Raw genomic sequence first — 144,179 nt, forward strand, 5'->3', positions numbered from 1 at the left:
GTATCAGCTTTGCAAGAATCCACCTGCTGCAACCATTACATCTTCTCACATGAATCATTGAACTTCTTTGGGCTTAAGTTCCCTCTTTTTGAGCAGGAATGGCCACCTTGCAGAGCTGCTATAAAGACTGAACACGATCAGCTATGTGAAACATTTCATATTTGCGAATGCTATTATTTTCCTCATCTGTAACGAAGGGGGGGGGGGTTTGAATAGTCCCTGTGTTAGTTTCTGCAGCCACCATCACATGGCCTAGGTGACTTAAACCGACAGAAATGTATTCCCTCACATTTGTGGAGCCCAAATCTGAAAATCAAGGTGTCAGCGGGGCTCTGCTTCCTTTAATGGCTCCAGGGGAGAACCCTTTCTTGAAGGATTCAGCTCCGGGCGCTCCTCGGTTTGGTGGCCACATCTTTCCAGGTTTTGCCTCTCTCTTCACATCACCTTCCTCTCTGTGTGTCTCAAATCACTTTCTGCCTTTCTCTTAAAGGGGCACTTGTCCTTGCATTTAGGGCCCACCTGGATAATCTTGGGTAAACTCATCTCAACATCCTTAAATACATCTGCAGAGAACCTTTTTCCAAATAAGGCCACATTCAGAGGTTCCAAATAAGGCCACAAAAGACATATCTTTTGGAGGAGCCACCATTCAACCCACTACAGTCCTCTTTAGTGCTATTGTCCTAATATATTGGTCTGGATGTCAACATTTGGTGAAGCTTCAACAAATTCCAGTTGTCTATTGGGTAGTATAAAAGCTATGATTTTGACATTTTCAAATTGTCTGAAAACATGTTTCTTCAACATAGCCATGTAAAAAAAATTGCATCCAATAATTTGCTATGGTGGGAGTAGGGGCTATGTTGAGAACAAAAATTTATTGATGACAAGGAAATAACAATTTCAGGCAGCCTGTGGCACCATAACAACAACAACAACAACAAAAAAGTATGGCCAGCAGGGTTTGGGTTTAGTTATTAAGGAAGTAGAAGGAGCAACCCTTGCCACTGAGCCAAGTTTGCTAGAATTGGCACTTCTTGGTTAATGACTTTTGGATTTCTCCTTCAGCTGGTTGATGTCTACTAGTCTTAAAAGCTTCTGTAGAGGGGTAGTCTTAAAAGCTTCCTGGGTAGCTCAGGCAGCTAAGCATCTGACTTTTGGCTTCAGCTCAGGTCATGATCCCATGGTTCATGGGCTCAAGCCCTGCATTGGGCTCCATGATGACAGTGTGGAACCTGCTTGGGATTCTCTCTCTGTCCCTCTCCCATGCGCACTCTCTCACTCTCAAAATAAATAAATAATGTTCTGATAAAAAAAGCTTCCATTGAAAATAGAAAGAGGAAGACGTTGGAAAGAATGCTCATAATAGATAACAACAGCTCACTGCATTTCCTTTGCAGATGGTCATTAGAATTATGCAAGTGTGGGATGTCCCCATGTTCTCTGATCCTCATTTTAGAGAATGAGCCACTGGAGAAGTTTAAGGATATGTGTCATTAGAACCACAATGGCTAGATTTAAATCAGGGTAAAATGGACATTAGGTGAGTTAGCCTGTTCTCAGATGACCTGTTTTAAAGTATAGGATTGGATCTACAGCATGAGTCATAAAAGTGGCTGGATTTCATATTCCCTCCACCCTGTGGATGGATAAGGTCAAGGTAGACTCTCATTTCCTCCCTTCCTCTGGAGCCTCCTAGATGTGGATAATGGGAAATTGCTGGGTTGGTGACCACCCTGCTATGTCCTCCCTATACTTCCTATATCTCCTGGACCACCACCCATGCTGTCTCAGTCAATGACTCAGTCTCAGAATATCAACTCATCATTACTTGGCTGGCAGAAGAACTCAACTTCTCTGATCTCTGTTCCAAGAAGGTGGTTATGTGTATAATGAGTCTATGTTTTCTGAGGGCTCTGGAGGTGGGCAGCCTGGACCTTGGGGGAAGAGAGCTCTGTCACTGAGGCTGTGCTCTTGGGACTCATGCTGGGTGTTTCTAGCTTTGCATCTCCAGCTCTATTCTCTGTCCTTCTCCAGCCTTGGGAAGCTGAACTATAAGACAGCATCAAGGATTCCCTTGCTCTCTGGCTTCCAGTTGGGTTCAGCCAAAGCAGCGTCACAGAGAGAGGGAGTAAATTTAGGTTGGGGCACTTCATTCATGTTCCTTCAGGGCCACCATTGGCTAGCCACAACCCCCCACCTCTGGTCTCAGCTCCTGACTGGAAGCCTCCTCCACCCTGCCCTCTTTGTGGTAAGAAGGTTCTGGTAACCTTCAGGCCTACGAATAGTAATGAAGTCCTTCCAGTCCTTACTTGCCCTGGAGTATTGCATCCTCTCTCGTGTCTTACTTTCCCTCTGCACAAAGCCTTGTCAAGAGTCCCTCTTTGTAATTCTGAAATCATCCTGAGTGGAGTGTGCCATCTTTCCCCATATAGATCTTAACTGATGCAGCTCCTTCATTTATAAAAATTAAATAAAATAATGTCCATCTCATGATGTCATCAGGATTAAATGGGATAACACATGAAAAGCACTCAGTGTAATAATAAGCACATAGTTCTCTACTCCAGTAAATGACAGTCCAAGACATATTTCAGAGTGGAGCTGGCATGGCACTCCGATTAATGGTATGGAGCATCAATTCAATTCAATTCAGTCCTACAAATATTTACGAAGCTCCCACGAGGTGCAAGGCACAGTTTCATGATCATTTCAAGGTTTTTGAAACATTACTTTGGATGCCACACAGGGAATAGGGTAGATACAAGAAGACCGGTTAGGGGGCTTTTGCCATAGCCTGGATGAGATAGTAGCTTGGGCTGGACCGGCACCAGAGGAGCTAAAGAGAACTGGGCCAATCCAAAAGGCATGATGAAGATAAAATGAATAAGAAAGTTGAGGGTAGGTTGAACACAGAGAATGAGGGAGAGGGTATCAAAGAAGAAACTTGGGTTTCTGTCTGTTGGTCATGTAATCACCCAAGAGATAAAATATTGGGCTGAAGACCTGGTTTGGTATGGAGAGGATGGGAAGACCATGAGTACAGTCTTGGGTTTGATCAAGGTAGGCATCTAGGTAGGGAAGTCAAGAAGCAGTTGGAGCTGATGACAGCAAGTACTGACAAGATGTGAAGCTATAGGAACTCTCATGTATAGCTAGTGGGAATCTACTTTGGAGGGCAGTTTGGTGATTTCTTACAAAACTATACATAATCTTACCCTGTAATTTAGCATTTACACTCCTTGTTATTTATTCAAAGGAGTTGAAAACTTAGATACACCAAAAAGCCTGCACAAGGATGTTTTTGGCAACTTTATTCATAATTGCCAAAATTTAGAAGTAATCAAGATGTCCTTCAGTAGGTGAATGGATAAATAAACTGCTACTTCCTAACAATGCAATATTATTTGGCACTAAAAAGAAAAGAGCTATCAATCCATGAAAAGAAATGGAGAAAATGTAGATGAATATTAGTAATTAAAGAAGCCAATCTGAAATGGCAACATACTATATGACTCTAAGGCAAAACTATGGAGACAGTAAAAGAGATCAATTGTTGTCAGGGATTGATTGTTGGGGGGAGGGATGAAAATGCAGAACACAGAGGATTTTTAGGGCAGTGATAATTCTCTATGTGATACTGTTATGATGTATATATGTCATTATTCATTTGCCCAAATCATGAGATGTACAATACCAAAAATGAACCCTAATTTAAACTAAAGACTTTGAGTGATTATGATGGGTCTATGTAGGTTTATCTTTGGTAACAAATGTACTGTTCTGGTGAGTGATGCTGATAACAGGATAGGCTATGCATGTGTTGGGTATCAGGTATATGGGAAATTTTTTTACCTTCCTGTCAATTTTGTTGTGATCCTAACAGTGCTCTAAGATATAGGCTTAGCAAAAAAGGGGAGCAATTGGAAATATGGATCTGGAGCTCTAAGGGGAGATCTAAGATGGAGATTGGATTTAGAAGCCATTAGAAAACAGATGGTAATTAAGATCATGAGCTAGCCACTGAGAGGGTCCATGAAGAACTCGGGAGGTAACAGGCAAAGCAGGGGAGGGTGTGACAAAGAAACTCAGAGAGCTGCAAGGAAAAAGGGTGTGTGTCGGATATGTGTTCCTAAGAAGTCAAGAGGAGAACTGAAAATTATCTGTTAAGTTTAGCAACATGGAAGTCATCAGTGATGTGACCCTGGCAAAAGTTCTTTTAATGGGCAAATGGAAGTGAAAGTAACCTCAGTAGGGTGAGGAAATAGAAGGAGTTTTTATATTCATTGACCCTTTTTCCATTTTTTCAAGAGATCTGATTGTGCAACTGTAGCTGGAGAGAAGTAAGAGGGTTAAGAAGGATTTTAAGAGGCTCCTGGCTGATTCAGTCCACAGAACACATGACTCTTGATCTCGGGATTGTGAGTTTGAGCCCCATGTTAGATGTAGAGATTACTAAAGAAAAAAAAAAGAGAGAGAGAAGGATTTTGGTTTCCTTTTAAGATGTGAAGGATTTGAACATATTTAACTGATAATGAGACAGATCCATTTGGGAAGAGGTAGCTGAATATGTAAGAAGGAGACAGGGGAAGTGGGGCAGAGTTTACTGAGAAGGTAAATGGATGGGCTCCAAAGCAGATGCAGAATTGGCTTTACAACGAGGGTAGGAGAATTGGTTGGGGCAGATGTAGCTAGATTTCTAGCTGTGGCAGGAGAAGTTCAAGAGCTCCTACTTGAGGCTTTTAGTTAATCAGTGAAGGACGAAGTGAGTGACCGGAAGTTTTAGAATAGGTGAGTGGAGAAATGTCCAACAGTGTTGAGAGCAAAGTGTGGCTTTATGAATTTATGGTGAGTCCCAGGTATCCAGCTGGTGTGACCTCCAGCGGTGCCCAGGGGAGAGAGCAGATGGTTGAGTGCATCTAGGGGGAGGTGATGGAAGACAGGAGGGCAAAGCATTGGGAGTACTGCCAAGAAGGACACTGAATTGATGCCTCCTGGGATCTATGCTGGAAAAGGAAGGCTGGAACAAAGAAGGCACTGGATTAGGAAAAAGTAAAAGATGACTAGCAAACCTGAGTTCACTCGCTCTGTGAACGTTTCCCCCCTTGTCTTGGGAGAAGTGATGCCTCCTTCCTCCTGGTTCCTCAGGCATCCATAGAGATACTACCCCTCACTCGAGGCAATGGTTGTTTGTGTTTATGATGTTCAACACGACTTTGTTGAACCTACTATGTGCTGCCAAAGATTAAGCAGTTATCAGAGCCATTCAAAAATACAATGATTAATAATAATCGTAATCATAATAATGCTGAGTTTTTTACTTGCCAGGCAAGGGAACACACCAGTGAAGAAATTCACTGACATGGTTTCTGGGAGGAGGAATCTCCGGGCTTGTATTTTAAGAATTTGGAGAAACAGGGATATTCCTGGGTGGCTCAGTAGGTTAAGCGTCCAGCTCTTGGTTTCGGCTCAGGTCATGATCCCAAGGTTCCTGAGATCAAGACCCACACCCGGCTTTGTGCCAGAGCCTGCTTGGGATTCTTTGTCTCCCTCTCTCTCTGCCCTTCCCCTACTCTCTCTGTGTCTATCTCTCTCTCAAAATAAATAAATAAGCTTTAAAAAAAAAAAAAAGAGTCATCCTCTACTTTAATAAAAAAAAAGAATTAGGAAAAACCAGTTTCAAGATGGCTTTGCTAATTAAGGATTGACAATAATACCCTGGATAGGATGGTTTAGAAAATGTCCTATTGTTCTTTGGTCACAAAAGAGTCTTCAGTGACTGCCAGTAGGGGCCTAGCATCTTGGGTCACATCAGCCGGTTAGAACCAGTTAAAGGGAAGCAGCATTCAGTTTTGATATCTCCTCAGTAAGTACTGCTCTTAAGTGAACACATTTTCCTTTCATGGTACAGTGCGTTGTTCTATGCCCTGGGGAAGCAAGGGCAGTTCCTGCCCTCCTTGGAGCTTACCGCCCAAAAGAGCAATCGGGAAGGTAAAGAGCAGAATAGGAAGAAAATAATGGAGAAGATCCAGGCAGCAGGAGGACCCACGGGAGGGTAGCTGACCCAGCACAGGGGCTGGGCCTCTGGAGACCTGTCGGGTGGTCCGAAATTACCAAGGACAACTGAGCTGGTGGAAGTGGGTGGACGGTTTCAGTGAGAAAGCAGCGGGTGGCCCAGCCTTGAGGCTGGAGAGCCAGGCCTTACACAAGTCCTGGATTTGGAGATTCTGGGAACTACACAGGCTGGGCATGGACTCTGGAGTCAATCCGTCTGAGTTAGAACCTCGTTCCCCTGCTTATTAACTGTGTGACCTTGGGAGAGCTACTTAACTTCTCCACATCATAATCTCTTCCTTTGTCAAAGGGCAATCACAGCCGCACTTAGTCACAAGGCCTTGTGGGATCAAATGAGATAATTGGTTTGAAAGCACACTTAGCATGATGCTAGGCGTGTAATAAGCACTCAACAAATATCAGCTATTATTATTACGCAGGGTCAAAGAATGTAAGAGAAGGAAGGAATCTTGCAAAAACATGTAGTTCTCCCTCCTTAGTTTTCAAGGAGATTAAGTGACATTCCTAAGGTGAGCTGGTTTCTAGAAGAGCAGGTCCTGGAATCTGGGTGTTCACTTTCTTGGTCTCATCTGATGATAAAGAAGCAATATGTTTAGTGCTTGGGTTCAAATCCCCACTCTGCTAAAAGACATTAAGTGACATTCCTAAGGTGAGCTAGTTTCTAGAAGAGCAGGTCGTGGAACCTGGGCGTTTCCTTCCTTGGTCTCATCTGATGAGATGATGATAAAGAAGCAACATGTATAGTGCTTGGGTTCAAATCCCCACTCTGCTACTTACTACTCCATGGCATTAGACACCAGAGTAAATCTGTCTAAACTTATGCTGTAAATTGGGTTAAACACCTTCAGTAGATTGTGGGAACCTACTGAGTAGATCAGTATCTATGTGCCCAGTTCATTGTAATTCTCCTTATACGTGGAAGCTCTTATGTACCCAAAATCCTGGTAAAAAAAAAAAAAAAAAAAAAAAAAAAAAGCCTCTGCCCTTATCCTTTCTGCTGGGAGCTGCACCCGCCTCACTGGATGACAGTCACAGTGAGGCAGAGGTTGCACAGCTCCTGCCATGAGAAACGAAAACTGGTATCTCCTTCGGCTACTATTGAAAATGAGCCTGCTGGTATTGACCAGGCCTCACAATATTCCAAATCAGACCAATATTCCCCACACAGATTCCTCATAAGGAAAAGCATATTCCTGCCTTTCCAAAAGATTTTAGATGAGGGGTGCCAGGGTGGCTCAGTCGGTTAAATGTCTGACTTCTGCCCAGGTCATGATCTCATGGTTCGTGGGTTCGAGCCCCACATCGGGTTCTGTGCTGACAGCTAGCTCATAGCCTGGAGCCTGTTTCAGAGCCTGTATCTCCCTCTCTCTCTCTGACCCTCCCCTATTCATGTTGTCTCTCTCTCTCTCTCAGAAATAAATAAAATATTTAAAAAAAAAAAGATTTTAGATGAAAGCATTGTGGATGATTCTCAAAATGCCCTTCTTACGGGCCTTGCAGATCCAAGACTTAGATCATAAAGGGCGGTAAGAACACAAGAGTTACAATTGAGCCTGGCCCTGAGACAAAGAGCCTAATTTAGAGTGACAAAGGACCCCCACCCAATTTGGAGCACTGACCCCCAAGGCATTTGTGATCAGTATTCAGAGTGACTTATTCTGGCCTTGAATATGCTGATTGCACCCTGTGAAGGAACCCATTGAGGAACTTCTTCTTTTGTGATTATGGAATCAAACACTGTGTTTCCTGAAAGACCTGTTTTTCTTAATACTTCTCCTTAAACAAACAGGCTATTGACCCCTGCTCACAAAGAACTAATTTCACCCTTTTTATGCTAACAACATTGTATGGTATGCTAAAGATACCTCCCTTCCCCATAGGATAAGCATCTAAATCCCCTACCTCAATCACTATTGATAAAGGTTATGCATGAGTCTTCTACAAATCTAGATTCTGGGAAATTCTTACATATCAAAGAAATTTGTCATCAGAAATCATTGTCTAAGGCAAATGCCACTTCTGTGCCGTCCCCCAAACACTTATTTATAAAATAAAGGTGAGCCCCAGTCAGAGCGGAGATGCCTGCCTGGTGACCAGAAAGATTCTTGGGGCTCTCTCTCTCTCTCTGACACCGTCCATCCTTCAGGGATCCCTGGACCGGCCGGAGCCAGTCTCCGGCACCTTTCCTTTCCAAGAAGGGATTAAACTAGATGACTGTCAGTTCAGATACCAGCAAGAAACCCAGCCAAGGCAGCTTCCTTATGTCTCCTGTCTGACCTTTCTTCTCATTAGTTAAAATGATGACGCCATGACACAGACCCCAGGTCTCAGGTGAGCACCCTGGCGGGCCATGAAATGGTCAAATTTCCCTATGCACCCCTTGGTTCAGAGAGTGGCCTTACAGTTTGTTCATCGTAGTGGATACAAATTCCTTGCCACAGAGTGATATGTGGGAGGAAAGGGAGAAGTGCAGGAAGCTGGTTTGTGGAAGTTGGAACACTGAGAGAGGAAGAGGGAGTTCCAGTGGAAACATGGGGTTTGGTGACGTGCAGTGGTCATCTTACATGTCCTGCTTGAGTTGGGTTTGTTTTTCCTGGACAGTGGGGAGCCATGACAGGTTCTGGAGTGAGTGAGTGACAAAATTTGAGTGCCTTCAGGGGAGATAAAGCATTAAGGGCAGAGATGGCAGATGACAAAAAGGAGACTAGAGAGAGGTAGGGGGATGGGAGAGCTGTTCCAGAAGCGGAACAGGTGTGACCTGATTGGGTGTGGGGCCCAGGAATGCAGAGGGTCAAAATTACACTGAGGTTGCGGTCTGTGAGATCAGACAGGTGGCAATGTCATCTTTCCCAAAGATAGTGCTCAGAGTCCCAGGTTTACTCCACATGGTGTCTGAAGTGTGGGGGTCTCTAGGTAGGCCAGGACTTAACGAATGTTATAATTCTCCTTGCACATGGAGGCTCTATGCAAGTCAAGACCCTGGTAGAAAAGGAGTCCCTGCCCTGATTTCTTCCTCTCCAAGGTCTCTGCTGCCACTGGCTGGTAGAGACTCTAACCCAGATGGTCACAGGAGCCTCCAGCTTGTAGTTTCTTGCTCCATTTTCTCCCTACTTCAATCTACCCTACGTGTTACATCTAGGAAGTAGTGTCCTGAACATGTTACTCATCATAAAACTTTTATGGCCTTCTGCCAGCCTCAGTGGTGCTTCTCAAACTATCTGGGGTGAAGGAACAGTTTTACAAAATTTTTTCCAGTCCATCATGGGTCACTGTCTTTATAAAATGCCATAAAAATTAATTTCCAGAAAAATGAAATAAAAAAGATGTAAAATATACATCCCAAATATTTATTATTAGATTCAATAGACATAAATTTATTCTGTCAAATTGTTATAGCTTTTTACTTTCAGTTTCTATATATATTGTAGACAGGCGACTTTGCAGAGCAATGTCACTGCCACCCACAGTGGCAATGGCCTACAGTACAACATTCAAACTCCTTATTCTCTTGTTCAACCCCCCACCCCCACCCCGCCCCCAGTCTCAGCCAAACTACTTCCCAAGCTTGCTGGCCATTGGTCTCTCATTGAAATGCTCCACCATGTCAATCTGGTTTGCTCACTGTCCTTCAAATTCATCTTCAGATTTCTCAGGCTATTTCATGTTCCCCTGGCCCTAGAATGTTCCATCCTGGCTATCAACTCTTGATGGCTATTTAAATCCTAACAGCAGCAGCAGCTGTAGATTGAGGATCTATCTACTAATTTCCAGGCTCTGTGCTTTTACTCATGATTTCATTGAATGTTTGTAACAGGTAGTTACTACTATTTGTAACATCTTTTTTATAAATCAGAGCAGATCCAGTGTTATCACTCTAACAACAATCATTGGCTGAGGAATGGTCACCTATCTGGGCCAGTAAGAGTTCAACACTGATTTTTGCTGGAACCAGGGGGGAAGAGCTCAGCTGATAGAACAAGGGTCTGGAAATGCCTGTGGTCATACATGCTACTGGCAAGGCCTGAGGGACATCTGAAAGTGGTAATACCCAGCGGAGCGGGAAGCTGAGTGAAGAAGAGACAGCCCCTGCCTCCAGTCCTGGTCTTCTTGGCTTATTCTAGTGGATGCTGGAATATGCCACACAGTTCTTCACTGAGGACAAAAAACTTGTTCTCCAGCCCCAGGAACTAATGCCCTGGCAGAAGAGAGCCACTTATCCTGTGTCATGCCCCTTTCCAGGGCAGCCCATAGCTAATGACGGGTTGATGTGGGGATGTAATTGTTGTCCCGCTTGTCCCCAACTCAGGACAACTCTGAAGGGTCATCCCAGCTTAGAGCTCCAGGCGTGGCCGGCTTGGCTCCTTACCATAACCACACCATGGCTCAGCTTCTCCAGCCACTGCAGTACCCAGCCTATTGCTAATATTATCAGCATGGGTGAGGAAATAGGGCTAGTTTCTTTACACGAGAATGGACCAGTGGGGTGTGGGGCAGAGCAGATGGAGAAGAGGAGGAATCACAGAACTAGAACATGGTGTGGGAAGGAGTTTCAAGAAGTCAGTGGGTCCAAAGCAAGATGGGGAGAACTTCAAACCCTTGCCATACTGAGGAACAGTTGAAGGAAGTGAAAATATTCGGTAGAGAAGGAAAGATGTAGGAGGATTATGACTGCATTCTCTGCCTATTTACAGGCAATCAGGTAGAGGCTGGATCAAATTCTTCTGCTGAGTCTCCCCCTTGACCCTCCTCTACAGTTAATTCCCACACATTTAGATCAGGTCATATTGCTCTCCAGCTGAAAGCCCTCCACTGGTTTCTCACCATACTGTTTATACTCTTTGTTTTTTACTTTGAGAAAGCGAAAGAGAGAGAGAGAGAAAGACAGAGAGAGAGACACAGAAAGGGAGAACCTGAGTAGGGGAGGGGCAGAGAGAGAATCTTTAAGCAGGCTCCATGCCCAGCACAGAGCCTGACATGGGGCTTGATCTCACAACCATGAGATCATGACCTGAGCTGAAATTAAGAGTTGGATGCTTAACCGACTGGGCCACCCAGATACCCCTTGTCACACTATTTACAGAACACAAGTGTCTTGTCAATGACCTGGAAGTCTTTCATAATCTGGTTTTTGCTTTCTTATGTATCTTCCCCTCATCCACTCTTCTAGCTACACTGGCCTTCTTTTTGCTGTTCACTGAACACACCAGCCCACTGCTACCTCAGGACTTTTGCACCAGCTGCTCTCTTTGGCTGTTCTTCTATGAGTTCTTTATTCATCCATTTCCCTTTTTTGTTCAGTCTTAAACCAAAAGTTACTTCCTAAGAAATATTCCCTTGACTAGTTCCTGCCTCATTGCCCTGTTTTGTTTCCTAGCACTCTTTGCTCCCTGAGATGGTTTTGCATCTTTGTTTATTATGTGATTCTGTCTCCTGACTATCTCTCATGAAGAATGCAAACCTCACATGGAAAGAGATGTGTCTGTCCTGTTCATCAGTGTAACTTCAGCATGTGGTATGTTTTTGGCACACAGCAGGCGCTCAAAAACTATTTGTTGAGTAAAATAATGAATGAGCACAGGCTTAAAAAGTAGCTCTGGAGCTAGGAGGTGGACAATTTGTAGAGCAGACTTTTGAAGCTGTAGTTGGCAGGCTCAAAGCCTCACTATGGAGGTGAATGTCACTGAGCAGGGAACCATCAGGCCACTGGGAATGTGGGATTTACAGTTAGATAGATCAGGGTGTGAATCTTGGCTCTGCCACTTCTCAGATGGCCACAAGCCTTGGACAGATTCCTTGACCTTGAAAAGCCTCAGTTCTCTCATCCATAAGGATGCGAGTACGAGCTGAAGCCACTCCATAGGGGCACTGGCTTGATTAAACTTGGAAATCTCTCAGTGAGTGCTGGGCACTTAGCAAGTGCTAAATAGATGTTAGCTCTACAGTTTGGCTGTTCAGTTTCTGTTGTTGCAGAGATTACAGGTCCTACCTCCGTTACCTCCATGAGGCCACAAGAGCTGGGGACTCACATGGGGACCTGCTGCTACAATCCCTTCCTCCGCAATCAGGTGATATTTTGTTCCCTGTCACACTAACTGCCATGGGGGCCAGAACAAGCAAGCAGAAGTCCCCTGAGTTCAGGGGTGGCGGTGGGGATTGTGAGTTACCATCTAGACTGTTCCTTATCCACTTCCTTCCACTGACACAAACCAGAGCTGATCTCCTGGGGTTGGAGTCAGATGAGGAAACAGTGAGCAGTTTCTTCGCAGGACTCCTAGCTGTTACAAAAGTCCCACTTATCGCACACATTACTCCAGTCTGTGCTACTGTGTGACTCTGAATGTGTTTTGTGATGAGGCAGCAGGAGAGAGCTGGTATCCTGCTGGGAGCAGCTCTACATTGGGTGGAGCCGGGAGGGAGAAACCCTGGGTGTGAGGGTGCCCACCTTCTATTGGCCCTGCACCTTCCTTCCTCTGGCTAACACGCAGGTGATGGGTGTATGCATCCTGATCCAGAAAAGAGCTGGTCACAGTCAGCCAACATGATGGAGGGGACTTTATTACACAATAGATAAATATAGGCTGAGACTATCATCTCTATGTCCCTTCTGCCCCTCTCTGGTGGCAAGAGAAATTTCTTTCTTCTGTTCAGATGACAACAGCATCTGATAGTTGACACTATCTATATAATGGAGGAAACACCTACCCTGCACCTACTTACTACAGGCTGGGCTCAGTCCTGAAGCACTTCACTGGCATCGCTCGTATAATCCTCTGAGGTGGCTAGCATCATCACCCCCAATTTACAGATGAATGAAACGCTCCTCAGCAAGGTTAGTAACTTGCACACTTATGCCACCCGTGACGGGCAAGTCCAGCACGGGAACCCAGGCGGTCTAGCTCCAGAGTGTGTACTCTATCACCATGCAAACTGGTCTACGTCTGAGGGAGATGGTTTGCCTTGCCCATGGTGGGCTTCCCATCACTGTGGTGACAGTATGATAGGAAAAGATAGGATTCAGTAGGCAGAGAGGAAAAGGATAGACCTGAGGTCTTTGGGTGGGGAAAAAACACGTATTTTGGAACAATGCTGGGAATGTCTGACCACAACAAACCGTCTTGGGCGTAAGGTTCCTCTTAAGAATACAACAGACACCATCTACTCCCTTTCAGGTTTCCCTCAGGAATTTGACAAAAGACCTGGTTAATAATAAGTAGACCATGAAACATATAATCCACAAGGAACAGCATGGCCATAGACCACCCCTCACACGATGGAAACGAGCCAGTCAAGAATGGATAACCCAGCACCTAGAGCTTTCCAGCCAGTAAGGGTTCCTGAGAAGGAACAAGGGGGAAGGGAGGGGGTGCTGATGAGAGCCTTATAAACAAGGACCTTTGCCTACAGTCCTCGGGCACTCACTTTCGAATGGCCCCTCTCTGTAAAGAGAGCTTTCATATGATTCATCTTTTCTGATCTTATACTATAATCAACTTGTGCCTGCTGCTTATTTTGTGTACGCCTGTTCATTCTTCCAAGCAGCAAGACAACGAACACCGGGTATTCCGGTAAAATATCCTTCAACAACAGGCGTCAATAACTGAGTTAGACAGAGAGGTCTCTGGCATGTATTTAGTGTATCCTCTGTCTGGCCTGGAACTGAGCACTCTACCAACAGCATCTCCCATCATGCTCGCGACACCCTTGCCAGCTAAAAGAATCATCCTGCTTAGCAGACAAATATGCTGGAATTAGAGAGATTGGGTAACTGGTCTAGGTCTCCGGGCTGCTGAGGCTGGAGCTGGGAATCCAGCAGGCCTAACTAACCCCCATCCGGAGCTCCTCAGTGCTTACCAGGGCCAGTTACCAAAAAGATTAAACCTCAGAGGCACTGGACTGGACCAGCTGACTTCTGGGATCCTAGCTAACCTGAGATGCCCAGGGGCATGTTGACACATGTGTCTGACACATAACTCTGCACACTCTTGAATAGAGCTGCTGTAACTGATTTCTAGGCCAAAGAAGTAGTCATTACATTTAAGATATTATATTTAGGGGCGCCTGGGTGGCTCAGTCGGTTAAGCGTCCGACTTCGACTCAGGTCATGCTCTCACAGTTCGTGGGTTCGAGCCCCGCGTCGGGCTCTGTGCTGACAGTGAGTTCAGAGCCTGGAGCCTGTTTCAGATTCTGTATCTCCTTCTCTCTCTGACCCTCCCCTGTTCATGCTATCTCTCTCTCAGAAATAAATTTAAAAATATAAAAAAATAAAGATATTATATTTAAGGAGGTATTTTGCTTCCCAGCCTTGTTTCTCAGTGAAGGCTTCCTTCACTACTCTGTCTAACCCCTCACCCCCAACATTCCCTGTCTTGGTTTCCTATTTCATTTTTCTCTACAGCTCCTACAGTTCATCTAAGATACCCATCTATTGTTTATTTTTTATTGTCTCTGTTAAAATGTAATGTCAAAAAGGGCAGGAGTTTTGTCTGTTTTGTTCAGGCTCTGTCCCCAGTGCAGCACAAGACAGTGCCTGGCCCATAGTAGGTGTTCAATAAATGTTCCACGAATCTGTATGAGCTGCCTTAAGACAACAGCATCGTGGCTACAAAGAGATCAGGATGCGGTCTACTGAGTCTCTGGCCTCAGTGGGGGCATTCAGGAGACATTTCCCTGTGTCTGCGACTGTTTTTTCTGCCAAACGCAGATATTGAAAACTGTGGTCAGCCAATAGCTCTGGAATTACAGGACTCATCAAAGCCTGAATGAAGGAACTAGCCGTGGGCCATCAGACAAGTGAGGCACAGGGAAGCCACTTCTCTGGAGGTTGGTGAGAAGAGCCAGGTCACAGGCCCAGCAGGTGGGCAGAGGGCAGGAGGCGGGAGCGCAAGCAGAGACCCGGCTAGAGTGCGCGCCTCTTCGCCACCCAGCCCCGCCGCTGGGAGCACTAATGTAACCTGCCGAACTTCCGTTCCATAACGAGCGGAGGGGTGTCAGGGTTGTACCTCCGTTGCAGGGTCGTTGCAGGGACTGACGGGGATCAGCAGGGACCCTGCGTACGGCTACGCAACGCCGGGGCCGTGGGCAGGAGGCGCGCAAGCGTGGTGAGGCGACCGCAGAGGAAGGACAGGTGGCGGCGCCTGGAGGCAGAGCCTGCGGTCGGGATCCCGGACGTCAGCGGTGAATCGACGTGGGCGGAGCCGCAATCTGAGCAGGGCGGAGGACCCGGCGCGGAGGTGTTCCCGGGGGCGGGGGGCGGCAATCTGTGCCTATAGGCTCCCCTAGGACACGCCGCCTGAACCTGGCTTTGGCCGTTCTGCTCCGAGTGGTGCGGACGAGCGGCGCGATTGCTCAGGCCTCTTGGCGCGTCCAGCCGTGCTCACCTGCTGCCCGCACCTGCTGCCCAGCCCGCCGCAGCCTGGCCTCAGCATGACGGACCGCGCCGCCTTCGACACGGATATCGTCACCCTGACCCGCTTCGTCATGGAGGAGGGCAGGAAGGCCCGCGGCACAGGCGAGATGACCCAGCTGCTCAACTCGCTCTGTACTGCGGTCAAAGCCATCTCCACCGCCGTGCGCAAAGCGGGCATTGCGCACCTGTGAGTCAGGCCCCCGGCCATCTGGCAGCAGCGTCCTGTCTGTCTGTTCTGCTGGGGATGTGTGGCCCCCTTCCTCCTGCTGTCAGCCTGCCTGTCTGTCTGACAGAGGGGAGTCTGTCTCTCTTTTTTTCTTTTTCTGGTAGCCTCTTTCTCCCAAAGCCTGTCCAACTGCACTTATGTCCTGGTTCTCCTCCCTTGAGCGTGGGGATGCCCCCACTGAGGGGGACCTGGCTCACAGTCCACACCCGTCTCCATTCTGCAGCCCTCTCCGCTGGGCTGAGCAGCCTGCCTTTACCGCCTACTCTCAGCCTCCCGCTGGTGAAACTGGCTACCCGGGCTGAGCACCAGGCCTGCCCACAGTACCGAACCTGGCCTCATACAGGAGAGTGCGGGCGCGGGTGCCTCATTTCCCTTTGTCTTCTTTGACCTCCTTCACTTCCCCTGGAACTGGGGTCCCAAGTCAGATTTCTAATTTAGTATCTCCTTGACTCTAAACAAGTCCGGTTAGGAGGAAAGGAACCCCAGGGTAGGCTGGGAGGAAGCCTGCATGCTCAGAGTTCCCAAGAGTAGCAATGCTTGCGTGCAAAGTGCTGCCATAGATCTGGAGTGTCTGAGAGTCTGCATTTCTAAGAAGCTCTGTGGTAGGTGGTGCAGATGCTGAGAATCTGCAGATCACGTTGTGTGTGTAGCAGAGGAATCCTGGGACATGGGGTTCAAAGGGCACCTTCTTATGAGGCTTTTTGTAAGTAACACAGATACCCTTTGGTTTACTCTGGTGTGCGCAGACATTTTATAGTTAGACTGGTCCTTGCCTTAGCTGAGGTGTCCCTGGATTTTCAGAATGCTTCCTAACGTTTCCTACACTTAGGAATACTGTAAAAATGTGCATGATGCTCAGAGCTGATCTGAAAAAGTATAACCCCGAAGACCTGGATTCCTTTCTGGTGAGCTGTCTGGCTTTGATCCCACACAGTGGGTTGGTGGAGCTAATTCTTAAAATGGGGGCGTTTATCACATTTATTCAGATGATAAGCAGAGACGGGCCTTGCTGGGATGGGAACACGTATGTTAGGAAGGTGGTGGCTCCATTACTATTTCACGTAGAGCCACTCTTAATAATACATTTCTAAGGAGACTTTGCTTTAGGAAACACTCAGTTAACAAGTATAGGTGCCCTCACCACCTTTCTTGCCTTTGAGGACCAGGGAGCTTTGTGGAAAAGAATACTTGACACTTCTTGTGTTATTTTAAAAATGTGTCAGTACCTTTCACAGTCCCCAAAAGACTCAGAAACACAAAATGTGCTCTGAGGTGTAACTTTCCCACCTTTTATTTATTTTTTTTAATTTTTTTAATGTTTTATTTATTTCTAGGAGAGAGAGAGAGAGACAGCGTGAGCAAGGGAGGGTCAGAGAGAGAGGGAGTCACAGACTGAAACAGGCTCCAGGCTCTGAGCTGGCAGTCAGCACAGAGCCCGAAACGGGGCTCGAACCCATGAACCTCGAGATCATGACCTAAGGGAAAGTCGGCCGGCCGCTTAACCGACTAAGCCACCCAGGCGCTCTTTTTTTTTTTTTTTTTTTTTTTTTACTTTCCCACCTTTTAAATAGCCTCAGCCTTAGAGGGACCTGGACAAAAAGTGCTAGATAAAACATGTATATTTTTAGACTAGATAGTTGTAGAAATACCAGGTTAAAATAATATTGCTGTTGTGGGGCACCTGGGTGGCTCAGTCCACTAAGCATTCTACTCTTGATCTCAGCTCTGATCTTGATCTCAAAGCTGTGAGTTCTTGCCCCACATTGGGCTCTGCACCAGGCGCGAAACATACTTGAAAAAAATATATTGCTGTTATTATTACTATAAGCCACCTAAAAAGTTGCACTCCTTGGCAAAACTTCAAACCACTCAAAAGAACACAAAGGAAAAAGTGAAACCCATTTCATGTCCATTTCCTGGGGTATCAACTATTAATAATTTACACGTTATTTTCCCAGATGCTTCTTTATACTCATATAAATTTGTATATGTATGTGGATTTACATATGTATATAGCCTATATGTAATGTAGTAAACAAACATATTCTTCTGCAGTTTGCTTTCATCATTTAACATGTATAAGGAACATCCTTCAATGTCAGGACATATAAATCCACCTCCTTCTTTTTGACTGTTGTGTAGTGTTCCATGAGTTGTTTAGTGTATCCTGGGCTATTTAACCCTTCCCCTCTGGTTCCCAGGTTTTTGTTTCAGGCAGTCTTGTGCCCATGGAACAGGGGTGTGTAGTTGAAGGGGGAGGACCATGAACCTGGACACTTCTGATTTCCTGTGGGAAAATAAGAACTAGGCTACCTCAGTATGACATCGAGTCAGTTGGGCAGGCAGCAATAAGACAAGATCTCAAGCCAGGGCTCCAAATCACATTCATTGTAGACTTTAATATACTGGATGATAAAGCCAGTGTGCCTGCAAATAGCTTGTTATTGCTGAAGACTTGCCCTAGAAGGGCATGTACCCAGAGGAACAAGATGATTGCAGATTTGCAGGAACCTCACAGGAGCCAGTTTCTAGAGCTCAGTCGTGATGTCTCATCAGAGACACATAAGTTTAAAGTAGAGCCTGTAGTGCTCACTCTCTCTCTCTCTGTCTCTGTCTCTGTCTCTGTCTCTGTCTCTGTCTCTGTCAACCAACAGTTGCTGTTGCAGCCGGTTTCATTGTGGTTGATAAGACATTCATAGGATCAAGAGTTTTAAGCCAAAAGACTCAAAAGTCACCTCATCCCCCTCATCCAGCCCCTTTGTACTGACGAGGGGCCTGAGGGCAGGGGAGGTAAGACGTGCAGGTCTTTACACCACACGTTTCCGACTTTATTTTTCAGAAGTCGGTTAAAGCTCATCTAACTCTAAATCTTACCCATTTGTTTATTTTTGACGCGAATTAAGAATTGTACGTCAAGAAGCCATTGTGCTTCTAGAAGATCTGTTCTTGAAGGCTTATCTCTGTGCTTCTGCCTCCCCTCCACCCATTCTCTAGAGAGAAGGTATTGCCAATCCATGCAAGGGGCAACCTGCCTTCTGTTCTCCCGGGAGAACAGTTAGCAAGTGGATGGGATGAATTTATGGTTCAAACTGAAGTGTTTGCTCATGTCTTTGTTTTCACTTCTTTGGGAGAAAGTGGTTCTCCAGTGGCTTAGGCTTTTGCTTTAGGCATATGAAGTTGACTTCCCTTTTTTTTTTTTTTTTTTTTTTTTTTAAAAGTATTTTTATTTATTTCTAGGAGAGAGAGAGACAGCGTGAACAGGGGAGGGTCAGAGAGAGAGGGAGTCACAGACTGAAACAGGCTCCAGGCTCTGAGCTGGCAGTCAGCACAGAGCCCGACGCGGGGCTCGAACCCACGAACCGCGAGATCATGACCTAAGCGAAAGTCGGATGCTTAACCGACTAAGCCACCCAGGCGCCCCAGTTGACTTCCCTTTGTACACATTTCCAAATCAATGCCTAAAGAATTCGCTGGTTCTATTTAATTCAACAGAATGTTATTGAACACCCACAATGTGCAGAATTCTAGAAGAGATTGAGAGATAAGAACAACAGTGGGCTTATGCTGTAAGGCAAGTATAGAATTAGTTACAAAACACAATAGAGTTCCTGAAAGATGCTTTCATAGAGGTGCCAAAAATATGATGTGGATGGATGCAAAGGATTGTGGGGCATTGAGATGGGCATTAGCAATGAGCAGGGAAAGATGGTCCTATAAGACCTGACGGCTAGAGAGCATTTTGAACTGGGCAGTTGTGTGAGGGAAGGTAAGGGGTGGGAAGATATTCCTGGAGAATGTGCTCATTTAGTTTGACTAAGGCATGGAGCACATGTGGTGGGGCATTTGTGGATGTTAAATGTGAGTGTGTTGTGGAGCATCCCATGGCAGGAGTGAATACTTTATATTTTGGGAGTGCATGCAAAGGGGAGAGAGTACAAGTTGTTGAGTGGGTCAGTGGCATGATTAGCAAGTAATCTGAGGAAGATATGACTGAAAGCATAGACCTGGAAGACAGAAAGCTGAAATATGGGGAAAAGCCATTGAGGGTGGGGAGTGAGGAAAGCAGTGAGCAGAGCTGGACCATTGGAGGGGAGTGGAGAGAGAGCTTGAGGGAAGTCTTGAGCATGGACTGAGTGAGAAGGGCCATGAGGTTCTCAAAGAGAAGGTTCTAGCAATTGAGAGTAGGGCCATGCCATTAAAAACAAAGCAAAACAAAACCCCCAAACAGAATTTCAAAGCAGAAGCTGGTTTTAGAGGCTGGGGATGGATGAGAAGGTGATTCCAACATTTTGGAAACTGTAAACTTGACGTGTTGGAGTGTTATGCAGTTGGAAGTGTTGTTCAGCCTGCTGTTGGATGGGCTGTGTGGGGTTAGGGCAAGAAATCCTGTCTCAAGCTTTAGCCACCGGATTTTGACAACTTTGCCCTGAGGCAGAGAGGAAGAGGGGAAGAAAATCAGGACGGGGTTTAACAGAACATGGCAGGACTTCAGAGCACATTTGGGGGAGCAATGGAGTTGAACTTGGAGTCCTGCTGTGTCATTCAATTTCTGCGAGGATTTGGGCAATTGATGAAATATCTCTGAGCCTCAGTTTCCCCACTTATAAGATGGAGACCACTGTTTTTTTTTCAATCTCAGAGCATTGTGTGATGATTAATTGAATTCATTAAATAGGTACTAATATTGTCATTCTTTTGTTTGATGGAAGATTATTATTTTTTGTTGTCGTAAACTGATATATCTTTCTATTTTGCCTTTCAATTCATAGTAGTCACCCATGTGCACCCATACATCCCCAGGCATATATTCCAGACCGTCATACATTAGAGCAATGTTACACCATCAGGTCGATTACAGGAAATCTCCTATAGTGCTCATGTGGTATCCAGAAAAGATGTTTTCAAAAAAATTTTTTTAATGTTTATTTTTGAGAGAGAGAAAGAACACCAGCAGGACAGGAGCAGAGAGAGAGAGAGGAAGACACAGAATCCGGAGAGAGAGAGAGAGAGAGAGAGGAAGACACAGAATCCGAAGCAGGCTCCAGGCTCTGAGCTGTCAGCACAGAGCTGGATGCGGGGCTCAAACCCACGAACCATGAGATCATGACCTGAGCCAAAGTTGGATGCTCAACCAACTGAGCCACCCAGGTGCCCCATAAAAGTTGCTTTTATATATGGGGTTCTCTTGGTTGTTTGATGGAAGAAAATAATAAAGAACTTCAGTTTTAATTTTGGAATTATAGATCTGTTAACATTGTTATCTGTTAACAAATTTGCAGAGATTATGACATTGAACTTTGGAACTTTATCAGATTTTTTAATATTTCTTAAATTATCTTCTCCTTAATACCAGAGAGTGAATTGTAAATTCCTTTCCATACAAGAAGCACAGCCTCTCACAGGGCATCCTATTTCCCTGCTTTTGGCTGGCATGAACACAAGCAAAGGTTGAGGTTTGCAGCCTTTGAAAGCTGTTCTGGTTGACATCTCTTCTTCAATGAATTTCTTTTTTCTCTTTCTTTCTTTCTTTCTTTCTGTTCTAAGCATTTGTGTCAAGTTTTTTTTTAATGTTTATTTTCGGGAGGGAGGAGGTGCAGAGAGAGAGAGGGAGACACAGAATCCCAAGAAGGCTCCAAGCTTCAAGCAGTCAGCACAGAGCCTGACGTGGGGCTCAAACTCACAGACCCTGAGATCATGACCTGAGCCGAAGTCAGATGCTTAGACTGAGCCTCCTTGGTGCCCCTTGAACAGACTTCTGATGTGACCCTTGGATTTCCCTGTGTGGGTGAACAGTTGGTCATTTACCTTAGAATCAATCAATAACAGGTTGTGTTACCTTCTACTGCAGTGATAAGGATTAAATAATAATCTGCCTTCCTTTCTCTTCAGGTGTGTTCTGAAAATGAGCTCTTTCATTTGGTTCTTTTGCTTGCTGTCCAGTGTGGTGTCTTCTGCCCTACTGACATCAGGAAAAAATGATCCCAGAGAGTTCTTCTCTAAGACGGGTGCTGGCTCCAATCCTCATCTCTCGGGCTGTGCTTCAGAAATGTTGCTAAAGGCGGCTTTCCCCCGATCATCGTAAATCACAAACTTTATGGCTGCAAAATGGCTCATCCATTCTAGAAATCATGTGCAAATTTGAAAACAGTGCTAATATTTAATCCAGATTTCCAAGCTTTTAAAATACGGGTCAAATTTAGCGTATCCTTTTAAGGAATTCCCTATTCTATGAATTAAAGCAACGTAGCTTTTTCAAATTTTCAGTGAGGTTTACAATGCAAGTGAAAGAAGAGATATTGTAGGTAGCAGCTTTTCAAATTGATTTTTGCTTCCCAACCTCCTTAAAGAGAACCTGTTCTGTCTCTAGAGGTTTAAAAAGGAACAGTCACAGACTCAAACCCTGACAGGATGCTTCCCACCCTTGAATTACTTGGACTGCAAGGCCAATTAATTTGAATGAAAATGAAGTGCCTTTGAAGGCATTTCAAATGCAATACTATCCCCATTATGACTCTCTTCAGATGCAAACTTTGAGCCCTTTCTTTTGTTGCCAGTTACCTGTGACACAGTTCTGCACTGGCTGACGTCTCAAAACTCGCCTGCAAAAGTGGTTTAGAGGTCATGGTTGCTCCTCCCCCATTATCAACTGAAGTTTACTCAGTGGATGCCTGTGCGGCTCCCCTGAGAACAACACGGCTGCTGTCTGGCTGCTGTGAACCGGTGCATCGGGGGATTAACCCTCATCCTTGCAAAATGTGGAAGCAGAAACAATCCATCAGGGAGTTGAGACACCATGATCAGAAAGAGGGAGAGACAGAATTTGGAGCTACGTGTCTCTGCTGCAGTATTCTTGCGAGACCCATCTTGTTTCTCAGCGTGGGTATATTATTTCCAAGGAAAATTAGGGATGGGAACAGAATAATAACACTTCCTGCTCACTTACCTGTATATGCCAGGCTCTATTCTAAGCCTTTATCAATTCATTTACCCCGCATCCCCCATACATTCTCAGGTAGATATACTTAATTTTCATTATTACAGAAACCAAAGGTCAGAGATGCTAAGTGACTTTCCTAGGCTTGTTTAGCCTGTGACAGAGCTAGGACTTGAACTCCAGCAATCCAGAGTCCCAGCCTATGTGATGAGGTTTTGGGGTGATGGTGGGGTTTGGAGCTGATGGCCAAGAAATAATTCTTTTTTTTAAATCTTTTTTTAAATGTTTATTTACTTTTGAGACAGAGTGTGAGGGGGGAGGGGCAGAGAGAGAGAGGGAGACACAGAATCTGAAGCAGGCCCCAGGCTCTGATCTGTCCACACAGAGCCCTATGCAGGGCTTCAACCCACAGACCGCGAGATCATGACCTGAGCTGAATTCGGATGCTTAACCGACTGAGCCACCCAGGCACCCCAAAAAAGAATTCTTGAAGACCTCTTTGGTACCAGAAAGTGATTTTATTAAAGCACGGGGACAGGCCTTATGGGCAGAAAGAGCTGCAATAAGTCTGTGAAGAGTGGCTCCTTATATACTATAGGGTTGGGGGAGGTTGTGTCAAAAGGAAGGTTTCCAAAGAGATTTTCATATGTTAAAGACTCACAGATCACTGGAGGCCTGGCTATTGTCAAGCCAAGGTTGTTTTTCCCTCTAGCAAAGCATCAACATTGAGACAGTAGGGAGTTCCTGGAGAAACTTTTACTCTGCCTGCTGCAGGTTATAGGAGATTCAATTTTATCTGCCATTTCCTTCCTTTGTTCCCCCACATCACTATGGAGGGGAGAGGGGCTCCAGGAAAAGGAGGTTACAGGTTTCTGAAGATTAGGCTATTGATAAGATTGCCTTTTTCTTGTAATTTACTAAGAGATTTGTAAACTGATGAAGACTCTTACCAGTTTAGCCATCTGTTTTCTGTTCTTTCTTTGTTCTTGGGCAGCTAGGATTGCCTGAGGAATATCAGACATATCCTGCCTGGAGAAGGCATGGGGGTGGGGGCAGGTGGGGGTAATGCTAGTTTGTGCTTTGCCCTCAGTTTACCTATGTTCCCTCATCTCGTGGAGTTAAATTCCATGATGTGTTCCCTTTTCCTCTGTGATAACTGGCATTTAGGAAAAGCTTTGTTAGCAGATCAAGTGACCGTCTGGGTCACAACTAATGTCCCCGTCTCTGCATGATCAGTGCCCAACTGTTACTGAGTCCTCTGGGTGCAGTGGAGGAAGGAACTCCACCTAGTGGCTTACTGCTTGCTTAGGGCAACCCATTTCTTCACCCTTTGGCTTGCTTCTCTTTCTCCACAGATCGTAAGGCATAGTTGGCCTCTGGAAGGCTTTTTTGGTAGAGTTGTATTATGGTTGCCCCACAACCTTGCAGCCTCAGTTGCTGCCTGAGTCTGGCCCCGGGGAACAGCAGGTTGGAAACTGATCTAAGAAAGAGCCTGGTGGTGTGTGAAAGGGTGGTTGGTTCCATGCCCTCCTGTTCACAACAGCTGGCACGAACGTTGCTTCTAGACCAGGCCAAGCTTCTGGCCTCTGCTGGGCTCTTCTGAAATCTGCCTAGAATTCTGGTTTGGGGAACACAGTTGATTTACCTTCCAAGCCTTAGTTCAAGTGGCCAGGCAGAGGCATGGGCCACTCACGAGAAGCCAAGGCCCACATCTGCTATCCATCCGTAGACAGGTGACGCTGCTCTCTCCTTGTGGCCATCGGAATACACAGTGAAGGCTCTTTGTCATCTATCCTTTGGGGCCTTTAAGGAATGATGACTGATCCGGAGGCAGACATTTCTTGTTTCAAGAGGGTTTCTGAAAACTTGCAGAGAAAATAAACTCCATGTGTTCTTCAGCTAATTAGTTCCTTGAGGATATTTCTGAAGGCTTTTCTCTTCTGTCAGAGTGTCAAGAGACTTGCATGCTTCCGGCTTTTCATTGGGCTGTGGAAATGTGTTCCCTTAGGGACATCTTGCAGCTCTTCTGAAGGCCCCTCTTGCGCTGTGTTGGGAGAAGCCCGACTGAACATTTGCCCTGCCTGGCCTATCCTTGAGCGGAATAATGCAGGGCAGTGCAGCAAACTTGAAATCACGGGTAACTTCACGTGCTAAGACAAAACGCAGGAATACCCAGTGATATGATATGAACTTGGTTGTAATTACTATCGACGTGGCAGTCTGGGAACTCATTCTCCCGAACCCTGATTCTACCTCAGAATCACTTTCCTGTACCTTTAAGACTTTCTTAACACCAGGGGAAACCACAAGATGACCAAGGAAAGTTATAAAGTACCTAAATTTTGAGTTTGAGGGGCCTGGAATATTCCATCTCTATATATTTTGTTTTCATGTTTCACAAGCAAACTGGAGGAGAGTTGGGAAAGGATCCTTGTCATTAGAACAGAGGAGGGACCCTCAGTGGAGTAGAGAGGAGAAAAGGAAAGGTAACCCCCCAACCTTGCAGGCAGCGGGAGCCAGAGAAGGGGCCAGTTACTGCACTGGTTTGGCGGGGAAGACGGCCGTTTCAATGCCAGTTGTACTGCGTGTCCCCAGAGTGTTATTTGGCGCACCCAACACCCATTACAGATAGGTGGTGCCACCCTCCATTGACCCAGAGCAGAAACTTAGCACGCTGAGCAGCAGTGAGGAACTGGACTGGCGGTCTTGACCATTCAAGAGCACTTACTTGTTTCTTGTTTGTCTCACTCACTTGAATATAAGCTATATAAGGGCAGGAATCTCATCTGTCTTGCTCCACACTGTAACCCCAGCACTAAGAACATCTGGGGCATGATAAATACTGTGAAATGAAGGAACACTCACACGAGCCTCTAGGAAGCCTTTGAACCTGACTGCTCTTCACCCATCTTGGTTCCGGAGCAGGTGGGACATGCGCCAAAGCGTAAATAGGCCCTTCCCATGCCTGCCCCAGATGCCTCTGCCGCAGCCTCCCAGGCCTCTGGAGCTGTCCCCTTAGGCCTGCCCCCTGGGGACCGTGCCAGTGGTTTTCCCCGGCACTTTAAGGTGCGGAATGACCTTAAAAGTCCATTCCTCCTATACTCATTCCTTCAGGCTTAGGTTTCTGCTCTCCTGGGTGCATGTCTTTCACTCAGGCAGCAAGTGTTTATTGAGGGCCTATTATGTGCTGAAAGCTGGGACACAATGGATGAAAACATACTCTCCTCACAGGAGTGAAGGATAAACCAGCCATGCTAGCGTGATAGGGGATGAAACCTGGGGTCTCCAAGACCCCCCCTCCCAGCAGATGCAGATCCCTAATGAGGGCTCTCTTGAGAGACCAACCAAGGAAATTAATATTTTTATCTCATCTATTACAAGCCAAAGGCTGTGCTAAGCCCTTTGTGCCTCACCGCAGGGACTCCTCTAGCTTGAGGTATCACTGGCTTCAGGGGGCCCCTGCACCAAAGGAGGCACAGAGAAGAAAGCAAATTGCAGAGGTGAGATCTGAGCGGGCCTCTGTCAGAGAGCTGACGTTCCTTTCCATCAGCCTGTTCGCCCGCCTGAATTTGTAGTGACTTTAAGTGAGGACATCCCAGGCTCAGAAGGAGTGGCGGTGAGGGCCAGCGGGGACAGCGAGGGAGATGTATTTGGGTTGGTGGCCCCGCCAAACCCCTCTTGTTCCACCCAGAATCTGGCTGCCTTCTCCACCAGCATCGGCCTCACCACTGAGGTGAGAGGAAGATTCTGTGGAAAGAAGACCAAGATCCCAGACCACAGGCTGCAGCTTCGGGTCTGACAGATCCCTCGGTCGGTGACTCATGAACGAGGAGTGACATGGTGGGAAGGGGGGGCAGTGGGCAGAGGGCTGGCGGGATGAGACACCGTCCCCAGGTGGGCGGGTGAATGACACTGAGGAGGCACAGGAGGGGGCTTGTTGGAAGTCGGAGTTACCTTCTGCAGACAGACCAGGCCCGGCATTTCGGGTGGGGCAGCGCTCAGTGTTGGCTCAGGTTTGTCCAGCCAGGGACATGCGAGTCCTGTTTGGAGAAAACACATTTGCAGGAGTTGAAGCAGGGGCTGCTGGGGCCACCAGCCTCAGCCAGGGCCACCATTGTGCCCCTGGTCACCCGCCTTCAGCTGTTTGGCGGTGTCTTCAACGCTTCTACTTGGTCTCCCCACACGCAGTCTCTTCTCTTGATCTGTGCATCCTTTTTCTAAAACGTTTTCCTCTTCTCAGTGTTCCTGTTCAATCCCGGGCTAGGACAACCTGCCTCTACGTTAGTCTAGCAAACTAGGCAGCATGTTGCACAAGCTACTCCACTTCTGGGAATTCTGCAATGACTGACTTACAGTTACCTTGAAAATAAAGTAGAAACTCCAGATTCTCTGCTTCCTTCATCCTTGAGAGGCCTGGCCTGGGTGTCAGTGAGCTTCTCACCTCTGCTCCGCTTCTCTGGTTCGGACAAGCCCATCGGTGTCTGGGAGTGAACTCCCTCCTCCGTAAAATGAGGTGGTGGGACCGGTCACTATTTTCTTTCAGGAGCTTTACAGCTATAAAATCATAGTATCCCTTGGCTTTGCTTACATCTCAGGCCACCCTCCACCTCCACCCAGAAGGTTTCCTTGCCTGCTGTACCTCTCAACTGATTCATTATGCACTAAACCTGTGCATCCAGGAGGTAAAGATTGGTTTTGGGGGGAGGTGGGAAAGATCAAGGTTTTTAATACATAAAACACAGATATACACTATATTTGTAGTATTCAAATTAAAATTTCATGGAGGAGTGTGATTAGGAAAAAAAAGCTAAAAAGCTTTTTTAGGGGCCATTAAAAAAGCCTGAGAAACATGGATTTAACCACAAAAGTGTGCTGGGTTCCTTAACAGGTACTGGACAGGCATATATCTGCTTCTGGTTAGGAGTCCATCCAGGGAGATGGCCATTCTTGTTTTGTTTCTCCCAAACCACATGTCTTCCTTCCCGTCTTCTAAATCCTACTAATATCTGTTTCCAGTGGGTTTATAGGGGTATTGGCATATTCTGGTGGTCATGGCTTATATTTTTGTGGCTTTTCTTCCCTCTAGCTATGGAATTGCTGGCTCTACCAACGTGACAGGTGATCAAGTGAAGAAGCTGGATGTCCTCTCCAATGACCTGGTTGTTAACATGTTAAAGTCATCCTTTGCCACCTGTGTTCTTGTGTCAGAAGAAGATAAGCATGCCATTATAGTAGAGCCTGAAAAAAGGGTGGGTCTGCATTTCTACTGTTGAGGGGTTCAATGTAACCATTTTCTTCCTAGCTTTATACATGGCTCCACTTGCTCAGCCTGGCTGGGTTCCTAGGAATTGTCCTATCTCATTCCCAAACCATCAGTCATCATTCACAGACTCCACCTCACTACCATATCTGAAATTTATCCTTCACTGTCCACACCATAGTTCACACCAGTATCACCCCCATCACTGAACTCATGCATTGGAAAGACTCATATACTCCTACTCATCTCCAACCCTAAATTTTTGTGGTTATGTTCAAGGCTCTTCAAAGTCTGGCTTCTGTTAAGTACCTCTTTTGCTTCATCTCCATCCACCAAATAGCCAACCTTCACACTCACCTTTCTTGTCAATCTAAACTGCTCTCAGGGCACATGGGTGTCTCAGTCGGTTAAACATCTGACTCTTGATTTCAGCTCAGGTCATGATCTCATGGTTTGTGGGATAAAACCCTGTGTGGGGCTCTGTGCTGACAGCATGGAGACTGTTTGGGATTCTCTCTCTCTCTCTCTCTCTCTGTCTCTCTCTCTGCCCTCCCCCCAACTGTGCACTCTCTCTCAAAATAAATACACATAAAAAAAAAAACACTGCTTTCAATTCCTACCACTCATTTATGCACTATCATCTATTTGGATCCCATTAATTTGATTGCTTCTTGAAGGCATTGATGAGTTATATTCTTTTATGTACCCCAGCATCTAGCACAGTGCCAGACAGCCTGTAAGGGCTCAATAGTAAATTGTTGCTGAAGAAATGAATGAAAGAGTATAGCCAGTTTTTGAAGAACAACAATCATATGATTTAAAAAAAAACTTGAGATGTAATGTGCAGGCATATGGGCTTTATGACTTTCCCTGTTTGAGATGAACTGGGGACAAGAAGGAGTAGCATTAGAAAAAAGCAATTGGAAGATGAATTTAAAGAGGTTGTCTGATAACCAGTTTTGAACTTTATAAGGGGGGGAGGGGAAGCCATATTGGATTAACTTGTTTTACATCATTCCTAAAATACCACTTCATGTCAGATTCAAAGTTCATGTTTTTCTCTGCTGGGCTTCTCAAGGTACTTGGCAGTTTTAGGCATGTGGATTGAATTCTGTGTTTAATATCATCTATCAGTTACCTCAAACTTGCCTGACTGTAATGTGCCTTGATAATAGGCATGTTTCTGTTTTCCAGATGACAGCTTCCTCTGCATCAGCCAGGGTGATTTGTTAAGAGTAATAGGTCAGAGAATCAGAGAAACCTCTTAATTTGATGCAGAACATTTAAAAACCACATCATAAAGTGGTGGATTTGGAGATGGAAAATCCTCAGTGGTGTACTGGTAAACTCTCTCTCTCTTAAAAAAAAAAAAAAAAAAAAACTCCTATGTATAGCACATGCCAATTTCAATTGTGTAAATACTCCCATAGTTTATTTCAAGTTACCTACATGGCATCACTGAAGGCAGAGTTGGAAAGAGATGTGCACAGTTAGCTCTTGAGCACCTATAGCGACCAGCTCCAGCATACCACTGAAAATCCAGTTCAAAGACTGACATTTTGATAGTCCCACTCCCACAGAGATTTACATTCTTTGGGAATCACAGTAGGGTTATTGCTGAAAGCTCTGTGTGCTACAACCTCAAGTGTCATCTTTTACCTGCATGAGAAGACTTTTTATAGATCTTAATGCTGTCTTTGCTTCATCTAAGGAATTGTTATATTTTTTTCCCCTTATGCATAAAGAGAAATAAGTGACTAACCTTGTTTCTTTTTTTCTTCTGGCTGCCAGGAAACTCAAACCAAAATTATGATTCACCTATATCAACAGTGTAGGAATTTTTGACTTATTTATCTGTATTTCATCATTTTCATTTAGACCTGTTATTCTGTGTTTTCTCTGCCTAATGACATTTTGGGATATATATTTTGTTGTTGTTTTCATCCTGTATGCCACCTCATCCCTTCTGTGACAGAGGATAAATAAGACTCACATTTCTTGAACTTTCCCCTAGAGTCCCTTGTTTTATCCCCTTAGTGTATACTTGTTTTGTTATAATTTTAAAAGTAAAGTTGTATTTCCTTTTTCTCTGATCAGGGTAAATATGTGGTCTGTTTCGATCCCCTTGATGGATCTTCCAATATTGACTGCCTTGTGTCCATTGGAACAATTTTTGGCATCTACAAAAAGGTAAAATGTAATATATCAAGCCCCTGGTTTGAGATAAAAAGAAAAGTTAAGGTCAAGCATCCAGTACTATTTCACTATTGGTGGGCTGCCAGAATGTATAACATGAAACTCTGTGAGGCTTGAAATGGGTTTATATCTCAAGTTCCCACTTTTTCAGAATTAATGTCTTAACAATGATCCATTAAGTTGTTTACAAGAAAATATAGTTAAGGCACCTGGGTGGCTCAGTCGATTAAGCATCCAACTTTAGCTCAGGTCATAATCTTGGGGTTCGTGGGTTTGAGCCTTGCATTGGGCTCTGGGCTGATAGCTCAGAGCCTGGAGCTTGCTTCAGATTCTGTTTCCCTCTCTCTCTCTCTCTGCCCCTCCCCTGCTCACACTGTGTCTCTCTCTCTCTTTAAAATAAAGAAATGTTTAAAAAAATGAAAATATAGTAAAACATGGATGGGAAGAGAAAGGTATTTCTCTCTTTTAGGTATATCTTGCTTTCTTTTATGATGGAAAATGAGAGTAAAAATAAAGAACAGTTTAGATTTGTCACAGTGATCATACTATATGAAGTGAGATTTATATACATACAACAATAGAGTAATATTTATGTCAAAATTGTCCTTTAAATACTCTAAATCAGGGGTCTGCAAACCATGACTCCCTGGGGCCAAATCCAGCTCATTGCCTGATTTGTATGGCCTGTGAGAAGAAAATGCCCCTTTTGCATTTTTATTTTATTTAAAAATTTTTTAAGTTTATTTATTTATTTTGAGAGAGACAGAGACAGCACGAGTGGGAGAGGGGCAGCGAGAGAGGGAAAGAGAGAATCCCAAGCAGGCTCTGCACCAGCAGCACAGAGACCAATGTGGGGCTCGAGCCCACAAAGCCATGAGATCATGGCCTGAGCTGAAACCAAGAGTCAGACACTTAACTGACTGAGCCACCCAGGCACCCGAGCCCCTTTTGCATTTTTAAATAGCTGAAAAAAAAAACCCTAAACACTCATTTTATGACTCATGACCAAAATATGAAATTTTGTTTTTATTGTCCATAAATAAAGTTTTAATGGCATATGGTCAACTTGTTTGTTCACATGTTGACCTTGGCTGATTTTGAGCTGCACCTGCAGGGTAAAGTAGTTGTGATGGAGATTGTGATGGTGAAGCCTGGAATGTTTACTCTTTGTCCCTCTGTGCAGAGTTTGCTGCACACTGGTGGGGTCCCGGGCTCCTGCCTGGGTCTCTCACTTACGTGAACTGGGAAGGTAACTCTACTTCCAGAGCCTCTCTTTCCTTCTTTTTTGGTGTGTGTGTGTGTGTGTGTGGTGGTGGAACAACTCAATTACACAGACCAGTGAAAAATAGAATGGATCCCCATGGCCCATCATAAACATTATGAAGTCTAAAATATGTCATCTTGACTTCAGCCCCTCTTGTTTATTTTTGAAATAAAACCTCAGTAAAGCCTGAGCCCATTTCTTCATCTCAATGGATGAGGCTGTTAGTAATCTGAGTTTCCTCTGAGCTTTCCTGTTCCAGGATCCAGAGGCCACAGCTTGAGAAGTGGGACCACAATTTGTACCTTATTTGTCAGAGTGACTTGTCTAATTTGCACATAATCTCCTTTTGAACACATGGAAAGTAGGACCACCATGGGATAGTTTTCTTTCATCGTTGGTATGGATTTGGGTTTTCTGTCTTGGCTGAGAGACAGATCCACATCAAAGTCAGTTTGGGTAGTAGAAGATTCTAATGCTCATAACAAAAACAAAACATACTTTCCTATTATAGATATGGAGGGAGGTGAATTTACGTACAAACTATCAAATCTATAGTAGAGCAGGAGAGGCTCAGGCAAAATTCTTCCTCTGAAGGAAGACTCCTTTCTGGTTAATGATTTCACCAAAACCAAAGGAGTGCTGATGTTTGCCAGCCACAGTCTCTGTCTCAACCCCCTAAGGAAAGAAAAAATCCCTAGAAAACAGAGCCAGAAAACCAGCTATCAACTAAAAGAAAAAAAAAAAAAAATCAAAGCAACTTGCAACAGCAGCTTGAATTATGAATGCTAAAACTCAACAATGAGTCTCCATGCTCTTCTTAATAAACCTGAAGTGGCTCTCTTAAAAGACTAAAAAAAAAAGAAAGAAAGAAAAAGAAAAAGGAGAAGATGAGTTGAGGGTGATGCCTGCATAAAGGCAGGTCATTTCAATTTTCAAACATCTTATTGATTATTTGAAACCATTTGAGGGCTTATGGGATGTAAACATCCATAGGTCTGATGCTTCAAATGACACATTTACTGCTTTCTGCAGAGATGGTTCCGGGCTAGAATTAAGCTCCTTGGGGTGCAGCATTGATATCTGGAACCCAGCAACAGTGATCAGGTTTTGCCCACATGATGCCTGGAAATGGGTTCCAAAGGGCATAGGGTCCAGGGCCCAGGTTGTTCCTGCCGTGGCATTTCCTGCATGGACACCCACGCCCTGGCTGGAGACGGCCAAAAGTGGTAGAATTTTCCTGGGGTATTGAGTGACCATCATGGCTGGAATGTTTGTCTAAATACTGAACCAGCATGTTTCTCTACTGTTCATTTGGCCTTTTATTTATTTATTTTTTAAAGATTGTTTTTATTTTTGAGAGAGAGAAAGAGGGAGACACAAAATGTGAAGCAGGCTCCAGGCTCTGAAGTGTCAGCACAGAGCCTGCCGCGGGACTGTAACTCACAACTGTGAGATCATGACCTGAGCCAAAGTCAGATATTTAATCAACTGAGCCATCCAGGTGCCCCTCATTTGGCCGTTAAAAGCATCAGAAAATAAGGTCGTTTTTGTTTTACATGTTTGGGAATGGCTTTCCTGCCCTGTTTTGTCCTCCTTTCCTTCAAAAAAAAAAGTTTTTCAAGCTAAACGTATTTCATATGAGATGATTTTAGACCTCTCTGTAGTGTGGCCACACTGTACTGGACACATTCTAATTTGCAACATCCTTTGGAAATATCTAGTCCCTACAACTAAACATAGAGTTTCTAAGTGCTCCAGCAGTTTCAGAAGCCAATTCAAGTCCTTCAACTGAGCACAGGGAGACTTATTCATTTATGGCCATATGGAATGCAGCTTCCTGACATTGACACTTTGGGCAAAGTAACTCTCTGTGCCTCTTGTTTCCTTATCTGTAAAGGGAAGGTACTGAAGCTTAAAAATAATGCCCTGAAATAGTACCTGGCACATAAAAAGTGTCTGATAATTGTTAGCTATTAATATTACTTGTTTTATATATGTATATTCAATGGACAGTATCAGAACTCGAACTAAAGAATGAAATGAAAAAAGGGAGGGAGGAAGGGAAGGAAGGAAAGTAGAAGAAAATCACGGATTCTCATAACTAGAAAGCCCAATGGCTAGATTTGCTTCAGGTGCAGCTGTATTCAAAGACTCAGACCATGCAATTAGAAGATACTTGCTGTCCATCTCTCCTACGCTCCTCCTCTCTGGTGGCAAAACAGTGCCTAGCAAGTCCAGGCTCACACCCCTCCCTCTCAATTAAGTCAAGCAGAAAATCCAAGCCTCTTTTCTAACAATTCCACCAAGGTCATCTCATTGGATCTGGCTTGGCTTAGATCACATGGCCATCCCTCAACCAATCACTATGGCGTAAAGCATGCAATGATTTGGCTGGCCAGGCCAGGGTCATGTGCCCACCTGAGAGCTGAGGGCCCAGGAGACAGTATTTTAAGGAGATTAACAGTGAGTGCAGTTATCAGCAGAAGGGTGGTGGATGCTGACCAAGGAAAACTAACCCATGTTCACTGGTGATTATAAACTCCTTGAGGGCAGGGACGTTATTTTAATCTATGTTTTGTAGGCTAGGTTGTCTAGTGCAATAGCAGATGAACAAAACTGGCTGAGATATAAGGGCTTCTCAAATGCTCTGTGAGCCCTTCCAAGGAGGGTTTGGCTGCCCCTCTGAGGGAAGACCAGATAAGCGACATGACAGCATAGCTCCACTTCTGCCTGATACTCCCTTCCACTGCCTCAAGTCTCCAGAATCCATGATGTCTTCCTCCTTTTTTTTTTTAAATGTTTTATTTATTTATTTCTAGGAGAGAGAGAGAGAGAGAGACAGCGTGAGCAGGGGAGGGTCAGAGAGAGAGGGAGTCACAGACTGAAACAGGCTCCAGGCTCTGAGCTGGCAGTCAGCACAGAGCCCGACGCGGGGCTCGAACCCACGAACCGCGAGATCATGACCCAAGCGAAAGTCGGACGCTTAACCGACTAAGCCACCCAGGCGCACTTTTGATGTCTTCCTCCTTATGAGGAGGAAGTGGAATAAAAGAAATCCATACCTGCACCAGGTTAGGGCCTGGGATAGGTAGAGAAAGGTAGGGTCTAGAGACTTTCTCTAATTTTGCCCAAGACTCATTGGTGGGCCTGTGAGCATCTGTGTGGGAATGTGATGGATCCTTTGGAACAAAGGCATTTGCTGCTGGGGTTTGAAGGAGGGAATTCATGCTTTAGAAAGATCAGCTTAGGGAAGAATTCCTCCTAATCCATGATTCCATGGATTTATTTTCTCTTTAAGTGTGTGGATCATAGACAAGGTGACCATTTCTTATTCTGTGGAAGTCAGAGAATAAGATTGTTAGGTGGCAACATTTCAGGAAAGGCTGTTTACTCTTGCACCATTGGCACAGGCAGGCATGGATGGCTCTGGGTGAGGTGGGTGCTTTTCTTACTGGAGAACTGATTATTTCAAGCCTCCCAGTCAACTCATTTGTTTACATATTGCTGTTATCTGATTTCTCACTGCATTGGGAGGGTTAAGTAGTTGTGGTAGAGGATAATTGGAGCACTAAGTCCTTCTCTATGTTACTGGCTTTGAAGGAAGCTGGTTCTTTTTTTCAGGTTGGGCACTGGCAAAATTTGGAGTTTGGGAAAACAACTCAAAATTTGGATAGTGTGTTTGGTCTGTGTTTGGATGCAATGCAGTACTCTATGAACACAAACCAAACTAAATTGATTAACTTGACCTAACCCAGCTGACCAACCAACCAACTGCCTCAATGAAAACCATTTATTGAACACAAGAGTGGGAATGAGGGAAAAAGGAGAAAAAAATGGCTTTTGGACTCTTCCTTTTTTATAAACAACAGTGCAGGAGTCATGTATGATGCACAGGAAAATGCAAATTCCCAGGCACGCCGTCTCCCTTAGAATGTCTGGCTTAGTAAGCTTAGGCTGTACCCCCCAGAATATGCATTTTTAATAAGTGTACTGAGTGATTCTGATGCAGATGGCCTCTGGACCAGTTTCAAAAGTTACAGGGAAAAAATTACCAGGAATGTTTTTGTTGGGATGACCTCCATCACCGGCATTGGGATATAGATGTGCATACTTATTTTCAGCTACTGGAATCTATTATTGGGGAAGGAATAAATGAAACTGGCAGAAATTGCCCATTTTTGATTCTGTTTGAATTCAAGTAGAGAGTATTCAAGCTGAAAGATTTGCTTGGAGTTGTTTTGAGGACTGAAGAAGGCAATCATGTATTAATAAAGAAGATCCCCTTAAGACGTCCCCTTCCTTAGTATCAAACTATGGTCACATGACCCAGTGAGCTGTATTTTTAACGAAAAATGAAAAGATTAGTGTGCATAAGTGTGAGTATTGCTTTGTTAAATTTGTCTATGTTACTGTGTGACATAGGGGACTTGTGTGTGCATGTGCATGTGTGTTGGTACTGGTTTGTGGTGTAAGTGTATTTTTTTTACCGTGGGTTGTGGTCAACAAGATGGAAAGAAACTGCCCTACCCTGGAATGACTCTGGAGAGATCTTCTTTTTTTTATTTATTTTTTATTTTTTACAAATAGTTTATTGTCAGGTTGGTTTCCATATAACACCTAGTGCTCATCCCCACAAGTGCCCTCCTCCATGCCCATCTCACCCCTCCCCCCCCACACCCATCAGTCCTCAGTTTGTTCTCATCATTCATGAGTCTCTCATGGTTTGCCTCTCTGGAGAGATCTTCTAAATTCCTATATTTTTGAGAATTGCTTGGATATATGAGGCAATGGGCCACACTGCCCACTAAGGCACATGCAGCAACTGGCCAAAGCCCATAAAATTGATTTCCTCGCCAGACTAGCAGTCCTGCAGCCCAGTCTTAATACGTTTAAATAAAGATGGAGTAAACAGGTGAAAGACATTGATGCCTGTAGTAATATTAAATTAGTGGGAGCTGGCAAAGAGGCTTGCTCTTTTTCGAAAGTGATAATGGAGAAATGAGGGAATATCAAATTAGTAAAATTGGAGGAGGACCCTGACTGGAAAGAAGGATCCAGATACAGGAAATCTGCATTATGGGGGGAAGGCTGCTGTGGTAATATAATCAGGATATTACTGATGTGTGGAGGAAGGCCCCTCTAGCTAAATGCCCTGTTGTATTAGGAGAGCACCTTGATAATGCATCTTGCTAATGACTGAACTGGAAAAAAGAAACACAAACAAAATAAAACAAAAACATGTTTTGTTTTCTTTCTTGTCACAGAGTTCAGCAGATGAGCCTTCTGAGAAGGATGCTCTGCAGCCAGGCAGGAACCTGGTGGCTGCCGGCTACGCTCTGTATGGTAGTGCCACCATGTTGGTCCTGGCCATGGCGAATGGTGTCAACTGCTTCATGCTGGACCCGGTGAGAGACCCTGTGTGAAGTTAGGTGCTTGGTTGGTGACTGCAAGTGTCTGTTATTTGTGTGGGAGGGTGAGGGGGGTATGTAGAGGTGGGAAATGAGGTCCACAGCAGGGCAGGGACGATGGAGTGGGGAAGGAGTGAGGGAGATAGAGGAACACTGTGTATATCATGAGCAGACTACTGAGGTGAGAAATAATATCTGCCCAGAGCATAAGAAGGAGACTTTGTTCCAAAATAATTCTTTAGAACAGACATTACCCAATGGATTCAAATGCCCACTGAGTCCAGGGAGGCCATAGAAATGAATGTAGTGTGCTGGGGACAGAAGACCAGGGCAATGGTGGGGGATGGGGAAAGCTGGAGAGGTCTAGCAATTGTTACTGTTTGGGAATAAGGGCCCAGTCTTGCCAAGGTCAGTGTCAAGAAACACTGGATTTAGAAAATGTATGTGCTAGCCAACTAAAACACATTTATGGACCACAAAGGGCCTGTAAATGGTCTGTTTGCCACCCACTATTTCCATTACTAGCTTGTTTTGCAGAGGTGAATCGGTGTCCCAATGCAGTGGCTTACATTTCTTCAAAAATAGCTACCAAATTCATTTGATGTGCTTATGCATGCACACCTTCTGTGAACTCTTGCAGTTTTGATAAGGCTTTATTAAACTCAAGGAAGAGAACTTAAAGAAGGAAATGCAGATGATTCCTCATTCCACCTTATAGAGAAAAGCTACCTTATGGAAAGGAGCCCAAGGTGCCGTGAAAATATGAACAGTTTTAATTTGTTGATAATTCCTTCCACAGGCCTATTAATTGGAATTATTTCTTTATTCAGGTAGATGAAGGTTTCAACAAGCAGATGAATTGGGGAAAGAAATCTCTTTAAATATTTAGCCCACTTAAAGCCTACTGTTGAGTGTAGAACTCAGTAGGTTGTCACATTCAGCATGCATTCAATCCAGTGCCCCAAGGGAAAAGAACCGGGTTTATAAATACCTTTTAGTTTTAGACGAGTCCTCCTATGATAGTAACAAAACATTATCTATTCGGTGTTTGCTGTTGATGCACTGAACACAAGTACAGATGGCTGGCTGGCACCTGGAGGGAGACAGGTTGCTCCTAGTGAGGCTCTGGCTTCTGTGTGCACGGCAGGTGGTATAAATGAGAACGTAGGCTACCTTGGCCTCCTACAATCTTGCACAACTGGACTTTGCCTCCTTGGAAGAACCAGTGCTTAATAGATAAACAGGGCTAGGGGAACAACACCAGATTAAGCCTCTGAATGAGGCGACCTCCAGGGAAAATGCTGGCAGAACCAGAGCAAAGTTCTCCCGGAGCCCAGCGGACAGTTTCTGGAATCACTGATGTTTGCAGATTTACTATGTTGCCGGAGATGTACTGCTTCCCCCAGACCTTCTTCTGGTGACTTCTCTGTTACTTTTGAGTTGATGGACATGTAGAAAAAAATGAAATCTTTTCTCATTTCCAGATCGTAGACCGGTGTCTCTGGGAGTAAGTTTCTGTGTATTGGATGGTCTTTTGCCATCCTGAGACCTAATGGCCCCTCAGTGTCTGGAAGAACAGTGCAATCCTGCTATAATGGTTCCCTGCCAGGGACGCCATCTCATTAACCCACTGCTCGCTGGCGCCTGCAGGGCAAACCTCGGACCCCCTTAGCGCTTTCTTTTCATTTTGGCTGATGGTTTCCGTTAAAAGGACCAAGACAGTTCAATGTGCATTTCCAGCAGGCTTTAACATTCAGAAGGCTTTTCAGTCTCTTGTCTGCACTTGCAGGAGACTTTGCTCCTTCACATCTCGGATGTTCTGGCCAGATACCAGGGCAGGGAGTCTGGGAAGCATGGCTTCATGGGCTCTCAGCACCTGTTGTGTGCTTGATTCGTTTTCAACACTTCTTTTCTTTCCTCTTTTTTAATGTTTTTTTTTTTTAATGTTTATTTATTTTGAGAGAGAAAGAGAGGAGGGGGAGGAGCAGAGTGAGAGGGAGAGAGAACCCCAAACAGGCTCTATGCTGTCCACACAGAGTCCAGCTTGGGGCTCAATCCCACTAACCGTGAGATCCTGACCTGAGCTGAAATCAAGAGCTGAAATCAACTGACTGAGCTACTCAGATGCCCCTCAAGACTTCTTTTCTAAACATAATTATTTATTTAATTAGTTTTCTGATTATAAAATAATGTTTCTACATAACCGTGGTCAGAATTTTTGAGGAAAGAAAGCATAAAAGAAAAGAAGAATCACTCACAATAAAACCTTCCAGTGACCACTGTTAATTCCAGTCTCTTTTTCTCCTTTTCCTCCTCCCTGTTCTCCTTCTATTTTGCCTTCCCTCCCTCCCTCTATTCCTCTCTTTCTAAGGCAGACACACTCCCTGTCTGCAGGAACAGCCCTCTGCTGGGGTGAGTGGGGGAGGGGGGAGAGTAAATGGCTGGGGAGAGATGTATTGATACCTCCTTTCTTCCTCCCTCTCACCTGCATGGAGCAGCCCCCTCCCACAACGTAGGTCGTCAAGAACGCTCTTCTCAGGACATGTAGGAGCCCCAAACAACCCTCAGTCCAGAGCAGTAGAAGTTAGGTGACACTTTCCTTCCAGATTCCCATCTCCCCTAAAGTACCTCAGCCCTAAAGGCATCATTTCAGCATCAGGACTTGGTGGTAGGACCGAGTTCTAAGAAACACTTTGCAGACCCCATTCCCCCAACGACCTCCCCTCTGGTAACCATCAGTTTGTTCTCTGTAGTTAAGAGTCTGTTTCTTGGTTTGTCTCTCTCTCTTCTTTTTTTCCTTTGCTCACTTGTTTTGTTTCTTAAGTTCCACGTATGAGTGGACACACAATTCTTAATCTCCCTCAAGTTTTGCTGCTCTTTTACCTATTTCTGCCCTCCCTGTTTTTGTATGGTTTCTCTCTTGTTCTACTGAAACCATTTGAAAACAAAGTCAAAAATTTTGATTCCCCGACAACATCTGTGGCAGCCTCTTCTCTTATCTTGTTTCCTTTTCGCCAACTGACTCTTCCCTGGTCCTGTTCACAATTACTGGGATAGTGGGCTGGGGACATAGTGTCCCAGGGCCAGGAGAAGCATCCAGTGCCCTACAACCTCAGGACCCCTGCCCAGCTCAGCCTAGCCCAGCCAAGCACAGCCCTCACACAGGCCTTGGAGGAGGCAGCTCATCATCTCTCCCTCTCCTTCCTGTTTCCAGGCCATTGGAGAGTTCATTTTGGTGGACAGGGATGTGAAAATCAAAAAGAAAGGGAATATCTTCAGCCTCAATGAGGGCTATGCCAAGGAATTCGATCCTGCTGTTACTGAGTATGTCCAGAGGAAGAAGTTCCCCCTGGTAAGCGAAGGCTCTGGGAAAGGGCCCTTGAGTTATGCACAGATGGGTTGGTTCATGATTTACCCTGGAGGCTAAAGGTGGCAGGGATCACAGAGCCTTGGATTCCACTGTGCACTGACCCCATGATGAATGAAGTTTCCACCTAGTCCTGGGGACTGGAACTCCCGTGCCCTCAGATGTTCAAGTCCAAGGGTCTGTGTCAGCCTTTGCTATTTATCTTGGCAGAAGAAAACTAGGATAATAAAGTCAGCCAGATGAATGAGTTCATGGCAGTGAAACATTTCCCTTCTGTGGGTCCTGATCTCAGATGGTACAGAACATGGCTCTGGTACCCAGGTATCCACCTCGTGGTGTCCAATGGATTTCGATCAGCCATCTCGAGGTTAAGAGTTTCCATCTTGGGACCATTTTGAAGAGGTTACAAATGACCAAATACAAAGAGAAAGAATGGCTGTTTATAGAGCTGGTTCAATGCAGGAATGCCCACTTTTGTTATACTCTTACTTAAATGCAACTGAGGAGGAAGCCCAGATATTGTTTGACATTCAGGGCCTCAGAGAAGGCCCCAGGCTCTCTTTCCCGCTTTACTCCCTTTCTGCCTTACCCTGGATTCCCCTCCCACCCTGAAGCCTGCACACACACACTGCACTAGGCTTCTCCCCACGCCCCCAGGGGACGGCATTTGCGTTTGCCTTGTCTGTGTTGCCATGCTTTGCTTGGGCGGTTCTCATCCCCCGCCTTGCCCAGCTCTTTAGCTTGGCAAAATCCTTCTCAGCCTCCAAGGTCCTGTTAAAACGTATGATTTTGTGATGCCTATCCCAACCCCATAACCAGAATCAACCCCCCCCCTCCAGCTTCTGCATGTAATTTGACCTACTGTGAGATGTGTAAGAACAAGCCTATCTGTTTCTGCTCCTTGCGAACAGGATATTCATCATGTTTCCTATCATAGCCCCAAGTATGCACCTCGTAGGTGTTTATTAAATGATTATTGCATCAGATGAGCATAGAGGACACAGAACCCTTTTTCTTTGCGGCAACCTAATTATTGTTGATCTTAACCTTGCAGGACAACACAGCGCCCTATGGTGCCAGGTATGTGGGCTCCATGGTGGCTGATGTCCACCGCACCCTGGTCTATGGAGGGATCTTTCTGTACCCAGCTAACAAGAAGAGCCCCAATGGAAAGGTAAATAAATCCACTGAAAAGTGGTGGAGAGGCAGTGGATTTCATTTGCAGCCCAGGGGATTTGACTTAGGAACAAAGAAAGATGACAACAGCTGTTATATTGCAGTTAAGTTCTCCAGTAGGATGCTGAGGATGTGTGTGGCATCTTCTTTCCTAGATTAAAGGTTTTCCTGGTTAAAGCCAGGTGGCAATCAGCTCAAAATGGTCTCTTGAGAGCCCTTCCATCGCTAGAGATAAGTAATAGTGTTATGGCGAGGACGGGTGCTTCCAGTGGGTGCGTGGTTTGGCTTGGGAAAAACGAATGTCATTCATAACGTGAAATGAAACAGTTCAGCTTCATTGCCAAGGCAGAGAAATCAAAATGTATCCAGGTAGAGGTTTCCTTTGATTGCCTTCAAAAGGCATAAAACAGAAATAACTAATGAGCTGACATTGGCTGCTTGGAAAATGATACCTTCCTAGGGAAGGAAAGACTCTCTGGGGAAACCTTTCAGGTAAGCTGTTACCACTGACTGCACTGGTCTAATGCCTGCAGAGTCCCGAAGCCATGGGGTGGGCTGTGCTTGCTTAATGCTGGTTGAGGGATGACCCACTTTTCTTCTACACAGTGACTGTGTTTCCTTCCCAGATATTGTCCCTTTGTTTTTCCCAATACACAGATTGTCTTTTGTCCCCCCTCAAATGTGAGAGAAAGAATGGGAACAATAATCCCCTTAAGACCGTTAGAAATGTGTATGTTTTAGATATGTTCCAATCTCTGTTTACAGCTGGTGGTGTCCAGTTTGCTGAAGGCATTCTTGTTTACTTAAAACACCACTCTTGCCACAGCCACGTCAGGCATCCCAGCCTGTGTGATTAGCCTGCTCTATAGCACTTTTCTTTAATGCCTCAAAAAATTGTTTCTGAATACAGATATTGAGGTGCCTCCTTCTTCCCCCTCAATTTTGCAAATCTGGCCATGACACCTGTATGGAAATAGAGTCAGGAAACACCTGCAAAAAGCTGTCTGCTCAATAGGCAGACTGCATGAATATGAATACAATAGAAAAGTTAATATTTAAAAGTAAATGCCAAGATGTATAACATACTAAATCCCAACCCTGAAGCCTTCGGAGAATTGTAAAAGGAACGTGTACAGCGTTGCAAACAATATTATACTGTTTGGAGGAGCCAGTCTGCTTTCCAGATGTCTGCAGCCAGACACTACCATGGACGTTTAATGCGTTTAATGCTTTTAGAATAGGCAAAGCTCCATCCAAAACACACACCGAATCACTCATTAGGTCCAGTTTCCGTGCTGTAAAGAGAAGAGAACCATCAGTTCTGCCAAAATGTCATTCAGTGCTGAGTCCAGGTGGTCTGTCTTCCATTTGCATCAGGCAATCTATTGCTGGCTCTGGCTTGATGAATGGCCTTAATTTAACCAAATGGTTAAATTAACCATTTGGTCTTAGAGGCAGCTTTGGGGGTGGGTGCTACTACAACCTCCTAGAAGGAAAGAGAGAGCTATGTGTTGCCTTGAAAACTCCCACCAGCTCTGTATTAGTTTGATATAAGACAAATCCCTTTTCTATGTAATATTTTCTGGTGTGAGGGCGCGGCTCTTGGCTCTTTTTTCAGTTGAGACTGCTGTATGAATGTAACCCAATGGCCTACGTCATGGAGAAGGCTGGAGGATTGGCTACCACTGGGAAGGAAGCTGTCCTGGACATTGTTCCCACCGAGATCCACCAGAGGGCGCCAATCATCTTGGGGTCGCCTGAAGACGTGAAGGAGTTCCTGGAGATCTATAAGAAGCACGCTGCCAAATGAAGAAGTGGCCTTAACCACACCAGAAAGAAGTGCCATTTACCTGGACCTTTTGTCTCACACGGTGCTACCTGTTTCTAACTACGCTTCATACATTCCTAGACAGCAGAAATAAAAAGCATGGGTGTTTTCACCGTCAAATGCTGGGTAGTGCTTGTTGCTGCCTTACTATCTCAGTAAGGCTATAGATGGCATGTTTTGAGTGGATAGGGGAGAAATAAACATCTTTCTATTTCTAAAAAAAAGAGTCTTCCTTGCTTTGTGTCAAACAATAGTAGTAGTAATAATAATAACAGTAACAGCAGATGCACAGAAATTAGATAGCTTATTCAATCTTCACAACAACCTTACCAATTAGGTTCAATCTATAAATAACCCATTTCACAGGTGATGGAATGGAGAACAGAGAGGTGAAGTAAGTTGCCCAAGGTCTCCAGCTGATGCATTGCTGGGATACAAACCCAGGTACTCTGGCCACTGAACTTAAGAGTTAATATAACCCTTGCCCTGTGTGTCGCCCATTCAGGTGTGAGTGCGTAGAACTAACCTGAGCAGAGCCTTCCTGGGAACTGGACAGGGGAAAAGTTAGGGGCCACCCATCTATGACCTAACCTTCTGAGTCTGAATGCTTACGTTACTACTCAGTGGTGACTTTCAATAAAAACATAGCACTCCATTGAACAACAAAGCCTAATAATTCCTAAAGTCTAATTACCATAAGTAAAAAGGTTCATCATAAAAACACAATTTAAGGAAACACAGTTTATTGCAGGCAGGTCTATTTCTCGCTAGGCTCATTGTGTAAACAGTTTCTCCCTTAGCTGACCCTAGACTAGAGTTCCCAGATCATCGTAAGTTATATGTTAAGAAACATCTGTGGGCTTTCTTGAGCTCTAGATTTAAACAGATATATTAATATACAATACATGTTTTTGGGGGAGCCTGGGTGGCTCAGTCGGTTAAGCGTCCGACTTCGGCTCAGATCATGATCTCGCGGTTCGTGGGTTCAAGCCCCGCATCGGGCTCTGTGCTGACAGCTAGAGCCTGGAGTCTGCTTCAGATTCTGTCTCTCTGTGTCTCTCTGACCCTCCCCTGCTCATGCTGTTTCTCTCTCTCAGAAATAAATAAAACATTAAAAAATGTTTTTGCTATATAGATATAATTATATTGATATAGTACATTTAATTAGCTGTGTTTAAAATATTAATTAAAATATTTAATATTTAAATACTTAATGTATTTATATTTAATGTATTGACTAATATATTAAAATATAGGTATATAATAGATTAATATATATATTATTTTTTACTTGTAAATTTAAATATGTGTCTGTAAATTCTGCTCCTTTCCCTCTAAATGATCCCTGCTAATTTCAGGTTTTCCAACAGGGAACTTAGTTTGAGTTTTAAGCATTGGATATGCTTTTGTCCACTGACTGGACCCAAAGCTAGTATTTTTCCCACTCCAGCTGTGGTTGGGCCTCTCAGGAAAGTCTCCTGGACTCACAAACCTCCTTTTGATTTTTAACCTCCTTGTAGCTTAGTTCTTGTAACTTCTGGTTCTTGAAGCACTGAGGGAGATGTGGTCTGGGAGCCATTTCTTACTATAAAGACAGCTGGATGGGAAATAATAGTCCCCTACCCCAGAGCCATAATGAAGCCAAGCAAAGTCACAAAAAGATACCTTTCCCTGTTTTTCTTTTATGTTCTGTATGGTGTCTTTCAATGGGGTCATTGGTTTATTTAACTAAGAGTTTTCATCTGGTGCTTGGGTTCTGCTGTGGATGCATCCAGTCTTTCTCTTTTTCTCTGAGAAAGGAAGACAGACACAGAGTTAGAGAATCAGCAACATGAACAGTGATTCTCCTTTGATGATTCGTGGAATTTCAAAGTTGGATTTGACCTTGGAAACCCTGAGATGCCCTTCATGGATAAGGATGAAGGGATGGTGTTTGTGGAGCATTGTGTAGAGACTTGGCAGGAACTCAGGTCTGCTGGTTCTCAGGCTCCGTATGTCATGCTGTCCCTAAAATGGGAGCTCCCTCCTACTCCTAATCAAAACACATAATGTTCTCTTTGCAAAGGAAAACATCCCCTTTAACCACTCAAATATTTGGCTGTTAGGGATTTTCTATTAGGTTCCTTAGTAACAGCATTAGCAGGATTGGTAGAGGTCTCCATGCCTCCCTGCTGCCACCTACAGGTCTGACTTTGGTACCTGGAGGTTCCACAACCTTACCCCTCATATTCCAAGTTGAAACCATACCTGGACTTAACCCTAAATTCCAAATATTTTAAAGTAAATCAGCAGAGAAGGTTCTCCACAATGGCCTACTTGCTGCATTGTCTTTCACCCAAAGCTAAGTCCAGTTTGACTTGAAGTACCCATCTTCTATGGTTTTGTCACCATGCCACGCTACTGGGCATTTGACGGGACACCCTGTGACCAACCAGGAAGAGGGTAGAAACCCCGGATGAGAATCACTGGTTCTCAAAATTCTCAAAGCGACTGTGGTCCCTGGTCCCCAGCTTCAGAATTGGAAATAATTTCAAGATGACTATAGTAGGCTGAAAGGTGTCCCCTCACCCTCAACAACAACAACAACAACAACAAAACACATGTCCACATCCAACTCTGGAAGCTATGAATATTAACTTATTTAGAAAGAGGGTATTTGCAGATTCAATTAAGGGATTTGAGATAAGATCATCCTGAATTACCTGGGTGGGTCCAAAATCCAATGAAATGTATTTTTATAAGAGACACACAGTGCAATGTGAAGATGGAAGCAGAGAAGAATCTCCACAAGCCAAAGAAACCAAAGAATGCTAATAGCCACCAGAAGATGTCGGAGCCAAGGAAGGATTCATCCCTAGAGCTCCAGAAGGAGCACCCAACATAATTAAATGCTTACATATAAATCTATCAAAATATGTATAAGATCTACAAAACTCTGATGCATGAAAGTTCAAAGATGAACTTAATCAAGGGAGAGTTTTTCTATGTTCATGGATAGGAAGACTCAGTATTGTCAAGATGTCAGTTCTTCCCAACTTGATTTATAGATTCAGTGCAATCCCAACCAATTTTCCAGCAAGTTATTTTATGGCTATTGACAAACTGATTCTAAAGTTTGTATGGAGCGACAAAGGACCCAGAATAGCTGACACAATATTGAAGGAGAAGAACATAACTGGAGGACTGATGCTACCCGACTTTAAGATGTACTGTAAATTTACAGTAATTAAGACTGTGTGATATTGGTAAAAGAAGAGACAAAAAGATCAATGGAACAGGAGAGCCCACAAACAGAGCCCCATAAATATAGTCAACTGATCTTTGACAAAAGCAATGCAATGTAGGAAAGATAGTCTCTTGAACAAATGGTGCTGGAATAACCACACATTCACATGCACGAAATGAATCTAGGCAACACAGACCTTACAGCTTTCACAAAAATTAACTCAATATAAATATAAATATAAAATGTGAAACTACTAGAAGGTAATACAGGAGAAAGCCTAGATGAGCTTGGGCATGGCAATGAATTTTTATATACGACTTCAAAGACACGATCCATGAAAGAAATGATTGATAGGTTGGACTTAATTAAGATGAAAAACTTCTCTAGGAAAAAACAGTGTGAAGGGGATGAGAAGACAGGCCACAGACTGGGAGAAAATATTTGCAAAAGACATATCTGATAAAGGACTGTTATCCAAAATATACGAAGAACTCTTAAAAAATGCAACAATAAGAAAACAACTGATTAATAAATGAGCCGTGGACCTTAATGGATACCTCACCAAAGAAGATATACAGATGGCAAATAAGCATATGAGAACATGCTGCATGTCATCTGTCATCAGGGAAATGCAAATTAAAGCAACACTCCTTTAGAATAGCCAAAATCCAGAACACTGACTGCACCAAATGCTGATGAGGATGTGAAGCAACAGGACCTCTCATCCATCACTGGTGGGAATGCAAAGTGGTCCAGGCACTCTGAAAGACAGCTTCATAGTTTCTTATAAACTAAAGATACTCACCTCATGACTCAGCAATCACAGGACTTGATATTTACCCAAGGGAGTTGAAAACTTACATCATACAAAAATCTGCAGAAAGTAACTTATAGCAGCTTTAGTCATAATTGCCAAAACTTGGAAGCAACCAAGATGCTCTTCCATGGATGAATGGATAAATAAACTGTGGTACATCTAGACAATGGGATATTATTCAGTGCTTAAAAATCATGAAAATCCATGGAAGAAACTTAGATGCATATTTCTAAGTGAAAGAAACCAATTTGAAAAGACTACATGGTGTATGATTCTAACTCTATGACCTTCTGTAAAAAGCAAAACAATGGAGACAGTAAAAAGATCAGTGGTTGCCAGGGGTAGGCAGGGGAGGGCAGATAAGTAGGCAGAGCATGGAAGATTTCTGGGGCAGTGAAAATACTCTGTATGGTGTTATAATGATACATATATGTCATTATACATTTGTCTAAACCCATAGAATGTACATCAAGAGTAAACCCTAAGGCAAATTATGGACTTTGGGTGATAATGGTGTGTTTACCTTTTGTTTAAAAAATAACATATATATATATATGTATATCACTCTGGTGAGTGATATTGGTCACAGGGGAGGCTGCACATACGTGGGTGCAGGGGGAAATGGGAAATGTCTGTACCTCCTCTGAATTTTGTTGTAAGCTTAATCTGCTCTAAAAAATAAAATCTCAGTTTTTTTAAATGCATAGCACAATGAGACTAAGAGCAAAAGGTACAATGGTCACCACAGAATTGAAATATAGGTCTGACATAGGCATGCTCTGCTTTAACTTGTTTTTTCCATGTGAAGAATGAGTACAGCACTTTCCTACGTGTTTTTTATACATTGAAGACTGGGCTTCGTATAACCTTATTACAGGAAATTAGAAATTGGATTCCTGATTTTCCATCTTTGTGTTCTGTTAATCCTGCAAAGTTGAGGCTTAAGCCGATTTCATTAGTGCATGAGGAAAAGTGGGTTGATCTGCAAGAAATCAGATTCCTCATGTGGAGCAGCTTACAAGGGCGCTCCGTGTTCTGTACTCAGGTACACGGTAAACATTCTAGCCCTACAGTGGCAGATGTATAGATATTTTTCAACATTTTGTCACCATTGCATTGTTAAATGCTAAGTCACGTTCTAGATCCTTGTCTTTGTCTTCAGATCCTGATGCAACAGCAAGCTTGCCTTAACTATCAGGAGAATCACTCACTTTGAGTCAGGTCTGTGAGCATCTTTCACCAAAGGGAGCAAGGCCACGGGGAGCTTCGAGGTCCCCAGTGTATCAGTGGCCCTGAAATAAACGTAAGTTGGATGCTAATCTCCTTTTCTCCAGGCTTTCACCACGGCTGCTCTGTGCTTCCACCCTGTCGTGTGCCCTGAAAGAACTTTGGCATTTGCTGAAAGGTCATCAGTTGCAATTTTAGACCATTGGGTAACTCGAACTTCTAACATTTAAGTAGCATTTAAAGGGTATGATTGCTGTATCCAGCTGTCAGCCTGGCCCAGATGGTGGCAGAAATAGTGGACCCTCCCCTGTTCCATTTAAGATGAATAATTGACCACTTCTAAATGGCACTAGCCCATTCTTCTCCCTCCTGGTCTCCAAATTCTCCAGTCTTCTGCCTACTCTTAGCATCTGTAGCGTGCTGGGCACAGAGCTTCTCCGGGGAGTTGTGCTGAAACACTGATTGGTTGGTTTCACTTCCAATCTCTTGTTAATAGATACTTTTATAAAATGTAATACAAAGAGCTACAGGAAAGGCCAAGAAAGAGAACTGTTGTTTAAGCAGAACTTCAGCTCGGGGAGATGAAAAAGTTCTGGAGAAAGATGGTGGTGATGGTCTCGCAACACTGTGAATGTACTTAATGTCATTGGACTGTACACTTAAAAATGGTTAAAATGGTAAAAAAAAAAACAAAACAACTCTGGGAAAATGAAATAAAAAGCAATTACCTAAAAAAGGCAGGCCCAACTGTTTACTGTCAGGTTGTAACTTCATTTAAATTTAAATGACATTTTATTGCTAGATTTAAATTGCATTTTAATATAGTCAGAGCAAACATCACACAGGAAAGTTGCTATAGAAATTTCTAAATACTGTCAATTTTTCTACTAACTTCATCATGGCCTAGTACAGTTTGCAGACTGTCCATGATCCACTTTGTATTCTGTTTTACAGTAAGATAATTTTTTTAAAATGTGGAGTTATTTGGGTTTTAAACAGATTCAAATTGCCATCACCATAATTAGGACACAGAACAGATCCATCAGGCCAAAAAAACCTTCCCTTGTTCTGACCCTCCACACACCCACATACCTGGTGGCCGGCCACAGAATTGTTCTCTTTATACATAATTTTGTATTTTCAAAATATAAATAGAATCATACCATATATAATCTTTGAGACTGGGTTCTTTATTTAAAAATTTTTTTTTTTCATTTTATTCATTTTAGAGAGAGAGAGAGAGCACAAGCCAGGAGGGGAGGAAGAGAGAGAGAGAGAGAGAGAGAGAGAGAATCTTAAGCAGGCTCTATGTTATGCATGGAGCCTGATGCAGGGCTTGATCCCACAACCCTAGGATCATGACCTGAGCTGAAATCAAGAGTTGGATGCTCAATCACCTGAGCCACCCCAGCCACCTTGACTGGTTTGTTTCACTTAGCACAATGCCTTTGAGATTCGTGACAGTGCCGCATGTAGCAAAGTTGTTCCTGTTTCTTGCTGAATAGTATTCCATTTTATGCATCTACCCCAGTGCGCTTATCCACTCACTGAAGAGCATTTGGGTTTGCAGTCTCTGACATAAATAGAGCTGCTATAAATATTTGTGAACCGGTGTCTGTGTGAATATACGTAATCATTTTTCTAAGGAAGTTGTAAAGGCCTGGTTTTGCACTCTTGTGTAGAAAATCCTTTGATGACAATGTTGTACTTCAAAGGAAACCTGGAAACTGACAACCAGGACACCCTCTTCTCCTGTATTCGCTTACTGGCCCAGAACTCCTAACACGCAGCTGCTGCTCTCCTTATAATTATATTGGAAGAATCATTGTTGATCTCCCACTTGAAAGACAAAGCTTAGTTATTTGTTACTGGCAATGTGACACATCAGGATCAAAGAAAGTTCCTTTCCACAGTTCTTACAGTTCCCTGAAGCTCTCAGAAAAGGATAAGAGCTTTCTGGTTTAGATCCTGGTGATGTCAGCATGAAAATGTTCTGACTAAAGCCTTCACACAAGCACATGCACAAAGATAAGGAAGTTTGTGGAAGCATTATCTCAAGGATGCACCTTCCCAAAGTAACATAATTGTTCACACCCTAGAATGCAGCATACCTCTATGTACCGACATGGGTGTGTATTTCCAAGATGGTTTGCTATGGCAGCTACTTTAGATTCGTTGATCCGATACCAGTGCCCAACTCTTGCAGGGAGGGATCACCATATGACACAAATCTGGCCAAAGCTTTGTAAATGGAAGTCTACTGGCGTGTGTAGGGTGTGTTCTGAGGAAATAAATGTTTCTTTTCTAATAAAAGGGAGCTGATGTGGTTGGAGTGCCTTCTCCCCTCTTTGGGTCTTCAGTGTGGGCTAGACATGCAGAATGGTAGTTGCCATTTTGTGCTCATCAGATGTTTCAGCTTGGAGGCCGAAGCCCAGCTGGCCAAAGATAACAGAAGAGACAGGGGGCCCTAGAATGGAAACTTTAAAAAGCTAAATAAATGCCAGCAGCCACCTCCTAGTGAACGCATGAGAAGACGTGAGAAAAAAAACCCACAATATCTAAATCATCTGAGTTTTCTCTTACTTGCAGCTGAACACTGCAAGTGGATTCTGATGGAAATAACCATCAAAAGAAAAAATTATATTGCCGAACAAGGTATATATTCTACAAAGCAGTGTGCATATTCTGCTATTCTGTATAGTGGAGTTATATGTGTATACATACATCAAAAATTTGGAAAGATAGTAGTAGCTAACAGGTACTGGGCACCTACTTGGTGCCAGCCACACCTTATCACTTTTAATCCTGACAACCACTCTATAACGTAGATGTTTTACTGCTATCCCCATTTATAGGAGAGGAAACTGAGGCTTCAGGAACTTTCCCAGGACAACTAGCAGATAAGTAGATTGGGACTCAATGCCATGTCTGTGTGCCTCTAGATAAAGGTCTTGGTGTATGCTACACAGCCGCCCACCAGTGCCTAATACCAATACAGACCCCCACCAGTTCAGTTATTTCTAGAGAGTGGGCTGGGGGATGGGCTGGTGGTAAGGACTCACTTTTTCTTTTATATACTTCTGTGGTGTTTCCTTTTCAGTAAGAAAGTAGTATAAAAATTTTTTAAATGTTTATTTATTTTTGAGAGAGAGTGCATAAGCAGGCAAGGAGCAGAGAGAGAAGGAGACACAGAATCCAAAGCAGGCTCTGGGCTCTGAGCTGTCAGCACATAGCCCGATGCAGGGCTTGAACTCCTAAACTGCGAGATCATGACCTGAGCTGAAGTTGGATGTTTAACCTATTGAGCCACCCAGGCTTCCCAAGAAAGTAGTATTTTTGAATTAGATGTGCAAATCTAGAGGAATTCATAAGATAACCTGATGCTAGGCACTGTGCTAGGAATGTAATTTTTTCTTCTAGATTTGGATAGCTTTTATGGATACCCAGTCAATCATGTCTTTTTGAAAATAAAAAGCATCCTTTGCAAACATATATAAAGGACCCCTGGCTGAGAGGTCCCAGGATTGCCCTATTTTATTGTGTGACCTGCACCTTAGGTAAGATATCTGCCAGTCTGCCTCTTAGAGCCACTGCGGACTTGGGTTCTCCCGTAGATACATGCAAAAAATCCTTCTGAGCCCTTGAATGAGAGGGTTTTATGGATCATTTTTTAGTGGCTGGATTTCTCATCTCCCACCAGTTACTAAATGGCTCCTTTGTAGGATCTTTAAATAAAAACGTTCATCAAAAGAAAGTAGGTGTATTTCTGGGCTCCCTGATTCTATTTAGAGCTTGCTTATGGTGCCTTGGCAGCCTTCAACGTCAGCCTTGCCAGAGAGAGTTTCTTGAGGCTTTGCCCAGTTATCTTAATCACGTGGGTTGGGGCACTTTTTCGTTAAAGGTCCTGGCAGGGCCAGCACAAACCAGCTCTGATACCGAGGAGCCACAGCCTTTAGAGATAAATAAGTCTTTCCGGGAGAAAAGAAGGATTTGAACAGCTACCCGCCACCATGTCGGACAGAAGCCCCTTTGAAACGGACATGCTCACCCTGACTCGCTATGTTATGGAAAAGGGGCGTCAGGCCAAAGGGACCGGGGAGCTCACACAGCTGCTGAACTCCATGCTGACGGCCATCAAAGCCATATCTTCGGCTGTGCGCAAAGCCGGCCTGGCCCACCTGTGAGTCCTGGGGGAGCAGGTGCGGGTGCACAAACCTGCACCCCACGCATAGGGATTCGGGCCCAGGAGGGGTGTGGACAAAGCCGCAGGTGCTTGGGCAGGTGACCATGTCAAAAGCTATTTGCCTGTGCCCTGGAGGGAAGGTGCTTTTAAAGTTTCTGTCTTTTAATAAAGGGGCCTTTGACTTGCTTCCAGAAAGGAAGAAAATACTTGGAGACATGGTATGGAGAAAGAATATATAATTTTTCCAGTTGCCATGTATTATAACGATGAGAAGCTCAGTGGCTTGTTGCATTAAAAACGTAGATGGTATTATCCTGACTTGTTTCTTGTGGCACAAAGAAACAGCGAGGAGGAATTGAGATTTCACTTTATGATCTTTGCATACAGGAGCATTTTATTGCCATGAACTTTGCCAATGTGTTGGGAGCTAGCAATCATTTACAAAATGATTTCCTGCCCTGTATCTCCATTCTTACTGTGGAAAGGAGTCTTTTGCTTCAAAACAATTTTATATTTCTTCTCTGAGACTCCTTATTTTCTTCTCCACTTGGTGTGCAAGACGTTCTGGTTCCAGGAAGAGGAAATACAGAGCATTCTTACTTACGCTTTGTTCTCTTTGGTACTTTATCCAAGCACAGAAGAAGGCCAAGTTCATGCTATGGCTGCTGACCATCACAGCCACTGACCTTAAAAAATAAGCCAGTTATTTTATTTTGTTTTGTTTTATTTTATTTTATTTTACTTTAAGAGAGAGAGAGAAAGCAAGGGAAGAGGCAGAGGGAGAAGCAGAGAGAGAATCTTAAGCAGACTCCACACCCAGTGCAGAGCCTGATGTAGGGCTCCAATCTTATGACCCTGAGATCATGACCTGAGCTTAACCAACTTAGCCACCCAGACCCCCCAATAAGTCAATTATTTCACCAACAAAAAATGAGTTCATTTGGGAATAGTAGAGAATTGCAATATGGGACGAACATAGGCTGGTTTAACAAAGGAGAAGAAGGTTATTTTATGAAGGAGGACATTGGCAGGGGCTATGTTGAACAAAAGTCGTTGGTGAAAAGCAAGAGTTCAGGGCCATAATGGTTTCTTATTGGTTGAGTTGGCAAGTCAATTTCTAGTAGGCGAGGCAATGCACATCTTTCCTTGCAGGAGCCTGTAACTGATTATTATTTCCCTGGAGGGTTCTTTTGTTGGGGTCTGGCATTGACAACACTTCCTGCAATGACTTCCAGTGCTCCAGTGTGAGGGCTCCCCCTTCTGGCCTCCTGACTCAGTTTTAGTGAGGTTTTCCTTTTATTAATGTTCATACAGCCAAGTGTCCAGTTTAAGTCTGTACTGAAAAGAAGCTGACTTTCTTTGCAGTTCCTTTTTTTTTTTTGTAGCAAAGGTCCTCTCCAAAGGTGAAGGGTCCCATTGTTATTATTCCCCCCAAATGAAGAAATAACAAAGTCTAATGATTTAAAATAGTAATTCTTAACAATTTAGTACTTTTAACACACACATTTGATAGCATTCTATCACAAGATATAATTCTCACAAGATAATTATAGGATTTATTTATCACAGATTAGGTTTTGTGACTCAGTAATGACATCCAGTTTGAGGACGCATTTATGATCAGCTTTCCCTGGTCTCTGTGTATTGCTGTAACTATATTGCCTCATAGAGCAATAATGGCCAACCTCTACTTTTAAGGATCTTCATGAATGTGAGTTGCAGCCATTTTCTTCTGTTCTGCTCCCACCAGGTGATGGTCTGTGCTGAATGACACTAAGTAGTGTTTATCTGTCTCTGCATATGACTCTGCTATGCTTAAAGCCATTTTCTGGGCATCTCCACTGCTTTTCAGTATTATTTACCCTCCTTAATGTGCTCCTCTGTGCTGGATGCTTGGCTAGGCAGTGGCTGCAGTGGTAGAGTGTACTAGTAGGCTTCAGAACTTTAGCTTTGCGGCTGTCGAGCGTCCAGATGAAGTAGATTCAGGAACTGGATAAAAAGGTGTTCATTTAATTTGGCTCTTCCTTCAATGTGACCATCTACTTTTGTTAGGATCTCGGTTTCCCATTTGTAAAATGGAGGGAATGGGAATAGCCCTTAACTTACAGGGTTGTTGTGAAGCTTAGTGAATCCATGGTGATGATAACTTCAACAGTGCCAGATCCATAATAAAGGCTCAGTAAATGCTCATTATTACAATGGTTCCAAGCCCAGATCTGGGGAAATTTGCCAGGAAGCTGGTCCATGCTGCTGATTGTCCACTAGGTGGCAGGTATAGCCCATGGAATCAAGACTTCAGGCTCCACTATTTTCTCAGAGGCTGAGGCAGGGGCCTCAGGCTGGCAGAGCCCCGCCTTCTGCCAATTTAGATGACATCCTTCTCCTGGTCCCTCGCTAAGAAACACCAAGATGGCAGTGTGAGATGCCCATTGTCTGGAAACTCCTTCTTTCTAACAAAATGCTGAGGTTATTTTAAGAGGACCCTGGATTTGCTTCTCATATTGGTAAAAGGTCTCTCTTGTCCTGGAGCAATTCTGTTCCTGAAAATAGGACTTTCACCTGCTCCTGCGCCTTTCTCATTTATGGGCCCTCAAGCCCCTCATTCTTTGCTTCTTTTTGGGGGGAAGACATTTTCAGGCGCAAGCTTATTGAATGCAAACATGATCAGGAATGTTCATGCTTTTCCTTCTTTTTTGTCCGCTCATTGCTATAGGAAGAAGAGAATGCTAGAATCCTTCTCCTGGAAGCATTTTCATGGGTTTCTGCCAAAGTAGTAGAATATCCCATTCAAAAATTGTCAGTAGAGCTTTCATGTTTGTTAAAATGGTAAAAGAGGGGCACCTGGGTGGCTCAGTCGGTTAAGCGTCTGACTTCGGCTCAGGTCATGATCTCACGGTCCATGGGTTGGAGCCCTGCATCAGGCTCTTTGCTGACAGCAAATCTTCAGATTCTGTGACTCCCTCTCTCTCTGACCTTCCCCTGCTCACGCTGTATCTATCTCTCTCTCTCAAAAATAAATAAAATATTAAAAAAATTAAAATGGTAAAAGATATTGTCCTTTGGATTATAACGCTCTCTCGCATCCATGATCTGACTTGGAGCAGTTGTAAGTCAGACCTCATTATGGACATGCCTCCGTTCTTTCTGCAAGGAGGGTTGTTAATGGGGGTTAAGGGTAAATGACACCTGGAGGAAGGCTGTCAGTTAAGGAAGAGGGTGGAAAGTGAGTTGTCCTCTGCTTAGAGTAGGTCAGTGGTTCTCAAACCTGGCTACCTGTTGGAGCACCTGAGGATTCCTTCAGCAAATACATGGCATTAAAAAAAGGGAGAGGTAGAGAAATTATTTTACTGCCATGCTTTCTTCATAATTCAGTGAACATATATTGAGCATTTGCCACATCCTTGGGTGCTGTGGAAACCATCTGCTCTAGTACAATAAGCAGATAATGTACCAGGAAAGGTATTCCCATGAACAGATCACAAACTGCTGTGGAAGGGATGGCAGGGGTGTGCCTGGTAGTGGTGGCACCCAGGAAGCCACTGGAAGGAATCAGGAGGGAGAGTAGGCAGACAGCATTCCTGTGGGGTGAACACCATGAGTGAGGGTGAAAAGGAGAGGAGTACCTCTCTGGGTGCTGGTGGCTGTTGCAATGACTTGAGTGGGTAGTAGGCATTCCACTCTTGGAGGTAAGGGTGCAGGAGTGGGGCAGCCAATCCAGGGTCCATGTAAGGCATGTGTGTGCTTAGCGGATTCCAGAGGCTGAGACTGGCTGAGCGAGGTCAGTGGAACAAGCTGCGACGGCAGCGTGGGAACAGGGCTTCCTTGCTGGGGCCTGAAGTCCACCACAGGAAACCTGGGGCTCTGGGTGAGGCCAGAGGGATCTTGTTTTTGTTTTGTTTTTTTTTTTTACAAATAGTTTATTGTCAAATTAGTTTCCACATAACACCCGGTGCTCATCCCCACGAGTGCCCTCCTCCATGCCCATCCCCCCCCCCCCCCCCCTGCGGTTCTCAGTTTTTGTCAGCATTCAAGAGTCTCTCATGGTTTGCCCCTCTCCCTTTCCGAGACCAGAGTGATCTCGTTGGTATTTCAGAAGGATTCTGCCCATGACGGTGGAAGCTAGGAGACCTTTGCATCCTGATATTCTAAAACATAAAGCTAGATAGAATTTTTCTTACATTGCTTGAAATGGTAGTGAAGGACAAAATTAAATTAGTTAAGTTGGTCCCCACATTTCCATCTTAAGTAAAGCAACGCTACCACAAGGCAAATTTTTCATTCAGCCCTCCAGGCCACTATTTGAGGGTGATCAACAAATACTTGAAATTCCAGTGCTGACAAGCCATAGTCCTTTAGTTTTTGGGTTAGTAATGATGGTGCTGAGTCTGACTTTCTGAATTGGCTCTTTCCCTTCACCTCCCACTGCCCATTGTAGGTTTGTATTCTAATAAGATTGGATTCCAGTTAACATTATCGGGAGGATACAGGGATATGACAATATATCCAAGGTGTAAAGGAAGCAAGGTTGAGAATCATGGCTGTGAGACACGTTACACTTGGTCTGTATAATTTGGAGATTCCGCAGCAATGAAGGGAAAGGCAGCTTAGAATGGTTGTGTCTTAGTGTCTGGGCTTTTTAAAAGAAGTTTATTTATTGAGAGAGAGAGAGTAAGCAGGGGAGGGGCAGAGAGAGAGAGGGGACAGAGGATCTGAATGAAGCAGGCTCTGTGCTAACAGCAAACAGCCTGATGTGGGCCTCAAATGCACAAACCGTGAGATCACAACCTGAGCAGAAGAGGGATGCTGAACCAACTGAGCCATCCAGGTGCCCCCCATCTCGGCTTCTTTATGGAGTTTTGGATTCCCTTAATACTTTCATTCCGTCTTCCGTGTTTTTAGGTATGGAATTGCAGGAAGCGTGAACGTGACCGGTGATGAGGTGAAGAAACTGGACGTATTATCCAATTCCCTGGTGATTAACATGCTCCAGTCCTCCTACGGCACCTGCGTCCTGGTCTCCGAGGAGAATAAAGAGGCGATTATCACTGCCAAGGAGAAGAGAGTGAGTGTGGGGCCAGGATGCAGTTCCACTCATCACCAGTAGATGGTACTACGGAGTTGGGAAGAATCTGGTTTCTTTGCTTTTCTTTAGTTCCCGGGATATTTCTATTCCTTAACCTTTGTTTCCTGGGTGGTGAAAAGGATTGCGTACTTTTTAGTTAGAAGTCTTATGCTGTCTAGTGCGAAAAAAAAATCCACAACATGGGGGTGATTCATTCAGGGAAAAGAGTAATTTCCTGAAAATGCCTCAGTGGGTGGGGTTCAGATGTTTCTTTCCATTTGACCAGAACAAGTGTTGCATTTTTTGTGGTTTCAGAATCATTGAGTCCAGTAAAAACTAGAGCTCCTGGGAAGAGCAGGCCTGTATTCTTACCAACCCCACTTCTATTCTCCCTCTGGTTTCAGCAGAGATTTCTTCATGCCTGACTGTTAGACTAATATAGAAAAAAAACTGTAAAGATCGTGCTCTCTTGCCTGAATACAATGGCAAACTTGGTCATGCATGCATGACCGGGGAGGGTCTGTAGCCACTCTGGCTTCACAAAGCAGTTAACTAAAGTCAGAGGTTTGCTGGTGGCCAAAAATTCAACCCATGTCCAGCTGTGATACAGAATAAATACTGGGACTGGCCCTTGTTTTGTACATTGGGTGTTGGAGACCATTTCTTCATAGTTAGCTGAGAGGATGAAAAAGATAAAACCAAATTTATTAAACATCCTACTGTATACCAGGGACTGTGCAAAGCACTTTACTCTTGTTGTCTCACAGAATTTAAGCTAAATTATACATATCATTTTCAACTTTCAATTCCCACTGTTGCATGCCTCTCAATCATCTCTCCGATCTAATCTATCATAATCTTTCCCCATTGGCCTGAGCAATACAGGTTTTAGTTCTTGAATATTCTATGCCTACCTCCATATCAGTTCTTTGAATATTTTCCAGCCTATGCTAGATGCTCAACAGATACCTGTTGAATGAATGCATAAAGATTGAATGGTCTCAGTTGAATTATCCACAGGGAGAATGGGAAATTTCCAAATTTATGGATTATCCCATTTTTTTTAGCCCATCTCCACCCCCCACCGAGCAAGGGTGGGGGGGAAGAAATAAAAGTCAGCTTCAGCTAGGGCATTACTCACCAGAAAGTCAAGGAAAAGTAATTTTATTGGTGCGAGAAATGACTCTCATCTTACTTGATGTTATATTACCAGTATTTAATTAGCCTAATTAGCCAGGATACTCTGGTCCCCATCACTAAAGCTCTCCCAGAGGCTTGCACATAGGAGGCCTGTAAAAAGTATCTGATGATTTCTTTCCATGAAATGTCAGCTGGAGCAGCCTGTGACAGCAGTGTGGGTGGGCTGGAAAGATCCAGATCTGTCTGCTGGCCTTCACATAGGACAGGTGGGTTTGGATGCAATAAAACCTGGGACAGTATTTTTATTCTCCTGATGTATGTATGCATGCCAGCTCTCTTAAAAAGACAAATCCAGAGGCCCTGGGACATTGTTCTGAGATTTTCTGAAGTCTTTTGGCAAAAGTGCTCCCAAATGAGAAAAGCCTGTCTGCAGAGAAGTTCAGAAAGAATCATGAATAAATCCATAACTGACTTTACTGTGGATATGGGTAGAGTTAGCCTAGGTTTATCTTAACTTCTCCACCTCTTCCTGGCCAGGTGCCAATTTCAGACCTGGTTTCCTCTCACACCCTTCAAAGCTATGAGGGCCCATAGCTTTGGGCCCATCCAGGAGGAAAGGGCAGAGCCAGAGGAAGCTTGGAGGGGATGGGATTTCCATCGCCCCATGTGGGCATCAACTCATTTGTCTATGGGCAGGTTGGCCCCAAGCTCACAATTCATTGATGCTGACACACCTTGCCCTCCTTAAGTAATTGCATTTTTTGATAAGGATATCCCTTTGCTCTGAATCACTTTTTGATGTAGTGTTACCAACCATGCATTGCCACTTACACAAAGTGTGACTAGAAGGGTACCAATCAGGTGGTTTTCCCTCTGTGCATTTAGGGGAAGTACGTGGTCTGCTTTGACCCACTGGATGGATCTTCTAACATCGACTGCCTGGCCTCCATTGGAACCATCTTTGCCATCTACAGAAAAGTGAGTAGACAGTCTGATCTTTAATGCCTTTTCCCTCTTGGTGGCTTCTGAAAGGTTCCTGGGCTGGGAGTCACAAGTTTGGAGTTCTACCTGCTATCTACCTGCTAACCAGACCCACCACTGTAAGCAAACGATAACTCACTCGGCCTCGGTCTCCTCACTGGAAAAACTGATATGGTAATTTTCCATCTGCCCTCTTCACTGCGCGGTGGGAAGATAAAGTAAGAGGACAGATGAAGCTTCGTTTTAAAAAAATGGGAACGACACAGACGTCAGATAGAGTATTAGGTTCCAGGTGGCATTTGAGGACTCCTCTATTTCTTCTTTATGTTTCTCAAATATTGTTGCATTAGTTTTCTATTGCTGCTGTAACAATTAACCACACATTTAGAGGTTTAAAATAACCCCCATTTATTATCTACCACTCTGTAGGCCAGAAGTCTGACAGGCATGGCTCAGTTCCCCGCTTAGGGTCTCATAAGGCCAAAATCTGGGTGTCAGCCAGCCTGACTTCCTATTGAGAGTCTGGGGGAGGCGGGGGGAGGGGGGAAGGGGAGGGGAGATTAGCTACCAGGTTCTGTTAGGTCATTTGCAAAATTCAGTTCCATTCTGTTGTAGGATGGAGTCTTTGGGTTTTTTATTTTGTTTTTGTTTTCCCTGGCTTGTGATTCCTTTGTTATCCAAGGCAGTGAAGGCATGCCAAGTCTAACAGGTTCTAATCTCTCTGATATCCCCACTTTGCCTTTTCTCCCCTGCCCTCAGCCACAGAAAGTTCTCTGCTTTTAAGGGCTCATTTGATTAGATTGCGCCCATCTGGAAAATCCACAATGATCTCTCTCTATCTTAAATTGGTAATCCTAATTGCATCTACAAAGTCCCTTGTGCCATGTAATGCAACTTAGTCACAGATTCTGGGTATTAGGACTGTTTGGGGCCATTTCACCTATATACCACATACCTGCCAACAGAGAATTTTATGGGTTGGTTTGCAACCATCCAGTATTACCAGAGACTTCATGTTGCACCACATAATCCACAGCATCTCAATTTGAGATCAGTCCTCACTCTAATCAGGATGGGTGGGCCTTTTCCCTGGGGCTGTCAGGTAGAAGGGAGTCCACAGGCTCTGGATGGTCTTAAGGGTTGTTCAACTGAGTAATCCGCCCTCTGGGCTGGTTTTAAAGACCCCTACCTCTGGCTCCACTGCACACATTCTTTCCGCTGAACGATTTATGATCAAACACGCAGGCATCACTGATTTCTATGCTACCAATTTGGCACTAATCATGTAATAGGTATGTAATTAACTTTGAGTATTTTCCTTCATCCTCTTAGATTATAAACGTGGGGGAGGGTTGGGTATATCCCATATTGACCACTGTGTTATCTGTAGATATTGATTTTGCAAGATTATTTATTGTTGGCTGATGGTTGTCCAAAGAAAGAGGCCAGAATTTGATTTGGGGGGGCAAAAGCTTAGCATAAACCTAACCTTACCAGAATATGTGAATTAACCTAAGCTTTCTTTATGTGAAGAAAATCAAGGAGCAGGAGGGTGGCTCTGTTACTTCTGTTTTGGAGACCAAGTGGAAGCCAAGCCAGCCCAGACTAGAGGAAGATTCTGAGAATGTTGTTTTCCCAGTTGGTGTTTCTGTCTCTCTCTCTCTCTCTCTTTTTCTTGTGAAGAGAGAAAAGGAGACTTTTGCTGAAGGCTCAGGAGAGAATGACCCAAGATACTTTCTGTGGTATTTGAGAAAGTGGAAGACTAAGATGATGTTTTGAGGTTAAGCCAAAATGAGATAGGCGTATAAAGGAGTGTTACTTCTCCCTTTCAAGTATAGCTTGGAGATAAAAATAAAGAGATAGGTGGTGTGATATTTATGAGATTCTGAAAAAAAGACAACAGTTGTATCTTTGAGGTGGCTTTCAACATTAGCTTTTTCATTGTGGCCAATACTGTTGACCGCTGAGCATGATCCTGCACTCTTCTGCCCACCTGCCAGCACAGCGCTCCCGGGTCAGTCATCGCCTCAGCTACAAGGCAGGTGCACACACTGTTGCTATTATTATTTACTAGGGAACAAACTGAAGCACAGAGAAGTTAAGTGACTCAACTAAAATCACCAGTTGGTACATGAAGGACAGGAATTCAAACAGGCTCTCCAACTGCACCATAATGGCTCTTAATGGCTTCTTGCCCATGCCCCCAATTTTACTGAGATCTAATTGACCTATAGCATTGTATTAGAATAGGTGAACACATAATGATTTGATATATATAATATATATATTGAAATGATCACCACAGTAAGTTTGGTGATCACCTCACATAGTTAAACAAAATTTTTTTCTGGTGATGAGAGCTTTTAAGATTTACTCTCATAGCAACTTTCAAGTATACAATCAGTATTGTTAACTATAGTCACCACACTGTATCCTTAGGATATATTCATCTAATAACTGGAAGTTATTATTATATCATCTAATAACTATGCAACTATTTATATCTTCTAATAACTATGCAACTATTGAGAGAAATTGGGTGAAAGGTACATGGGATCTCTGTACTCTGTTCAACTTCCAGTGAATCTTTAATTATTTTAAAATAAAATGTTAAAATTCAGGAAAAATCTAAATTTATATAAGAGTTTGATGAAATTTGGGAATGCCTTGCATTAGACTATCCAGCATGCTCCTGAAAATGTGTGTATGCATGCATATATATGCACATGTATAAACTTGGATGGATGTTTGCATGCATGCATCAATTGAATGCCATAGTCATGTGCCAGATTGCACCTCATGGTGGGAAAATAGTCCTGAACAAGGCAGTTGGCACCTGCCACCATTCAGCTTACAGACTATTTAGGAAGGCAGACATTAAACACACTAATGAAGGTGTGTCAGGAGCTTCCCAGGAGAAGCATTGAGTACCTGGAAGACTAACCATGAGGTCAGAGAAGGCCTCCATGGGAGAGATGATATTTCACTTGGGACTTGAAGGTTAACTATGAGTTTCTCAGGCAGCAGGTGTGAGGAGAAAGGATTGGGCCATGCTGGCTAGAAGGAAGGTCATATACAGAGTCTTGGAGCTCAGGTGCAGGGTAGTGGAATGTTCAAGAAGAGAAAAGAAACTCAGTATTTTTGCAGTGTGGGGCTCGGTTGTGGGGCAGAGGATGGTGTTAGACAAGGCTTGTCAACTACCAGGGGACAGATCATGGAAGACCTGGTAAGATGAGTTAAGAATATCAGATGTTGGGGGCGCCTGGGTGGCTTAGTCAGTTAAGCGTCCGTCTTTCGCTTAGGTCATGATCTCGCGGTTCATGGGTTCGAGCCCCGCGTCGGGCTCTGTGCTGACTGCCAGCTCAGAGCCTGGAGCCTGTTTCAGTCTGTGACTCCCTCTCTCTCTGACCCTCCCCTGCTCACGCTGTCTCTCTCTCTCTCTCCTAGAAATAAATAAAACATTAAAAAAAAAAAAGAATATCAGATGTTGAGGCAGTGGGAAGTCAAGGAAGTGTTTTAAACAGAGTGACATGGACCAGAGTGGGGCAAGGATGGAGTTGGGGGATCAGGCAGGAGGTAAAGGTCACTTGGAGCCAAGTGCTGATGGTAAGGATGCAGAGGGGGCCACGGAGCTATGAAGAGTAGATGTTAGGAGTGACTGGGCTTACTGAGTGGAGGGCATGGGTAAGGACAAGGAGGGTAGTTAGGGAGAGGGAGGGGCAAGTAACCCTGAGGTTTCTACCGGGCAGATGACAGTAGACAGTTGCTGAGACAGGAAACAATGGGAGAAGAGCTGCGATTTGGGGTGTGAGATGGAGCAGACAAATTCTATCTTAGATGCGTGTTGAGTTTGGGGTATCTATGGGATACCTGACTAGGGATGCCCGGTAGACAGGTGACTCCAAGGCTGTACTCTCAGGGGAGATGAAGATGGCGGTCTGGGAGTCATTGACATGTGCATAGAGCTTTGAACTCTGGTTGTGAGTGAGATTACTGAGAAGTGTGTAGACTAAGAATATAGCTTTATTAGTTAGGGCTCTGGTGTAAATGGCAGGAATGGCAGGAATGGATTAGGCAACTCCAAGGCAAGAATATGGCCAGCCTCAGGGAAGGCTAGGACCAGAAAAGAGTTTCTTATCTTGCCTTTCTGTCATGTGGCCACTTCACTCCTTTCCCTCTCTGTGGACCAACTTTTCTCTGCTTCTTTGGCCAATGGCAGAAGAAAGTGCCATCCCACAGCTCCTAAGTTGACATAAACCAAAGTGTTCTAGCCCCAAATCTGGATTTCTGAGTAGACTGATTGGGGCAGTTTGGGTCAGGCGTCTACTCCAGACCTCATTAAATTTGTTTGTCTCGCAGAAACTTAGAGTCTCCACATCGGATAGAAAGTCCATTTTGCACTGGTTAGATCCCCTGAGGGTGCAGAGGAGCCAGGAGGAACCCTGCAAGGAACCCCCTTGCAATACGGGGTTGGAAGAATAGGAGATGGCAAAAGCAAATGAGAAGGCATAGCTAGACAGTTAGAAAGAAGTCCATGAAAGGTTTCTGGACCCAATTCCAAAATGAGGGTGTGGTGGGGTACGCACACAGCATCAAGCAATTCTCAGACATGAGGAGGCGTCCAAAAATTCAACTCAATTCTGACACTATCTACCCAGAGAGAGCATCAGATTCCATGGGTTAAGGATTCAGTCCTACAAGGCAAGTCTGTACTTCTGAGCAACATGCTATAGATTGAAATTTCCAATTACCTTCTGCCCCACTCCCCTCACCCCTGGCAACTCAATGCAGATGCCGGTCAAGAGCCCAGGTTTTTCCTGTGCTTTTGACTGGCTATAAATGAGAGGTTCCCAAGACCCCCTCCTCAGGTTTGGCTAATTTGCTAGAGCAGCTCACAGAATTCAGAGAAAAATGTTGTTAGATCACCGGTTTGTTATTAAAGGATATAACTCAGAATATCCAGATGAAAGACACCCTTAGGGCAGGGTAAGGGGGAAAGGTTGCAGAGCTTCCCTGTCCTTTCCAGGTGCACCACCTTCCTTGTATCTCCAGATGTTTACCAATCCAGAAGTTCTTCAAACCCTGTCTTTTTCAGGTTTTATGGAGGCTTCATTACATAGGCATGTTTGATTAAATCATTGGCCATTGGCAATTGATTCGATCTCTATCTCCTCGCCCCTTCAGGAAGTCAGAGGGTGAGTCTGAAAGTTGTAACCTTTTTAAAAAAATTTGTTTAATGTTTATTTATTTTTGAGATAGAGAGAGACACCGTGAGCAGGGGAGGGGCAGAGAGAGGGAGACACAGAATCTGAAACAGGCTCCAGGCTCTGAGCTGTCAGCACAGAGCCCAATTCAAGACTCGAACTCATGAGCAATGAGATCATGACCTGAGCTAAAGTTGGAAGCTTAACTGTTTGAGCCACCCAGGCGCCATGGAAAGTTGTAACCTTCTAATCATGCGATCACGTGGTTGGTTCTCTGGGCAACCAGCCCTCCTCTTTTGGTGCTGTCCCAAAGACACCTTCATCACTTTCAACACTAAGGAAAGTCTGAGGGTTTTGGAAGTTGTGAGCCAGTGACTGTGGGCAAAAACCAAATATATATGAGAAATGCATTTTGGTCATCTGAAGGAGCAAATACATATTTCTTATAAATCGCAATATCAGAGTCCAGAAAAGAGGGAAGTAGACAGATGCTCAGGAGAGATCCATGTCAAGAAAGAGACAGTAGTCAAGGGACCCAACATTGCCAAGGGTTAGGGTCAGGAGGATTGGGCAGTGTGCTCCTGATAGAGTGGACAGGTGGCAAGAGAAGAAAGACAGCTACTATAGACAGCCATTCTAGACTCCAGGATCTATGTGAAGACAGAGATGAGGCAATGGCTAGAAGGAAGTTTTGGGATCTGGAATGTATTTTTTGTTATTTCTTTAGGCCAGAGAGTTCTACCTGTTATTTAAAGTCAGTAAAGCCAGGGGGAAGGAGTGGTTCTCTTCCAGCCACTGGGCAGAGCCCAGAGGGTCACAGAGAGGGTGCTACACTGTGCAGGGGTTGCAGGATCACAGCTCAGAGGAAGAACAGACTCTGGTCAGGGAGAAATCAGCAGGAAGGAACCCTGGTTTCATACACAGAAAATAAAGTCCTTCTGATGGCCGAGTGGAGGTGTTTCAGAAGCATCAATGGTGAAGACTAAAGGTTTTATTTAAAAACCTCCCACTTTCCTAAAGAGTTTTATGAGCTCATGCTTTAGACCAGTGGTTCCCAAACTAGCATGTCTCAGAATCACCTGGAAGCCTGACTCTGGAGGCCCAGAGTTTCTGATACTGTAGGCCTGGCCAGATTAAGGAAGGAGGGGGGATGAGTATTTGCACTCCTAACAAGATCCCTGGGGATGTTGATGATGCTGGTCCACTTTGAGCATCTGCTCTGGGGCCCAGTTCTCAGAATCTGTAAGTGGCCAGGAAATCTGGAAATCAGGCCAATTTATTGAACATGTGTCCAAATCAGATGGAAATGTAATTGGGTGCAAAAAAAAAAAAAAAGGAAAAGAAAGTTTTTTGAAAGAATATAAGATGGGAAGAGGAAAAGTTATTAAAAGGAACATGCCATTTTTAAAAAAGAATAAGGTTTGGTTTTACAATCAACTTGTTAGGATATTACTTGCAAGGGAAGACTGGCCCCATGTTCTGTGACAGTATTGAAGGATGAAGGATGCTGGCATAGCATTGGGAGATGTGGGTCCATCCCAGCTTTATCACTCACTGGTTTCAAGATGTTGTGTGGGTACCTCTCCTGACTGCCATTTCTTCTCTTTTATTTTATTAAAAAATTTTTAATGTTTATTTGTTTTTGAGAAAAAGAGAGAGACAGAGCATGAGCAGGGGAGGGGGAGAGAGAGAGGGAGACACAGAATCTGAAGCAGGCTCCAGGCAGTGAGCTGTCAGCACAAAGCTTGATATAGGGCTCAAACTCACAAACCATGAGATCATGACCTGAGCTGAAGTCAGACATTAACTGACTGAGCCATCCAGGTGCCTCATGGATGTTTTGATTTGAAGAGAGTTGATTGAAGTCTGCCCATTTGCCTCTCCTTCAAAGCTCCTCTCATATCTGCCATCCACAGTGATATGAGGGTAGAGAGCCAGCCTGAGTGTTTGTCCAGAATTCTCTCCCTCCCTTAAGGTTTTGTTGTATAGTCACAACCCCAGATGAAGATGGGAAAGAGCTCTTCTCGACTCCCAGCCCCAACTCAGTTCCTCACAGCTAAGGCCAGAAGTTTGCTACTCATCTTTCCAAACTCGTAAGTTAAATTTTTTTTAAATGTTTATTTATTTTTGAGAAAGACAGAGAGAGAGAGAGAGACATAGAAACTGAAGTAGGCTCCAGGCTCTGAGCTGTCACCACAGAGCCCAACGTGGGGCCCCAAATTTACCAACCATGAGATCATGACCTGAGCTGAAGTTGGATGCTTAACTGACTGAGCCACCCAGGTGCCCCACCAAACTCATAAGCTTTGATTCACTTGCCTTTTAGAATATAAAGAGGTGGGGAGGGAAGGAACCTTTGAGACATATTGGGGAAAGTGGGTTATGAAATAGAGTCTCAGCTGCAGCTCTGTCCCTCCATTGAGAATATTCGCTGCCCCTTCCTCAGCATCCCCACCTGTCTGGTCTCTCTGAATTCTCATTTACACCTGCACTGCTGCCATGGTAAAGGGAGAGGCTTTTTGAAGAAAACATTCCTAACTATAGACATGGGTTCAGTGTGGGGGGTGTTGGGATGGGCACGGCAGACAAAGACAAGGAGTTCAAGGTATAGCACGTGGAACAGGTAAGAGCCTTGAGCCTGGCTACCTGGGCTTGACTCCACCCCTAAGGCTTCTAGATGTCGGGTGAGTTATCCACACATTCAGACTCTGAGTGTTACACCTACACAATGGAAATGATAAAGATATTTCCCTCAGGGGGCTGGTGAGTATGTACAATAATATGGCACAAAATCAGAGCTTAATAACCTTGGTTGTTATAACAGTTAAGAAGCATGACTTACGACTATGAAGAGAGGCTGTGGTTTTAGCATCTTGGGTGATTTCTTGGCAGGATGCAGATGAATGTGTTCAGAAACCAGGGAGAAGTCCAAGAATTCCTTTCCAAAATGGCTCAGGTAGAACCATTCATTAACATGGCAGCTCATTCCCTCCAGATACATGGGCTTCAGCTCAAAATCCTGAGAACTGCACTGCCTTCAGTGGTACCAGTAGATCTGCAGCCCAGGCCTCTGGCAAAGGGGTCTGGCCAGAGACAATAACACACCATGTTCCTCTTTTCTCTTCTGCAGACGTCAGACGACGAGCCTTCTGAAAAGGATGCTCTGCAGCCAGGCCGAAATATTGTGGCTGCAGGCTATGCCCTCTATGGCAGTGCAACCCTGGTGGCTCTTTCCACTGGGCAGGGAGTGGACCTCTTCATGCTTGACCCAGTAGGTACCCAATATGGAGCATCAGTACTTAGGACTCCATGCATCTCTGTGCTTTAATTCCAGTCCCCTGGGATAATTTTCTGGTCATTCTTAATATTTGCTTTTGGGGCCAGAGAGTCTAGTTGGTGAGCCAACACCAACATCAAAAAACATTAAAGACCTTTGTCAAATGGAGGGCATTTAAAGGGTTCTTAGGGGTCTGTCTTATCAACCCAGGCTGTGTCTTTAAGGAGTTTCTAATCTAAAAATACATTCAACCTCTTTGGCTTATGGGAATACAATGATTTAAAAAATCCTAATGTTGCCAATGTCTAGAGAGAAACATGGACTTTTTAGACAGCACCATCCAATAGAACTTTCTGTGACATGGATATGTTTTATAATCTGTGCTGTCCAGTATGGTAGCCACTCATTCCATGTGGCTATTGAATGATTGCAATGTGATTAGTGTGATTAAGAAACTGGGTTTTAAAAATTCTTTTATTTTAATTAACTTAATCGGACACCCTATTGGACAGCTGGGTTTGTAGGACTGCCTCTAACATACATGTTCTTCCCAATTAAGTAAAGGGTGTTACTGCATTAACAGTAAAGCTCAGGATGCAAGCTGGAAATGGGCAGATCTTGAGGGCCAGGAAGCAGGAGTCACAAGAATGGGCTTGCAGCATGGCCAGTCTGGTTAGGACAGTACCTCTGATTCTGTGTCTCTCACTCCAGGTTCACTTGCCAGGGAAGAGTATCTAATTTGCCAAGCTGAGTCAAATGCCTGAAGTGAGCTAGAGGAGGCTCAGTCTAATCTTCCCAGACTGGAATCAAATGAAAAGAGTTAGTTCTTCAAAGGGAGTCAGGATGCTTTTAGCAAGTGTTACTCCACACTGGGCTGGTCGAAAGCAACAAATGTCCACAGCAAGTTATTGAAGCTCATGAACCAAAGATCATCAAGAACTTGCCTCTAATAAAAAAGAAGTTGGGTGTAATGCACAAGGGAGGATGTGCTCTAGAGGAACAGTAGAGTGTCATGCTAGAAGAGAGTTGGGATGGACTTAACTGTATAGCAAGTGGACTTTTGCTTGATCTCAGGAGGATTAAAAAAAGAGAGGGTTAGTTCTAGTTTGGGAGTTGTCTAGAAGTGGGCACAATTAATGATTATATATCAATAATTTTTATCTAGGATGTGGGAAGATTAAAGTGAGGTAGAGATTCATTGGTAAAGTAACGGTTATCACTCACAGAAGAGAGGGATGCTTAGTTATTTCTGTGGCTGTTCATATCACTGTATTATTTCAGACATGGTCAGAATGGTCTTGCCTCTTTATACTCTGGGAATGTAAATTCCTATGTTTATTAGAAACCTTCTAGTCTAGCTGCCAGCTGTGAGCTGTCATGGTGGGAGATTTTCACTTTCTTAGTCTTTGATGTTCATTAAAGATGATTACATTTCCAAGCCTGGTTTCCCTCTTAGTGACTTAGAGAGACATCTAGCCTTTCAGGGTGATATCTGCAGCCAGCTAATCACATCCATTAGCACTCAGATAAACAGGTGCCTGAGGGATGTCCCTATATTACCAGCAGTCAGATAAAGCGGTATGTGCGGGATAGCCTGCAGAACAACCACGATGGGCGCACTGCCACATTTTTATTAATGATTCTGAAGATTTCTTTAATTTTTATCCATTTTGTTCCTTATGCCAATTGAATATAGTTTCTGATGGAAGGGATTTCCTCCTTAACTTGTGTAAGAGTCACTGAGATATTGAGAACTTTTAATGGTTTCCAAGACTGAGTTATTTACATAAGTGGACCACACATTGGTAGGCGAACTGTATCCCCCACCTTTATGACAAATCTCATTCATGAAACTTCTTATTGTCGATGGCCCAAATCTTCCTTGAAACATTAGGAATTAACTGGGGATGAGAACTTGGGCGATAAATACTGCAGGTTTCCCTATAAATGAGTAACCTGGCAGGAAGTGCACATTACCAAGGACCATTCCTGCTTTCCTTTGAATTATTTCATCTCTTGCTGTAACACTGCTGGGGCTGTTGAAGGATGTGGCACCCCCAGCTTCCTCCAGCAGTCCCACACCTTCCAGTGCCCTCTGATTGTTCGAGAGAGTGCTGTTGGCTTCTGTTTCTTGGTATCTCTCTTCTTCCAAACATTTCTCTTCATCTTTCTAGGCTCTTGGTGAATTTATCCTGGTGGAAAAAGATGTCAGGATAAAGAAGAAAGGAAAGATTTACAGTCTCAATGAGGGCTATGCCAAGTATTTTGATGCTGCAACCTCAGAGTATGTGCAGAAGAAGAAATTTCCTGAGGTGAGTGAAGAAAGCCTAATGCAGTAGCAGGGAGAATGCTGCCTCAGGGGTCCCTGTTTGGGTGGTGGCTTTGGGAACTTGGTTGACAGAGGTTGATGCCACTGTTTATGCCTCTGGTCGGTATGAGAATGACTGACTCTGCCTTTCTTCATAAACGAGCAATGTCTTTTACAGCTAAAATAACCTACTCAAGATAATACTCCCTAGTTGGTTTTTCCAGGAGACATTGTTTATGAAGAAAACAGGTCACATTTTCAAAATTCAGGGTTCAGGCTTGAACTTCTCAAGTCATTTGTTTACTGAGCTACCACCTATGTAGATTCTGGTCACTCACCTATATTTGCTTTTAGATGGAATAATTAATTATATTTGAAAGCTCCATTCATATGTCCTAATATCAGGGCCTTGTGTTTACCCCAAGATTTAGGATATTTTTATCTCTGAAAGGCATTATCATGTTCTGGACTTCATGTGGCTATTAATGCAGCCCAAACACTCCAGTCAGTATGGCCACCATTCTAAGAGAGATTTTAAGACAGGTATGGGAGTAGAGTAAAAAAATTTCCAGATCAGGAGTGTAAATTCTGGTCTAACTTGGGAGAGGGGTATAAGCTTGTTTACAAGTGGGACCCTCTCTCATCAAATTCTGGGGGATGTCATTAGAATTAGAAAGTCAGTGTTCACTTATCATAGAAATGGTAGACTGCTGAGCCCAACGTATTAACTGATATTTCAATACTGATTCAAAGATGAGACCCTTTTAAACAGCAAAGGAAAGTACATGTTATCCAATATAAAGCAAATCTCCAGAATCCTCCATTTGCTCTTCAACGTGAAACGAGATTTACTATGTATCTGTTCCTAGCATAAAAGGCCTTGTTTTGCCTATAGGAGGTTTTGGTTTTAATTGCTTGCTTTTACATAAAATCCCTTACAAGTACATAAATTGAAGACTAGAAATTCATCGGTTCTCGCTTCAGAAAGTTTAGTCTACATGTAACCGCTGGAAACCAGTGTGAATGCTTGATAGTTTCCTCAGGCGGTGCTTGAGAGTCCAGGGAGAGACTTTCTTCTGGATGTAAAAACAATGATCATTTTGACTGAAGTGCTGGGTGGTCTTAGGAGAGTCCAATTCTGACTCCTAAGATGAACAGAGATACAATGAAAGCTAGGGTTGGATCCCAGGATTTCTACCTAAAATACAAAAAGGAATTTTGACTTTGGACAAATGGGAATACACTCAACTAGGTGGTGGGCATCCTCTTGGCTCTGGTGGAAATTTGCAGTGATCCTTTAAATACATTAAAAGGAAATTAGGGAAAATGATCTATTTCCTCTTCCCTCAAAATTCTCTGTGAAGAGAGATAAAGGGGCAGAGATAAAAGCAGGAGAGGCTAGCATGGTGGGCGTTGGCTTGAAGCTATTGCTTTCTTTAATTAAGTATTTTTTACTATTATTAAATAAAGAAAGGCCCACGGGCACCTGAGTGACTCAGTCAGTTAAGCATCCAACTTTGGTTCAGGTTGTGATCTCATGGTTCATAAGCTAGAGCCCTGCATCAGGTGAGCTCAAGCCCCGCGTTAGGCTTCATGCTGTCAGCATGGGATTCTCTCTCTCTCTTTCTGCCCCTCATGAGATTCTCTCTCTCTGCCCCTCTCTCACTCAGTCTCCCTCTCAAAAATAAATAAATAAATAAAAATTAAAGACAAAACAAAAACAAGAACAAAAGAAAGGCCCAAAGAAGAAGGCAATGTTTGCAATGTTTCCACTTGACTGAAATTCTGATTTCTATTTTTGTTAGCAAAATTTAAAAAGTTATATATCTCAAAAGTTAAACATAGAATTACCATTTGACCCTGCAGTCCTGCTCCTATGTATATATCCCAAATAACTGAAAACAGGTATTAAAAACAAACAGACACAAAAAGCCCCACCTTATACACAAATGTTCATAGCAACATTACTTACAATAACCAGAGGTGGAAACTATTCAATGTCCATCAACTGAAAAATGGATGAATAAGTGGTGGTACATCCACACACGAGAGTTTTATTCAGTCATAAACAGAAGTGAAGTACTGTTGCATACCACAGCATAGGTGAACCTCAGAAACATTTATGCTGAGTGGAAGGAGCCAGATGCAAGGACAAGATTAATGTATAGAGTCAGATTAGTGGTTGCCAGGGGCTGAGGGAGGTGGGGGGCAGGGACTACTTAATGGGTGTAAGGTTTTCCTTTGGGTGACGGAAATGTTCTGTAATCAGTCATTGTTGTACAACATTATGAATGTACTTTAAATGTACTTTAAACATTATGAATGTACCTTAAAATTATCAATTTTATCTGATGTGAACTTTACTTCAATTTTAAAATTTAATCTAAGATTAGAAAATGTAAAACAGAAATATATAAAATTAAAAGTAAAAGCCTCCCCCTTCCATACCCCCAGCCAAGTTGCTCTTTCCAGGGATGACCACTACTAAGTGTTGTTTTTATCCTTAGCTCTGGAATGGCGGGAGGGATTATGCACATCCAATCTCCATATCTACCCCTCCACCCCTTTAGAACATCAGGTAGAGCATATCTCTACCTCACCCGATTTTCTTTTTCATAACTTGAGGATTGTTCTACACAAGCACATACAGATTTGTGGAGTTGACAAAGGGCTGCCCAGCCTTGTTTTGGGAGGACAGAGAGAGCTAATTCCTTATGGAGAGCAGCTTTGCTCATCTCTGATTTCCCACCAAGACACACAGAGCTGCAATGGAGATGCCCCAAATGTGCACACTCATGACCTTTTGCAAGTATATCTGCAGGGCATATTTTTTACTGGTGTTAAAGTATATGAGCACTTAACATGTTGATGTTATCAAATGCTCTTCCACAAAAGTTGCATCAATTTATAATCTCTAGTACCATATGAAAGAGTATCCATTTCCCTGCATCCCCGATGGTACTAGATGTGGTGAATCTTTAAAAATTTCTGTCCATCTGATGGTAAAAGATGAACCTTGTGGCTCAATTAGTGTGTAATTAATTATGATTTATGTCATACAGCTCTTCTTGTATTTATTGAGCATCTGACTGAGCCACCCAGGTGCCCCTGAAAAACTATTTATTGAGCTGAGTTTATACAACATTACTGAACATGGCTACTCATGTTGTTATCTAGGAGAGCATATGGAAAATTTTGCATTCCATCCAATATTCAATGTTTGGAATCACCTACAGTGCCTGCTTTTATTGTGTTTCAATTTGTTTTGCTGGGTGGATTTTTCTTGCATGTCTTATCCAAGCCTAAATGCTTTTGGTGTCTCCTTCTTTCCTTAGAGGCCTTTAATAGTTAATTTCTTGTGCTTTGCAAACTTCCTAAACCAGGATATGTGGATAATGGAGTATCTAATTCAGATGAGCATCTTATGTCTTCTCTCTGCCTTCTAGGATGGCAGTGCTCCCTATGGGGCCAGGTATGTGGGCTCCATGGTGGCCGATGTGCACCGCACCCTGGTGTATGGAGGGATCTTCCTATACCCGGCAAACCAGAAAAGTCCTAAGGGCAAGGTAATTTTCCTTTGTCCACTGGCTCTGGTCAGTAAGCCAGTTGGAGTTCCCTTTCTCCTCATGTCTGCTTTTTGGCTATTGTTCTGTCCTTTTCACATCCATTTGTGAGTGGGCATGTGGAAGAGAAATGAGGTATATTTCTCATTAATGAATTTGAGGCTGTGGTAGAGACTAAAATTGTTGTTATTGGCAATTTTCACTGACCTTCACTTTCCCTTGGCCTCATGCCCATCACTCACCATGAGTCAGCTGTGTTCATCTACCACTTTTTACATATTGTGCCTGACCTGTAACTTCAGCACCACCTGATTCTGGATTAAGGATCCTTTAAAAATCTAATGAAGAGTATGGCTCACTTTCCAGGAAAAAATGCACATAGACATGTACATTACATACATTTTTAGGGGGTTCACAGATGACCTTAATTCTACCCATGAAACCCCTAGAGAATTCCCAAACTCTAGAATAAGAACTTCTGGTCATAACTTATTCAATATTTCTACAAAGGTAGCTCCTGGAAGATTTTACTGCCAATATATGACACAAACACAAAAATACTTGTATAATTAGGTGGGAATATTATGATCCAAATGCATCTTTCTTGAATAGGCCCTCCCATAGAAATGTGTCTGTTTTTTAGCCACTCACAGAAATCATAGGTAAGTAGACACATCAAAACACAGATCTACTGTATTCTTGGGGCACAGCAACAACTAACCACATGTATATATGTCTCCCAGCATGTGCAATTTCAATTACTGGAATGCCAGATTCAAAGTCATGGTAAGAAATTTCAGAGCACATGAGACCAGAGGGAAGATTTGTATTTTTATTATTTTTAAAAGTTTATTTATTTTGAGAGAGAGAGAAAGAAAGGAAGGAAGGAAGGAAGGAAGGAAGGAAGGAAGGAAGAAAGAAAGAAAGAGAGAGAGAACAAGCTGGGGAGGAACAGAGAGGAGAGGCAAAATCCCAAGCTGATGACGCAGAGCCTGATGCAGGGCTCGAACTCACAAACTGTGAGATCATGACCTGAGCTGAGATCAAGAATCAGATGATTAACTGACTGTGCCCCCAGAGGGAAGATTTTTAATATGCAGATTAGTGTATCAGGAATTTCTCTTCATGTGAGAAATTCTTACTACCTTTGGAAGTAAGAATCACAGATAAGTCTACATAAGAGGTGCTGGCATGCAGTGTTTAATGAGATCTAGAGAATGAGGAAATGCTTAAATACAACCACTACAACCACTATTCCTGCCTACACAGTTCCAACACAGAAAACATTTAGGCTAATTATTACTAATTGTTAAAATGATTTTAAAAATGATGAATCACTAAATTCTACTACTGAAATCATTATTACACTATATGTTAACTCATTTGGATTTAAATAAAAGTAAAACAAAATAAAATGATTTAAAGTAAGTCAGAAAATGTCCATATATAATGACCTAGACATTCCCATAAGTACATATAATTCCATATATAGATCTATATTCATAGCACCATAACCACCAACCCTATTGAAAGTACCATTGGTTCTCAAACTCAGTGTTTTAGCTTTTGTGGTCTCTGTGACCATATTGATGTGTGTTTTGGGGGTGGGGTGGATGTGTACACCTTTCCTCCTGTGTGTGCTTGTCTCTTTTTATCCCTTTAGATTTTAACTGCAGAGAAAAGTAGATCATAAAGACAGCAGGCTAACATATGAAAACCTGAGAATTGTGTTTTAAGATGAATTTACCATAAGGGCAACTTATGGTGAAGGGCAGCCTTGGCTCAAAGACAAACTTTATGAGAGAATGCTATGTTGTTTTTTTTAAAGTATCTGAATCAACATGGTATAAACAAAGACTTTGTAGGTACAGTCTGAGACTTTATTGCTGACACCCCAAATCCCTACGCAAGGGAAAGGGGAAGAAGGAGCCAAGGTCTACAAGCTGACAGGTGTCTAGGACTGATTGGCTTCCAGTGTCCTTTCTGTGGATGATCAGGGACAAAACTAGCCGATCCAAGTGTGTCCCCACCCACTGGGACTTCTTTGTACCCTGCTAGGATGCCCATGACTCCTAGAGCTGGAGATCTAGAGAGAGAGCAGCATACACTATTTTACCAAAATGGCAGTAAATGCCCCCTGGAGTCTCAACTTACCGTCTCCTGAATGCCCAGCTCTCTAACCTAGACCAGAACAAAATATGCTCCTCACTGTGAAATAATAATGATTCAAAAATCAGCTCAAAATATGACTGCTTCTCAAAGTAGTTTCAAATGATCTTCAGAATGGATTTGAAGAAAAGAATGGCAAAGAAAAGGCTGCAGAGAGCTGGGTCAACCACTTTGTAAGCTGATTACAGAAGCAAACTTGTTTTCTTTTAAATATAGATTTTGCACTTAATGGAGAAGGAAGGAGAAGGTAGAATGATATCGAGTTAGATCATGCAGCTGGACTATCACCCTGAATCTAATGTGATGTGTGTGTGTTTCTGGTGGGTGTAGAGGTGGTGAGGAGGGAATCACAACGTGATCACAGAAATAGATCCCAAAAAAGACATTCAGTCCAGCCCATTTCAATTCAGTTTCTCAAGTATTCACTGGATGTAGGGCAGACACCTGCTAGTTCTCTGAGTGCCTCTTAGAAAAGGCAGTCCTTCTTCAGGACAAGCTCAGCCCTGGCTCCACATGCCCAACTTAGCAAACAGGGCACAGGCTGACTTTACCGACTCTACCCTGAACCCTGCTGTCCTCCACTGGAAGTCCTTGGGTAAGGGATGCAGTAGCCATGTTTGGACACTTTCCTTGTGTCAGCAAGTACTGGGAAGGGAGATGTTACAATGGCCAACCAAGACAGACTCTGTCCCTGCCTTCAAGGGCAAGCATATCAGGAGGTTGTGTCACAAAGCTCAGTGTGACAAATATATGAAGAGGGACGTGCAAGCAGTAGAAGTTAATTCAGACTCAGGGGCCAAGAAAAAAGGCCATTTAAATACTAGCAATCTACCTTATCAAGTTAACGTTTGAGATGTGAGTTTCCTCCATACAATCCTGGACACCAAGGTTATCCCAAGAGGCTACCTAGTATTCTCCAGGTGACCCCCTATCTCATCCAAGCTGGACTCCTTCCTAGTCATAGGCCTCACATACAGAGGCTCCTGACCAGTCCTCAGCATCAGTTTGCCTCATTGCCAAACCAATAAGAAACAAGTGTCTAGATTTCATACTCCCAAATGAGGAGGCAGGTTTCTTATGAACACAAAGGTCACAAGATGGGTAGATACTAACCAGAAGTGCCCCAAAGGCATGATGATGAACAACATCTGATGCATCCAGCCGTCTGGAGGGTCCTGACCCCAGAAAGCCCACTCTGCTGGGGTGCCCAGTGTGTTCATGCTAATGAGACAGAAGTTCAGCAGTTGGAACTCCCTCACTGAGCTTTAGGGGTGTGGCATGGGACTTTTGGCAACTTGCTAAGCTTGTCCACCTGACTCTGTTTCTCCACAGCTCCGGCTCCTGTATGAGTGCAATCCCGTGGCCTATATCATAGAGCAGGCAGGAGGCATGGCAACCACAGGCACCCAGCCTGTGCTGGATGTGAAGCCAGAGGCCATTCACCAACGAGTTCCACTTATTCTGGGGTCCCCAGATGATGTGCAGGAATACCTCACCTGTGTACAGAAAAGCCAGGCAGGCAGGTAGTGGGTTTGACCCTGCAGGCTGTCTTCTTGTCTTGTCCTTTCTAATAAGGGCCCTAAATGAACAATAAGTGGAAACAGTGGTGATGAGAACAGCAGCAAACTGCTCATCACAGGTCTAGGAGCCAGAGGCGATTCTGTGCTCAGTGTGACGGGCTCGAAATAAAAACCCACATGTGAAAAGAACAACTTTGATTTGTCTTCTCTCACGAAGAGCAGGTAGTAGGGATATAGTTCCAAGTCTGTCAGCCAGGGAATTGGTAACTACCTACTTGTGGCAACAAGTCCAGAGATTAGTTAAGCATTTGTCTTGGTTGGCTTATAATTTGAACCTAGTGTCTTATCCTGTAGTGATTCATGTCCTTTCTTGTGAAAGAGATATATGTATTTAATATATATTATATGTTTAAATGTATACTTACATGTACTTAAATGGCTGGCAGTTACTTAGAAGAGCTTTTGTCTTACTTTGGATAAGTTTTGAGTTAGAAATTTTATGGCTATTAAATTCTGAGGGGCACCTGGGTGGCTCAGTCAGTTAAGCATCAGACTTCGGCTCAGGTCATGATCTCGTGGTTCATGGGTTCAAACCCCGTGTCAGGCTCTGTGCTGACAGCTAGCTCAGAGCCCGGAGCCTGCTTCAGATTCTGTGTCTCTCTCTCTTTCTCTCTGACCCTCCACTGCTCACGCTGTCTCTCTCTGTCTCTCAGAAATAAATAAAACACTTAAAATTTTTTTTCAAAAACTTCTGAAACTTCAGATAGAGACTATTTGGGGAGCAATAATTTGGATGACCAATAATTGTTTGAACATAAAAGTGTGGTCACCTGTTGACAAAGCCACATACTAAACAGAGTTAAGATTTAAAAATTAATACCTACTTTTCTCAACCCCTTAACTTTGCATTTTCATTTTGGAGAGAACACTTTAATTTATCCTAGGGCCTGACCAGAATGCATAGTTAAATAACTAATCATTTTTCCAAATTATGTTAGAATTGGGATTGGGGTGGCATACACATCAGGAATCTCAGCTTATTTTTGCGAGAATTACTATATATGTATATGGATCCAGAGGTCAAATCCTTAATGAAATATTGACGACTCAAATCCAGAAGTACTTAAAACAAGATGCATCAGGACAATGTCAGGCTTAACCCAGGAATCCAAGAGTGAGTCAACATTAGAAAATCCACTAAAGTCATGCATTAGGCAACAGCAGTAGGGAGGTGGAGGCTAGGAGGAGCCATGGGAGGAAGCAAGATTCTCCTTTCTCACTGTGGCTTTGGGCAGGGCGGTTCATACAACCCAATGCAGATGTCAGCATGGGTGTAATTCAGGACTCAGCATTGTTCCTCAGTTAACTATGGCTTGGTAGCAGTAATAGAAGCAGCACAATTTTAATATGTAATTGAAATGTTTTCAGCCTCTCCAAAGGACACATCAATGTTCTTTTTCTAGAAACATTCTGATTTTAACCAATGGGCTACTTTATTAGAGACTTAATCTGAAATGCATATCTCAAAGATCCCAACTGAAGTTTTCACTTCAAAATCTCTTAGGACTTCTTTGATTTGGTAAGTGCACAGCACTTGATCTAAAGACTGCACAGCCATGAGGAGAAGGTTTTGCTGGAAACAGAGATGAGACAGCACCTTCAGTCATGGTATGTGTTGCTTTGATGAGTGTGGTGGACACTCAGAAAACCCATTCACCGTTCATATGCCTTCTTCTTCAAGCTGAGACCGTGGGTCCGCGCAAGTGAAATCCTGAAACAAGAATCAGGAAGAGCTTGGGATTCCTCCACTCCATTCTCAGAGGTCACATATCAAAGATTCAAGGGCATTGGTAGAATGGTGCCTGGGTGACTGTCCTTCCATAGGCAGGAGACAGAAGAACTATTGGGATCTCTGGTCTAAATGATCTGAGAATCTCTTTCTTCTTGGCTTTTCATTCCCTCCTGATTGCCTTCCCAGGTTAAATGCTTGGGCCTGTCTCAAGGGGAATCCATGTGTTCTTTCCATTATCTAAAAAGTTTTTTAATGTTTATTTATTTTTGAGAGACAGACAGACAGACAGAGCATGAGGGGGAAGGGGCAGAGAGACACGGAGACAGAATCCAAAGTAGACTCCAGGCTCTGAAGTGTGAGCACAGAGCCCAACATGGGGCTTGAACCCACAAGCCATGAGATCATAACCTGTGCTGAAGTCAGATGCTTAACCAACTGAGCCACCCAAGTGCCCCTTGGTTTTCTTTCCATTTTCTAGCATCCTGCAAAGTACACTGTACAGGTCTGTCCCCACTTGGGGAAGGTGGGACCACTCACTGGTTTGCATTGTACTCTGGGAAAATAGGCTTCAGCAACTGGAAGGCAGAGTCATTAACAAAAGGAGGAAAGCCATATGATTATTTTAATAGACGCTTTTTAAAAATAAGAAGGCATGCTGCTTCAAATCAGTGGGAAGAGAATGGTGAATAATTAGCTAGTCATTTGGGAAAAAAATAGTGAATTCACAAAACATATTGCAGATCGATTCTAGAATTAAACATAAAAAACAAAAGCATGAAAGGGATATATTTATGATCTTAAATGGGACCAAAAGACAGTAAGCAAAATGTATAAAGGAAAAGAGATATGATTACATTAAAAAAAATAACACCATCACCCATACCAAGTTAAAAGTCACTCCACTGCACAGGAGAAAATGTTTGTGACAGGTAACAAAAAATGCACATTAAGGATCATACATATTAAGAGGAGAAAAAAAAAAAACACCCCTAGAGAGAATAACTAAGGATATAAAACTGTAGTTTGTGAAGAGAAAATACAAATAGTCAATAAACTAGTGGAAAGATGGTAAGCCTCCCTGGGGATCAGGAAATGAGAACATGACGCATCCATTCTCACTTAGCAGATCCACAATAAACAGCAGCGACTGATCCTCTCAGAGGTCCTGAGGTGCTGGGACACAGCCCTCTTCTGCCTGCTGAAGAGACAGATCACAGGACAGCCACGGGATGGCAATATGACAGCTCTATGGAGAAGTTTAGATAAGTGGGCCCTCTAACCTGAGGGTCAGCAGGGAAACCTAGATGAGCCTTCTAAAGTCAAGTATTGTCTATAAGAACAAAAAGATGGGAAGGATCAAAACGTCCAGCAGTAGGGAGATGGTTGACTGTGGAAAGCTCTGCGGCAGTTTGAGAAAGTTTGTAATTACTTAGAAACCCACTCCAGCTTTTATGAGCATAGAGACAAATCCCTTCCTTAGCTCAAGGGACATCCCAATAGACAAATGCGGAAAGAAGGAAATATATTGGTGCCATTCTAAGGCCTTTTGTTTCCACCTAAGCTGATGACAGTTAACACCATCTTTACTCTTCGTATTCACTTCCTGTAATGAAATCTAACCACCTTCTATTTTTATTATTATTTGCAAAGAAGGGAGAAAGGCATGAAAACGATATGCAGGAAAGTAGGAGACGGTGGGTGGGTCTACAAGATGGGTCTGTGTATCAGTCTGAGTTCCCCAGAGAAACAAAACCAATAGGATTCAAGCCTTCCTGGCCTGACACACACAGACACATGGACACACACCCTATGCCACAGTCTTGAGGCAGAATTCCTTCTTCCCTTGGAGGCCCCAGTTTTGCTCCCAAGACTTTCAAATGACCCAATAAGGCTGCAGGGGTTCGGGACACACTACCCCAAAATAAGCCACTGTGGCATATTGGTTATTTTGAGCTGAAGGCACTTGAGAAGCAGCAGATGCAGGAAGGGCTGACATCCCCTTTCCAGAAGCAGGTAATAAAACTTCCCTGAGAAAGGTGTTGTCCCCTGATAAAGTTTCCAGCAAGAGAACATCCTGATCATTGGAGGCTGGAAGTCAACACTGAACCCATCTCTGTGCAAACACAATTCCTAAATTAACTCTCATCTTCCACTAGTTTTGCCTCCTGTCCTCAAAAAGTATCTCCTATTTGCTCCATTCAAGGGTTGGGACAGACACAGTCAAAGGGCAGCTGACATGACATGTGCATATCTACAACTATAATAGCCAGACACCACCCACCCCTCTCCTAAGGGGCCTTTGTTATGTCTTTTGAGCTACAGGCCCAATGTGGTATTACTTAGGTAAAGGTCCCAAGTCAGTAAACGGGAGACTTAACACCTAACCTGACTGCAGTTTCAACCCCTTCCCCACTGAAATATAACCTTTAGCCAGTAATAATGGGAATGTCCTGGTTAGCACTCGGAAATACAACAACAGACTCTTTCTGTTATTAGGAAAGCAATCTTGCCTAAAATAAGATTCTTTGTTAATAATTTCCTTTTTTCTGCTCCTTCTCTACCTTTACAAACCTTTCTTTTTCTGTAGCTCTTGGATTTCTCTTCTACTTGCTAGATAGATGAGAAGCTCCCTGATTCATAAATCCTTTATTGAGCCAATTAGCTCTTTATAATTTACTTGGTTGAGTTTTTGTTATTTAACAGCCTGATTCTACAGAGAGTTAATATATTAAAAACTTACCCCACTTCTACTTTGAACTGGTTTTATTTTAAAAGGTAAAACTATATACATCAGTACAAAATATAAACATTCAGACATAATTAAACAAATCAATCATACAATGCTGTTCAAAGCAGTATTTAAAGAAGTTACATTTTACCAGTATAAGATGTCACAGAATCAAATTACAAGTTCGAGCTCCAGTGGTTCAAGTGTTTTATTCCACACAATAAGGTGTGGTCAGTTGTAAGATAAAATTCTTCTTCAGGATATTCTTTTCCCAATCAAGGCCTTCTATAGCGATCATCTCATACAGCAGGAAAGCTAGCCATGGTGGCAATTCCACAGTGGTTTTTCCGGTCTTTGGCCATCTTTATGTAGCCATCAATGCCCCAGTTTTCACCCCAGCTGAAAGAAGATGGGATTTGTTATTTATCACAAATAATCAAATACATTTATCTTAATGTACAGCAACACCCAATACTGAGCAGTGCACCAGAGGCCTCGGCAGGAAGAATCAGGAGAGGCCTTTCTCGTACATGATTGGATTCTAACCCAACACAGAACTCTATACCCAGACCTTTCACAGACTCCAAAATGAGAGACCCTTGGGGTCAGATGTGTTTCTGAAATAATAAAAAAATTTCAATTTAGAAACAGTGGTACCAAAACTATAGCAGTACCTTAGCAAGCTTGAGACAGTGTCTTAATGTTGTCATGAAATGAGTATGTCTGTGTTTCCCTAAGTAGGGTAAAGTCATCTGTGATTTCAGAAGTGTGCTCAGGGGTTTGAGGACATGGCTCCAAACACTGATTTTAAAAAGGATTCCCTTTTCAATTTTAAAGATAAGTATTTTTGGCTTTTTATACCTGTTCTTGACAATCCAATATGTATTGTTTATCGACTGTCCTATTTCAGTGCCATAGCCAGTCACCAGAACACCATGGTCCAGGTCTTCACTGCTGCAGTCTGGATCATAATAAATGCCTGAAAAAGTGAAACTCAATGCTGGGGTGAGGATTCCCACGTGACATATGATAGCAACAAAGCCTATCAACCAGAGTAAGGAAGGCATTTCAACCTTCAGTGAAATGACATATAACACCAGATAAGAGTTAAAAGCAGATCTTTTCTGAGCTAGGCTAGGGATTTGGGCTCTCATCTAATACCAGCAGTAAGACAAATTGCTAAGAGGCATAAAACAACATGTCACGAGGCATAAAAGAGCACTCATTGAAAACTTGTGATTCAACTTTTAGGATGTCAGCTTAAGGAAACAGCAGAGAACACTAAATTACTTGAGCCAAGGGATTCTGTCAGTCTCAACAATAGTAGTAAAATTCTTTGGAATGTTTCATGGTCTAACAATTAGAAAAAAGTAAAGAAAATTAAAGTATGCCAATTGAATTATGTAGCCATTTAAATATATTTATGGTGTACTTAAACATAGGGATATGGTTCCAAGTGATGTTAAACAGAAACAATAGGCATAAAAATTACATGTACAGAAGGAACAACTATATTAAATCTATACCCTTCAACAAATATCATATGTTTGCACATATAGGAGGATTAGGAGGAACTTAACTGAGGAACATGGGGGAGAAGAAGGGGGGAAATGGTGGGGGAAAGGGAGAGAGGCAAACCATGAGAGACTCTTGAATGCTGAGAAACAAACTGAGGACTGATGGATGTGGGGGGGAGGGGGGGATGGGCATGGAGGAGGGCACTTGTGGGGACGAGCACTGGGTGTTTTATGGAAACCAATTTGACAAACTATTTGTAAAAAAAAAAAATCTATACCCTTCAATATTCTACATTGACTTCTACATAACAAAGAGTCGATCTTGCTATACATTATGGTGGTTTTCCCATTTTTCTGCCTAAATTTCTACATAGACACATGCTTACCTTCATGATAGAACTGGAAGGTAAAATGGCTTGCATCTATACCAACAGAGATGGGCCCCTCAGTTGCTACGGCTACCATGAGGGCCTTCTCCCGCTGAGGGATATCAAAGAAGCCAGTGTCATTGGCAGCAGAATCCTGAGGCTTGTATTTGCAGGATTCATCCTTTCAAAGGCAAAGGGGAAGAGACTTGATTACTACCATCCACCTCCTGGAAACGTGACTTCATGGCAGCTTACAGGTGAAAGATTTCCAAGCCAAGTTTGTTGCAAAGCATCCCAGGAGCTAAAACGCTATTGGTTGTTTTGAAATGGAAATAATTGCTGATGTGTATTTAGTGAGACACTCTCAGTCTACCTGCCCATAAGAAATTTTTCATTCTGGAGAATTTTGTAATAATATATATAGAATGGTATGTATATCACCACATAACAAAGAAATAGGAAGAGCTACATGGTAGCGATCTAAGCAGAGAAATGTGCCCAGTCGATACAGTTTAATGACAGATCTGCAGTTTGCAGATATACAGTCTACAATTTAAAATGTGCATATTCATATTAAGGGGCACCTGGGTGGTTTACTTGGTTAAGTGTCTCACTTCAGCTGGAGTCATGAGCTCAAGCCCTGCTTTGGGCTCTGTGCTGACAGCTCAGAGCCTGGAATCTGCTTCAGATTCTGTGTCTTACTATCTCTCTGCCCTTCCCCTGCTCTCACTCTCTCTCTCAAAAATAAATAAATGTTAAAAAAATAAAAATAAAATGAACACATTAAATGTGATATCTGTTTTCTTCAAATGTATTTATTCAACTCTAAAATACAGCTGGAATGATAAGTAAGGAGCTCCACTGACCTGTGCATGATATGGATAGGATTCCTCTGAGTCCAGGCCTCCGTTGTCCTTAACATACTGGAAGGCATTATTCATTAGGCCACCATTACAGCCCTCATTGCCTTCAGGCTGAGAGCAGTCCACCAGGTTCTGTTCACTCAGTGAAACAAGTTTGCCAGTTTTCCGGAACATCTGTCCTTCAAGGGCACCAGTTGCACTAAAAGCCCAACAAGAACCACACTGACCCTGAAAACAAATTATAAAGTTCTCAGTCTTACAAAACAAATATCAAGATTTGACAACAGCCCACAGATATGAAAACTCTTAAAATATAGCAAACTGCACATTGATAGCAACGACACTGATTCCTTTTGCCTCTACTCTTGAGAGGGACCTGCTGAATATTGCCCCACCTGATTCTTCACGGGAGTTACATAGCCCTTCTCTCTCCAGTCCACAGATGAGGGGACCTCAGCAAAGAGAGGTGGTTGGAACAGTTTCCCCTTCCTGTGTTTCTGATTTTGAAGGCCATTCATCACCTGCCTGAATTCTTCATTGGTCTTCAAGGAAAAGGGAATACAATGTTGAGAAGCATGAGATTTTTTTGGTTAAGTATGGGGAGAGGAAGTACAAAAAGTCAGCAATCCATGCCATACTCACCATGTCTCCAAAGCCATTCATTGCCACCGTGAAGCTGTGTTTCCCTTGGCTGTGTTCCCAATTGTGCTGTTCGATCATTTTCATATTCTTTTCCCACACCTCTCTCCTCCATCCTTCTTCATACTGAGAAAACATATAACTTATCGTCTTTATTTCTATTTAAAATCTACTGACCTGCACCAGATGGATGTGCTCACAGAGAGGAGAAACCACAGCCAGGGATGGGTTGATGCTTCTGGGAGCTGTTTTTCAGCAACCACACAGCAGGACATATGCCCACACTGTGCACAGTCATGGTGTCCTGCTTACTGCCTTGGTAAGAGCAGCCTCAAGATGCTACTCCCTGCTATGAACTCCCACCAGCATGGAACCTTCTCTGCAGGGATCCCTCTGGGCAGCTTGAGTGTTACCAACCACTCCATATAGCTTCCTGTGCGTTGCCTTCCACTGGTACCATTGTTCATCAATGCTCTGATTGGGTTGCGGAGCAGCTGAGGCTATTCCCAAGCAAAGGGCAGGCAGGAAGAGCAAAGGATGCATGTTTCAAAACCTGGTAAGCGAAGAAGAAATGAGTTTATGACTAGACCAAACCATCTAAAAAGCCATCCTCCTTTCTTCTGAGATGTTAGAGCCACTACAGCGGAATTGAATTTATCCTCCTGAGAGTTTGCACAGGGCTGGGAAGGAAGGCTGAGGTTGTGAGATGCCCGGAGGGCCCGCTGCCCCAGCTCTCCGCCCTGAGACCCACCTCCCACCCTCAAGGTATTTGGATCTTGACGCAGGGAGGGGCGGGCCCCGCAGCGCGGCGTCGGAGGCTCCGCGTAAGGAGTCAGGCCCTGGGACAGCGCCTCCTGGGGGCCACGAACCCCCGACCCGCGAGGCAGGTGGCCGCGCTGGTTCCTCGGCTGGCCCCCCTGCTCACGTTCAGCGAGGGCATATCACCTGTGTCAGATGCAGCTGAGCAGTCTAAGTCACAGATGCAGGTCCGGGGGTCCAGGAGGCAGGCAGTGGGTCCGAAGCCGCCCATTTAAGACCTGGGATTCGGCCCGGCCAGCCCCGCCCCGCAGGCCTGTTCTGGCTGCGAGTGGCTGAGCCAGCCTGGGGGCGGGGCCTCTGTGCCCCTGCAGCTCTGCGCGCCTGGGGAGTGCGGTGTCTGGATCCTCAGTCTTCCCAGAGGAGGCTGTGCCTGGTTCAGTGGCCCCGGGGGAGGTGAGCCGGGGAACCCGGGACAGTCCTATGGAGGGGTCCGCCGCCTTCCTGGGGACCAGGATCAACTAATTACCACGAATTTATGTATTGGCAGGTGGTTTCCGTAAAGAACCTCACAGGCAGCCTCAAGTGGATTTTCAGGGTCACTTTAGTCCTAGCGCTTTGGGTTAAAATCTCCCCGGAGGGCTGGTGGAGGAAGCAGGGTTCACAGGGAGCTGGTGTTATCACTGGGTTAGGATGCGATGCCCCTGGGTTATGGAAGATTCTGGAGAGGGCTGGCAGTCCTCCAAACAGAGGATGCGCTGGGCAAGGCTCAAGTCCTTTCGGGGGAAAGGGGCAGGAGATGGGAGTCCGAGGAAGGCGTGGCATTTTATAATGCTCCTGCCCTGCCTCCCCAGGTAGAGATTCTCCTTCCCTCTCAAATCTTTCTCAAAACTGACAGAAACGTGTCATTTACAGAAAAATCTGGTTTAATAAAATAAAGAAAGGCAAAATGTAGGAACTGCTTTTTCTTTCCCACTCTGCATTATGGATTATTATGTTGCTCGATATCCGACATCTTTTTCTTTAGATTTAAGAAATTTTTAATGACCTTTACTTCAGTGGTTATTAATTTACATGGAATGCCAGGATTTAAATGACAGTTTGTGAGAATATTTTAAGTGGAGGAAAATATGGTTATATATAAACATTAGTTTATATAGTTAAGCATTTAGGGAACACAAACTGGAAATGTGACTAGTTGGGGAATGTGCCAGCATTTTCAGGAGATGTTGAAATTAAGATACATTTGACTGACCAAGCTCCTAATCAGGGCAAGCTACCATTACCTGAGGCTTCTGTTTGTGGGAGGTTGGATGGAGGAAGGGGCAGAAATGCATCCTGTACTTCCAAAGTGATTAATAGTGACTCTCATCTGTGGGAGGAAGGTCAAGCCTTTTCTTCCAAGACACGGGACTGAGGGACAGGCCCTCCCTTCTGCCCGGGGGCATGTAGGTGGGGCCTTCTCATCCTGCTGACACAGCCCAGAGGGGCTACTGCTGGGCCTTCCCACTTCCCTCAGCCTCCTCCATCTGACTATCTCCTTTATCCTCCCTGGTGCTTCCGGAGTTCTGTCTCCAGTGGCCAAAAGAAACATTCAAAAACCTTTCTAAAAGTTATCAGCAATCCATGAATAACAGTAAAACAATGCTAGCCATATTTTTCAGAGGAAGTGATATTTTGGGCAAGAAATATCCATTTGAGGCTAGAGTTAGTTTTTCCCTTTTGAAAAACATTTTGTTCATGTTTTCTTTTTAAAGTTTATTTATTTTTAAGAGAGACATAGTGTGAGTGGGGGGAGGGGCAGAGAGAGATGGAGACACAGAATCCAAAACAGGCTCCAAGTTCTGCTCCATACTCTGTCAGCACAGAGCCCAGCGTGGGGCTCAAACTCCCAAAACCGTGAGATCATGACCTGAGCTGAAGTCAGATGCTCAACCAATTGAGCCACCCAGGTGCCTCTTTGTTCATGTTTTCTACTTATTTCAGAATTTTCCAGTTTTATAACACTAGAGCTGCTGACTCTAGGGTGTAGAGTGTAGAGAAAGAAAAAAGAAATCTTACAGAAGTTTTGACCTAAAGTACTTCTGCAGTGCAACAAGGCCTCCCCACTTTTGTAGGTGCCATGGAGTTGCTGGGCTCCATGGAGCCATAGGCACTGGCCCTAATATTTCAGTGATCTGCAAAACAAAACAATGATCTGCCGTTCCATCATTATGCCTCCATTCCTTAGGTCTGGAGGGAAGATAACGTTCATCCATTCAACAAATATTTGTTTTAGGCCAATCATGTCAGGTGAGTGGTGAACATGGTGGTTGGCAGGCAAGAGATACGATATGCAAATAAATATTTACTAATTCAGGCCACTGATTCTGAAACAAAATAGTTTTAGGTTCAACTTTTGATTCTGCTTCTCAACAGTCATATAACGTTGATAAGACACTTCACTTTGTAGAGTCTATATTCTCACCTGTCAAAGGGGATTAAGAATGTGTATTTCTAAGGATTATAGAGGATAAATTATATACTGGTCAGCCTACAACCCCTAGCATGTAGCTACTATTATTATGGTTAATAATGTTCTGGAATTTAAGAGGGCCCTTATCATCAAAACATCCTTGTTGGTGTCATATCTTAAGATATATCCTTGAAAGTTTCAGAATATCAGACAATCCATACTAAATAGGACACATGATAAGCCCTTGAGGTCTGTGGGACAGGGGGCAAACACCTGAGGTCTCCGGACCCAGCAGAGATGGACAGAGGATTAAGGACACAAGGTTACAATTCTCAGCTGGAGCCAGGCCAACACACTGTCTCAGGTATGCTCTGTGCTCAAGGCTGGATGGAGAGTGGACTAAGGTGACCTTGGAGACTCTCAGCTAAACCAGCTTCCATCATCATAGCTTCCCCCCAGCATTTCCCTGCTTGTGGAGCCCCCACATGTGCGTGATGCACTGAAATAGGTCGGCTGTGGGCAGACTTGGCGAAATGCATTGCTGAGTCCAGGCCTCATCTTGGTGAACCTTGCTCATCCATGATCCATCTGGGAATCTGTTGTTCTCCACCCTCTTCTCTGTGTGTTCTCAGAAAAATAACAGGCAAGTGAAAAATGACTTTGTAGATGTCTAGTGGATTCACTCTCCAATTGGTCGTGGCAAACTGGACTTGCCAACAAATATAAGTAAACGGTTGCCTTAAAATTTTAGTCTCTAGCTCCTGACCTATTTGTAATCTAATGGAAAAGGCAGTGGTTCGTTGTAAATACAGAGAATGTGAATGTTTCATTCCCAAGTGGAACAATTAACCAACCAGTTACCTGGCTCAGGAGCCACAATGTCATACATTCCTTATATTGTGCCTCTGGGGATGGGATAGTAAGCTCATTGTCACCCTGGCTTGTCTCATCCCATTAGTGTTTTTATCAACAACCTGGCAGTGGCTGTTTTCAAGGATTCTCAGAGGGACCTTGGCCATTGTCCTTCCAGAAGTTTTTTTCTGTTTCTTTTTCTTCATTTCCTTCTGTTTCTTCTTCTTTTTCTTTTCCTCTTTTTGTTAAAAAAACAGTCATTATGAAAAACTTTAGAAGTACAGATAAGCAAAAAAGGGGGGAAATGCGCCTAAAATTCCAATCTTTGTGGCTTCTTGAAGCCAGTAAACAATTGGGATGTATAGCTCACTCACCAATGCTCTGCTTTGGATGATGGCCTTTTTTCACACTATTACCCCTCATCCCACCTTACAAATGAATGAACTGAAGCTTGGAGAGGCTTGGCAGCTTCCTCAGCTGGTGAGCAGGGAGTCTGGGTTTGATCTCAGAGGCTGTAACTCCAGACAAGGAAGCACACAGGGCTGTACCAGACCGGGATTGGAGGCTGGCTGTCAGTAAAGATCATTAAAGAGAATTGCAGAGGACAACAGCTAATGCTTTATGCTGCCGTCCTGGGGATAGCAACCAAAGACCACACTCCTCCCGGGGCCCCATGTCATGACCCCAGGCACAGTCCCTAACCTTCTGCCACTATGTTCATTCAACATTTCTGAGAAATGCCTCCTGTGTCCATGACTGTGCACGGGAAGACCTCCTTTGCACAGGTCTCACAAGAACCATCACCCTCTTCTCCTAGAAGAAGATTCCCCACCCCTGAGTTATTTCTTCTAGACCAGATCCTGGGTGCAGCTGCCGGGGCTGAGGGAGATGGTATCAGAAGCTGAGAGGTGCCCTGTAGCTGCCTGCAGATCTGTGTCATGTGTGACGTAGGGGAGTGATACTGTCTGAAATGTCGGTATTCTTTTCCTGTTTGTGTTCCATTTCTAGGGACAGGTCCACGCTATAGCCAGGGACATCCTTGTCTCATAGACAATCAGAATTTTAACAACAGGAATGCAAAGAAGAGAGAATCACTGTTCAGTACTTGACATTCCAATTAGAATTCCTGAGTCCAGGAGGGGCCTGCAAGCCAAGCTTTAAGAGAGAGAAAAGAGATTTTCTAATCCTAGTGCCTGGTTTGAAAACCTCCCATAAAGTCATTGCATGGAGGAATAAGTGCCCTTTGCCTATTGAGTAGGAGAGGGGAGAAATGTCTCCCTAACACTGGGAGAGGGGCAGGAGGCTGCTCTGAGGGGAACCACTTGCTTACACTCATGCTTACACGCATGCGTGGCTGATGGGTTCTGGAAGATTCCCAGCACAGCCTTTGGGAAGGAGGGGTACAGGTCACGTATTTGAAATGACCAAGAGTAGCAAACACAGACTGCTCATAAGACCCCAGGACCCTTGCACTCTCCATGAGGAGAGACCTCTTGAAGAATGAAAGAGGCTAGATTTTGCAAGAATGGTTCCAAGTCAGATTCATTTTAGGAATAATAAAGGAATATGCCAGTTCTCGATAGTGTGGACAGTCATTATACCCAAGGGCAGTGTTGGAGTCATGTTAAAACTGAAAGGGACTCATTTCCCAAAACATGAAAAGAAATGCACAGGGTTGCTGGAATGTGAGGGATTAAGATTACCACTTCTCCTTAGGCCATTCCTATCATTCCAGTGGAATCACTTTAACTTCCAGTCCCACTCAGCTACTAATAGGATGAAGGTTGACAAACATAAAGAGCAAATGCTACAATCTTTCTAATGGGTTAGGACATTTCTTTTGCTGTATCAGCCATGTGCGCTCAGCCTGTGCCTCCTGGCTGGTGAACTGCTTCCCAATGCCCCAGTTTCCTCCACCTGAGTTGTGTGCTTTCCTGTTGTTAAAGGAGCTGTTCTCAGTTGATGCCCCATGATTTCCATGGTGGAGTTGAAGTTCAGTGAGCTCAGAGGTATCCAAGCAGTCTGGGCACAAACAAGATTCAGGCTGTGCCAAATGCTTTTACTAAACGGTCAGGGTGTGCTGCTAATGATAGCCTGCACAGAAAGAGATCCCGCCCCAGGCGCACAAGGCTTGGGTTGAATGCAGGTGAAATGTGACCCCACGGCCTCCTCCTCCAGGCACCGTGCAGCAGTCTACACAGTGCACAAGGGTTTACAGGGGCCAGTCTACACAATGCAGAAATATGCTACCGCAGGGAAGATGCACAGCCCGCTGCACCCCCTGCTTGCTCAGAACTCATGATCCAGACAGGTTGGGGAAACACAGGGTCCCGGCTGGCTGGTCACACTCACAGGACAGCACCAGGGAGCTAGACTCGCCCTGCTCCCCCATCCTCCGCCCTTCCCCCCCCCCCCCAGTCTCCGAGGCGGTAGGGTTGAAAGGGTAACATTCACTTCTTGTTGACTTTTTTGTGTGCAAACCCACCCTTGATTCAGCCAGAGCTATGTATTGTGTTGGGAAGTCTTAGGATTATTAAAAGGGAAATGATAGGAAAAAGAGTCACATGTTCAGTCTTTAACTTTCAAAACAGGATTTTCCAGCTCGTGGTTTTCAACATAAACCCAAGCTTCATAAAAAAGAGAGACACACTGCCCTTCCAATTGCCAAAAAAGCTCATGGAAAGGCTGGGCACCTATGCTGTTCTGACTCAAGATCATTTTGTTTTCCACTATATATGTCTTTAGGAGATTGAAAAAAAAAATAGCAAACCATATAATTACTGTTTTAACAAATGTTTATGTGACTATTGTAGACGTGGAATCTAGGTTTCTTTTATTTACAAAAATTTTTTTAATGTTTATTTATTTTTGAAGGAGAGAGAGACAGAGAGTGAGCAGGGTAGGGGCAGAGAGAGAGAGACACACACACACAGAATCCCAAACAAGGTCCAGGCTCTGACCTGTCAGCACAAAGCCCAATGTGGGGCTCAAACTCACAAATTACGAGATGGAGACCTGAACCAAAGTCGGGCTCTTAACTGACTGAGCCACCCACGCACCCCAGGAATTCAGGTTTCTATGTAACCTGGAGGCAGGATAGGGATGAGAAATTCAGGAGACAAGTGTCAGCGCACTTATGAATTAAAAACTACTTTTCCCATTCTTTATCCTGAGCCTTCTTGGCGCAGAGACATGTTGTTGACCCTTGTGATTCATGCCAGGGCCATGATCTGCCATGTGTAGACTCCAGGTTTCCTCCTAACACTGAGATCTGTTACCATGTTTCAAGAGCAGCCGGAATCACTCTGCTTCCCAAAGCACGGAAATGCCTGCGGAACAGGGGATGGGTTTTACAGTGTAAGGGGATGGAATCCACGTGGCCATGAAATATTTCATGGGAAGGAGCCTGTGGGGCTTTCCCTGCATTTCTATACACAGCACAGAACAAACCATACAGTAAACTTTTTAAAACCACACTGCCCTTAACAATGTGGTCACTAGTTTAGTGAATTAGAGAAATAAGGACCACTGGGTGATTTTTTTCTTAAGGTTAAATTATTCAGTTTAAATACCCAATGTTCTAAGACTCTACCTTTTTTGAGTTTTGTAATCTATTCTTTCGTATATGATGTCTTTACCTATTAAAAACAAATTTTAGTGGGTTACTTCGTTGGCTCAGCCAGTGGAGCATGTGACTCTTGATCTCAGGGTTGTAAATTCAAGCCCCATGTTGGGTAGAGATTACTTAAGAATACACACATATATGCACACATATATATACACATATATATACATATACCTGTATTTTGTGATGACTGGTGAGAACAGTTTCTAAGTGGTCTTACTTTGTATCAGAGTCATTCTCCATGTTCTTCATGAAATTTTACTATTCCATGAAAATCACAAAGTATGGGAACCACTGGCACACAGTAGGGCTTCTCAGGGTGGAGGAGTCAGTAGATGAGAAGCTCACCTTCATTGGAAAACAGCTTCAGGCTACACACTTTGGGGGCAGAGAATAGTACAATTCATTTTTATGTCTTATTTTTAGGACAGCGTTCTTGCCAAAATGATGAATGAGAACCTAATCAAGCCTGAAGCCCACCTTCATCCCAACTATGGAGGATAAGTAAGGTGTCACCAGGAGAAAGCAATCAGATAAGACCACACAAATCAGAACATTCTAGGTGATAACCAGTTTTGCATGTTGGCCCTGGGGCTGAGTGTTCTCCACATGAAAGAAGAGTCTTTCCTGGCATCCTCACTATTTACAGTAATAAGGCCCTTCAATAATTTCCCAGTGGGAGGGCTGGCAGGGTCCTCAGCTGGACAGCATGCCTCCAGGGGCAGAGATGTGAGGAGGCTGGAGAGGTGGGGACCTGGGCCAGGTGGCAGGGGAGACTCACATGAAGAGCACAGAGCACTAGACGCTGTGTCCCCAGCGAGGGGAGCCCGCAGAGGAACTCGGCCCCCAAACCAGGCGAAGGACGTGGACCCCCACAGACTGGTTCATGAGAGACAATCAATAAACATTCAAAATGGTCACTAGATAAAAAACACCATGTCAGAAAATCCTATCCTAGCTTTCAATAAGAGAAAAATACAACGTGATGAAGGTTCCCCAGATTTGAAAATAATCCTAAAAATGTGCATGACATTACCAAGAATGAGTTTTGAAGCTGAAAGTTTTCTAAACTATCAGTAACTATAATTATTTTATTTTCATTTCTCATGATATTGGAATGAATGAATCATCTTTCTATTTTGGTCAGAGTGCTATATGAAATCTGTTATACGTAGCAAAAACTGTATCAAAAGTGTTATGAGGTGTGTCAACAGTTTATCCATATAGTAATGCATTCCGGGAAAAAAAGAAAACCAGAGAAAGAGCCATATAATTTCCCCCTCAGCAACAAGTGCTTCTCTCCTTGGATTTTAATTGTCATGTAACAAAGCAAAAATAAAACAAAATTAAAAAAACATATTCAATCCAAAATACAGAAAAAATGTTCAGGAACTTGGTTATCCCAGCTTCCTTTCTTCCTTTCTCTCTCTCTCTCTCTCAATGTTTATTTATTTTTGAGAGAGAAAGATAGAGAATGAGTGGGGGAGGGACAAAGAGAGAGGGAGACAGAAGATCCCAAGCAGGCTTTGCACTGTCAGCAGAGGGTCCAATGTTGGGCTAAACCCACGAACTGTGAGATCATGACCTAAGCCGAAAACTAGGAGTTCAACACTTAACTGATTGGGCCACCCAGGCACTCCTCTCAGCTTTATTTCTAATAGGGAAGAATGAGTGTTTCGTGGTAGGGAACATGTAAGTGAGTCGGGATATGGCAATATCATTGTTGTATGCAGCCATTAACACTGTACTTTCTGAAGAGCATCTAATAACATTGAATTATTGCTGTTATAACATATTAGGTGAAAAAAAGGAAGGATGTAGGGGCACCTGGGTGGCACAGTCGGTTAAGCATCTGACTCCTGATCTCGGCTCAGGTCATGATCTCTCGCAGGCTGTGAGTTTGAGCCCCACATCGGCCTCTGCTCTAATGTGGAGAGCCTACTTGAGATTCTGTCTCTCCTTCTCTGTGCCTCTCCCCCACTTATGCTCTCTCTCTCAAGATGAATAAATAAGCACTAAAAAATAATTTAAGAAAGGCAGGATGTAAAACTGTACATTTTGTGATTTCAGTTACATTAAAATATGTCTAGGAAAAAAATTGAAGGGAATAAAAACTTCCATTGTATCAAATTGTCTTCAAATCCAAGAGGGTCATTGCCTGAATTCCAGGGAAAGCCAGCACTGAACGACTTTGTTTTGCTGACTTCTAGTACACTGGACTGTCAGTGATAAATTCCATGCTTCTCTTTACCATGTGAGCACTGGTCACAGAATCACATGATTCACAGGAATCAGCACTGGTCTCTCTATAGGATGACTGGCCTTCCCTTCTTGGAATACAAAAAGATGATCATCAGCACCGGCTGTGATGCAACCCGAGGGCTCTGCTGGACCTCTGGGTCTCACGCAGGGGCGGGGATGGCGTGGAGCTGGGGGGAGAAGACAGTCCTCACCTGCTCTGTGAATCTTCCTGACTGTGGGAAACAGGCACTCATGGATGGATCAGTGAGGGTCATGGCTCTTGGCCAGGAGAACAGGTTTTTAGGGCCAGAGAATCCTTTAATTTGTGAAACACACACAAACGTATATAAAACACATACACCATACATGTACACACACATGAAAACACTAATACACATATTATAGGTGTATACACAGGCATATTTCTCACACATTATGCATGTATATACCCACACACAATTTACCCATAGGCACACACACACAGTTATACATTTGCACCTGCACATATGCATGATACACATACTTATGCACATACACTTATGCACATATATACAAATACACACATATGCATAGACAGTTATACAATATACACATATATATGTACACTCAGCACACATACACACACATATTTCATTACAATATAAATACTTAGCACAGGAGAAAAGTGAATCCCCAAGTTGGTCAGACGTCCTGATACTTAGTCTGAATTGTTAATAACTGATGGTACAATTTTGTCTGAATCTCTTAAGCTCTTTGTTTCCAGACCCCAAAGATTGTGGCTGAATCAAATCATCCGTAAGTTTCTTTGGGTTATAAAATTCCGTGATTTCAGGGGGACGATCACATCATCCACCAAGAGCTGGCCTCCGTCACTGCTCATTGCCTCTGATAGAAGCCCCGCAGGCTGGAGTCACAGCCTTGGGCACCCGGCAAGGCTCCCCCACCAAACATCAGCCCCCAGAGGGAGGGCACATCACAGCCCCATCTCAGGGGAAACATCTGCTGTAGAAACTTGTGCAACTTCTTTCCTGCCCCTCCTTCCCACACCCACACTCTTCTTCATTCTTTAGGAGCAAAGACTTGGCCTGTGAGCAATAGTCACAACAGCAAGCATCTGAGGCTGGGGTCCTGGGAGATTAGCTGCGGTCCCCTGGGTCATTTCCTGCCCCTGCCACACACATTTCCAGAGCTGCCCAGGACAGGCGGCTGACCACTCCTTAAAACCCCCTTTCAGGGGCTCCTCCCTGACCCTCCTCCTCCAAGTGTTCATCAGGGACCTGCACTCCCGTCCCTGTCCTGGCCCATGTCTGAAAGCTGCTGAGTCTCGGGACTGAGGGGATTGAGGTTCCAGCCTCTTAGCAGCCTGGGTGAGCAGAGACATGGTCACCTGTCTCTGTGCCCTCTTGTGAGCCCAGGGCTGGTGCCCATGATAGGTGCTCACCAAAGCTCTGGGGGATAATGAATCAGACAAGATTACTCCTCATCAACTTTGGCCTGATTAAATCCTCAAGAATCCAATGTCCTAAAAAGACTATGGCTTTATCCCATGCATGAATTGAAACTGAGAAAAAAAAAATTGAATAGGAAAGTAAAAGAGAAAAGAAACACAACAAAATTCTTACTTCTTCTTCCCATGATCCCACTTTAAAGATTTTTTTAAAGTAGGCTCCATGCCTAGTGTAGAGCGCAATGCTGGGCCTGAGCTCATGACCCTGAGATCAAGACCTGAGCTGGGATCAAGAGTAGGATGCTTCACTGACTGAGCTACACAGGCACCCCTTAAAGACATTTTTTTTTTTTGAAACAGCACACATGAAATTCTTCCAAAGCAAAACCTATCTTTTTTTTCTTTGTTCCCCTTTTGGGGAGCCCTGCTTTGCTGGATGGTTTAAACACAGCAGATAATCTTGCATATTCCTCTGCAAGCTTTATTGTTCCCTGGATTTTTTTTTTTTACATTCCAACTTTATATATTGTCTCTACTTAAAAACTGTAGTAAAACAGAATATTTAACCACATTTACCTGCATATACACACCACTGTGCACTATCACTACCTTCTGTCCCCAGAATTCTTTTCATCTTCAAAACTAGAACTACGGTTTTACCCTTCACGAAAGCCTTCCACTTTTTAAGCTCAGATCTCCTGACCACCCTCTCAATTTTACTGCCTCATAAGCATGCAGCCACTGTTTATGTAGGAAGAGCTACGTCAGCCCTTCGCTTTGGAGTAGTTTTTCCAGGGTCACCCCACAGGGTTTAGTAAGCCCCATGTGGACTCAGGACATGGGTGGGGGGGGGTGGAGCCAATCAATTTCAACATTTCAGGGGCTCTTGTAGTTGTAATTAAAACCCCTTTCTGCAAACTGTCCACTAGAATCTCCACCTACAGTGCCATCCAGATTTGGAGCCAATTAGAAGAGGCCACTGTGGTCCCTGGGACGCTCCTGTCCATAGGGAGACCACAGGCACCAGAGGACAGCCCAAGGGTAGACTTGTACCAATGGGCAGCACTGCCCAGAGGGAATGAGGAGCAGTTTCCCAAGTGCATTTCACTGCAACGCTAAGAAAAAGATCCTGTGAGGCTTTTCTTTCTGGCTCCTAAGAACTTGCACTCTATGAGTGGTATTTTTTTTTCCAAAAAAAAGTTTTTAAATGCTTATTTTTGAGAGAGAAAGAGAGAGCATGTGAGCGCAGACAGTCTTGAGGTTTTAGTAAATGTAGGTTTTGTCACTGAGTGCTTCCATACAGGTCAAAGCTAACATTTCCAGTGGATGACTTGGGCCACGGGCTCTATCTGGAAGGAAGGGCAGGAGATATGCATCTTCTACAGCAGGTTTTCTCTTGCTCCTGCTGGCTGGTCCCTGTACCTCTGTACAGACAAAGCTCCCCCTGTGCCCAGGCCAGCACTCAAGGATTCCAATGGTGTTTAGGTCACCCAAGGACAATGGAAAGGATTCCCTTCTTCAAGTGACAACAGTGTGAAAACCATCTGGGCTCTTCCCGATTCCCCATACCACCCCCAATTTTAGTACTAACGCCTCCCAAATCAGCCAGGTGTTTGTACACGGGAGTTTAGGTTTAATTCACTTTCTGGACTTCAATTTGGCTTGCCCCGCCATGTGGGGTACTGGCGAGTGAAGACAAAACAGAGAAAAAGGATTCCTTTTGAATGAAACTCCAACAAGCTAATGAAACAAGGAACCCTTTGTTTATAAAAAAAGGAAATAAAAGGAAAAAGAAAGAACAAAAAGAAAACTCAGCAACTTCTTGACTACATCTTATAGATTAAGTAAACTTAACGTTATTAATATACACATGTACACATACTGCACGTAGATAGATAAATCATAGATGATATAACATTAAAATTACATGCTTCTCAACTCAGAAGAATCAGGACACGTTTTTCATATTAACTTAAAACTCTGTCACAATTTAAAATCCCTGCAGGAAATCTTGCTTCTTCACCTTCTTTGTCAGACTTCACAGACAAGAAGTTATCAAACAAGGATGTGAAAACCATGTGCTCTGCACAAATGACAGCAGACTGCCACTGATCATGAGTCAGGGATCTGCTGAGTCCTCCCAAGACCTTCCTTTCCTGCAGCTGTGTCACCTTCTACCTGAGATGAGCGGGAACGATCAGTGGGACAGATTGCGGGTTCCGCGTGGACGTGCACGTTGACGTTTAAACAAGAGCAGCAAGGATGTGTCTTACCATGAAAACAACACTGTGTGTGAAATCACTCTAGAAGAGGATTCCTTCCTCTCCTTTCTGTGTGAAATGAAACACAAAATTACTGGAAAACCACAACTCCGGGGGAAGCCCCTCAGGCGGTGATCATCAGACAGCAGGGGACAGAGAGGGAGTGTTCCCTTCACGACAGCACCTGGCTGACCTGGATGGTCTCAAACACACCCTCTTCTGCAAAAGCCTCAAATGTTGTCTGTTTATCAGTCAGCCAGTGGGATTCCATACATGGAAGTCTTTCCTACGGAGACAAGTGGAGATCAAAGAGATAAGTGGAGGACATGGTCTAACAAGGAAAAGACTACGAGAAATATCCTTTTGGGATAAATATGCTTTTTTTAAAAAAATGACAATTCATAAAGTAGTTACAAATTTTTCATTGAAAAGTTAGGAATTCCAGTAAAATTATCCATAAGAAGCCAGGTGCTGGAGGATGAGAGATGGATCTAGAACACAGGGAAGAGGGATACTGTCTTTCCAAGTGGCCAAAGGACAGGCTGTGGTCTGCTCTGTAACTAGAAAGAACGTTCACACCCTGGAATGTGTGGGAGGAGGGAGGTAGTGGCAGAGAAATAGGTGAAGCAGGAGGGAGGGCGGGGACCTTCAGGTTGCAGGCACAGGGAGGGATGCACCCTGAATTTCCGCTGGGAAAATGGGCTGCATCCCCCCGTTCTGCAGTCCAAAGACATCCACTCAAGCCAAAGGCTGCCCTCACCGGGACACGATGGAGCTGATGGAATTATAAGTTGTCCCACTGTTGCAGCTGGAGTCATAGGCCTCCTGGCCATTGCCATCGAGGTTGATTTTGAACACTGAGGATGCCTTCATGACATCCTGATGCCCCAGCTCCCACAGTTTTGACAAGAGGATGCCGACCGTGCTCTCGTGGTAGGAGACCCATTGCCAGAGCAGGCCGGGACTGGGCTTGGGAGAAATTCCCTGGAAGCCCCTTATTAGTGTTGTACTATGCCACAGGGTCAAGGAGACCCAAGTTCATGGCCAGAAGGCACCAGTCTTTCCCCATGGAGTCTGGTGGGTCCAGCAGATGACACGGTTTCCTCTGGGTCAGGAGGTTGAGATCTAATACATGGACGTCATTAGGCTGGCCTGTGAGTATATGTTGTAACACCCAAAGCACATGATGCTTTCCTTGTACCCACCAATGGTGTTAGTCAGCGAGGTCCCTTTCAAGGTCTACTCCTGGGAGAAGTCCCGTGGCTGGTAGATCATGATGGCTCATGGTGCTCCCTCAGCTGCTGGGGTCTCAGGTAATGCTTCACCGTCAGCAACCCTTGAAGCATGGTGACTATCATATTCTCTATGGTGCTGCACACAGAATCCAGCAGGAGGCAGCACTTTACTTTTTCTGTCTCCAGCCCTCACTCACACCTGCACCTCAGTGTTTGGGATGTGGTTGACCAGAAGCACCAGCAACTCAGTCCCATGGTTGACCATCTTGTAGCTGTTCACCTGTAGACTCTCTCCTCACCCTCCTTAACCATCCAGGAGTGGTGTAGTTTGTCTGTCTTGATCAGGGTAGGGATGTCCACCATGGTCCCACTGCTCAGGTCCCAGGCACAAATGTCCATGGCAGCTCCTCCACATGGCTGCCAGGCACCAGGTGTTGAACATCCTTCACAGTGTGCTGGCCACGGTAATGGTGTAGAGCCAGCGGGGTCTCCACGAAGACCAATTTTGTTGTAGAAGTACACATGGAGTTTTCTGAAATCTCTTCCCCCTGGCTGATGGGTGCATTTTCACTTGTCACCACCAAATGATGATGCAAAGGCAAGTGGCAGGCCTTCAGGTGTCCCAGGAAAGGTAGTTGCCATCACCTGACAGGTGTGCTCTCCAAGGCTGACTGTGGCTCTGATGCAGAGAGGGTCTGAGGAAGGCAGTGAGTTGCTCCAGCTAGCTCTGAAGGTGGAAGAACACCAGTGTCTTTGGAGGGAGCACACAAGTCCCTCTGTGGTCTCTACCTGCCAGGAGCCCCAAGAAAACCTGTGTCCTGGTGGTCACAAAACTCCACCCAGTCAGACCTTCTTATGGTAATGCCTGAGGAGTGAGGAGCTGAGACTATGATTGTCTACACAAAATGAACAAACCTTTTAGAATTTCTAAAGGAAAGAAAGCAAGTTTAATTGGGGCCCAAGATTGGTCAACTGTTGGGAGACACAATCTTCACAAAGAAGAGACTGCTCCCAGGAAGGAACATCTAGTGTAGGGTCATATAAATATGGTTATATACATTTAATATATAAATATATATTATTTTTATATGTATATGTATATTATATGTATATTATACATATATAATAAGATATATTTACCTAAAGAGTTACAAATTATTATGATGAAGGATATTCCAGAAAGTTATAGACTATCTTATGTTTTTAGCATATGCATATCTATATGATTTTAATCTTATGGGAGCCAGGGTTTTATTTTTTCTTTTTCTTATCGTCATGTTTGGTATGCTTCTTATTGGTCATTTTGCTAGTGACAAAGATGTTTGCTTGGGGCAGGTGTGTGCTTGGGGCAGAAATAAAGCCTATGCTTTGAGGTTTTCCTAAGTCATTTTGACTGGGTAAACCTTAGTATAGATTCTGTGAGCCCAGGAGCAGGGTCCACTAAGGTTAAAAGTTGAAAATTGTCTTTATTCCTAAATTCTGGCTTCTGCCCTGAAATAGTCCCCTGTGTGTTCCCCCTCCCCTCCCCAGGCAAGCAGGTGTGGCTGGATGCAGATGTGAGGTTGGGGTGTCCATGGCTGTGGGCCTCTTGCAGGGGAGAATGCCAGGCTTGGGGAGGCGAGTGGAAAGCAGTAGGGAACCTGAGGATCAGATTTCTAGACCAGTCCTGCCTTACAGGTGGTCAAAAGGTGTATTCGAGTAAGTGGGAGGCAGGACATGTGCTATTTCCCTGTGTGTTCACTTTAACCTCATACTTGAACTATTTACCCAGGGATGGGGGCCTCCTTTTGCATTCTTGCCCACGGCTCACAGTCTCTGAGCCTGGACAACTCCATCCAAATGCCCTCATATCTCACTGGCCCTCAGGATCACCTTCTACCTGGCCTCTCTGTCAGGGCAGTGGGAGGGAAGTTCTTAAAACCAGAGTCAGATCCTGTGCCCACCTGCTGAACCTTCCTGGACAAAACCCAATCTCCTTACCTAGGTGTGTGGGGTCCTCTACCTTTCTGATCAGATCCCCTGAGGCACCATTCTCCCAGAGCACCATGCTCAAGCCCTGGTGCCAGCCCCCATCAACCCTCCTTGTGGTGTGTTTCCTGGGTGACACCCACCTCTCTCCTGCTCCTGGCCCTTTGCACTCAAAGTTCCCTCTGCCTTCCCCAGCCCCTCCTCTGGCTGCCTCTTCTTTCTTGTCCTTTACATGTTGTCTTAAATGTCACCATTGGAGAGGTGTCCCCTTAGCACTGTGCTCTGTGCTCCTGTGCCCAGAACAGTTGTTGGCATGTAGTAGGCACATGGTTATCTTTGAAGCTCTGGTGAATCCGTTTCTACTTTTCCTTTTTTCCAGTGTTTTCTTCCCACTGGCAGCTTAGCTCCACTTTCTCATTAGCAAAGATGACTGAACCTCAGTGGACTGATAGGGAAGACCATTGATATCTGGGAAAGCCAGATGACAGCGTGGAGAGCTTAAACACTGCTTTCCCCACAAGGCAGGATGCAATCAGACCCAGCGTGGAAGGAGCAGCAGCTCGTAGGCATGCAGATGTACCTTACGTGTGCTGACGTTTACATTTGAGGCAAACTCTACACTTTGTCTTATTTTCCAAAATATTCCTGGGCACCTTTCTTCACTGTGTTGTCTTCGGCTTAGAAAAAGTAACTAATATCAGCTTGCAAACAATCTGATTAGGAGGCTAATCAAACAAAATAAAAGTAAGCTAACTTCCTAACCATCCAGCAGACTACATGCTAAAATCAGATCAGAAAGGGACGTGCAGTGACAGTAAAAATAGGTGCACACGTGAAATCTGCCTGCACCCCCTCCCCTCCATCCTAATGAGCACCCGTCCTCTTCCTGAGGAGGCAGAATTGGTCTGACTAAGCCACAGCACTGTTCTTGGGTAGGTCTGGGCAGCTGCCTATTCAGTGGGGTTGGGAGCACAGGGAGGGCAGAGTTGGAGGGACAGCTCCTTTTGTAAGAAGGTGGTTCCCACAACCCAAGCTCTGGCTGTGGTGCTCCTGAGCCCCCAGGGCGGGGGGGGGGGGGTCGGCTGCTTAGCCAGGTTGCTGGGGGCGAAGGAACCTTGATTTGCAGTGCTGGCTGGTTCCTGGGGTGTAAATACTGCCAACAGGGCTGGTTTCAAGCCCCCAGTGTGAGGGCACTGAAAACGCAGGTGGGAAGAGACACGTGTGGTGGGCTCTGTGGGAGGCACCAGAGGCTGCAGTACACGGCTGCCCCGCAATCACTTCGTGGTGAACGGGGTGACAGCAAACCTCGCCCAGCTCAGGCCTGTCCTGGCTTTTTCCTTATTCCACGAGCTCTGGCCTGGGCCCCCTCCCCCACCCCCACTCTGCCCAGATGCACTGGCTGCAAGGTCTTATCCTCCCAGGGTCAGTCCCCTGAGCTGTCTCAGAACCCATTAGCCTCTCAAGGTTTCTGGCCAGTTCTCTACTGCCCCCTGCAGGCCAACAAGAAGACTCTGGTCTATTTTTGAAACAGCCCATGGCTTCTTTAACAATGTTTTTTAAAGGTACATTCTTGGCTCTTCTACTGATTAGAGGTGAAAACAGGGGGGGGCGGGTGTTTCTTTTGCTAATTTGGCCCACTTGGAAACCTATGAAATGGCCAGGAAATTTAAGGCCACTCCCCTCCCTCCCCTTGCTATGCAGGTACTGGCTTCTCCCCAGGAGTATGTTTAGGATCCACAGAAGGGGGTCTTACAGAGGTTAAGGAAATGTGTAAAATCAGTTTTTGAATTTAATAAATGGGGGATGGGGCGACTATTACTGGAGCTGCTTGGGGTTCTCATGTCTTGCAAGGACAAGAAGACCCACCCACCCCAAAATGCCCTGGTGAGAAACACTGGGAATATCAAGAAGAAATGACATGGAAAGGAATTTGGTGACAAGATGCTTCTAAGTAGAAATTGCCCTCTTCCTGTCCCTTATCCGTGGTTACTGGTGTGATCGGGCTCCTCCTCTAAATGACCCGACTTATAACTGCAAATTCATCTACTGTCTTGGCTTCTCTGTAAGTATTGCCTGCTCCTCATGACAACCTACTACAAGTCCTTGCTGACGCACTCTCCAGGGTCGCTCCTGTGACGCCTCAACCACTTTCAAGAACCAGGTTCCAGGACCAGGTGTCCCCAAACTCCAAGCAGTTACTTATTTGGGGACTTATTCATTAAAAAAACAATAGTGTGGTTAGAAATACGTGGCAGCCCACTCCTCCCTTTCTGGCTCATCAGGAAGCTGAGATCTAGAGCCTTCTGGGGGAATGACTGCAGCCTACAAACTCGCGGGTCTCAGTGAACACGGAGTCCAGGAGACTCCGCTGAAGAGAGCAGGCCCTGGTGACCCCTGGAAGAGATCGGGGCTCACCACACAGCACGTGAGCTCAGCATGGGGAAGCCTGGTGAGGAATCAGCATTGAGCCCACTGAAGGGCACGGAGAGACAAATCAACCCACAGGGAAGTGTGTCCTCACAGTCAAACCTATGCTGTTTAAGTGTCAACTATATTAGAGAAAATTTGGGGAAAGTGCATTATCATTTAAAGAAGAAAGTGTTAATCACAGTATAAAATCCCAAAACACCACTGTTAACATTTTGTTTCTATGCTTATTTAAAAAACATAGGTGGGATTATAATATGCCCATATTATCTTCTGCTTCGAAGCCAGGAACAACCTAGCATTAAAGTCCTGTTGCTAAAACCTCTTCAACAATATTTTAATGTCCAAAAACCATTCTACCCTGTAGCTGTGTAACAACTTACTAGACATTATTGTTGGTCATCTGGTGTTTTTAATTTTTATTATTACTGTATTATAAATAACAGTACTGTGAATATCTTTGTGCATAAAACTTTCTCCCCTACATTTCTTTTATTTCTTTAGGATAGAGTCCCAGACATGGAGTTCCTAGCTTAAAGGTGTGACTATTTTGAAGACTCTTGATACACATTCCTATGATGTGGGTTGGAAAGATAACCCTGCATTTACTTACTTTTGTCCTGTGTAGCATTTCCTCTACTGGAGCGTATCATGTGATGTCTGGGAGCTCAAAACATTAAGAAGGAAAGAAGCAGGCAGCTTTCTCATTTCCCTACTTTGTGGGGTCAGTTATTACAGAGAGGCGGGAGGGGGGAAACCAGGCACAGCAAGTGAAAGGAGGTCAAATGATTTCCAAGTCCAAACACAGAAGATGAAACTGATAGGTAGCTGATTCATTTACGCTAACTGTATGCAAACCACAGGACAGGGGGAGTCCAATGCCTCATTCTGTTCATCTCATCTTTTACAGGAAAAAGGGAATTTTTCACATAAAAACAGTTTCAGACCGATAAACAGAATTTCTCACCTTTCGAACCCTTGCAAGCAGACCTACTACGTGCTTGTGCTATTCTGAGTTAGCTGTCTTCTCATTCTGTTGGAGAAAAATGATTGGTTTCTTTCCTTTCCACGAGAGCTGTTTGTTCCATACACTAGTTCTGCCTTTGGAGGCAGAAATAAGTGCAACAGGTGTTGGAAACAAAGAAGGCAGACAGAGTGTGTCCTAGATTCTTTTTTTTTTTTTAATGTTTATTTATCTTTGAGAGAGAGACAGAGCATGAGTGGGGGAGGAGCAGAGAGAGAGGGAGACACAGAATCCAAAGCAGGCTCCAGCTCTGAGCTGTCAGCACAGAGTCTCATGTGAAACTCAAACTCACAAGCAGCGAGATCATGACCTGAGCAAAGTCGGCCACTTAACTGACTGAGCCACCCAGGTGCCCCACTTTTTTTAAAAAAAGATTTTATTTTTTTAGTCTCTACACCCAACATAGGACTTGGTCTCACAGCCTTGAGATCAAGAGTCGCACGCTCTACAGCCTGAGCCAACCAGGAGCCACCTAGATTCTGTATATGCATCAGCATTCATTTGATGCTAGCTACTGGTAATTACTGTGCATTTCAAAGAAAAGTCTTGGTTTTACAGACCATTTTGACATAAAGACTTTCAGTGAACATGAAAGGAGGACATCAGAGTTCACCTTTTAGTCAGAGAATTTTCATAGGCCTGGAGTTTCATAGCGAACAGATTCACTTCCATTTCCGTGCCATGAATAAGCGTGATACCGACTGACATGTACTGAGCACCTCCCCATATCATGCGCCTGGTCCAGTTCTCGGTGCTTTGCTTGCATTGACCCTCGAGGTCACTCGGGGGAGGCAGGAACAAACTAAAGCTGTTCACGTGCCCCTGAGGAGGAAATAGAGGCTTAGAGACTGTTCTGCTGCAGTTTTAAAGTCATTACAAATTCGAAAGTAGAAAAGATAAGAAGCAATTTCTAAGCAAATAAAAGCTGTATCTTTTCAACAAGAAGACTTAGAAGCATTCTGGCCCTTCTCTCCATGCTTATCAGTAGCAGTTAAAGCTCTATTCCCCGGGAAGCTCTGGGATGTTGGAATCTGATTAACAGCACATCTTCCAATCTCTCAGCTCAAGTCATAATCTGAGCCATGCGTGGGGTTTCGTGAGACCTGCGTTTCTCAGTCTCAGCACTGTTGACATTTGGAACCAGATAAATCTCTACTGTGCAGGTGGGGCTGTCCTGTGCATGCAGGATGTTTAGTGCCTCTCTGGCTTCTGCCTTAGATGCCGGTAGCATTGCTTTCCCAAATGTGCGACTATCTAAAGTATCTTCATGGGACATTATAGGGAAAGCAAAAGGGATTTAACTCCTATAAAACCACAGGTCTAAGGCAAGGGTTAAATGTTTCCATAGGCTTAGAGACAAAAATCTCCTTCTGGAAGGGAGAACAAGGGAGAGAGAACAGCCATTAGGGAGTAATGGTGGTCTGGGCAAAATTAGAAGTAACAATTTAAAGCCTCCTTGCACAAGTATTTCTATTTTCCAGGAGTTCTAAAGGAATGTTGACCATGGGGAAAGGCGTCCTATGATTGTCTTGTACCCACTAACAAGTAACAACAAGATAATGACTGTGGGACCGAAGGATGCTTCCCCACTGCTTGCCCTCACCCTTTGGAAAAGTGCCTTTATAAGCCTTGCGTGATGTCCCTTCTCAGAGTGACATTCCTCTTTCTTGTCAGCTCCCTTGTACACAAGCTATCTCTAATAAACTCTACATGCCTACTTTCTCTCAAGTTTACGGTTGAGACTCAAAAACCTGGTCACGGGGGTCCAGTAACATTCAGACATTGCCAAATGTTCCCTGGGTGGCACGAGATGGCCCCAGTTGAGAACCAAGGTCTTAGGCTGAAGCAGGAAGCTCACGTGCATGCTCTGGGGAGGCAGATATCACAGTCTCCCTGCCCATCTCTTGCTCTCCCTTAAAGTCCCCAGCTGTCTCCAATGGGCAGCTGAGGGCTTCTAGTCTGCTTTGGGGTCAATTAGGGATCTTGTCGGACATCACAACCCAACCAGGGATTCATGCCACACCGCCCAGATCTTTACTGACATGATAAGAAAAGGCCTCAGGTTGCTGGTTCCCAAACCTGACCACACACTGGAATCACCAGAGTCTTTAACAGCACCCACTGCCTGCACGTACGTACTCCCTCTGGACACTCAGCTTCCCTAGGTCTGGATGCCACACACACGTTGCGGATGTAAGCGCTCCCAGATGATTCCATCGTGCAGCAAAGTTTGGGAGCCTCTGCCCCCGTTGGAAAAATATCTGAGTCTTGACTGAAGTTGTCCTTCAGTGTTTTTGGCCATATGTTTCTCTTGGAGACCCAAGATCTGCACGTTACACAGGCAAAGGACTTGCAGTGACAAAGGTCCTTCATGGAGCCTCTGCAGGGACCAGAAAACCATCACCCAAATGACTTCCACTTGCCCAGCATTTTATAGTTTGCAAAACACTGGGCCCTAGAGGACACTATTCAGGCTCCCAAAAGAAAGGCCTGTCAGTGTAGTGGAAAATTTGAACCTTGGAGTCAGAAGGAGCAGGTTGAAGTCCTGAATGTATGTGCCCCTCGCCAGGTGTGTGGTCAGTCACTCTGCCTCCTGGAACCTGGGCTTCTTCATATGTAAGATGGAAACAGACCCCCTCACCGCACATGTACTTGAGCAGATTAGAGAAAACCAAATGGAAAGAACCAGCAAAGTGTCGGGCATAGAAAAAGAGAGTTGAGATTTCCCCCTGGCTTTCTGTCCAAGAAGGAAAAGGGTAGGAGCCCAATGTTTGCACCCTGACCTTGCTCTACTGTGTGCCCCTGGGCCAGGTGCTAGCTACTTGGTAGTTTGTCATGAGGAGCAGACAATACCTGCAGAGAAGCCAAGACAATGGATGTAATTGCAGTTATAACTCACATCATCTGGAGGAGGAGCATGATCACAACCAGTAACCATGGATAAGGGAAAGGAAGAGGAGCATCTTGTCACCAATTTCCTTTCTATGTCATTTCTTCTTGATGTTCCCAGTGTTCCTCACCAGGGTGCAGTGCATTTTGGGATGGATGGGGCTTCCTGTCCTTGTAAAACATGAGGACCCCAAGCAGCTCCAATCATAGTGCCCCCACCCCATTCATTGTGAAATCAAAAACTGATTTTACACATTTTCTGACACCCCCCCTGGAGGAGCCACCCTCTGTAAGACCCTGTTCTGTGGATCCTAAACACATTCATGCTAGAAGTCTGTATCTGCAAAGCAGGGGGGTGGCCATAAAATAGGGTTCCAAGTGGGCCAGTTAGCAATAGAAAGACCCCCTTCTTGTCGACCTGCAGGGGGCAGCAGAGGACTCACCAGAGGACAGTGAGAGGCTACTTGGGTCCTGAGACAGCTCAGGGGACTGACCCTGGGGAGAGGAGACCTTGCAGCCAGTGCATCTGGGCAGGGAAGGTGTGGGGGTGGCCCAGGCCAGAGCTCGTGAGGGAAGGAAGAAGACAGGACAGGCCTGAGCTGGGTGAGGTTTGCTGTGACCCAATTCACCAGACAGTGATTGGGGGGCAGCCATGCACTGGAACCTCTGGTGCCTCCCACAAAGCCCACCACATGTGTCTCTTCCCACCTGCATGTTTAGTGCCCTCACACTGGCAGCTTGAAATCAGCCCTGGTGGCAGTATTTACACCGCAGGAATCAGCCAGCACTACAAATCAAGGCTCATTTGCCGCCAGTGAGCTGGTGAAGCAGGTCACCACTGATCTGGGGGCTCAGGAGCACCACAGCCAGAGCTTGGGTTGTGGGAACCACATTATTACAGAAGGAATGGCCCCTCCCCCCACTGAACAGGTCAGCAGAGCTGCCCAGACCTGCCCAAGAACTGTGTTGTTGCTTAGTCAGGCCAATTCTGCCTCCCCAGGAAGAGGAGGGGTGCTTGTTAGATGGCGGGGAGGGGGTGCAGGTAGATTTCACGTGTGCAGCTATTTTCACTATCACCTCAGGTCTCGAGAAGTCAGACAGATGATTCATTTTCAGAAATACCAAATAAAAGCTGTGCTGTCTGGTTAACAATAGGTTTATAACCTATTGGAAATGTGTATGAACCCTGCCCCCTCCCGCCTAGTGGAGTCCCAAACCCTTAGACACTTCACTTCCTGGTTCTTTCCCTATCCCTTTCGAGGGCTTATTTTTGTGGGCTTTGCAATGAGCATGTGCCAAAGAACTGAAGTCTCTGCATCACCTCAAGGAATGTACATTTGTTCTTTTTTTTTTTAATTTTTTAAAATTTATATTTTATTTATTTTTGAGAGACAGCATGAGCAAGCAGGGGAGGGTCAGAGAGAGAGGGAGACACAGAATCTGAAACAGGCTCCAGGCTCTGAGCTAGCTGTCAGCACAGAGCCCGATGTGGGGCTCGAACCCACAAACTGTGAGATCATGACCTGAGCCGAAGTCAGGTGCTTATCCGCTGAGCCACCCAGGTGCCCCGGAATGTACATTTGTTCTAATCAGACTACTTTTTGCCTTACGGTCAGAGGCAACATCAGGGTACGGTTGTAACTGTAGAACTCAGCCAATGAGGAGCCAGTGGAGGGACTTACATGCTAGGAGATAAATTACCTGCTGTAACTGTCCTGAGTGAGCCTGTCCACCAGACACCCACTGTTGCAAGAATGTTGATTAAAGCCTGGCTTCATGGTGCTCGAGTCTCTGTGTCCCTTCTTGGATTGGGGCAGTGGGCTTATTTCTCACATTTTTCTGATCTGACTTGGGCATCCTAGTTTCAGGGGGTTAGGAGGTTAGTTCATTTTTATTTTGCTTGATTAGCCTCCTAATCAGATTGTTTGCAAGCCGATATTACTTTTTCTAAGCCTAATCAGATTGTTTGCAAGCCGATGTTACTTTTTCTAAGCCTAAGACAACACAGTGAAGAAAGATGCCCAGATATATTTTGGAAAATAAGACAAAGTGTAGAGTTTGCCTCAAATGTAAACGTCAGCACACGTAAGGTACATCTGCATGCCTACGAGTTGCTGCTCCTTCCATGCTGGGTCTGATTGCATCCTGCCTTGTGGGGAAAGCAGTGTTTAAGCTCTCCACGCTGTCATCTGGCTTTCCCAGATATCAATGGTCTTCCCTGTCAGACCACTGAGGTTCAGTCATCTTTGCTAATGAGAAAGTGGAGCTAAGCTGCCAGTGGGAAGAAAACACTGGAAAAAAGGAAAAGTAGAAACGGATTCACCAGAGCTTCAAAGATAACCATGTGCCTACTACATGCCAACAACTGTTCCGGGCACAGGAGCACAGAGCACAGAGCACAGTGAGCACAGCCTATAAACAAATAAGTCAGGGGTGGGCAAACAGGGGTGGCCTATGATTGGCCCAGCATTTGTTTTTGTAAATAAAATTTTAATGGAACAAAAACACCCCTTTCATTTCCTATTGTTTATGAGTGGTTTGGGAGACATGGCATTCACAGTAGAGACCACTGGTCACCTTACAAAAAGGATCGCTGGGCTGGTGTAAGTGCCGGGATTCAAACAGTGTGAAATGAGAGAAAGGGGTTGGGACCATGGCCACTTTCCGTGACTGCTAAGGGGACATCTCTCCAATGGTGACATTTAAGACAACATGTAAAGGACAAGAAAGAAGAGGCAGCCAGAGGAGGGGCTGGGGAAGGCAGAGGGAACTTTGAGTGCAAAGGGCCAGGAGCAGGAGAGAGGTGGGTGTCACCCAGGAAACACACCACAAGGAGGGTTGATGGAGGCTGGCACCAGGGCTTGAGCAAGGTGCTCTGGGAGAATGGTGCCTCAGGGGATCTGATCAGAAAGGAAGAGGACCCCACACACCTAGGTAAGGAGATTGGGTTTTGTCCAGGAAGGTTCAGCAGGTGGGCACAGGATCTGACTCTGGTTTTAAGAACTTCCCTCCCACTGCCCCGACAGAGAGGCCAGGTAGAAGGTGATCCTGAGGGCCAGTGAGATATGAGGGCATTTGGATGGAGTTGTCCAGGCTCAGAGACTGTGAGCCGTGGGCAAGAATGCAAAAGGAGGCCCCCATCCCTGGGTAAATAGTTCAAGTATGAGGTTAAAGTGAACACACAGGGAAATAGCACATGTCCTGCCTCCCACTTACTCGAATACACCTTATGACCACCTGAAAGGCAGGACTGGTCTAGAAATCTGATCCTCAGGTTCCCTACTGCTTTCCACTCGCCTCCCCAAGCCTGGCATTCTCCCCTGCAAGAGGCCCACAGCCATGGACACCCCAGCCTCACATCTGCATCCAGCCACACCAGCCTCACTGAGGAGCAGGGATACACAGGAATATTTCAAGGCAAGAGCAGAATTTAGGAAACACCATAGTCCGAGCTCCTCACTCCTTGGCATTACTGTAAGAAGGTCTGACCAGAGGGACTGGTGTGCTCCCTTTCAAAGCTATCCGGGAGCAACTCTCTGTCTTCCTCAGACCCTCTCTGCATCAGAACCACAGGCAGCCTTGGAGAGCACACCTGTCAGGTGGATGGCAGCTACCTTCCCTGGGTGGGTAACTGCTCTGGGCCCTCAACGGTCCCTGTGCTGCCTCCTAGTGGTAGTAAGAGAAAATGCGCCACCGACCTGCAGTGGGAAAGAGATTTCAGAACCTTCTGTTGTACTTCTGCATCAAAATCTATTGGGTTCACATTCTCCAAGTCTCTCTATAAATGTCTGCTCATGAGCGAGTGAGTGAATCTGTGAATTATCCTGCTTCTACCTGTAGGCCTGATAGAGGACTGCAGGAAAGTTATGGGTCCCCCGGTCCCACCGCAGCATTTTTTGTGCTTCCTGATGCCTTTTCTGAGCAACTAGTGCCATCACGGTGTCGTGAGGGAATGGGACCCCTCCCAAAAGAGATGCAGGTGACCCTGGGCCACCCTGACAGGCTGACCCTGTTCCCTTTTAAATTGACGGCTTCACAGGGGTTCCCTCACCCCATTCAGTGTGCACCAAAATACCATGTACGCGGGCACATCCCCAGTGACAGAGAGCACGCTGGTGGTTGCCAGAGGCCGGGCAGGGAGAGGGGGTGACTGGTTATAGCTACGGAGCTTCCTCAGGGGAGAGAAATGTTCTGGAGCCCAGAGCAGTGATGGTCGTACACAGTGTACATGCAGTAAAGCCTCAGAGCTTCAGTCCACTCTGAAATGGCTAAAATGGTCAGTTACTGTTAAATGCACTTTACCTGAACTGTTTTCCATGCAATGGGACAGAATAAAACATATCTGCAACATGGGTAACAATCTCAGACCAGGGTACAAACTTCCAGAAATACAACAAATAAGTCTGGAGATGTGATGGACAGTATGGGGACTACAGGTAATACTGTACCACGTGTTTGAAAGTTGCTAAGAGTACAGACCAGTTCTCATCACAAGAGAAGAAAACTTTGTAAGTATGTGTGGCGAAAAATGTAAACTATACTCATTATGATGATCGTCTCACAATATATACTAATTCTGAATCGTTACGTTGCATATCTGAAACAAATATAATGTTATCTGTCAATAATACCTCAAAAAACCCAAAAGGACAAAAAGAACTGCAGACCAGGAAGGAAGTAGCCAGGGATTCCAAACATGAGAATCAGCAACGATGATCTGCTCGGAGCCTTCTCTTTTTCTGTGCATCACACACCCTCTGTCACCTGCGTTCAGGATACTTCATCCAGCAGCTGTGACCCACAAAGAATCTGTAATCATCTCTAGTCATAGTGAAGCTGTTTGGCACCTCGGGGTCGGGGAAGATCACCCTCCTGAGATCTCTCAAGTGTGGGCTGCTGAGAAGCTTCTTCAGAAGACGCCATCCAGACTCTCCTCCGCCAGCTCCACCGGGTTCCCGCCCTCACCCCTGGCATCCAAGTTGGCAGGTACACACCTCCTCCCCGGCTCCTGTGTCTCCATTTTGTGCTTGCTTTTGTGCTGTCCTGGCATGTCTAGGAGAAGTGCTGGCTCTGTGTTGGTTTCATGGCTCCTGTCTCCTGGGTCCCGATGCCTTGGTGGCCTTAGGTGTGGTCAGCCCGGCTGGGCCCCTCTTGGCCTGTAGTCAAAGATGTCTCTGCAATAGCAAGGACAAGGCCTCACCAAAATCACAGTCATAGTTGCAAAGGTCCAAATTGCAACGTGCCATTCGCAGAATGGTGTCGTGTTCTCCTCGGGGACTTGGCACAGTTTCCAGATCTCACAGATCAATATTGGCCCCAGGATGGGTCTTCCCCTTAGGCTTTCTTCTTGGAATGCTGGGCACACCCAGGGACTCGAGAGCAGAGAGCAGCACATTGGGTTCCTGTGGAATCCCGTTCCTGTGCATCTCAAAGTTGGTTGGTGGTTTTGAAAGCCTCCTTAATGATTTCATGGACGGTCCATGCACACACATGGAGCCTGACTGGGAGGCGGGCTTTGCTGTCTCCCCACCCTCTACAAACACGATTATGGGTGGATTCACACCCAGAATTGCAGGGTTGCCCGTGGATGCCTAAGAAACATCCACTGGGAGGAAGAGAGAATTGTGCCACCTAGGAAGTTGTTTTTCCTGAATCCCCCTAGTGAGGGATTCCATTTTGTAAAGATAAGAATAGAGGCCTACAGAGAGTTTCCCACACAATGTCAATTTCGAAGTTCACCCCAGACCCAACCACCAGTGGGGGACAGGGGACGGGGGGCACGATTATGAGATGGTGTGTGTGTGTGTGTGTGTGTGTGTGTGACAGAGAGAGAGAGAGAAAGGGAGAGAGAGATCTATTTAGATCTATGATCTGGACTTTTTCTAAGTTCTCATTAGATATGAAGATTATGCCCCAGAAGCCGAGCAGTTACAGTGAACTAGCTACACATCAAGTACAGGTGGGGTCCCTGGAGGGTGAGATTTTCTATCTATTCATCTTCCACATCTGGAAGAATCTAAAACTAGATTCTTGATAAAATGCAGCTCAGGTAGGCCAGATTATCAGCCAGGGTCACGGCGAATAGCAGCACCCTTGAGGCAGTGCTGAGGGAGACTTGGTCATGGGGGTCAGTGACAGAACATTCTGTTGAGGATGAAGTCTACTCTAGACGGCCCACATGAAAGGTCCACACGGCGCAGCCCCAAGCAGCAGGCGGTGGGGACGAGAGTGTTCCGGGAAGGGACAGGCCATGGGCGCACGCCGCCCTGGGCGGGGTCTCACTGCCTGCTCTCCATCCTCTCCACCTGCAGGCTCCGTGAGCATCAGCAACCTGTACCCGGGCTGCGAGCACGTGAGCGTCAGGAGCCACAGCATGATGTTCCAGCCGGGCCTCACCAGGGGGACCCTGGAGGTGGTGGTGGCCCCGCCCCAGCACCCACACTGCCTGGCCGATGACCAGTGCACCAAGGCCATCGACACTCAGAACACCTATCTGAACGGTACAGTGGCCCTCCCATCCCCCAACAGGGGAGCGCGTCCAGTGTCCCTTTGCCCAGACTGTAAGTCACCCCCCTGAGGGAGCCTGTCCCGCTGCATGTGTCACAGCCCCACGAAGGACAGAGGAAGAGCTGCATCAAATGACCTTGGAATGACCCAGTGAGTCATGGCTGGTCAATACCCCTAAATAGTGAAACCAGACACCCTGCCGTTCTGGGCACCTAGCAAAGCTCTGGGCATACAGTAGGTGCTTAATAAATGACTGCTGAGTAAATCAATACATTTTCTAAGCAGAGCCTAACATCCACTTGGATTGGGAAACTTACAAAATACTATCCCATTAACAGTTTGACAAATCCAAGTATGAGAAGAGTGATCCCTGAATCATCTATACTCACGGCTGATGCTGATACAGGTACAGGCAGGTTTTTCCACAGGAAAAATTTCAAGTCTGTTCTTTGCTCTCAATCATTTCCAAGGGGGTGAAGCTTTAAATGTTACCAAGGAAGGTTTACTCCCTCCATTCAACCAGTGAGTCCTTACTCTGCGGCTCCCGGAGCTACCACTTGTGCCTGGGTCACTTGAACACCAGCCCCTGCTTTGTTGAGACACAGTTTAGAGCAGGGATAAAGCAATTTCTTTGAGACTCATCTGTGAGGACTGTACGAGCCCGTGTTTATTCACGTCCCTGGTAGAGTGTCTGGAACAGAGTAGACACTTAGAAAATGTAATTGGGAGCTTCCTCATGATATTTTGTTATTTCAAAAAATATTTGAAGTGGTTATCGTAGGGAGAAGAGGTTTGGCTCTTTTCTGTTTGTTGTTTAATTATTTTTTTCAGTTTTAATCCATATATGAGATGATGCCATAGTCCTTTCAGGACCTTGGGTTGTTGAGGCCTTAATCAGGCTTAGTTGTTTATGAGAAATGAGGTTATTTGATTAATTATCCTGCAGACCTTTGCTGAGCACGGGAGCACAAAGCCAGGTGACCATATGGCTGTTTACCCAGTCTCGTCACTGGGCTCAAGTCAACAGCTGCTCAAAAAATGGTTCCCTGAAAAAGGGATTGGAGCTGTATTTTTGGGGGCCACTGGAGAGTGAGATCAAACCTCATCTTTGGAACCAAAGGTCACGTGCTACTGAGAGGCTGGAGCTTCAACCCCCTGAGGCGCAGGACTCAGCAGCTTCCAGACACGGTCCAGGACAGGGACGGGAGTGCAGGGCCCCACTGAACATCCTGGAGGAAACAGGCCAGGGAGGAGCCCTGGAAGGAGATTTTAAGGAGTGGTCAGCCCCCTGTCATTGGGACCTCTGGAAAGGTGTGTGGCAGCAGTGAGAAATGACCCAGGGGACAGCTGCTAGTCTCCCAGAATTCAGCCTCAGATGCTTGCTGTTGTGACTATTGCTCACAGGCCAAGTCTTTGCTCCTAAAGAAAGAAGAAAAGCGTGGGTGTGGGGAGGAGGGGCAGGAAAGAAGTTGCACAAGTTTCTACAACAGAAGTCCCCCTGAGATGGGGCTGTGATGTGCCCTCCCTCTTGGGGCTGATGTTTGGTGAGGGGCCTGGCCGGGTGCCCAAGGCTGTGACTCCAGCCTGCGTGGCTCCTGTCAGGAGCACAGAGAAGGGACTGAGGTCAGCTCTGGGTCAATGATGTTCCTTGTCCCCATGAAATCACAGAATTTACAGCTGAAAGAGATTTACAGATGGTTTGCTTCAACCTCAGTCTTGGAGTCTGGAGACAAAAGGTTTAAGAGATTTAGATAAAATTGTACCATCAATTACTAACAATTCAGACTAAGTGTCAGGCCATCTGCCCACATCTGGGGATTCACTTTTCTCCTGCGCTAAGTATTTATATGGTAATGTTGTGTATATATGTGTATGTGTGTCACACTTATATGTGTATGTTGTGAAAGTTGAGTATGCATACATGTGCATGTGTGTATTATATGCATAAATATGTGTATGTGTGTGTGCACATGTGCATATGTGAACTGTGTGTATGTGTTCCTACGGGTGAGTGTATGTGTGCATATACATATATAAATTTGTGTTTTTGTGTATGTATGTGTGTGATGTATGTACTGTGTACAAATGTGTGCGTGTGCATGTGTTTTCATGAGGTAAAGGATTCTCTGGCCCTAAAGACCTGCTCTCCTGGTCTTGGCCCTCACCAATTCATTCATGAGTGCCTGTTTCCCATAGTCAGAGCAGGTGCGCACTGTCTTCTTCCCCCCAGCTCCCCACCATCCCCACCCGTATGTGAGCCCCATGGGTCCTGGAGAGCCATAGGTTGCTTCACAGTCAGTGCTGATGATAATCTTTCTGTCTTGCAAAAAAGGAAGACCAGTCACCCTAGAGCGAGGCCAGTGCTTACTCCTGTGAATCATGTGAATCTGTGATTCTCCTCTCATGGAAAGGAGAGGCTGGGCATTTATTGCTGACCCTTCTGCCTCTGCTGCAAGTCAGCAAACCAAAGTCTTCCTGTGCGGGCCCTCCCCAAAGCTTAGGCAACACCCTTGGATTTCGGGACACTTTGATGCAATGGAAGTTTTATCCCTTGGTCTTTTTTTCTTGACATATTTTCATACAACTGAAATCATGCAAAATGTACAATTATTTACACTGCTTTTTTTTTTTAATCTGACATCATGACAGCTACTTTTCAGTGTTATTAGAAGGTCTTCAGATATATCAGTTTTTTTTTAATGTTTTATTCATTTCTAGGAGAGGGAGAGAGAGAGAGAGAGACAGCGTGAGCAGGGGAGAGTCAGAGAGAGAGGGAGTCACAGACTGAAACAGGCTCCAGGCTCTGAGCTGGCAGTCAGCACAGAGCCCGACGCGGGGCTCGAACCCACGAACCGCGAGATCATGACCCAAGCGAAAGTCGGACGCTTAACCGACTAAGCCACCCAGGCGCCCCCAGATATATCAGTTTTAATGACACATAGGACAATGGTGTTGCCATATCTTGATTCACTTAACTGTTCCCAACCATGAAACGCTGAGGAGTATTTCCCTATTATCATTAAAGACGGGTTCAACATCTGTTCGCACAATTTCCTTTTTCGTATTTTTGATTGGACATGGAACTTCTTTTGTGTGTGGGGTTTTCACAAGACAATTAAAATGCAAGGAGAGAAGCATTTATTGCTGAGCACAGAATTACATGTGTGTTTCTCTAGATCTGGTTTTCTTTTTTCCTGGAAAAAAAACATTATTTTATTAGCTGTTGACCTACCTTATGATACTCTCACTACATTTTTTGCTACATATAACAACTTTAAAAATATCACTATTCCACCATCATCATTAGTTAATATATAGTTAGTGGTCATTTTGAAAACTTTCAGATTCAAAGCTCATTATTGGTAATGCCATATAAATATTTAAGATTATTTTTCAATCTGGGGAAACTCTATCCAATTTTAAAAATTTTTGTGATTTTAACACACAATGTTATATTAGTTTCAGGTATGTAACATAGTGATTTGACAGTACTGTACATTATACAGTGCCCACCACCAGATGTGCACTTCATCTGTCACTACACAATGTTATTACATTATGGCTATATTTCCTGTGCTGTATTTTCCATTGTGATGAGGTATTTATTTTGTAAGTGGGAGTTTATACCTTTTAGTCCCTTTCACCTATTTTTCCCATCCCCTACCTCCTCCTTTCTGGCAATGGCTGGCTTGTTTTTTGTATTTATGGGCCTGTTTTGGATTTTGTTTGTTCATTTGTTTTGTTTTTTAGATTCCACATATAGATGAAATCATATGGTATGTGTCTTTCTCTGTCTGACTTATTTCATATTTCACTTAGCATAATACCCTTTAAGTCCATCTATGTTGTTGCAAATGACAAGATCTTATTATTTTTTATTGCTGAGTAATATTCCATTGTGTATATATGTCACATTTTCTTCCTCCATTCATCCATCAGTGGACACTTGGGCTGCTTCCATTCTTTGGCTATTGTAAATAATGCTGCAATAAACATAGGGGTTTATATACTTTTTAAAATTAATGTTTTCATCTTCTTTGGGTAAATACCCAGAAGTGGAATTATTGGATCATATGGATGGGAAAAATAGGTGAAAGGGACTAAAAGGTATAAACTCCCACTTACAAAATAATATCTCATCACAATGGGAAGTACAGTACAGGAAATATAGTCATGATGTTGTAATAACATTGTGTAGTGACAGATGAAGTGCACGTATGGTGGTGGGCTATGTTACACACCTGAAACTAATATAATATTGTATGTTAAAATTATAAAAATTTTTAAAAACTGGATAGAGGTTCTCCAGATTGAAAAATAATCTTAAATATTTATATGGCATTACCAATAATGAGCTTCGAATCTGAAAGTTTTCAAAATGACCACTAACTATATATTAACTAATATATAGTGATATTTTTAAAGTTGTTATATGTAGCAAAAAATGTAGTGAGAGTATTATAAGGTAGGTCAACAGCTAATAAAATAATGTTTTACCAGATCTAGAGAAACACACATGTAATTTTGTGCTCAGCAATAAATGTTTCTCTCCTTGCATTTTAATTGTCTTGTGAAAACCCATGACCCATATGGATCATTTAATTCTTTGAGGAGCATCCATACTGTTTTCCACAGTGGCTGCACCAGTTTCCATTACCACCAACAGTGCCAAGGGGGTTTTCCTTTCTTATGAATACTTGTTCTTTCTTGTCTTTTTGATACTAGCTATTCTAACCGGTATGAGGTGATATCTCATTGTGGTTTTGATTTGCATTTCCCTGATGATCAGTGATATGGAGCATCTTTTCATGTATCTGTTGGCCATCTGTATATCTTCCTTGCAAAAATGTCTATCCAGGTCCTGTGTCCTTTGTTTATACTGATTATTTGTGTAGTTTTATTGATGTTGAGTTGTATAAATTCATTACATATTTTGGGTACTAACTTCTTACCAGATATATAATTTGCAAATATTTTTTTCCATTCAGCTTTTTCATTTTATTTATGGTTTCATTCACTGTGCAAGAGCTTTTCATTTTGTTGTGGTCACAATAATTTCTTTTTGCTTTTGTTTTCCTTGCCTGAGGAGACATATCCAGAGACATGTTGCTAAGGCTTATGTCCAAGAGATTATGGCCTATGTTTTCTTTCAGGAGTTTTATGATTTCACATCTTTAGAGATATTTAGTTCATTCATTCGTTTTGAGTTTATTTTTGTGAATAGTGTAAGAAAGTGGCCCAGTTTCATGCTTATGCATATAGCTGTCCAATTTTCCCAGCACCATTTATTGAATAGGCTGTCTTTTCCTTATTGCATATCCTTGCCTTTTTTTTTTTTTTTTTTTTTTGGTCATAGATTAATTGACCATTTAAGCATTTCTGGGCTTTCTATCCAGTTCCACTGAATTATGTGTCTATGTTTGTGCTGGTACTATATTGTTCTAATTACTCTACATTTGTGGTATATCTTGAAATCTGGGATTATAATACCTCTAGCTCTGTGTTTTGCAAGATTGCTTTGGGTATTTAAGGTCCTTGTGGTTCCATATAAAGTTTAGGATTATTTGTTCTAGTTCTGTGAAAAATACTATTGAGATTTTAATAATTTAATTTATAATTTAATTGCGTTAAATCTGTAGATTGCTTTGGGTGGTGTGGACATTTAAACAATATTTGTTCTTCCAACCCATGAGCATGGTGTATCTTTCCGTTTGTTTGTGTTGTCTTAATTTATTTCATCAATGTCTTATAGTTTTCAGAGTATAGGTCTTTATCTCCTTGGTTAAATTTATTCCTAGGTATTGTATTTTATTTTTGGGGTGTATGTGTATATATATATATATATATAGAATAGAATATATATATATATATAGAATAGAACAATAGAATTTTTTCTTAAAAATTTTCCTCCTACCTTATTATTAGTTTATAAAAATGCAACCAATTTCTGCATATTAATTTTGCATCTTGCCACTTTACTGAATTTGTTTATTGGTTTTAATAGTTTTTTGGTGAAGTCTTTAGGGTTACCTATATATAGTATCATGTCATCTGAAAATAGTGACAGTTTTATTTCTTCCCTACTAATTTGAATGTCTTTTATTTCTTTCTCTTCTCTGATTGCTGTGGCTAGGACTTCTAGTACTATGCTGAATAAAAGTGACAAGATTGGACATCCTTGTCTTGTTCCTGACCTTAAGGGACAAACTCTCAGTTTTTCAACATTGAGTGTGATGTTAGCTGTGGGTATATGATATATGGCTCTTATTATATTGAGGTATGTTCTCTCCAAATATAAAGAAAAGAAAGTTTAAAAGAAAAAAAATAGAAAAGTTTTAGAACAATGGACATTTCTTTCAAAGGAATAATTTAATCTCAGAAAAAAACCCATCCATTTGTCCTTATTTATATGTTTCACTGCAGTAATGACCACTTTGTTGTGGGCAGTATAGCTTTCAAGTTTATTATTATTTTGTTTGCCCAGAGTAAAGCTCTGTACTGTGTATAGAAGTGTGAAGAAACCCTGACAAGCTCCTTCCCATGAAATATTTCATGGCCATGTGGATCCCATCCTCTGACATTATAAAACTCACTCTGTGTTTCACAGGCAGGGCCTCACTTTGGGAAGCACAGTGATTCTGGCTGCTCTTGAAATATGGTAACAGATCTCAGTGTTAGGAGGAAACCTGGAGTCACACTCATGGTCAGACCATGGCCCTGTCATGAATCAAAGGGCCAGTGGGTCTCTCCTCTCCCAGATCCTGGGATAGAGAATGGGAAAAGCAAGTTTTAGTTCCTATATATCATGACACTTGCCTCTTGACTGCTTGGATTCTTCTGAGCTCACTGATCTTCCACTATGGAAATCACACGGCATCAACTGAGAACAGTTCCCTTTGCAACAGGAAAGCACACACCTGAGGTGGAGAACAGTAGGTTATGGGGATGGAGTTCCCCACCCAGGACACAGGAATCCAAAGCTGAGAGCACCTGGCTGATGTGGCAAAAATGTCCTAACTCATTAGAGAGACAGTGGTATTTTCTTTTTTGTGTCTCAACTTTCATCCTTGATAGTGGCTCAGTAGGATTGAAAGTTAAATTGAGTCCAGTTGAATGGAAGGACAAGCCTAAGGAGAAACTGTACACCTTAGTTTCCTAGATCTCAGCAACCCTCTGCATTTCCTTCCATGTTCTGGAAATCAGTTAACCCCTTTCAGATTCAACAGTGATTCCAAACCTACCCTTGGCCTTACTGTCCACACTGTCCAGAACTCTCATATATTTTTATTCTTCTTAAAATAAAGTCCACCCTTGTGGACTCAGGAATTTCATTTGGGATGTCAAATGCTGAATGGCTAATCCTTCTTCTTTTCATTCCTGGTGTTAAAATCCTGATCTTCTGTGAGATAAGGATGTCCTTGGCTATAGAAAGGACATGTCCTTAGAAAAGAAACACAAACCCAAAAAGAACACTGGCATTTTCAGAAAACCTCATTCCCCTGTGTTACACATGCACGGGTCTGCAGGTGGTTACAGGGCTCCTCTCAGCATCTGATACGGTCTCCCCACCCCCACCCCAGCCCTACCACCTCTGCCCCAGGACCTGCTCTAGAAGAAATAACTCAGGAGTGGGGGGTGTTCTGCTAGGAGAAGAAAGTAGTGGTTCCTAGGGGTAGATGGGAGGATCTCCCCATGAGTCCATGCACAGTCACAGACACAGGAGGCACTTTCCAGAAATGTTGAATGGACACAGTGGCTGAGGGTTACAGGCTGTGCCTAGGGTAATGATGTGAGCCCCCAGCGGAAAATGTGGTCCCTTGGTTGCTGTCCCCAGGACTCCAGGGTAAAGCATTAGCTGTTGTCCTCTGCAATTTTTCTTTAATGGTCTTTACTCATGGCCAGCCTTCAATCCAGGGTCTGGTACAGCCCTGTGTGCTGTCTTGTCTGGAGTTACCAAACCCTGGCTCTCTGCTCACCAGCTGAGGAAGCTTCCAAGCCTCTCCAAGCTTCAGTTCATTCATCCATAAGATGGGACAAAGAGTATTATGGTAAGTGAACAATACATCCCAGTTCTCTACTGGCTTTAAGAAGCCACAAGAAAGTAGACTGGAATTTTGGATGCATTATTTCCCCATTTTGCTTATTTGTTCATTCTAAGTTTTTCATAATGATTATTTTATTTGTTTTTAAACTAGAAAATTAATAGGGGGTGGCACAAAAACAGACACAGACCATTGAAATAGAATAGAGAACTCAGAATTGGACCCAAAAGTATACAGCCAACTAATCTTTGACAAAGCAGAAAAGAGGATCCAATGGAAAAAAGACAGCCTCTTTAACAGATGGTGCTGGGAGAACTGGACAGCAACATGCAGAAGAATGAAACTAGATCATTTTCTCACACCATACCTAAAAATAAACTCAAAATGGATCAAGGACCTGAATGTGAGACAGGAAACCATCAGCACCCAAGAGGAGAAAGCAGGAAACAACCTTCTTGACCTCCACTGCAGCAATTTTGTACTTGACACATCCCCAAAGGCAAGGGAATCAAGAGCAAAAATAAACTATTGGGACCTCATCAAGATTAAAAGCTTCTGCACAGCAAAGGAAACAATCCATAAAACTAATAGGCAGTCGATGGAATGGGAAAAGATAGTTGCAAATGACGTATCAGATAAAGGGTTAATATCCAAAATCTATAAGGAACTCACCAAACTCCACACCCAAAAAACAAACAACCCAGTGAAGAAATGGGCAGAAGACATGAACAGACACTTCTCCAAAGAGGACATCCAGATGGCCAACAGACACATGAAACGATGCTTCATCTCTGATGATCCCTCCTCATCAGAGAAATACAAATCAAAACCACACTGAGATACCACCTCACGCTGGTCAGAGTGGTGAAAATGAGCAAATCAGAGGACTCTAGATCCTGGGGAGGATGTGGAGAAACAGGCACTCTCCTACATTGTTGGTGGGAATGTAAACTGGTGCAGCCCCTCTGGAAAACAGTGTGGAGGTGCCTCAAAAAATTAACAATAGAACTTCCTTATGACCCAGCAATAGCACTGCTAGGAATTTACCCAAAGGATATAGGAGTGCTGATGCATAATGACACATATACCCCAATGTTCATAGCAGCACTCTCCACAATAGCCAAAACATGGAAAGAGCCTAAGTGTCCATCAATGGACGAATGGATCAAGAAGATGTGGTTTATCTATACAATGGAATACTCCATGGCAATGAGAAAGAATGAAATCTGGCCATGTGTAGCAACATGGATGGAACTTGAGGGTGTTATGCTGAGAGAAATAAGTCAGGCAGAGAAGGACAGCTACCATATGTTTGCACGTATAGAAGGATTAGGAGGAACTTAATGGAGGACCGCGGGGGAGAAGAAGGGAAGAAATAGTGTGGGAGAGGGAGGGAGGCAAACCATGAGACACTCTTGTATGCTGAGAACAAACTGAGGACTGATGGGGGTGGGGGGAGGAGGGATGGGCATGGAGGAGGGCACTTGTTGGGATGAGCACTGGATGTTGTTGGAAACCAACTTGACAGTAAACTATTAAAAAAAAGAAAATTAATAGGGGGTCACATGAGAAGCTGCTGGAAAAACAATTGCCAAAGTCCCTAGGAGAATCCTTGAAAATAGTTACTACCAAGGTATTTACTAAAACCTTAGTGGGAGGAGACAAAGCAGAATGATGATGAGCTTACAGTTTCATCCCTAGGAGCAGGATGTAAGGAACTTGTGACATGAGCCAGGAAACTGGCTTGGTTAATATTTGTAATCTAATGAAAAAGGCAGTGGTTTATTGTAAAAATTCACACACTCTGTATTTTTACAATAAATCACTGCCTTTTTCATTAGATTACAAATAGATCAGGACTTGGAGACTGAAATTTTAAGACAACTGTTCACTGATGCCTGCTGGCAAGTCTAGTTTGCCAGGACCAATTAGAGAATAAATCTACTAGAAGTCAAGAAAGTTGTTTATGACTTGGTTATTATTTTTCTGAGAACATGCAAGAGGAGAGGGGAAGAACACCAGCTTCTCAGATGGATTGTTGGTCATCAAGGTTGTAAAGGTAAGGCCTGGTCTAAGCATTACATTTTGTCAGAAATTCTTCCCAGTTGACCTATTTCAGTGCATGGTGCATATTTGGGGGCTCAAAAGCAGGGAAATGTTGGGGGGAAAGCCATCATTATGGAAGCTGGTTTGGTTGGTTAACTCCCAGGTCACCTTAGTTCTTTATTTCCAAATTTGAGCAGAGAGCAATGTATAGAATGGCGCCAGCTGAATATTGTGACCTTATGTCCCTAATATTCTCTCCATTTCTTCTGTATTCTATGACCTCAGGTTCTCTCTGTCCTACCCAGATCTCAAGGCCTTGTTACATGTCTTATTATTTTTCTGTGTTGTCTAACAATTCTAAAATCTTTAGTGATATATCTTTTTTTGTTGTTTAAAATTTTTTAAATTATTTTTTATTTTTTTCTTAAATAGTTTATTGTCAAGTTGGTTTCCATATAACACCCAGTGCTCATCCCAACAAGTGCCCTCCCCCATGCCCATCACCCCCTCTCCCCTCTCCCCCACCCCCATCAGCCCTCAGTATGTTCTCAGCATTCAAGAGTCTCTCATGGTTTGCCTCCCCCCCTCTCCCCAACTATTTTTCCCCTTCTTCTCCCTCATGGTTCTGAACTATTGGGACCTCATCAAGATAAAAAGCTTCTGCACGGCAAAGGAAACAATCAATAAAACTAACAGGCAACTGATGGAATGGGAAAAGATAGCTGCAAAAGACATATCAGATAAAGGGCTAGTATCCAGAATCTATAAGGAATCACCAAACTCCACACCCAAAAAGCTAATAATCCAGTGAAGAAATGGGCAGAAGACATGAACAGACACATCTCCAAAGAGGACATCCAGATGACCAACAGACACATGAAACGATGTTCAGTGTCCCTAATCATCAGGAAAATATAAATCAAAACCACACTGAGATACGATCTCACACCGGTCAGAGTGGCTAAAATGAACAAATCAGGAGACTTAAGGATATATCTTAAGGTATGACCTGAACAAGGTTGTTTTGAAGATATATGGGCCCTCTTAAATTCCAGAACATCACTAACAATAATAATAGTAGCTATATGCTGGGAAAGTATGCTAAACATTATACAATTTATCCTCTATAATCCTTACAATACCCCTTAGAAGTAGGCATTTTTTTAAAGTTTATTTATTTTGAGAGAGAGAGAGTACTGTCAGTGCAGAGCCAGATGCGGGCTCAAAATCACTAACTGTGAGATTGTGACCTGAACTGAAATCAAGAGTTGGATGCTTAACCGACCGAGCCACCCAGCACCCATGAAGTAGGCATTTTTTTTTAAGAAATTTTTTAAGTTTATTTATTTTGAAAGAGAGAGAGAGTGGAGGAGGGGCACAGAGGGGAGAGAGAGAGAGAGAGAGAGAGAATCCCAAATAGGTTCCATGCCATCAGCACACAGCCAGATGTAGGGCTGAAACTCACAAACCATGAGATCATGATCTGAGCTGAAATCAAGAGTCAGATGCTCAACTAACAGAGCCACCCAGACGCCCTGAATTAGGCATTTTTAATTTTCTTTGACAGGTGAGAGAATAAGGCTGTGTGAGGTGAAGGGTCTTGCCTAAGTTTATAATACTGTTAAGAAGCTGAATCAAGATTTGAACCCAGAAGTATAAATGGCAAAATGGTCACCATAGTAACTTTAATTAACATCCAGCATGTCATGTAGTTACAATTTTTTTCTTTGTCATAGGAATTTTTAAGTTTTACTCTCTTAGCAACTTCAAATACATAGTACAGCACTGTTCACCATAGCCTCCATGCTGGCCATTACATCCCAAGAACTTAGTTATTATCTAGTAACTGTAAGTTTATACCTTTTGTCTCCCTGCCTCACCCCCAAGAAGTTTCTTATAAAAGGAAACATTCAATTACCCTATGACCCAGCAATTGTATGTCTCCCCTCCCCCCCCCCTTTCAGTCGCCCCCTCCACCTTGGTAGTGTTTTAAGTGTTTCTGACCCAGTCTGCCTCCAGGACCAAGCTGGGACCTGCTCCTTCATCTACAGTCCACAGACATATACTTATTTTTTAAGTTTATTTATTTATTTAGAGACAGAGAAGGGGAGAGGTAGAGAGAGAAGGAGAGAGAATCTCAAGCAGACTCCATGATGCCAGCACAGAGCCAGATGTGGGGCTTGAACTCACGAACCGTGAGATCACGACCTGACCTGAAACCAAGAACTGGTTGCGTAACTAACTGAGCCACCCAGACGCCCCAGATGTATTTAAAATGAACACTGGGGTGCCTGTGTGACTCAGTTAATTAGGCGACCAGTTCTTGATTTCAGCTCAGGTCATGGTCTCACAGTTCGTAAGTTCAAGCCCTGCATCTGGTTCTGAGCTGGCAGTATGGAGCCTGCTTGGGATTCTCTCTCTCTCTCTCTCTCTCTCCTCTCTCTCTCACTTAAAAATAAATAAACTTAAAACAATATATAAAAATGAGCGCCTGCCACAGGCCCATTAGAGTCAATGGAACAATCCAACACTGTCTGTGCTATTTGACACGTTCCATTCTCTTTTCTGCGGATACCAGTACTTGTGAAGAGTGAACATAAGAAGTCTGAGAGTGAAGCCAACAGCCAGAAACCAGAGCGGATGTGTGGAAGCAACGCGCACTGGGGGTGATGACATCGCTCACGGAGGTTCCTCCCACACCTACTAAACTCTTGATGGAATCCAGCTGTGCTTCAAGAGAAACTACCTGTTTCCCATGCAAAGACAATAAACTATTTTCAAGCATATCAAGTTACGTTTCTGTCATTTGAAACTGGAAGAGTGATGTCTAAAAGAAAAACCAGTACTTGGAAATAGGGTGTTATAAATAAAAGTCTGTACAATGTGGATTGGCTGAGCTGTGATAGGGTGGGTGCAGTGAGGGTGCCTCTCTCCTTACTAAGTAAGCTGAGACGCTGGAAATGTGGCTGACCTGTCACCTATTGTCCCTAGGGGTATAGACAATGCCTAACCAGGCTGGAATATTAGGAATCTTGGCAGGAAAAAGTGAGAACGTAGGAGGTAGTGGTTACTCCTGGCTGCGTGCACTAAGCTCCAGCAAGAAGCACACTTCCTTTAGAGAGAAACTTCCGTGCACGCCAGCCCATCAAGACACAGAGGGAAGAAAAGAAAACCTGTGCACAACAATTGAAGTCGTTTTAGATTCTGTTCATCTTTTTTCCTGCAGGGTTAGAGGCACTAAATTCTCTGCCACAGGCTAATGTTGGATTGAAGCTAAATATGGAATATATGAAGCTAAATCGGAGAGCAGGAAGAATCAACAGCTTTTCTCTCAGGCTTTTTTGTTTTCCTTTTGTAATATTCTTTACCTTTTGACCCCTACTCACTTCTCCCACCCTACAGCCCCTGTGTCTGGCAACCACCAATTTGCTTTCTGTATCTATGAGCTTAGTTTGGTTTTCTGTTTGTTTGCTTGATTTTTCTTTTTCTTTTTTTTGTTTTGATTCCACATATAGGAGAGATCATATGATATTTATCTTTGTCTGGCTTATTTTGCTTGGGATAAGACCCTCAAGGTCCATCCATGTTGTCACAAATGGCAAAATTCCATTCTTTTTTATGGATGAATAATATTCCATTATATATACATAATATATATACAGTCTATGTATATATATCACATCTTCTTTATCTATTCATCCATTGATCAACACTTAGGTTGTTTCTATATCTTGACTCCTTTAAGTAATGCTGAAATGAATATGGGGGTGCATATATCTGTTTGAGTTAGTGCTTCCCTTTTTTTGGATAAATACCCAAATTGGAATTGCTGGATCTTATGGTAGTTCTAGTTTTAATTTTTAGGGGGCCTCCATACTTTTTCCCAAAATGGCTGCACCAGTTTACTTTGCCACCAACAGTGCACAAGAGTTCCCTTTTCTCAACATCCTTGCCACAATTCTTAATATTGTCCTTTTGAAAATAGTTGTCCTAACAGGTGTAGGTGAAAGCTCTTTATGGTTTTCATTTGCATTTCCTGATAATTAATGATGATGAGCATCTCTTCATGTACCTGTTGGCCATCTGTGTATCTTCTTTGGAAAAATGTCTGTTTATATCTTCTGACCATTTTTAATTTTTTAATTTTAATTTTTTAAAAATTTAATCTTTTTATTTATTTTTGAGAGAGAGAGAGAGCGTGAGCGGGGGAGGGGCAGAGAAAGAGGGAGACACAGAATCCAAAGCAGGATCCAGACTCTGAGGTGTCAGCACAGAGCCTGACCCTGGGCTCAAACTCACGAACCGTGAGATCATGACCTGAGCCGAAGTTGGATGCTTAACCAACTGAGCCACCAAGGTGCCCCTCCTGTGACCATGTTTTATTTTTTTTTTCCTTTGCTATTAAATTGTATGAGTTCTTGGAGCACCTGGGTGGCTCAGTTGGTTAAGCATCCGACTTCAGCTCAGGTCATAACCTTGCAGTTTGTGAGTTCGAGCCATGCACAGAGTGCGTGGGGCTCTGTGTTGACAGCTCAGAGTCTGGAGCCTCCTTCAGATTCTGTATCTCCCCCCATCTCTGACCCTCCCATGTTCATGCTCTCTCTCAATAATAAATAAAAATGTTAAAATTAAAAAAAATAAATTGTATGAGTTCTTTAAATATTTTGGATATTAAACCCTTATTAGATGTATGGTTTGCAAATATTTTCTCCCACTTGGTAGGCTGCCTTTTCATTTTGTTAATGATTTTCTTTGCTGCACAGAAGCTTTTTAGTTTTCTGTAGTTTTTCCACTTGTCTGTTTTTGCTTTCGCTGCTTTTGGAGTCAGATTCAAAAAATCATTACCAACACCTACGTCAATGAGCTTACTGCCTCTGCTTTCTTGTAGAAGTTTTATGCCCTCAAGTTTTACATTTGAGTTAATTTTTTCAATGGTATAAGAAAGTGGTTCTGTTTCATTCTTCTGTGTGTTGTGGCCCAGTTTTCCCAACAGCATTTATGAGGAGATTATTCTTTCTCCATTGTATATTCTTACCTACTTTGTTGTAAATTAATTGGCCACATATTCGTTGGTTTATTTCCATGCTTTCTATTTGTTTCATTGATCTATGTGTCTATTTTTGTGCCAACAAAAGGGACATGGGATTTCTCTGTATTATTTCTTACAAGTGCATGTGATTCTATAATTATCTCAAAAGAAAAAAGTTTAATAAGAGAAATGCTTATCTGTATGTTGGAAAGCTAAAGAGCGGTTGCTGTGTTGAACAAAGGCTACTTCTTAGTCACCAGCACCCATTTCCTCTTGTCCTGGTCCAAGCATGCAATTTCATTTTTCTTTTCTTTTCTTTTCTTTTCTTTTCTTTTCTTTTCTTTTCTTTGCTTTGCTTTGCTTTGCTTTGCTTTGCTTTGCTTTTCTCTTTTCTTTTCTTTTCTTCTGACTTCTTTTTGAGAAATCATTATATGATTCTCCCATTCAGTCTTGGTGGGGCTATAATCAAGGTGGTATGCCTTTCTCTAGACACAAGATGGGATATTAATAGATGTCATCTTCCAGATCTTGAATCTCAAGCAGAGTGATGCAGGATGGAAGAAACCATGTGAATCTCTTCATTCCAACAGCTGAGCCCTGACACTGTTGCTGAATATTTCCTGTGACTCAGATGCCACTGTTGTCTTGGATTCTAGTTGTTTGGTCCTGACATCTGTTTTTCCAGCCTGATGTCAATTCTGTGAATATCCCAGTATCTTTTCCCAAATGCCTTTTAAAAAGACTAGTTCAGTTGGTTAGGCTTATCTTTTATTTGGTCTTCAGGGAGATCCCACAACCACTTGAGCTGTTAATTACTCAGGATTCACTCAGCACTAACTCAAACTCAAAGATTTTTTGTTCTTTGCATAGACTAAATTAGAATACCCCCCAATTCCAAATTTAGATCATTGGGAAAGGCAGCAAGCTTTCAGAGGCTTTCTCACATAGAAGTTACTATGAAAACAAAAGCAGTAATATATTTAGGCTACTTAACAATACTTAGCATATCATTAAGTGTCAACAAATGCTACCAAGGTGGTGATGATAATGATGATTTTTCAAATCGTAGAATATCTGAATTAAAAGTTGCAAGTAACTTGTTCTTGTTGCTGATAAAGCGAAACCAAAGTGAAGTGGTTATTTTAATAAATCAATGACACACTTGTAATTTTCTGGTCATTGGAATGCAGATAATAACAATTCATGAAGAACTAGCTGCTATGACTTTATACCAGTCAAAATATAACATTTCCTACGTATATCTGATGGAGATTGGGGGGAAGTTGCCTGTTAGGGCACACACAAATGCTTACTGTGAATATCTTCTTCAGTTACTGTTAAATTGTCTGGAAATGATTTTTCTCTCTATTAATGGATCATTTTGGTGCTACTAGAAAGATGTAAAATATTTGGAAACTGTAATGGATGTGATATAAAACAATAGTGTGGATTTTTAAAGTCCTCATAATCTACAATAGTTTGGAGTAGTGAACTGGATAATTACCCTAAATAAATGGTTGGCTGAACTAATAAATTTTCCCCAAGATGCATGAACATACTGTAAGTCCTTGAAAGCAAGCACTGTTTCAGAGATTTTATTTTCTATGGGATGACTTGGAGCAGATAGCTTAGTAGAGGTGAGGTCCCTCATAGCAGAGCATAAAAACAAACTTTCTGAACAGAAAAGTCAACTATAGAAGAAAAAACAGCTCTTCCCTCCAAGGAAAGTCAGTTCCCACCTCTTCCCATCTTCTGCTCCTTCTCAGTGATGCACATATCTTAGCTTCCCTGGGAGATGTTCTAACGCTGCGCTGCAGAAACACGGACTAAGGATCTGGGGAAAATTTTTATTGGCTTACCAAAAAAAAAAAAGAACAAAATCAGTAACTAATTATTCTCTCATAGCTTTAGAGATGAAAGAATGGTATTTAAACCCTGTGTCAGCTGAGTATTTTAGAATAATTTACAGGAGAAAGTGAGGCCCTGATGGGTGAACAGGCTTCCCAGAAGCTCATCCCGAGTTTGGAAGGCTCTGTCCACTGACAGCTGCCCTGTGGCTTCGGGTGAACCCAGGCTGCAGGCAGTGGTGACTCGGAGCAGCTTGAGGTCAGGTTTTCCTTTTTCAGCTGCTTTTCTGAGGGAGGCTTACTGTTGCTGCTTATTTCTACCACATTAACAAGCACAGATAGTAGTTTTACTTGGGGCACAACTCTAGGGCCAATAGAAAGATTCTTGGCTACTTTATTATAGGTTTTTTTTTTTTCCTTAATATAGAAAAGGCAGGAATCTGCTCAATATCCTGATGCAGATTTCTATTTTTCACAATGCCACTTTCCTTTTTTTTGTCCTGGTCTCAACAGTTTTATACTAATACAGTTTCTACTGAGGTAGAATTTTACACAGATTAAAATGAACATATCATAAGTGAATAGCCTGGTCAATGTTGACAGGTTTATACACCCATGTAACTGTCCCCAGGATCACAATTTAGAAATTTCCATCCTTCTAGAAAGTTCTCTTGTGCCCCTTTCCAGTCAATATTTCCCTTGCAGGTAACCATTGTTCTGATATCTATCACCATAGATTGGTTTTTGCCTGCTCAAACTCCATATACTATGTTCTTTTCACATGTGCCTTTTTTTACTTGACATAGTATTTTTGAGATTCATGTTGTTGCACGTGGAGATAGTTTGTTCTTTTTAAATTGTGGAGTGTTAACTACTACCATGTATTTATCCACTCTTCTTAGATGGACACTTGTCCATCCGTTTCCAGTTGGAAGTTATTATGAGTAAAGTTGCTATGAACATTATGGCTTGAGTAGATCTTAACACTGGAATTGCGGAGTCCAAGGTGTATAATTACCCTTATAAGAAACTGATGAACCACTGTCCAGAGTGGTTTACCCTTTTACCCTCACTAGTAATGTCTGAGATTTCCTGTGGTTCTGAAACTGTGCCCATAGTGTTTGTAAGGTTAAAACTGTCACTCACAGACACCCACTCACCTTCATTCTTCACAGGAATGTTAATCTTATCTTTTATAGGCAAACAACAAAAAGAGCTCTAGCTGGCCTAGACCACTTTGAGCTTGATCAATGGTGGACTTATGGCTGTACGGACGGACTGGGGGGGGGGTCTAACAGTTACCTGTATCTCATTATAATGTTAAAATCTCCACCCAAGGTTCATTAACATAACATGTATAGGTATTCTTTTTTTTTTTTTTTTTTTTTTTNGGATAGAGAGAGACAGCGTGAACAGGGGAGGGTCAGAGAGAGGGAGACACAGACTCCGAAACAGGCTCCAGGCTCTGAGCTGGCAGTCAGCACAGAGCCCGACGCGGGGCCCGAACTCACGAACCGCGAGATCATGACCTAAGCGAAAGTCGGACGCCCAACCGACTAAGCCACCCAGGCGCCCCAAGGTATTCTAAGTACACCTGTGTGAACATCTGCCGGCCTTTACATGGATAACAAACCTCTATTTTTCTGAATGTTCATCCTAACCCTAAAGAAAGAAACCCATTTATCCCATTTATCCCCACTAGCGAGTCACAGCTTTGGAAAAAGACTTCCTGTGATTTCCTTATTTGCTGCAAATGCAGTTTTCTTTGTGGTGACAATTCCACGTGCTGTAGTCTCTACCTGTAAATTCACCGAGGAGTAAACTCATGTTAGTTCAGTTACAGTTCCACATCCCCATCCACGCTCAGTATTGCACCCTTGTCAATTTCATCCATTCTGCTGGGTATGAAATGCCATTTCATTGTAATCTCATCGATTTTTAAGAAAGCTTAAGCCCTCTTAGCACTCTCAAATGACCTTCTAAATTCTAATAGGCAAGAAAAGCTAACTATAATTTACAATAGATTAGCATGATGGGTAAAACAGGAAACATTAATTGTATTTTAAGTTCTGTGAGTATCGTCCTAGGACATGTATGACTAAAATATCACCTTGGAAGCCAAATTTAAGAATATTACTAGCTGTATCTTGGCTTGTAACATATAAGCTTACTTACACTACACTTTATGGTTCATTTCACCAATCTTATGACCGGGTTCGTGGAAAGTAAAAAGTAAGTAGGGATTGCCTGTGTATCAAATTTTTGAATAACTATTTTCTGAAATAAGCAAGACCTCTGGAAAGATTTTGTATTTGAGCTCTTATACAACAATTCAACCAAGTAAATTTGAAGATCTATATTGGCTTTATTAAATAATTCATGAGTTGGGCAGCATTCCACCTAGCAAATAGAGCAGAATTCCACTGAACTAAGCAAAAGAAACATATATATATATATAATGTTTTTATTTATTTTTGAGAGAGAGAGAGACAGTGTGAGCAGGTCACAGAGACATGGAGACACAGAATCCGAAGCAGGCTCCAGGCTCTGAGCTAACTGTCAACACAGAGCCCGACGTGGGGCTCCAACCCACGAACCGTGAGATCATGACCTGAGCCAAAGTTGGTTCCTTAACCAAATGAGCCACCCAGGCACCCCAAGCAAAAGAAACATTTTAAAAGGCAGAGAGAAGGTATTTAAAAAAAAGAGGAAAGAAAAAAAGAAACAATCAACAAAATTAAAAGACAACCTACTGAATAGGAGAAGATATTTGTAAATCATATATCCAATAAAAGGTAATGAGAACTGATACAACTTAGCACTGAAAAACCCAAATAATCCAACTTAAAAGGGAAGATAAAAAAGGGAAAAAAACACAGATAGATATTTTTCCAAAAAGGACATACAGACAGCCAACAGACACATTGAGAAAATGCTCAATATCAGTCATCATTGAGGAAATGCAAATCAAAACCACAATGAGATATCACCTCACACTTGTCATAATAGCTAAAATACAAAATACAAAAAATAGTAAGTGTTGATGAGGATGTAGAGAAAAAGGAAGTCTAGTGTGTGCACTGTTGATGGGAATACAAACTAGTATAGCCACTGTGAAAAATAGTATGGAGGTTCCTCAAAAAAATAAAAATAAAACTGCCTTATGACCAAGTAATTGCACTACTGGGTATTTACCCAAAACATACAGGAACACTAATTCAAAAGGATATATGTACCCCTGACTTATTTCGCTCAGCATAACCCCCTCAAGGTCCATCCATGTTGCTACACATGGCCAGATTTCATTGTTTCTCATTTCCATGTAGTATTCCATGATATAGATAAACCACATCTTCTTGATCCATTCGTCCGTTGATGGACACTTAGGCTCTTTCCATATGCTGAGCGAAATAAGTCAGGCAGAGAAGGACAGATACCATATGTTTGCAAGTATAGGAGGATTAGGAGGAACTTATCGGAGGACCATGGGGGATAAGAGAGGGAAAAATAGTGGCGGAGAGGGAGGGAGGCAAACCATGAGAGACTCTTGAGTGCCGAGAACAAATTGAGGGCAGATGGGGTGAGGGGAGGGGAAGGGGGGTGATGGAAATGGAGGAGGGCACTTGTGAGGATGAGCACTGGGTGTTATATGGAAACCAACTTGACAATAAACTATTTAAAAAAAAAAAAAGGATATATGTACCCCTGTGTTCATTGCAGCATTATTTACTATAGTCAAATTATGGAAGCAGCCCAAGTGTCCATCGACAGATGAATGCATCAAGAAGAGGTGACATGTAGGTATACATTGCTATTCTGGGAGGCTAAGTGAGTTTCTGAGACACAGACCCTATAGCTTCTGTTTTAGAATTACTGCCATAAGATAGGTACGAAATTTGCTAGTTATAAAAGTTGGATCTGGGTTTGGGTTTTTTAGTGGATGGAGTAAGTTAAAGTTATTGGTTTAGATGGCTAAAGTTTTTTTTGAAAAAAATTTGAGAAGAAGACACTTAAAATTGTATTTGTACTTGGCAAGTCAAATTTTCATCGGGCTTTCCTCCTTGTTTTTACTTGAGAAGAAATGCCTTCTTGGAATTTTTATTTTAAAGAGATGGGCAATAAGGAGTTCCTGGAGAAGACCAGGCTGAAAGCTGAGTATTTACATTGTAAAGACACCAGGGAAAAAGTTCAATCACTTTCTAGAAGGATGTTTCTTCTTTACAGTAGAGACTTTTAAAATAAATAAGGGAGGTGTTGGGATTGGTAAAAAGGATTGGTGGTCTTTGAACTGCTTTTGAAACCACACCTCTGGTCTTGTAAAGCCTGGGTTTATAAAAGAAGTATAACTGAACTAAAGAGTTGTTTGTCCACCTGATGCACTGGAAGCCAGTAAAGAAAAGAACACCCAGCTGTTGCATTGAAGAAAGATAGGCTATTTCGCTCAGCATAACCCCCAACACATAGGTGTGTTGGTGTGTTGTCACCCAGGAGAACAGGGAGCTAATGCTTAAGTCCTCAAATTGCCCCCTGGCTAACAAGTGAGGATTTTTAAGGGCAAGAATTACAATTAGGGTGTCTGGGTGGAGAGGCATTCAAGGACTGTTGGAGAATGAAGTTGCATTCTTTTTTTTTCTTTTTTAATTTTTTAACTTTAAAACAAATTATTTCTGAGAGAGAGAGAGAGACAGCGAGAAAAGGGGAGGGTCAGAGAGAGAGGGAGATACAGACTCTGAAGCAGGCTTCAGGCTCTGAGCTAGCTGTCAGTACAGAGCCTGATGTGGGGCTCGAATGCAGGAACTGTGAGATCATTACCTGAGCTGAAGTTGGAGGCTTAACCAACTGAACCACCCACGTGTCCCTGAAGTCGCATTCTTAAGATGCTGTCTTCTATTCTTTGCTTCCATGTCTGTTTGCGAGGGGGTCTGTTCTCCTTCAAAGACTGTGACTCTGTAAAATGCCTCTATTGTATGTCAGTAAGTTAACAAAATGTAGTACTAGGGCAATGCGTCCTGTGATCTTATCAATAGTATTTTGTTAGCTTACATGATTGTGGAAGTGTTCTCTATTTATAAGTACAATTATTTTAAACAACACATACCTAAAATTCTGCCGCAGTGATCAATAGTGACCTACGTGTAGCTTAACAAATCTGCCTTCTGTTCTCCGCTACTATTTTTCCCAGTTTCACAGGGACAACTGTGTTTAGTTTCTCAAACAATTGGGTTGTTGCCTAAATAATATCAAAGGACTGACACACCCACCTATCCACCTGTGAGAAAGTCTTCTTTTCCTCTGAGTGCATTTTGCTTAAAGGAGAAGGTAAAAAACAAAACTTTATCAGGCTCTGAATATCAGAGCCAAATGGGGCCAAATTTCTGATTAGAGCTATTAAATTAAAAATAAATATTTTGTTGGGTTTTAGCCAAAACACGTAAAGATTTCTGATGGTATTAAATGATTTCATGGACCCAAGAGATATCCTCAAAGAGGGTGTAAAAGAGACTATTTTTACAAAATCTAGAGCCACTCCCAAAGACACTCAAAGAGAGAGCTGAGGCAAGTGGAAAGCAACCATATTCATTAAAACAAAAGGAACCAGAAGGAAATAGTTATTCCCAGGAAAAAAGGATTCAGAGCTGATGGGTCTGGACTTGGAAAGGAAGGGATGATGTGAACTTTTATTTCCTTCTCTCATCTGGGCTCAGGAGTAATCTATTTAAAAATAAAACAAATAAACAAACAAAAATTCTTGAGGATCCTTGCTGTGTTTATGAAATGTTTAACTGTGGGCCTCAGTTTAGTCCTTAACCAAGGATGAAAGGCATCTCAGGAGGGTCACCTGTAATCTCAGGTGGTGTCCTATAAAAAGATGACTTTCTCTTCAGGTGGGAAGTCACCTGAAGTGGGAAAGTAGCAGATAGAGAGCTCAGGGAAAAGAGGGCTAAGGAGGTGGAGGACATAAGTCAGTCTTACAGTCTTTGGTCTTAAGCACCTCTCATGTTTCTAATTGTCCAGTAGTCATTTGTAATGAATCTTTCAATGCAACTATTTTAGAATCTTGAAGCCTTTTGGAGACTTCTGCATATGAATTAAAGTAGGTACCCCACTCTGTTTATTTAGATTGGAAACCCTGACTTTCATGTATACTCCTTAAATGAACAGTCTGGTCTAACTGGAACGTCCCCCATGATTGCCACTGTAATTCTAGATTATTTTTAAGAATTTTTTTTCATTTTATTAGATATCTGTTGATACCTACTGATATCTAGAAAGATATATACCTTGCTAATATAACTTCTGGGACCATAGTTTTTAGGCACAAAATAAGCAGGTGTGCTGGAAGCTAGCACACCTGACTCCTTAGAATTGAAGGATACCTTCAATTTGGGATTGGAACTAATACCTAAGAGGGAGGTGCAACAGGATTGGGGATAGTGTGTGTTTTACAGTGTATTTCATTGCACAGATGTTTTCTTGAGGTTGGAGGGTTACCTAGTGTCCATCTAACCTGTTCTGTGACTAATTTGTTCTATCATGGCAGCCTTCTTGAGGTGACCAGAGCTTTAGCAGCCTTTAAATACCTACCAATGTTTGCAGATTTTTGGCCTCCTAAGATCCTGCTGGCAATACTCTTTATTTACACAAATAGGACAAACAAACATGTACTTTCATATATCAACAGCACTGCATCCTGTCACTAGTAAGGCCCACCACCAAATTCCCCGGGGAACTTATTGCTGAGGAATGTGGTATGAAAGGCAGGGGTTGGCTCAGGGCAGATCCTTCTGTCAGCTCTGTGGGGTTCCCAGCAAACATGCCAACGCCATTGGGCTCCCGGCGTAACCATCGGCAGCTCAAGCTGACACACCCCATAAAGGAAAGCCAATTGAATTGGGAGCTCAAAGGCAAAAGATAGAGACAAACAGAATGGAGCTTTGACCCAGAGGAGCTTATCCACAGCATTGGGAAAAGGGGAAGACCTTGAAACCATGCCTTGGATTTTTTTCTTGCCCTGAATGCTGCCAGAAGTTCACTCCAGAGCTTGTCCCTGCCACCAAATCTGTTAAATAGCACAATTCAGCCAAGTAAATTTGAAGATATAATTGGCTTTGTTAAAGAATCAATGAATCAGTAACCCATCTGGCAAGTAGAAGGGAACTCAGATGAGCTAAACCAAAGAAAGATTTTAAAAGACAGGAGAAGGGAACCTGGCTGGCCTAGTCAGTAGAGTATGCAACTCTTGATCTTCAGATTGCGAGTTCAAGCTCACATTGGATGCAGAGATTACTTAAAAACAAAATCTTAAAAATAAATAAGAGGGAGGGGGAAAGCATAAAAAGAAGAAGAGAATTGGTTGGCAAAGAATGCATTGTTTGGACAAGGTGGCCCTGCTAAGGGGAGATGAAAGATTCTCAGTAAATTCCCCAGCATGGACCAGGAAATTGACTCTTTCAGGATTACCTTGCTGGGAGTTCAATCTGCAGTTGGGTTAGGTATCAAGTCTTGGTTTCCTGACTTGGGCCCTTAACCTAAGTGACACCATTTTGGGCCTGTAGATTTCTTTTCAACAGCCTGCACGAGTAAGCAGTATTAAATTAGCCCTACTCTATGCTCATGGCTGACATGTATTATCTCATTTAATCTTCATAAGAATCCTTTGAGGAAAATCTAGTTATTGCCCAATGGCCCCACTGAGGAAATGAGGCTGAGGATGTGCGGAGCCTGCCGGGGCCCCACGCCAGGAGAAGTATAGAATGGCCATGCTGGCCCAGTCCTGACTCTGAGCCCTTGTACAAAATCCCTTTGACCACTGCTGTCCCAGAGTGAAGAACTGGTGGAGACAACACGTGAGGAAGATCACTGGGGTGTGTCACAGAGGTAGGTCCAGAGAAGTAGGCAGTGTAGACCTGTGGAATTGTGTTTCTAAGGAAAGCAAAACTGGTCGTCAGACATCAAAATCATGGTTTCTTGATAAACGCTGTTTTGCTATTTTTTCTTAAAGTTCTTAAATCTCAAGAAAACCAGATTGGATACTGAAGAGGTAAATGTAGTTTCTAGATTCTACTTTTCCTCCATTTCTTTAAGCCATTTCCCCCCTTGTAAGCCATTTCCTCCCTCAAAGCCGTTTCTGTCTGTTTTGAGAAAGATTTGAAAGGGAAGAAGAATCCCTGATGGAGACAGGACAGGAGAATTACAAAATGTCACGCTTTCCCTGACACCCCTCCCATCTGCCCCTTTGTCGTCCAAAGATTTGAGCCTTGTCCAATCGCGTTCCGAGTATTCATTTCCAGTCCACTCCAGGTTCTTCCCAAACCCAAAGCATCCCATCCTGTAACAGTGATAACACATCCAAAGGTGGGCATTAGCTGCTTCGTCTACCCGCCCCACCTGGAATTACCCTGTTCTAGGATTAGACTAGACTAGATTATCTTGTTCTCAGTCCTCTAGGAGATGTTTACCAAAAATTCAGTGACTAAAGGACAGGCAGGGTGATGCTGAAAATCCATTTGGGCTTCCCTGTGAACTACTTTTCGTGAGCCACTAGCCAGCTCATTAGTTCATTTGGATCTCAAAGGAGACGCCATACAACCCCACTCCACTCTCCCTCCTCAGTCTTGTTCCTGGTCCCCCAGCTCACCTGCCCGGGGAGGCAGGTAAGACCTCCCTAGGTCAAGCATGAACCCAGCCAGAAAGCAAGACTGGAGTCCCGAACCACGGAGGTCCCGCCCACTTATCAGCTCAACCAATCGCGGCGGGAACAGGAGGTGGGGGCGGGGCCCGCGGGGCAGAATCCCGGGCCTTAAATGGACGTGCAGTCTCCTACCTGGGAAACCCCCTAGACCCACCCCTGTGACTGCACAGCACAGCTGCACCTGTCACAGGTGATTTTCCAGAGCAAGATCTGAGCAGGGTGTTGGGAGGGACATTCTCGGAACCAGCGTAGCCTCCAGCCTTGGGGGTCGGGAGTTTGGGGCTCCCAGGGCGCTCTGTCAGCAGGTCTTGCCCCTCCAGAGGCGGCAGCAGGACCTGCGGGGGCCCGCCCCTCCCTGCCCGGACCTAGGAGTCCTGGGGAAGAGGGGGCGGTCGCAGGGCGGGGTGGAGAACTGCAGGTCAGCCTTTCTCCATAGCCTGTGAAAACCCTCGGGAGGATAAATTCAATGTTTTTACTTCACCGGGGTGGCTTTTACATCTCAGAAAAAAGGAGGTTGGTTTTTCAGACGGTTTGGCCTGATCAGATACTCGTTTCTTTTCCCTTCCTAGGTTTTTGAAACATGCATCCTTCCCTCTTCCTCGCTGCCCTTTGCTTGGGAATAGCTTCAGCTGCTCCAAAACTCTATCAGAGCATAGATGAACAATGGTCCCTGTGGAAGGCAACACATGGGAAACTCTATGGTGTGGTTGGTAACAGCTAAACTGTCCAGTGACACTTGCAGAGAATGTTCATGCTGGTGGGAGTTCATAACTCAGAGTAGCTTCTTGAGGCTGATCTCACCAAAGCAGTAAGCAGGGCACTGGGACTGTGCATAACATGGGCATACGTCCTACTGTGTGGTTGCTGTAGAACAGCTTCCAGAGGCATCAGATCATTCCTGAGAGTGGTTTCTCCTCCTCTCTGTGAGCACATCCACTTGGTGCAGGTGATTTGCTTTTAAATAGAAACAAAGATGATAAGATACTTGTTTTTCTGCAGGATGAAATATGGAGGAGAGCAGTGTGGGAGAGGAATATGAAAATGATCGAACAGCACAATCGGGAACACAGCCAAGGGAAACACAGCTTCACAATGGCAATGAATTCCTTTGGTGACATGGTGAGCATGGCATGGATTGCTGAATGTTATGTGTGTTATGTTACTGTCAGAATCCTCACAGTATTGTTTGTTTGTTTGTTTGTTTTCCTCACAGTAGTTTAAAAAATCTCATGCTTGTCAACATTCTATTTCCTTTTCCTTGAAGACCAATGAAGAATTCAGGCAGGTGATGAATGGCCTTAAAATCCAGAAGCACAAGAAGGGGAAACTGTTCCAAGCACCTTTCTTTGCTGAGATCCCATCATCTGTGGACTGGAGAGAGAAAGGCTATGTAACTCCCGTGAAGAATCAGGTGGGAAAATATTCCCTCTCAAGAGGCTCAGGTCAATGATCTCAAGGTTCAGGCCCACACTGGGGCTGACAGATCAGAGCCTGCAGCCTGCTTTGGATTCTGTGTCTCCCTTTCTTTCTGCTCTCCCCTGCTTGTACATTTGTCTCTCTCTCTCAAAATAAATAAAACATGAAAAAAAGAAGAATAGAAGACAAAATGAATTAGTATCCTTGCTATGGATGTTGAGGAACAAAAAATATGCAGTTTGTTATATTTTAGGAAATTTTACCTCTATGGGCTATTGTCAAACTCTTACTATTTATTTTGTAGACTAAGAGATTTTCAATTTTGTTTTCAGGGTTATTGTCTTTGTTGTTGGGCTTTTAGTGCAACTGGTGCCCTTGAAGGACAGATGTTCCGGAAAACTGGCAAACTTGTTTCACTGAGTGAGCAGAACCTGGTGGACTGCTCTCAGCCTGAAGGCAATAAGGGTTGCAATAGCGGCCTAATCGATGATGCCTTCCAGTATGTTAAGGACAATGGAGGTCTGGACTCAGAGCAATCCTATCCATATCATGCACAGGTAAACAGAGCTCCTTATCTTGTTATCCAAGTTGAACAGGTTCAAGGACAACAGATACCATATTTATATTCACATTTTAGATTGTGGACTTTGTATCTGCAGACTGTCAGAATTGTCATTAAAATGTATTAGTCTGGTACAGTCTCTGCCTTGATGGTTACCATGTAGCTGTCCCTACTTCTGTGTTGTGTGCAGATAAGTACAGTATACCATTCTATACACTGGCATGGATTTCTCCAGATAGAAACATTTCTTATGGACAAGAAGACCGAGAGTGTGTCATTGAATAGACACCTGCTGATTTTTCAATTTCAAAACAACCAATAGAATTTCAGATACTGGGATGCATTATAACAAATTTGACTGGACTCCAGTAAGTTTCAAACTGTCTTGAACTCATGTTCCCCAGGACGTGGATGGTAGTAATCAAGTCTATTCCCCTTTTCCTTTGAAAGGGCGAATCCTGCAAATACAAGCCTGAGAACTCTGTTGCCAGTGTCACTGACTACTGGGACATCCCTAGTAAGGAGAATGAACTTATGAACACATTGGCAGCTGTGGGGCCCACCTCTGCTGCTATAGACTCAAGCCTGGATACCTTCCGCTTCTATAAAGAAGGTAAGCATCTGTCTATATGGAAGTTTAGGTAGAAAAATGGGAAACCCACCATGACGTACTGCATAATTGACTAGTAGGTATTTAGAAAACAATTTATAATTTTGAGTGTGTTGATTAACAAGGTTGCTCATTCTGTACATGTAGTATTTGTGTCTGTTGTTTCCATGCAACATTACTTGAATCATATCCTCATGATTTTAAGCCCATCATAAATATATTTAAATACCTACATAATTTGATTGGTATAGCTCAATTTACTTTACATTTTTCCAGTTACTAGACCTTTCAGAGTTTCCAAATAATTGTACTACTATAATTGAAACTAGAAAAATAACCTCTTGGCTCAAATAATTTTGTATTTTGTGCTGTTTCCTTGGGGCAACATCCTAAAGTATTGACAAGGTGTCAATAAGTGGTCATTTATGGCTCTTGGCAAGTTATCTGGAAAAGAGTTTGTGCAAATTTGTATATCTGGTTGCATTAGATGAGGACCTAAATCTCTAGCATATTAAAGAATCTTG

General features: G+C 43.7%; 4 protein-coding genes across 6 annotated transcripts in view; 3 read left to right on the forward strand and 1 right to left on the reverse strand.

The window, feature by feature from the left end:
- The first annotated feature begins 15,352 nt into the window (after positions 1–15,352).
- FBP1 (fructose-bisphosphatase 1) lies at positions 15,353–43,260 on the forward strand. Its single transcript, XM_039224695.1, has 7 exons — positions 15,353–15,668; positions 27,728–27,890; positions 29,999–30,091; positions 36,626–36,766; positions 39,984–40,121; positions 41,191–41,310; positions 42,931–43,260. The coding sequence occupies exons 1-7, from the start codon at positions 15,499–15,501 to the stop codon at positions 43,120–43,122; spliced, it is 1,017 nt and encodes a 338-aa protein (XP_039080626.1). The 5' UTR covers positions 15,353–15,498; the 3' UTR covers positions 43,123–43,260.
- A 9,083-nt stretch (positions 43,261–52,343) lies between these two features.
- On the forward strand, positions 52,344–78,061 carry FBP2 (fructose-bisphosphatase 2). The gene is made up of 7 exons (XM_039224696.1): positions 52,344–52,590; positions 57,493–57,655; positions 59,681–59,773; positions 68,111–68,251; positions 70,432–70,569; positions 74,012–74,131; positions 77,630–78,061. The coding sequence occupies exons 1-7, from the start codon at positions 52,421–52,423 to the stop codon at positions 77,822–77,824; spliced, it is 1,020 nt and encodes a 339-aa protein (XP_039080627.1). The 5' UTR covers positions 52,344–52,420; the 3' UTR covers positions 77,825–78,061.
- A 4,293-nt stretch (positions 78,062–82,354) lies between these two features.
- Positions 82,355–86,753, reverse strand: LOC120226507 (procathepsin L-like). Its single transcript, XM_039224701.1, has 8 exons — positions 86,670–86,753; positions 86,142–86,277; positions 85,728–85,850; positions 85,481–85,627; positions 85,089–85,313; positions 84,241–84,403; positions 83,199–83,316; positions 82,355–82,736 (listed from the first exon to the last, which is right to left on the reverse strand). Exons 2-8 carry the CDS (start codon positions 86,265–86,267, stop codon positions 82,637–82,639), a joined length of 1,002 nt encoding a protein of 333 aa, XP_039080632.1. The 5' UTR covers positions 86,268–86,277; positions 86,670–86,753; the 3' UTR covers positions 82,355–82,636.
- A 54,894-nt stretch (positions 86,754–141,647) lies between these two features.
- The window catches only part of LOC120226506 (procathepsin L), a 3,326-nt gene continuing 794 nt past the window's right edge, over positions 141,648–144,179 (forward strand). Inside the window, exons 1-6 of one of the 3 annotated variants that reach the window (XM_039224698.1) lie at positions 141,648–141,773; positions 141,812–141,814; positions 142,067–142,186; positions 142,332–142,478; positions 142,816–143,040; positions 143,496–143,658. In XM_039224698.1, the coding sequence (XP_039080629.1) occupies positions 141,648–141,773; positions 141,812–141,814; positions 142,067–142,186; positions 142,332–142,478; positions 142,816–143,040; positions 143,496–143,658 (784 nt within the window). The remainder of the gene's footprint in view (positions 141,774–141,811; positions 141,815–142,066; positions 142,187–142,331; positions 142,479–142,815; positions 143,041–143,495; positions 143,659–144,179) is intronic. The other 2 variants (XM_039224697.1, XM_039224699.1) reach the window with 2 other exon arrangements.

This window comes from Hyaena hyaena, unplaced genomic scaffold (assembly GCF_003009895.1).
Source record: "Hyaena hyaena isolate Hyena2069 unplaced genomic scaffold, ASM300989v1 scaffold_1718, whole genome shotgun sequence".
In the NCBI taxonomy this organism is placed as follows: Eukaryota; Metazoa; Chordata; class Mammalia; order Carnivora; family Hyaenidae; genus Hyaena; species Hyaena hyaena.

Bases quoted from the DNA above. Each gene is read 5' to 3' on its own strand.
- FBP1 (XM_039224695.1), top strand. From the start codon at position 15,499: ATGACGGACCGCGCCGCCTTCGACACGGATATCGTCACCCTGACCCGC. The intron at 30,092-36,625 runs GTAAAATGTAAT...TTCTTGTCACAG, and splicing joins TTTTTGGCATCTACAAAAAG to AGTTCAGCAGATGAGCCTTC. The intron at 36,767-39,983 runs GTGAGAGACCCT...TCCTGTTTCCAG, and splicing joins ACTGCTTCATGCTGGACCCG to GCCATTGGAGAGTTCATTTT.
- FBP2 (XM_039224696.1), top strand. From the start codon at position 52,421: ATGTCGGACAGAAGCCCCTTTGAAACGGACATGCTCACCCTGACTCGC. The intron at 68,252-70,431 runs GTAGGTACCCAA...TCATCTTTCTAG, and splicing joins ACCTCTTCATGCTTGACCCA to GCTCTTGGTGAATTTATCCT. The intron at 70,570-74,011 runs GTGAGTGAAGAA...TCTGCCTTCTAG, and splicing joins AGAAGAAGAAATTTCCTGAG to GATGGCAGTGCTCCCTATGG.
- LOC120226507 (XM_039224701.1), bottom strand. From the start codon at position 86,267: ATGCATCCTTTGCTCTTCCTGCCTGCCCTTTGCTTGGGAATAGCCTCA. The intron at 84,404-85,088 runs GTCAGTGGAGCT...TGCCTTTGAAAG, and splicing joins CCTATCCATATCATGCACAG to GATGAATCCTGCAAATACAA. The intron at 82,737-83,198 runs GTATAAAAAGCC...ATCTTCTTTCAG, and splicing joins TATTGGATTGTCAAGAACAG to CTGGGGTGAAAACTGGGGCA.